This window comes from Zootoca vivipara, chromosome 2 (assembly GCF_963506605.1).
Source record: "Zootoca vivipara chromosome 2, rZooViv1.1, whole genome shotgun sequence".
Taxonomy (NCBI): Eukaryota; Metazoa; Chordata; class Lepidosauria; order Squamata; family Lacertidae; genus Zootoca; species Zootoca vivipara.
The window spans coordinates 4588550-4697952 of NC_083277.1; the positions used below are offsets into that span (position 1 = coordinate 4588550).

The 109403-nt window shown below is 46.6% G+C and overlaps 6 protein-coding genes across 12 annotated transcripts; 2 read left to right on the plus strand and 4 right to left on the minus strand.

The window, feature by feature from the left end:
- Nucleotides 1-4500: 4500 nt before the first annotated feature.
- Nucleotides 4501-10780, minus strand: LOC118081200 (gastrula zinc finger protein XlCGF57.1-like). Its single transcript, XM_035107508.2, has 4 exons — nucleotides 10726-10780; nucleotides 9014-9177; nucleotides 8126-8263; nucleotides 4501-7163 (listed from the first exon to the last, which is right to left on the minus strand). Exons 2-4 carry the CDS (start codon nucleotides 9111-9113, stop codon nucleotides 5512-5514), a joined length of 1890 nt encoding a protein of 629 aa, XP_034963399.2. The 5' UTR covers nucleotides 9114-9177; nucleotides 10726-10780; the 3' UTR covers nucleotides 4501-5511.
- A 1558-nt stretch (nucleotides 10781-12338) lies between these two features.
- On the minus strand, nucleotides 12339-18447 carry LOC118081270 (zinc finger protein 665-like). Its single transcript, XM_035107684.2, has 3 exons — nucleotides 18239-18447; nucleotides 16879-16999; nucleotides 12339-14394 (listed from the first exon to the last, which is right to left on the minus strand). Exons 2-3 carry the CDS (start codon nucleotides 16910-16912, stop codon nucleotides 12890-12892), a joined length of 1539 nt encoding a protein of 512 aa, XP_034963575.1. The 5' UTR covers nucleotides 16913-16999; nucleotides 18239-18447; the 3' UTR covers nucleotides 12339-12889.
- LOC118081389 (gastrula zinc finger protein XlCGF49.1-like) lies at nucleotides 18409-24069 on the plus strand. Its single transcript, XM_035107894.2, has 2 exons — nucleotides 18409-18542; nucleotides 22936-24069. Exon 2 carries the CDS (start codon nucleotides 23007-23009, stop codon nucleotides 23574-23576), a length of 570 nt encoding a protein of 189 aa, XP_034963785.1. The 5' UTR covers nucleotides 18409-18542; nucleotides 22936-23006; the 3' UTR covers nucleotides 23577-24069.
- Nucleotides 24047-37067, minus strand: LOC118081339 (gastrula zinc finger protein XlCGF26.1-like). The gene is made up of 4 exons (XM_035107822.2): nucleotides 36881-37067; nucleotides 34490-34600; nucleotides 28860-29082; nucleotides 24047-27461 (listed from the first exon to the last, which is right to left on the minus strand). The coding sequence occupies exons 1-4, from the start codon at nucleotides 37065-37067 to the stop codon at nucleotides 26330-26332; spliced, it is 1653 nt and encodes a 550-aa protein (XP_034963713.2). The 3' UTR covers nucleotides 24047-26329.
- Nucleotides 37068-44893: 7826 nt separating this feature from the next.
- On the plus strand, nucleotides 44894-56100 carry LOC118078157 (zinc finger protein OZF-like). Of its 4 annotated transcripts, none has more exons than XM_060269233.1 (5): nucleotides 44894-44996; nucleotides 46757-46995; nucleotides 48470-48603; nucleotides 50425-50558; nucleotides 51862-56100. In XM_060269233.1, the coding sequence occupies exons 4-5, from the start codon at nucleotides 50426-50428 to the stop codon at nucleotides 53016-53018; spliced, it is 1290 nt and encodes a 429-aa protein (XP_060125216.1). In that variant the 5' UTR covers nucleotides 44894-44996; nucleotides 46757-46995; nucleotides 48470-48603; nucleotide 50425; the 3' UTR covers nucleotides 53019-56100. The 4 variants fall into 4 exon arrangements, with proteins under 4 accessions (XP_060125216.1, XP_060125214.1, XP_060125201.1 ...); XM_060269231.1 differs by having other exon boundaries at nucleotides 50421-50558; nucleotides 51862-56099; XM_060269218.1 differs by having other exon boundaries at nucleotides 48466-48603; nucleotides 50421-50558; nucleotides 51862-56098.
- Nucleotides 56101-59611: 3511 nt separating this feature from the next.
- On the minus strand, nucleotides 59612-106950 carry LOC118080169 (RLA class I histocompatibility antigen, alpha chain 11/11-like). 4 transcript variants are annotated; one of them, XM_060269329.1, is made up of 7 exons: nucleotides 106663-106950; nucleotides 100666-100842; nucleotides 98856-99143; nucleotides 62695-62778; nucleotides 61996-62034; nucleotides 61197-61229; nucleotides 59612-60645 (listed from the first exon to the last, which is right to left on the minus strand). In XM_060269329.1, exons 1-7 carry the CDS (start codon nucleotides 106910-106912, stop codon nucleotides 60623-60625), a joined length of 894 nt encoding a protein of 297 aa, XP_060125312.1. In that variant the 5' UTR covers nucleotides 106913-106950; the 3' UTR covers nucleotides 59612-60622. The 4 variants fall into 4 exon arrangements, with proteins under 4 accessions (XP_060125312.1, XP_060125308.1, XP_034960988.1 ...); XM_060269325.1 differs by lacking the exons at nucleotides 61197-61229; nucleotides 61996-62034; nucleotides 62695-62778 and adding exons at nucleotides 96045-96077; nucleotides 96733-96771; nucleotides 97155-97238; XM_035105097.2 differs by lacking the exons at nucleotides 59612-60645; nucleotides 61197-61229; nucleotides 61996-62034; nucleotides 62695-62778 and adding exons at nucleotides 93639-95383; nucleotides 96045-96077; nucleotides 96733-96771; nucleotides 97155-97238.
- Nucleotides 106951-109403: the final 2453 nt, after the last annotated feature.

Genomic DNA, 109403 nt, shown 5'->3' on the forward strand with positions numbered 1-109403 from the left:
GCCTTGTTCAGAAAGTAAGGTTTTAAATAGGCACCAAAGTGATAGCAGATATGGTTGTATACATCAGCACCTCAATCTTTTCCTGTGTCAGAACATGGAGCCACCAAGACCAATATCTACAGAAGCTTCTAAAGCAGTGCAATTTGGACCCTTTGCATAAAAATGGGTGAAGGCATGCCAAATTGGTCCTCTTCAGATGGCGAACATTGCACAAAATGCCCAGAAGATCAGCATCTAAATAAGGACCAAGATCAATCTGTTCTCAAGATTATCACCTTCCTGGCTTATGAAGAACATAAGCGGAGAGGATCAAAAAATAGCACACACACACAAAAAATAGCACACACACACAAAAATAGTGCCTAACAAGCCCAGGCTTTGTCTGAACGGGCACAATCCGAGGCCTAGTGTGAGGGAAGCGGGAAAAAGCACAAATGTGAGCTCTCCCACCTCCTTCTCTCTCTCTCCCTTCCTTCCCTCCCTCTTCCAACTTGAATAAAATAATGGAGGGAGGGCCAGGTAAGCCCCTCCTCACATAACTGATCTCAAGACAAAGTGCATGCACACTATATGAATGACAATGCCCATCAACATGGGGGGGGGCGACTCCCTCAAATATTTAATGGGGGGGCAAAGGCACCTAGGTCTCTAGGAGGTGACTGCTATAGCTAGGACAATTCAGGAAAGCAACATGATGCATACATAAAACCATAGCAAACAGAGAAAAATGTACATTGAAAAAACCCTTTTTAATGACTGGGAGAATTCCATACAGTAATGTCTTTGCACCTTAGGCAGGTTGGTGTGCAAGCAGGTGCTCCTTCTGGTACTTTGGCCTAACCCAGGCATCCCCAAACTGTGGCCCTCCAGATGTTTTAGCCTACAACTCCCATGATTCCTAGCTAACAGGACCAGTGGTCGGGGAAGATGGGAATTGTAGTCCAAAACATCTGGAGGGCCGAAGTTTGGGGATGCCTGGCCTAACCCCTCCCTAGCCTTTATATTAATCATCTGTGTTAATACTTTAATATCAATAAACCTTTAGAGTGATACCGTAATTATTATTATGTTTTTACAGACTGTATGTCGGCTATGTGTACTATGATGCCATTAATTAAAGGTGTGGTCAGCGCAGTGTGGTAAACATTGGAGATACAGTACTGACAGTTCCTTCATCACTGTATGCTCTTGCAGAAAACCTCCCCCATCCTACATACAAGGATGATAAAGCAGAAAAGACTAGCATCTAAGCTTCCTTTTAAACTAGAGGTAGTAAAATATGCTAAGGAGCATGGAAACAGAGCAGCGGAGAGGATCAAAAAATAGCAATGTATTAGTTTGTATGTTTGTAAGCTTTATTTTCTGGTCTTTTAAGACTATTCTGCAGTAAAGCTTTGAAACACATCCTTTGTAGTGGAGACTAATTGTTTTCTACTCTACACACGGTCTGTATCAAAGATACCTCTCTTGGAGCAACTGTCACCATTTCTCAGCCCAACCCACCTCACAGGGTTGTTGCGGCGATAAAATGTAGAGGGGGGGAGAAGTGTGTCAATGTTTCACAAGAGCATTTGATGACAACCTGTCAACATACCCAGATCTGGTGCTTCTGTGAGGGATCGGGATCCTCTCCACACCTTATCTGGTTTTTTCTTGGCAGGAATTCCAATCAGGATTCAGGCCTCATCAGGGGACAGAAACTGACTTCGTTGCGCTGGTCAACCACATAACATCGGTCTCTAAAAAGACCTCCATTGGCTCCCAGTACATTTCCAAGCATAATTCAAAGTGTTGCTGCTGACCTTTCAAGCCCTAAACGTCCTCAGCACAGTATACCTGAAGGAGCGTCTCCACCCCCATCGTTCAACCCAGACACTGAAGTCCAGCACCAATGGCCTTCTGGCAGTTCCCTCCCTGCGTGATGTGAGGTTACAGGAAACCAGGCAGAGAGCCTTCTTGGTAGTGGCGCCCACCCTGTGGAACACCCTCCAATCAGATGTAAATGAAGTAAACAACTATCTGACTTTCAGCAGACATCTGAAAGCAGCCCTGTTCAGTAGTTTTGTGGAATTGGAATGTAACTGCTGAGTAACAAATGTAGCTTCTTGTATGGGAAAAAAAAGAATAGAATATTATTACCTTTTTTTAAAAAAAAGTTTCCCTCACAGGGGAGTTGCTTGGTCGTTTTGGTGGTCCTTCATTGAACTTTCGTTTTGGTGGTCCTTCATTGAACTTTCCCATCTCTACAATATCCTCATTCATCTACCTAAATGACAATTCAAGATAAATCACAATCATCATGCCCAGCGATGGGCATTTTCTTTTTTTAAAAAAAAATATTTATTGAAAGATTTTTTTCTTAAAAAATACAAAATACAAGAATTTGAACATTCACTATTAATATATAATTCACCAATAATTCCTGTAAAAGAAAAAGAAAAAAGAAACAAAGGAAAAAAGATTTTAAAAACCCAAAAAGGACAAAAAACACAAAACCAGAAAAAAAGCAAAAAAGCAAAAAATATTCATTCTACTTAATATCACTTAATTATAACCTTACCGACTTCCCCATCCCACCCTTCCCGAGGCTAATTTAATCCCCATCTAAACAGCTTCCATATTTCTATGAGTTACGACTTTTAACACAACAATATTTAACTCTATCACATAAATATTCCATCTCTTCTTAAATAATCATTTAAGGTTCCAATTAATTCAGCTTTCTTCCCTTAGTCCTGCCACTAAGGGAGGTTCAATATTCCTCTTTTTAAGGGTTAGAAAGTTCCATCCGTGATCATGGCTGCCGGCAAGCTAGCTGTGTCATGATTCACTCGGTGAGGAAGGGCTCAACCTCCGTTTTTAAATCCACTTCCTTTGCCTAATTATTTCCAACAACAAATCTTAAAAGTCTTAAAAGCAAATCTTGATGTTTTGGAGGTATCTGTTGCTCATAATCCGTCAGCTCAGAGCTTTGCAAATGCGGGGGGAGCAAATCAACCCAAGGCTCCGTCTCCACTCTGCCTGCTCTCGGCTGCTCTGGCGAGCTAACCGGGCAGCGAGGGAGACTTCACGGGGCACTGCTGGGTGACTACGTCCTCAGAAAGCCCAATCTGAGGTTTTTCCGGGTGGCCACATCACTCGTGTGGCTCACCCCCTCCTCCGCATTGCTAGGGGCCTCGGAGCCCGAGGCGACCCTCGCCGATTGGTGATGGCAGCAGATCGGAAGTCCAGCGATGGGCATTTTCAGGATGGTGACAGTGGGTTGCAACTACTCAGATTGCTGGAATCCTTTGTTGGTGAAATGAAATCACGAATGTAATCTAGAAGTGTATATTGAACTTTAGATGTGTTTCTTCACATCCTCCTCATTTTTGAGGCTGTCCCTTTGTGTGTAGTTCAATAAAGGCCTGTCTTTTCACTTGGAGCCTCCATTCTTTTCTTTTTGTTTTCTGGGTGGGAGACCTTCCTTCGAGAAACCCCTTTTAAATTTCTCCAGCACAGCAATCCAGAAATCTACGCTGCATCTAGATACATCAAAAAAATTCAGGGAAACGTGTTGTAAAACATTCCTAATGGGAAATCATGTTGGCAAAAGATGGAACTCCACAGCGCCATCTGGTGTCACAGTGTTATAATGCATTTAACACGCTTTAAAAAAACAACTATTATACCTGAGTCCCAGGTATAGTGCTTCCTTTGTCTAGTGGCAAGAGCAGCATTTGAAACACCCTAAGGACTAGGTGTATTTTGCAACTTGCCACGATCCTATTGCGACTGGTTTTAGATGCATGGGCGACTGAGCCCTGTCACTACTCATCATGTAAGCACTCTCTGCTGCTGGAGGAGGAGGGCAGGTGTAGGTATCCTTTAAGCCCCATCCCTGCCCATCCTGGCTTGGCAGGCGATACCAACACTGCTATTGCCATAGCAAATGGGGGGGCCTTATGCCAAACATTGGATGCCCCATTCTCTAGAGACAGTGTTACCAGTGTGAATTATCCGGTGCTTTCTATAACTCGCACTGTAAGTAAAACATTCCCCCCACACAGTGCATTTATATGGCTTCTCCCCCGTGTGGGCTCTCGGGTGGACGACCAAGGTAGACTTGTCAGCATGATATTTCCCACACTCAGGGCACTTAGGATTTCTCTCCCCTGTATGGATTTTCCGATGTTTCACGAGTTGTGAGTCGCTTTGAAAACATTTTCCACACTCGGTGCATTCATAGGGTTTCTCTCCAGTGTGGATTCTATTGTGTACCAAAGCGTATGAGCGGTAAGCAAAACTTTTCCCACACTCCATGCATTTGTATGGTTTCTCTCCAGTGTGGACTCTCTGGTGGACCATCAAATCAGAATTGTCAGCAAAGCCCTTCCCACAGTCCGTACACTTGTAAGGTTCCTCTCCCATATGGACTCTTCGGTGGTGACACAAGAGGTGACCTTTTTGAGAAAGACATTTGCCACACTCACTCTCCACATCCATAAGGTTTCTCCCCGGTGTGGGATCTCTGGTGGATCACAAGGTGATTTTGTTGATTTTTTTTGCCACATTCTATGCACTTGATTGGTTTCTCCCCAGTGTGGGATCTCTAGTGGGTCACAAGGGAAGCTTTTTGGGAAGCTTACAAAGATACAAATTAATACATTGCTCCACTGAGTTCTCAGGTTCCATTTTCTGCCAAAATAGACCACTCGGTTTTCTAGCAATGAGTCACCATTAAGCCCAGGGTTTTCCAAACTTGGTTCTCCAGCTGTTTATGGACTACAATTCCCATCATCCCTAGCTAGCAGGACCAGTAGTCAGGAATGATTGGAACTGTAGTCCAAAAACAGCTGGAGACCCAGGTCTCCAAACCTCCAAACACCCCACTATTTGTTACAGACAAACCTCTCCTGTCTAATGCAAACTTCTCTTTATATCGCTTCAAATACAATTCATTCATACGCCACATCTTATACATATTAAACACATATATTTAACACCGTACATCAGCCAGTATAATTGATCGTGAAACTTATTAAACTTCTAAATGCAAAACTACATGATCAGATTAGCTCTTATTTTAAGAAGATGGGAGTTAGCAAATTGATTGAAGTGCGGATTCTGACTAACATCAGGAAGAACTTTCTGACAATAAGAGCTTTTCAACAGGGGAACAAACTCCTTTGGTGGGTTGTGGACTCCCCTTCATTGCTTAAATCTTCCATTGAGATTTTAGCATTGCAGCACGTTGGACTAGATGTCCCTTGGGGCCCTTCCCATTATATGATTTTATGGCTCTATCTATGTGATAAGAGTGAAATGTGAGTGAAAATTGTTCCACATTCCATATATTTAAAATGTTTCTCCTATGTGAATTCGCTGATGTATATGAACATTCCACTTTCACTGAAGCTCTTTCCACACTCCATGCATTTAAATGGTTTCTTCCAGATGTAAATTTGTTGATGTGAAGGTGTGATTACTAGCTGAACCACTTTCCACACTGCACACATTTAAATGCTTTTTTTATCCTGTGTGAGTTTGTTGATGTTTTCTAAGTGTTCCTCTTTGACGGAAGCGCTTCCCACACTCCATACATTTAAATGGTTTCTCCCCTGTATGAATTTGTAGATGTTTTGCATGGCTTCCACTGTTAGCGGACATCTTCCCACACTCCATACATTTAAATGGTTTCTCCCCTGTGTGGGACCGTAGATGAATATTAAGACTTCCCCTCTCACTGAAGCACTTTCCACACTCTGTGCATTTAAAGGGTTTCTCCCCTGTGTGAATTCGTAGATGTTTTTTAAGGCTTCCACTTTGACTGAAGCGCTTTCCACACTCCATACATTTAAATGGTTTTTCTCCTGTGTGAATTTGTAGATGTTTTTTAAGGTTTTCACATCGATTGAAGCAGTTTCCGCACTCCATACATTTAAACGGTTTTTCTCCTGTGTGAATTCGTAAATGTTTTGCATGGCTTCCACTGTCAGCGGACATCTTCCCACACTCCATACATTCAAATGGTTTCTCCCCTGTGTGGGACCGTAGATGAATATTAAGACTTCCCCTCTCACTGAAGCACTTTCCACACTCCGTGCATTTAAAGGGTTTCTCCCCTGTGTGGATTCGTAGATGTTTTTTAAGGTTGCAACTTTGATTGAAGCAGTTTCCACACTCCATACATTTAAACGGTTTTTCTCCTGTGTGAATCCGCTGATGTGTTCTATGGTTTCGACTTTCTGTGAAAGTCTTCCCACACTCCATACATTTAAATGGTTTCTCCCCTGTGTGAATTCGTAAATGTTTTGCATGGCTTCCACTATCCGTGAAAGTCTTCCCACACTCCATACATTTAAATGGCTTCTCCCCTGTGTGAGTTCTCTGGTGTGTAGTAAGGTAATGCTTCCACCTGAAACACTTCCCACACTCCATACATTCATATGGTTTCTCCCCTGTGTGAGTTCGCTGGTGTAAAGTAAGGTATTGTTTCCACTTGAAACACTTTCCACACTCCATACATTCATATGGTTTCTCCCCTGTGTGAGTTTGCTGGTGTATTTTAAGGTAATGTTTCCACTTGAAACACTTTCTGCACTCCATACACTCAAATAGCTTCTTCCCTGTGTGAGTTCGCTGGTGTATAGCAAGGTTCTGATTCCATTTGAAAGACTTTCCGCACTCCATACATTTGAATGGCTTCTCCCCTGTGTGAATTCTTTGATGCGAACTAAGGGACGCATGATCAATGAAGCTCTTTCCGCACTCCAAACATTTAAAAGGTTTCTCCCCTGTGTGAATTTGTAGATGTTTCCTAAAGTTTCCACTTTGACTGAAGCTCTTTCCGCACTCCAAACATTTAAAAGGTTTCTCCCCTGTGTGAGTGAGTTGATGAACAATAAGACTTCCCCTCACACTGAAGCATTTTCCACACTCTATGCATTTAAATGGTTTTTCTCCTGTGTGAATCCGCTGATGTGTTCTATGGCTTCCAGAATCAGCAAATGTCTTTCCACACTCCATACACTGAAATGGTTTCTCCCCTGTGTGAGTTCGCCAATGTTTTGTAAGGTGTTCTTTCCGGCTGAACGACTTTCCACATTTTGTACATTTAAATGGTTTCTTCAATAAAATTCCAGGTGACTTCTTGGAACTCTGACTATTGTTTCCATCACATACTTGGGGAGGAAAGAAAATCCTGTTAGGCTTCCAAGGAAGAGGAAGAAGTAACAAAACACACATCTGGTGCAAATAACAACTCTTATTTCAATATCTCTTCTGTTCTCCCTTTTCATGTTCCAATTTTTTAGGAATACACCAAAAACAATGTAAATATATATAGTAATGCCAAGTGTTACAATCTGGGCAGCAAATGAAAACTTTCCTATTTTCCCTGTCCTTTGCCTAATTAAATCATCTCTGTCTTGTGTGTGTGGGTGTACTGTTTCGGTTGTTACAATGTTATGTATTTTTCTATTTTCTGTTATGCTTAGATGAAGGGTGGTATATGAACAATTCTATGTACACTTGGAAGAGACCCCAAGGGTCCTCTTGTCAAAACTTCTGCAATGCAGCAATCTCGAATCTGCATCTAACCTCTGCTTAAAAGCCCCCAAAGGAGGAGAGGCCACCACTTTCAGAGGGTGTCTGTTCTACTGTTTAGCTGGATTCACATTTCTTGTAATCTGAATCCATTGGATCAGCTCCTACCCTCCAGAGATGAAGATAACCAGCTTGCTCCATCTTCACGTGACAGCACTTTAGATAGATATATGAAGATGGCATATCTCTTCCCAATCTCCTTTTACCCAAGCTACACAAACCCAGCTTCCTCAGCTATTCCTCATAAGGCTTGGTTTCCAGTCCCTTGATCATGTTAAGCTTGTGGTCTACTAAGGTCTTGAGACATGAACTACTGGCAAGCCAGGTTTTCTGTTTTTTATATTGTAATCTGTGCAGCGATGCTTAGATGAAGGTTAGTATATGAGAAATTCTATGGAAACTTGGAAGAGACTCCACAGGCTCTCTTGTGCAATCCCCTGCAGTGGAAATAGCACCTAAAACTCAAAAGCCTTGGAAAAGGATTTCCTCTTCACCATCCATCTATCTGTGTCCCTGTCTCCACTCCCCTGGAACTCACCAGATATCTCTGAGGGCCCTGGGAAAAAATGCTCAGAGGTTTTGGGGAGGGATGCAGGAGGCAGTCTAATAAGGTCAACTGTCCATCTTCCTCCTTCCATCCTTGCTCGGTTTGCAGGTTCAGCCGCTTTCATCCTTCCTTTTTAAAAAGTTTTTATTAAACAAATTTAAAACAATGCATTGTCTATCACATTGTCAATTACATTTCCCCCCTTTTGTCCCCTCCCCTCCCTTCATCCCCCTTCCCTCAACTCCCCCCCCTCAACTCCCCCCCCCCCGTTTTATTCTCACAAGGTTTCCTCTGCATGTTATCAAATTGTACATATTTTCACCTTATCTAATTGTGGGTGTTAATTCAAAACCTCCTAAGGAGTCCAGTTCGTTTTGTTGTCTTTTTAAGTAATGGGTTAAAAAAAATCCCATTCTTCTTTAGAATCCCTAACAAAAATGCTTCTGGTTTTTTAACAAATGTTCTTTTAAACATTTTTTTCAGCTCATTGTATATCATCTCCCAATTTTTGTAAAACTTCTCTACATTCCCACCACATATGGTAAAAAGTTTCCTCCTTTTCCCCAGTTCTCAAATTGTATGTTGTGTCCTACAACTTGCGCCCATTTGATCATGTTAAGCTTGTGGTCTACTAAGGCCCTGAGTCATGTACTACGGGCAAGCCAGGTTTTCTGTTTTTATATTGTAATATGTGCAGTGATGCTTAGATGAAGAAATTATATGAGAAATTCTATGTAAACTTGGAAGAGACCCCGCGGGCTCTCTTGCGCAATCCCCTGCAGTAGAAATTGCACCTAAACCTCAAAAGGTTTTCCTCTTCACCATCCATCTATTGATCCATTTATGGTATGTCCCCATCTCCACTCCCCTGGAACTCACCAGATGTCTCTGAGGGCCCTGGCAGAAAATGCTCAGAGGTTTTGGGGAGGGATGCAGGAGGCAGTCTGATAAGGTCAACTGTCCATCTTCCTCCTGCCATCCTTGCTAGGTTTGTAGGTTCAGTCGCTTTGGTCCTTCCTGAGGAGCTCAGAAGCTGCAGGTTCCTGGGAAGGAAGAAGAAGCAAAGGGAGCCTCAGAGGCCCTGCAGGGATTCTCCTGCCCAAAACATTCTGGAGCCCCTAGAGAAGTTCAAATGGGGTAACCCTTCCAACAAGGCCAATTTTTAAAGGTTTTTTTGGTGATACCAATTCAATCTGTCCTCTCCCTGCCAGGGCTTACTTATGAGTAAATCTGCACAGGGCTGCTTTCTGATACCCAGAAACATGCACCAGGTGAGAAGACCGCTCCCCTCCCTCCCTCCAGCCAGGACTTTCTCTTTTTTCTTTTCTTTTTAAGGTTAAAGTTCTTTAATCTTTAAATGCGCATCAATTACACCTCTTTTATTTTGACTTCCAGTTTACCTCTCTGTAGTTTGTAGTCAAAATAAAAGAGGTGTAATTGATGCGCATTTAAAGATTTTTGTCCAATATTTCATGTGTGGTTTTTTTGTGTGTTCTTTGTTTTGTTTTGTTTTTCTGCATTTTTTTCTGTAAAAGAAATATGTGGGTGAAGAACGTTTGTGTTTGTAATTATGTTGTTTGTTAATGTTTTTTAACAAGAAAATTAATAAAAACCTATTATTATTTTTTAAAAAAGACTTTCTTGACATTTCTGCTAACTTTGGGGAGGAGGGTTCCCTTCCAGCCCCCACCCAACCATTTCTCCTTCTCTTCCCACAACCCCCTGGAACTCAGCACACCACTCCCTGCCTCAAGTAATGATGGTGATGATCCAGCCTCTTTTAAACTATTTTGTAGAGCTCAAAGTTTAAACAAGTTGTGGCGTCTTGGGAGGGAGGGAAGCCCCAGACCCCTACAGAGACTGACCCAGGTGGACCTTTGCTCTAATTCGGTGTCATGCAGCATCCTACCTTGGGAGCCCCCAGTTCCTGAGGGAGAAGCAGTTTCCAAGGAGGAGGGGGGAGAAAGCAATTCGGACCCCCCCCTTATGGATGTGACCTTAAGGAGACTCCTGGGCAGGAGGGAGAAACCAAGGCAGCCCCTATGGAGATTTCCTCGTCTAAGATAGAGCCCTTTCTCTCAAGCCCCGCCCCATATAACTGATCATATGACACAGTACATATATCTATATCTATCTATCCACACACCACACACACACACACACCAGCCGCCTCAAGTGTTTTATTGTGGTGGCCAAAGCCCTCACGGGCTCCATGGATCTGTCTTCTACGTTCCTCCCCCCCAGAACCAGAGAACTGGAGCTGGAAGGGAAACCGAAGGGTCAGATTCTAACCCCCCCCCCCCCCGCAATGCAGGGGTCGCAGGAACAGCATCTGCCAAAGATGGATGCCCACCCTCTTTCCCCCCTTGGAGTCCCCTATTCTCAAGGGGCATCCACTTCCGAGCCCCCCAAACAGCCCGCTCAACCCCGGGGGTCATGGGTGGGGGCTGCTGGGACCTCGGAGGTCTTGGGTCCCATGGCTTCCCTCCCCCCCCAACCCAGGGGATCCTCCCATTCATCTCTCAGCCCCCCAATCGCCTACTCTGCACCCCGCGTCGCCCCAGAGACTCCCCTTCGCCTAAAGGACTCACCGCCTCAGACAAGCTGAAAGAGACCACACGAGGTGGCGGGACCGGAAGAGGGGGCTTTCCCAGGCCGCTCTAGGCAACCGGACTCTCTCGCTCCCCTTAACCCTTACGTGTCCTTGCCGCTCGGGTATTCCTGCTCAGGCTGAACCTGCGCAAGACACCGGGAGGGATCCGGATCCCGCCAGATTCAGGACAGGACTGGGCAACGCTCGTCTAGGCTCCCTCGCTGGGAAAGGGGCATATACAGGGGCCAGCTCCTAGGGGCCCGGGGCCCTTGGGGGGCAATTGCATATTGGAGGGGCGATAGGTGGGATGGTTCAGTGGGTACAGCATGAGGCTCTTCATCTCAGGGTTGCCGGTTAGAGACCCATGTTGGGCAAAAGAGGGGGGTTGGACTAGATTTGGGGGGGGCGGACAGGGCCAGGCTACAAGACGAGTGGGCTTACAAGGACAGAACCGAGGAACGGTACAGTTGGAAGGTGATCTCCGAGGGTCATCCAGACCAACCCGCTGCGATGCTGGAATCGCCACGGAAGCATCCACGAGAGACGGCCTCCCGCTGCCAGTCTGCACCATCCTGGTCCACCGATGTTGCCATGCGTGGCCCCCTTTCAAAGCAAGAGGTTCTCTCTCTCTCCCTGGGGAGAGCGGGTGGGATGGAGGTAGTCTATGCAACTCTGTGGGACGAAAGGGAATATTCTCCCCTCCCCACCCCACAAACTCGCCTCCGCCAGCCTCCAAACATGGCTGTAGTCAGGGGGCATCTGCCAACCCTGCCCTGCAATCAAGTAAATAAATAAAAGGACTTCACTAACTGACAGATCATGTTGCAGATAGCTCGGTTCTTGCCCCCCCCCCAAATAAATCTCCAAAAAGGACCCAAGGAGGCGAGATGCAGAAGCCGGCTGCGTCCTCAAAAAGGGGCTGCATCCTCTACCCCGGGATCAAGAGAGGCAGTGGGGTGTAGTGGGTGGATACACCTGTTCTGCCCTCCTTCCTTTTGCGCAGATGCTCAGCCAAAGCATGCTCCTTTCTTTTTGAGGGGAATGTGCGCTTCCTTTATTCCTATATTGAGGGCAGAGGAAGACTGGGAAAAGTGTGGACAGGCGGCAGAGAGGAGAGGAAGGCATCCTCTCCCAGCAAAGACAAATGTATTTCTGACAACATCCACGTAAGCTTCTATGGGCCTTGGTAGGCATCACACATGCTGAGAGGTGACGGGGCTCAGTCGCAATACATGTGCCCATGCATCTAAAACCGGCCGCAATTGGATAATGCCAAGTTGCAAAATGCACCTAGTCCTTAAGGGCGTTTCAAATGCTGCTCTTGCCCCTAGATGAATGAAGCACTATACCTTGCACTCAGGTATAATAGTTTTGTTTTTTTTTAAGCGTGTGAAATGCGTTATAACACGGTGACACCAGATGGCGCTGTGGAGTTCCAGCTTTCGCCAATGTGATTTCCCACTATGAACGTTTTACAACACGTTTTCCTGAAACTTTTTTGATGTGTCTAGATGCAGCGTAGATTTCAGGATTGCTGTGCTGGAGAAAATTAAAAGGGGCTCCTCGAATGAACGTCTCCCACCCAGAAAACAAAAGAATGGAGGCTCCACGTGAAAGGACAGGCCTTTATTGAACTACACACAGAGAGACAGCCTCAAAAATGAGGAGGATGTGAAGAAACACATCTAAAGCTATGTTCAATATACACTTCTAGATTATATTCGTAATTTCATTTCACCAACAAAGGATTCCAGCAATCTGAGTAGTTGCGACCCACTGTCACCATCCTGAACCAATCAAATATGACATAGCTCTTCCGCTCAGCCCGCATCATCATATCATGTCTTTGTTTGTTGAGACACTAATTTTCCTTTTCATTAAATGTCTCCCAATATCCTCTTTTATCTACCTAAAAAAAAAAATTTCAAGATGAATCACAATCATCATGCCTAGCCATGTGGCTTGGCAATGACTCCAAAGAAAATGGAATCATTGAAAGTATAGTTTTATGAAATTATTATCATTTGTACAGCTCTCAAGGGGAAAGCTCCATGGGATCTACATCTGAGTAAGCATGTGGAAAGGTACTTTCTTTAAAATTTACTGTTATGGGGGGTGGGGGAGAGCACTAGACCTTATGCCAGATAGTGTATGCCCCATTCTCAATGGACAGTGTTACCAGTGTGAATTATCTGGTGCTTTCTATAACTAGCAATGTAAGTAAAACATTTCCCACACACGGTGCATTTATATGGCTTCTCCCCCGTGTGGGCTCTCTGGTGGACGACCAAGGTAGACTTGTCAGCATAACATTTCCCACACTCAGGGCACTTATGATTTCTCTGCCCTGTATGGATTTTCCGATGTTTCACGAGGTGTGAGTAGCATTGAAAACATTCTCCACACTCGGTGCATTTATAGGGTTTCTCTCCTTTGTGGACAATCTGGTGGATCACCAATGTAGAGTTGGCAACAAAACACTTCCCACAGTCCATACACTCGTAAGGTTTCTCTCCAGTATGGACTTGCTGGTGTTGCCTGAGGGAAGATCGGTTGGCAAACCATTTCCCACATGCTGTGCATTTATAGGGCTTCTCTCCAGTGTGGATTTTATTGTGTTCCACAGCGGCTGAGCGTTGAGCAAAACTTTTCCCACATTCCATGCATTTGTATGGTTTCTCTCCTGTGTGGACTCTCTGATGTTTCATCAACTCACCATTTTCAGTAAAGCCCTTCCCACAGTCTATACATTTGTGAGGTTTCTCTCCCATGTGGACCCTCCGGTGGTGAGACACGAGGTGAGTGTTTTGAGAAAAACATTTACCGCACTCTAGGCACTTGTAAGGTTTCTCCCCAGTGTGGACTTTCTGGTGGCGCAGGAGATGAAATTGGTCGGCAAACCGTTTCCCACACGAGGTGCACTCATAAGGTTTCTCTCCAGTGTGGGATCTCTGATGCCTCACAAGGTGAACTTTACGAGAAAAACATTTGCCACACTCCATGCACTTGTAAGGTTTCTCCCCAGTATGGTCTTTCTGGTGTAGCCTGAGGGAAGATTGGATGGCAAACCATTTCCCACATGCTGTGCATTCATAGGGCTTCTCTCCAGTGTGGGATCTCTGGTGGATCACAAGGTGAGCTTTTAGAGAAAAACATTTGCCACACTCCATGCATTTATAAGGTTTCTCCCCAGTGTGGAATCTCTGGTGCATCACAAGGTGAGCTTTTAGAGAAAAACATTTGCCACACTCCCCACATCCATAAGGTTTCTCCCCAGTGTGGGATCTCTGGTGGATCACAAAGTAAGATTTGTGAGAAAAACATTTGCCACACTCCCCACATGTATAAGGTTTCTCCCCAGTGTGAGATCTCTGATGACTCACAAGGTTACTTTTTTGGGAAAAATATTTGCCACACTCCCTGCATTCATAGGGTTTCTCCCCAGTGTGGAATCTCTGGTGGATCCTAAGGTTTTCTGAGCAGGTAAAAGTCTTCTCGCACTCGGGACATTTGTAGGCCTCTTCTCCCTTGTGGATCCTCTTTTGTCTCACTAGTTCACACTGTAGAGCAAACTGTTTCTCACATTGCAGCGGCTGATCAAGACCCGGTTTCCCAGTCAAACACTTCCCAGAAGAACTACAAATGGTCTTTCGCCCGAAGGCATTTCCTGGGACAAATGGGAAACAGGAAAATGAGACCGTGAACTTTGGAAACAATGAATATTTGTGTCGCTCATCTGTGGAACTCAATGCTGCACAAAGAGAAGAAAGGGTGTGTGTATGCAAGGGGCTGGAATCAGCTGACTTGCCCAACCCCTAGTTCTTTGAACCTTTAAGAGGGGAGCTTTAAGAGCTACAGCCAAAAGAAGTGAGAAGTATAAAACACTGTATTTTAAGGAGCTCCCATGTACTAATGTTATTGGCTTTTTTCCAGCCAGAATCCAGTTGCAGAACATTTAAGGTGGGCGCCATTGCCACTCTAATAATAATAAAAAACAATAATAATTTATTATTTATACCCAGCCACTCTGGGCGGCTTTCAACAGAAGAATAAAATAATTGATTAAAGATTAAAAAGCCTTTCTAAACAGGGCTGCCTTCAGATTTCTTCTAAAAATCTTTGACATCTGATTGGAGGGCGTTCCACAGGGTGGGTGCCACTACCAAGAAGGCCCTCTGCCTGGTTCCCTGTAGCTTTGCTTCTCGCAGTGAGGGAACCGCCAGAAGGCCCTCGGCACTGGACCTCAGTGTCCGGGCAGAACGATGGGGGTGGAGACGCTCCTTAAGGTATACTGGACTGAGGCCGTTAAGGCTTTAAAGGTCAGTACCAACACTTTGAATTGTGCTCGGAAGCCAATGTAGATCTTTCAAGACCGGTGTTATGTGGTCTTGGCGGCTGCTCCCAGTCACCAGTCTAGCTGCCGCATTCTGGATTAGTTGTAGTTTCTGGGTCACCTTCAAAGGTAGCCCCACATAGAGCGCATTGCAGTAGTCCAAGCGGGAGATAACTAGAGCATGCACCACTCTGGCGAGACAGTCTGCAGGCAGGTAGGGTCTCAGCCTGCGTACCAGATGGAGCTGATAGACAGCTGCCCTGGACACAGAATTGACTCTAAGACAACAAGGGAGGTGTTCATGGTGAGTTCTAGAAAAACTACACTTACCTGACATTTTGGTCAGTTTCTTGCTTACTTAAAATCTGATATATATGTTAAATGAACTGTTAATCATTAGATATTTAGCGTTTCACAGGGAGATGCCATATTTTTCCGTGTATAAGACGACCCCTATTTTTAGGGACCACAAATAAAGTAAGTTGGGGGGGATTGCCCAGAGTTGTTAAGCTATTGGGGGGGATTCCCCACAATCCCTCACCTGCCTGACCGCCCCTGCCAATTGCATGTCCCGCCGAAGCCACCAATAACAGGCATGCTCACAGCCAGCAGCCACTAATCGCCCACCAAATTGCCCCAGCACCAGCCAATCGCCATCAGGCCTTGCCACAGCCACCAATCACACGCCTAATCGCTGCTTGCGACTGCCACCAATCACGTGTCCCCCCCCTCTGCACTATCTGTGTACAGTGGTACCTCGGGTTGAGTACTCAATCCTACCCTTAAAAGTACTCAACCCGAGTGGCCATAGTGCACATGCACGAAGCGCCGACAGAGCACTTCTGCGCATGCAGAGAGCACGCAGACCGCTTCTGCGCATGAGCGTGCGGCGGAACCCGGAAGTAAACACTTCCGGGACCACGCGGTTCTTAACCTGAAAGTACGCAACCTGCAGCGTACTTAACCCGAGGTATGGCTGTATAAGACAACCCCCTAAAAGAAACATCGTCTTTTTCACAGTAAAATATGGTTTGCTGCCTTAAGGACAATAAAAGTTTGCTGCCTTAAGGACAAAATGAATTTGAGGAAAATACCATATATACATTTGACTAGATCCAGACGCTCTTGGACGAAACTGATTTTCCTAGATTCGGTTCAATAAGGGTTTAGGTCCAGTTTGGGCACAAAACTGCTGGAGTCCAGCCCCGAGGGCCTTCTGGCGGTTCCCTCACTGCGAGAAGCAAAGCTACAGGGAACCAGGCAGAGGGCCTTCTCGGTAGTGGCACCCGCTCTGTGGAATGCCCTCCCATCAGAGGTCAGAGAGATAAACAACTACCTGACATTTAGAAAACATCTGAAGGCAGCCCTGTTTAGGGAAGTTTTGAAATGTGTGACATTTTAATGTATTTTAATCTTGTTGGAAGCCACCCAGAGTGGCTGGGGAAACCCAACCAGATGGACGGGGCACAAATAATAAATTATCATTATTATTATTTCGTCACCCTGTAGGATGACCTCTGTCAGAGGAGAGTCAGGCACAATGTGTCCTTGTTAATTCACTCCATTCTTAGGGTCCTTATGGTTGCCTCCACGGTAGGTAGAGATGGGAAGCAACGAATCATTCCATCCACTACTGAAAGACCCAAAATGTGTTATTGCCGTGGGCTGTTTTTATACCAGCTTGTCATTGTTTAAAGACTGACTTTGCTTTTCCCTGTTGTGCCATTTTTAATTTTTGTATATATTAATTTTTGTATATATTAATTTTTTGTATATTTATATAAAATTATAAACTATAAAATATTATATATAAATTACCCAGGAAATTCACGTTCTCGTCGTTTTCCTCCATGCCGCTCCCATGCAAGGCTCAGCTTTGCAGCAACACTCCCTGCCTGTATCTGAAAAAGGCGGTCACGTCTTGCAAGGTCACTGGACGCTACGAAAGAAGGAAACAGAAAGAGAGAACTTGCTGAAGAATAAACAGCTCAAAGCCAGTAATCAGGAAGAAGGTGGAGTTTGGAGTACAAATCCTCAGATTTAAGGCAATTGCCTGGAAGGGGGGCGGGTGGATTACCAGTGTGGGGTAGAAAGGGGTCAGGGTAGTCGTAAGAGTGCTAGACCAAATCCACTCTCTCAGCCTATCACAGGAACATTGTGAGGAAGAAATGGGGAGAGGGAGAACAATGTACCACACCTTGAGGTCCTTGGAGGGGAAAATAGGGTCATAGATGTAATAAAGTACTGTACATAAATAATAATAATTTGTTGTTATTGTTATTATTATTACCCCATCCATCTGGCTGGGTTTCCCCATTAACTCTGTGTGGCCTATAGTATCTAAACAATGTAACAAAAACAGCAAACATTATAAAGCTCCCGATACTGGGCGGCCTTCAGATGTCTTCTAAAAGCTACGTACAGCCAATCAGAAGCCGCGCTTTGCTTTCCGAATGTTTTGGAAGTCAAATGGACTTCTGGAATGGATTCCGTTCGACTTCCAAGGTACAACTGTAGCTGTACTGAGTTATTTCAATTGCTTTTGTTGATTTGCTCATTGCAAACAGCTGGACGTCTGTAAACTTTGATAATAAACCTGATTTGCAATGGAGATTGAATAATTTCAATTGCAAGTGTATATAAAATTATTTGGAGAGGCCCAAGGGAGCTTTCTTAAAAATATGGGCAATGCACACTTCTGCAAAACCACACAATCAATAAAGAGAAAAGTGGGGCCCTTTGCACCCTGCAAAATATTTTTTTGTCTAGAATTATTACTGTAATTCATTTCATTTTCATACTGCTTTATATATTTTAAAGAGAAAAAATCTCAGAGCAGTTTTCAACACATTAAAATAATAAAGTTCAGAATAAAACATTACTGAGTAAAGTAATATATAAAGTACACGTTCAAAGCAACGTATATTATCTTAAACATTTCACCTCCCTACCCCCCCCCTTGCTCATTTGTAAAGACCCTATCCTTTCTCTCGATCGCCTTCCAGGAGGACAAAGCGGGGCTCCATGGGCTCTTCCCCTTCTTTGCAGCTGCAAAATCATGCAAGAGAAGCGAAAGCAAAAACTCAGATCGAGAAGGGCCTCCCCGTCTTCATGACCCGAAGTCAACGTGCCCCTTCCAGAAAAAGGGGGCCCCTTCTGCTTCTGATCCCACACTTACCAGCTTTTGCAAAATGGGCATCAGATGCTTTTGCGCGCCGACCACGCGGCAAACCTTGCAAATCCTTCCCGCCAGGCAGCCGACCTACCGCTTTGCAGCTGCAAGGGAGCCTGGGAGATAAAGGGCTGCTGGGAATTGTAGTCTCTTATTGCCAAAAAAAGGACAAAGAGGTTTCTGTAGCCTGTTCCGTTCTCCCCGCCCACAGGGGGCTGGTTGGTGGGCAGGAAGGGACTGGCGGAAACATTGCAAGGTCTGCTGCGTCGTCTGCGCGCAAAAGCCCCGGAAGCGCACTCTGCAAAAGCTAGTAAGTGGCCAGATCAGAAGCAGGATATCAGGTCCAAACGCCTCCTTCCTCCTCCTCCTCCTCTTATTCTTCTTCTTCTTCGCGGGGCTTGCCTTCCCGCCATATTTTATTCAAGTTCGCACCCCTGGGGTGGAGAGAGAGAGAGAGAGAGACACGTGGCCTTTGGGTGAAAGGGCTCCATCTTGGGCACTGGCGGGGAAATTTCTGGAGGGGCTGCCTTGGCTTCTCCCTCCTGCCCAACAGACTCCTTAGGGTCACATCCGTAAATGGGGGAAAGGGAGGGTACCAATTCCTTTCTCCCTACTTAGAAACTGCTTCTCCCTTGGGGACTGAGTGGGGGCTCCGGAGGTAGGATGCTGCATGACACCGAATTAGACCATTGGTTCACCTGGGTCACTATTGCTGGCTGGCTGGGCACCCTGAGGTCAGGAGGCTGGACTAAGTGCGCCATTTGGCCTGATCCAGCAGGACTCTGGTGATGTTCTTAAGAGGAAAGGAGTGTTTTTTTAATGGTGGAGTGGGGAAGATCCTCTTTCAGGCATGACTCTGCTGGGGTTCAGGAGGAAGTCACCCTTCTTTTCTTGTAGGAGGAGTTGCTAGGGTGCCACTTAGGGAGGGAAATATCTGTGGGGGTCTGGGGCTGCCTTTGCTTCTCCCCCCCCCCCCCAGGGCATGCTTGCATGCTTAGCTATATGCTTTTAGGACTGTTTAGGTAAACGTTCCCGCTGAAGAAGGTGCCAGGCCTCCTGCTGCACAAACCAAACCATATGAAAAATGAACATGAGATTTTAGCTAGGGTTTGTTCATTGTAGTTTTGGATTCAAACTTAGATTGCATTTCATGAAGAACCTGGGCCACACAGAGACTTTTCTTCCGCTTTCTTTGCACTACACACATTGCAGGATGTGGATACCTTGAAAGAAGTTCCTGTTCTTCCCACATTACATGCAGGAGTGAGGAGGGGGCAGATACAACCCTATAGCAATGCTCACATTGCAGATTGGAGCTGAGGCCGAGGGTGCAGTCCTTGCCTGTTTACTCAGATGCAGATCCCATGGAATTTAATGGAGCTTTCCCCTTGAGATGTGTACAGAACCGAGCTATCTGCAACATGATCTGTCAGTCAGTGAAGTCTTTGTACAGTATTTATTTACTTGATTGCGGGGCAGGGTTTGCAGATGCCCCCTGACTACGCCCATGTCTGGAGGCTGGCAGAGGCGATGTGGGGTGGGGAGTGCGAGGGATTCCCAGTTTCCCACCCCTCACTGTTTTAACAACAGAGGCTCTCCCTGTGCTTCTCTACAAACAGGAGAAAACCTCCAGTGTCCAAATTGGACTTGTCTCCAGGGTACCTCAGGCACTGCGTTCGAAACCTATTGCCACCAGTGGGGTCTCCCTCCCATGGATCCCTACTGCTACAATGTGCCTCTCCCTTAGGCAACTATGTGGCTCCTTTGGCTTCACTAACCAGTCCTTCATATGACAGGAGAAAAAGCAAACAGTTTCCTCTTCCCCAGGAAAGCTTTGTTCTCGCCTCTTTGTCACACCTCTGAAGGTACTGAGACACTGCCGAGTCAGGGAACGTTTAAGCACATTTAACTTTATTATTTAACTTGTAAACATGGATTTCTCTGGTTCTTAAAAGCACATATCTTCTTTTCATATAACACAGACTTGTCAATACAGCTCCTGCATCCCTCTCTAACACTCTACTCCCAAATGCCAACCCCCAACTGCCATTTAGAATGCCCTCCCGCTCCGCCTCCCAGGGAACACCTGCCTATAATGGGAGTGATAGGTTAACCCATGATGAACCGGAATCATCATCAGGCACTATTCCGCCACAGGGAGAATATTCCCTTTCCTCCCACGGAGTTGCATCGAGTTGCAGGGTGGGCCGTCTCTTGTGGATGCTTCCATGGCGATTCCAGCATTGCAGCGGGTTGGGCTGGATGACCCTCGCAAGTCCCCTTCCAAGTGTACCGTTCCCCGGTTCTGTCCTTGTAAGCCCACTCACCCCCGATAGGGCCGAAAGTCTTGTAGCCTGGCCCTGTCCCATACCCCCATCTAGTCCTACCTCTTTTGCCCAACATGGGTCTCGATCCTGCAACCCTGAGATGAAAAGCCTCATGCTGTACCCACTGAACCATCCCACCTATCGCCCCTCCAGTATGCCATCCCCCTCCAAGGGCCCGGGGCCCCTAGGAGTTGGCCACTGTATATGCCCCTTTCCCACCGTGGGAGCCAAGCCGAGCGTTGCCCAGTCCTGTTCTGAATCTGGCGGGATCCGGATCCCTCCCAGTGCCTCACGCAGTTTCAGCCTGGGCAGCAATCCCCGAGCGGCAAGGCCATGTAAGGGTTAAGGGGAGCAAGAGAGCCCGGGTGCCTAGAGCAGCCTGGGAAAGGCCCCGCTTCCGGTCCTGCCACCTCCTGTGGTCTCTTTCCACTTTTCTTGGGAGGCCTCTGGGGCGGTGAGTCCTATGAGTGAAGGGGAGGCTCTGGGGCGATGCGGGGTGCAGAGTAGGTGATTGGGGGGCTGAGAGTTGAATGGGAAGATCCCCTGGGTTGGGAAGCCATGGGACCCAAGGTCTCTCAGGTCCCAGCACCCCCACCCCACACCCATGACCCCTGGGGGGGGGAGCGGACTGTTTAAAACACTTGAGGAGGCGGGGCTGTGCGTGGGTGTGTATATACTTGGTGTGTGGGTGTGTATGTACTTGGTGTGTGGGTGTTCGTATGTGCGTTTGTGTGCGATGTGTCATATGATCAGTTATATGGGACGGGGCTTGAGAGAAAGGGCTCCATCTTGGACGAGGAAATCTCCGGAGGGGCTGCCTTGGTTTCTCCCTCCTGCCCAGGAGTCTCCTTAAAGTCACATCCATAACGGGGGTGGGTGGTGGTTGGTCCGAATTCCTTTCTCCCCCTTCCTCCTTGGAATCTGCTTCTCCCTCAGGGACTGGGGTCTCCCAAGGTAGGATGCTGCATGACACCGAATTAGACCAAAGATCCACCTGGGACAGTCTCTACAGGGGTCTGGGGCTTCCCTCCCTCCCAAGACGCCACAACTTGTTTAAACTTTGAGCTCTACAAAATAGTTTTAAAATGGCTGGATAATCATCATCACTACCTGAGGCTGGGAGTGGTGTGCTGAGTTCCAGGGGGTTGGGGGAAGAGAAGGAGAAATGACTGGGTGGGGGCTGGAGAGGACAGATTGAATTGGTATCACCAAAAAAAACTTTGAACATGGGGCTCCTGTTGGGAAGGTGGTACCCCATTTGGGCTTCTCTAGAGGCTCCTGAATGTTTTGGGCAGGAGAATCCCTGCAGGGCCTCTGAGGCTCCCTTTCCTTCTTCTTCCCTCCCAGGAACCCTTTGCTGTATAACATCTATATGATACCACTAAGTGGAGTTACCCAGAGGTTTGGAGTACGTTGTCAGCAATATGCTGATGACACTCAGCTCTATTTCTCATACAGGCAGCAGGTGTGCTAGACCATTGTCTTGCCTCGGTAATGGACTGGATGAGATCCAACAAACTGAAGCTGAATCCAGATAAGACAGAGGCCCAGTTAATAGGTGGTTCCCTAGACTGGATGGTGGGGAGGTTGCCTTCTCATGATGGGGTTACATTCCCTCCGAAAGAGGAGGCATGTTGCTTGGAGGGACTTCTGCATCCATTGCTGTCCTTTGAGGCTCAGGTGGCCATAGTGGCGTGGCTTCAGTTGGCCTGAGTCTGTTGTTGTTCAACGTCTTTATAAACAACTTAGATGAAGGAATTGAGGGGATGGATGCTCATCCAATGTGCAGATTATGCCAGAGCAGGAGATTCAATTTTACCATAACAGATTGGAGTCCTGGGCTTGTTATCTTTATCACTGGAGGGTAGGAGCTGATCCAATGGATTCAAATTACAAGAAATGTGAATCCAGCTAAACAGTAGAAGAGACACCCTCTGAAAGTGGTGGACTCTCCTTCCTTGGAGGCTTTTAAGCAGAGGTTGGATGCTTAAGTCAAGATTGCTGCATTGCAGAAGTTTGGACAAGAGGACCCTCGGGGTCTCTTCCAAGTGTACATAGAATTGTTCATATACCACCCTTCATCTAAGCATAACAGAAAATAGAAAAACACTCACCCACACAATTTAAAGAGACAGAGATGATTTAATTAGGCAAAGGCCAGGGAAAAGAGGAAAGTTTTCATTTGCTGCCCAGATTGTAACACTTGGCATTACTATATATATTGACATAATTTTTGGTGTATTCCTAAAAAATTAGAACATGAAAAGGGAGAACAGAAGAGATATTGAAATAAGAGTTGTTATTTGCCCCAGATATGTGTTTTGTTACTTCTTCCTCTTCCTTGGTAGCCTAACAGGATTTTCTTTCCTCCCCAAGCACGTGATGGAAACAATAGTCAGAATTCCAAGAAGTCACCTGGAATTTTATTGAAGAAACCATATGAATGTATGAAATGTGGAAAGTCGTTCAGCCGGAAAGAAAACCTTACTACACACCAGCGAACTCTCACAGGGGAGAAACCATTTCAGTGTATGGAGTGTGGAAAGACATTTGCTGATTCTGGAAGCCATAGAACACATCAGCGGATTCACACAGGAGAAAAACCATTTAAATGTGTGGAGTGCGGAAAGTGCTTCAGTCAAAGTGGAAACCTTAGTTCACATCAAATAATTCACACAGGGGAGAAGCCATTCAAATCTATGGAGTGCGGAAAGTCTTTCAGGTGGAAACATTACCTTACTACACACCAGCGAACTCACATACGGGAGAAGCCATTTAAATGTATGGAGTGTGGGAAGACTTTCACAGATAGTGGAAGCCATGCAAAACATTTACGAATTCATACAGGGGAGAAACCATTTAAATGTATGGAGTGTGGGAAGACTTTCACAGATAGTGGAAGCCATGTAAAACATTTACGAATTCACACAGGAGATAAACCATTTAAATGTATGGAGTGTGGAAGTTGCTTCAATCAAAGTTGCAACCTTAAGTCAGGTAGTTGTTTATCTCTCTGACCTCTAAATTAGTCATTTAAAACTCCACTATATATACCTGGGCTGGAGAGTTTGTGTGGGTGCATCTGTAAGCCATAAAATACATCTGTTTCTTCCATGACTTAAATTAAAATTTCAATATGTATTTTTCTTTTTTTAAAAAAATCCCACTTAGAAACCAAAAACCTTAAGAACTTCAGCAACCTTCATTCCACCCCTAAGAAGATTATGTTAGGACCCTCATGCCAATAATTTTATATAAAGAACTGTTGGGGGGGGATGCAGAAACTAATGAAGCCACAGCAAATAGGAGTTTAAAAATAGAAATTTGCTGCTGCCAACATTTGTACTGAAGTTGTAGCTATTTCCCTTCCCAGCACAAAGCAAAGTTTAGAGGGCAAGAAGCGCCTCCCCCCAAAATTAGGACCTTGAGCCCGTCGTGGCTTCTGCACTCACCAGAGGCACCGCGGCGCAAGGGAACAGTTGCTGGGGACTAGGAAGGAAATGCGCTTGGCGGGAGGACAAGTGAAAGAATCGCCACACGCTCCTGCAAAAGGAAACGCGGAGGCAGTGCCGCTCCCGGGAAGACCGAGCAAGCGTGTCCATAGAGATAGGAAAAGTAAAAGTAAAGAGTGATACTTGCACGCGCACTTCCTGGCTCTGTTTGCAACTTTGGGTGTCCATAGAGATAGGAAAAAGTAAAGAGTGATACTCGCACGCACACTTCCTGGCTCGGTTTGCAAAAAAAAAAAAAAATTACGGGATAATTACGGGATATTTCTCCATACGGGATGACAGCGGGAAATGGCTTTAAAAACGGGGGTTTCCCGGGGAAAACGGGAGACTTGGCAGCTATGGAGACCAGTGTTATGTGGTTGACCAGCACAACCAAGGCAGTTTCTGTCCCATGATGAGGTCTGAATCCCAATTGGAATTCCTGCCAATAAAAAACCAGATAAGGTGTGGGGAGGATCCCGATCCCCCACAGAAGCACCAGATCTGGTTATGTTGACAGATTGTCATCAAATGCTCTTGTGAAAGATTGACACTTCTCTCCCCCTCTACATTTTATAGCCGCAACAACCCCGTGAGGTGGGTTGGGCTGAGAAATGGTGACAGTTGCTCTAAGAGAGGTATCCCTGATACAGACCGTGTGTAGAGTAGAAAACAATTAGTCTGCACTACAAAGGATGTGTTTCAAAGCTTTACTGCAGAATAGTCTTAACAGACCTGAAAATAAAGCTTACAAACATACAAACTAATACATTGCTCCATTGAGTTCTCGGCTTCCATTTTCTGCCAAAAGAGACCACTCGGGTTTCAGGCAATGAGTCACCATTAAGCCCAGGGTTTTCCAAACTTGGTTCTCCAGCTGTTTATTGACTACAATTCCCATCATCCCTAGCTAGCAGGACCAGTGGTCAGGAATGATGGGAACTCTAGTCCAAAAACAGCTGGAGACCCAAGTCTGGGAAACCCTGATTTAGCCAAAACCCTCAAAACAGAAACATCCCACAATTTGTTGCAGACAAACCTCTCCTGTCTAATGCAAACTTCTCTTTATATCAAAATAAAAATAAAAAATCCTTCTAGTAGCACCTTAGAGCAGTGTTTCTCAACCTTTTTTGGGCCACGGCACACTTGTTCCGTGAAAAAAATCACGAGGCACACCACCATTTAAAAAGTTAAAAAATTTAATTCTGTGCCGCCCTATATTATAATTATGACTGTAAGAAACACTTGCCCAATATTGCTTTACGGCGGGTCATTGTTGTATATTGGCGGCCGCCAGGCTCGTTTGCACTGAGCTTTGGGAAAGAGGAGGAGAAATATTGCTTTCCGGTGGGTCAGTGTTGATTATTGGCGGCCGCCAAACACGTGACAATGCAAATCGCCCTTCTGTCGCGGCATGTCGTGGCACACCAGCCAGCGTCTCGCGGCACACTAGTGTGCCACGGAACAGTGGTTGAGAAACGCTGCCTTAGAGACCAACCAAGTTTGTCATAGGTATGAGCTTTCGTGTGCGTGCACACTTCTGTTTCAGTGTATCTGAAGAAGTCTGCATGCACACAAAAGCTCATACCTATGACAAACTTGGTTGGTCTCTAAGGTGCTACTGGAAGGATTTTTTATTTTTATTTTGACTGCGTCAGACCAACATGGTTACCTACCTGTAACTTCTCTTTATATCATTTCAAATACAATTCATTCAAACACCACATCCTATACATATTTAACACCGTACATCAGTCAGTATTATTGATCGTGAAGCTTATTAAACTTCAAAATGCAAAAACTACGCATGATCAGATTAGCTCTCATTTTAAGAGGATGGGGGTTAGCAAATTGATTGAAGTGTGGATTCTAACTAAACATCAGGAAGAACTTTCTGACAGTAAGAGCTTTTCAACAGGGGAACAAACTCCTTTGCTTAAAATTCTCCAAAGGCCATCTGTCATGGATTCTTCCATTGAGATTTTAGCATTGCAGGAGGTTGGACTAGTTGTCCCTTGGGTCCATTCCCATGCTACAATTTTATGGCTCTGTATTTTATGTAATAATTGTGAAATGTGAGTGAAAATTGTTCCACACTCCATATATTTAAAATGTTTCTCCTATATGAATCCTCTGATGAATATGAGCATTCCACTTTCACCGAAGCTCTATCCACACTCTATGCATTTAAATGGTTTCTTCCTGGTGTGAATTTGTTGATGTGAAGGTGTGATTACTAGCTGAACCACTTTTCGCACTGCACACATTTAAATGCTTTTTTATCCTGTGTGAGTTTGTTGATGTTTTCTAAGTGTTCCTCTTCGACTGAAGCTCTTCCCACACTCAATACATTCAAATGGTTTCTCCCCTGTGTGAGACCGTAAATGAATATTAAGACTTCCCCTCTGACTGAAGCACTTTCCACACACTGTGCATTTAAAGGGTTTCTCCCCTGTGTGAATTTGTAGATGTTTTGCATGGGTTCCACTGTCAGCGGACGTCTTCCCACACTCCATACATTTAAATGGTTTCTCCCCTGTGTGAGTCTGGTGATGTCTTGTAAGATTTCTACCTTCACTGAAACCTTTCCCACACTCCATACATCTATATGGTTTCTCCTCTGTGTGAATTCGGTGATGTCTTGTAAGTGACTGACTTTTAGTGTAGCTCTTTCCACACTCCATACATTTAAATGGTTTCTCCCCTGTGTGAGTTCTCTGATGGAAAGTAAGGCTTTTCTTCTCTGTGAAGCTCTTTCCACACTCCATACATTCATATGGTTTCTCCCCTGTGTGAATTCGCTGGTGTAAAGTAAGGCTTTTCTTCCCTGTGAAGCTCTTTCCACACTCCATACATTTAAATGGTTTCTCCCCTGTGTGAATTCGTAAATGTGTTGCATGGGTTCCACGGTCAGCGGAAGTCTTCCCACACACCATACATTTAAATGGCTTCTCCCCTGTGTGAGTTTGCTGGTGTCTAGTAAGGTGCTTATTCCTCCTGAAACACTTTCCGCACTCCATACATTTGAATGGCTTCTCTCCTGTATGAATTAGTAGATGTTTTTTAAGGTTTCCACTTTCACGGAAGCTCTTTCCGCACTCCATACATTTAAATGGTTTCTCCCCTGTGTGAATTCGTAAATGTTTTGCATGGCTTCCACTGTCAGCGGAAGTCTTCCCACACTCCATACACTGAAATGGTTTTTCCCCTGTGTGAGTTCGCTGGTGCCTAGTAAGGTAATGCTTCCACATGAAACACTTTCCACACTCCATACATTGAAATGGCTTCTCCCCTGTGTGAGTTTGCTTGTGAGAAGTAAACTTTGTTTTCCATCTTCCTCCTTCCATCCTTTCTGGGTTTGTAGGTTCAGCTTTTTTGGTCCTTCCTGAGGAGCTCAGAAGCTGCAGGTTCCTGGAAGGGAAGAAGCAGCAAAGGGAACTTCAGAGGCCATGCAGGGATTCTCCTGCCCAAAACATTCTGCTGTCCCTGGAGAAGCTCAAATGGGGTACCCCCTTCCCAACAGGAGGCCCATTTTTAAAGGTTTTTTTTGGTGGTACCAATTCAATCTATACTCTCCCCGCCAGGGCTTACTTATGAGTAAATCTGCACAGGGCTACTTTCTGACACCCAGAAATATGCACCAGGTGAGAAGACTGCTTCCCCCCTCCCTCCAGCCAGGGCTTTCTTGATGTTTCTGCTAACTTTGGGGAGGAGGGTTCCCCTCCAGCCCCCACCCAACCATTTCTCCTTCTCTTCCCACAACCCCCTGGAACTCAGCACACCACTCCCAACCTCAGGTAGTGATGATGATGATGATCCAGCCTCTTTTAAACTATTTTGCAGAGCTCAAAGTTTAAACAAGTTGTGGCTTCTTGGGAGGGAGGGAAGCCCCCAGAGACTGTCCCAGATGGAGCTTTGCTCTAATTTGGTGTCATGCAGCATTCTACCTTAGGAGCCCCCTGTCCCTGAGGGAGTAGCAGATTCCAAATGAGGGGGAGAAAGGAATTCGGATCCCCTCCCCCACCCCCGTTATGGATGTGACTTTAAGGAGACCCCTGGGTAGGAGGGAGAAACCAAGGCACCCCCTCCGGAGATTTCATCGTTTAAGATGGAGCCCTTTCTCTCAAGCCCCACCCCATATAACTCATCATATGACACATCATACACAAACGCGCGCACACGAGTTTAAAAGTTGTGGCACCTTGGGAGGGAGGGTAGCCCCAGACTCCTGCAGAGACTGTCCCAGGTGGACCTTTGCTCTAATTCGGTGCCATGCAGCATCCTACCTTGGGAGCCCCCAGTCTCTGAGGGAGAAGCAGATTCCAAGGAGGAAGGGGGAGAAAGGAATTTGGACCCTCCCTCCCCCCACCCCGTTATGGATGTGACTTTAAGGAGACTCCTGGGCAGGAGGGAGAAACCAAGGTACCCCCTCCGGAGATTTCCTCGTTTAAGATGGAGCCCTTTCTCGCAAGCCCCGCCCCATATAACTGATCATATGACACAGCACACAAACGCGCGCACACGAGTACAGAAACACACACACACATGACACTGACACACACACACACACAAACACAGAGAGAGAGTGCACACCCACCCACCTTCACCCCAGCCCCCTCCAGTGTTTTTAAACAGCCCGCTCACCCCCCAGGGGTCATGGCTGTGGGGTGGGGGTGCTGGGACCTCAGAGGTCTTGGGTCCCATGGCTTCCCCACCCAGGGGATCTTCCCATTCACCTCTCAGCCCCCCAATCGCCTACTCTGCACCCCGCGTCGCCACAGAGCCCCCTCCTTCGCCCAAAGGACTCACCGCCCCAGAGGCCTCCCAAGACGAGCTGAAAGAGACCACACGAGGTGGCGGGACCGGAAGAGGGGCCTTTCCCAGGCCGCTCTAGGCACGCGGGCTCTCTCGCTCCCCTTAACCCTTACGTGGCCTTGCCGCTCGGGGATTCCTGCCCAGGGGGAAACTGCGCGAGGCACCGGGAGGGATCGATTCAGGACAGGACTGGGCAACGCTCTGCTAGGCTCCCACGCTGGGAAAGGGGCATATACAGGGGCCAGCTCCTAGGGGCCCGGGGCCCTTGGGGGAGGGGATGGCATATTGGAGGGGCGATAGGTGGGATGGTTCAGTGGGTACAGCATGAGGCTCTTCATCTCAGGGTTGCGGGTTAGAGACCCATGTTGGGCAAAAGAGGGGGTTGGACAAGATGGGGGGGGCGGACAGGGCCAGGCTACAAGATTTTCGGCCCTGTCGGGGGCGAGTGGGCTTACATGGACAGAACCAGGGAATGGGAGAGTTGGAAGGGGACCTGCGAGGGTCATCCAGCCCAACCCGCTGCAATGCTGGAATCGCCACGGAAGCATCCACGAGAGACGGCCTCCCCCTGCCACTCGATGCAACTCTGTGGGAGGAAAGGGAATATTCTCCCCACTCCACCAAACCTCACCTCTGCCAGCCTCCAGACATGGGCGTAGTCAGGGGGCATCTGCAAACCTTGCCCCGCAATCAAGTAAATAAATACTGTACAAAGACTTCACTAACTGACAGATCATGTTGCAGATAGCTCGGTTCTGTAAACATCTCAAGGGGAAAGCTCCATTAAAACCCATGGGATCTGCATCTGAGTAAACAGCATGCAAGCTATGCCAACCTAGCAGTTCGAAAGTATGTCAGTGCAATTAGATAAAGAGGTACCGCTGTTTCTGTGCGCTCTAACACTCGTCACTCTCCTCCGTGCGCCAGAAGCGGCTTAGTCATGCTGGCCATATGCCCTCAGCCTGTAAAGCGAGATGAGCGCCACAACCCCACAGTCGTTCACAATTGGACTTAACTGTCGGGGTCCCTTTACCTTTACCCTTTAAGCATGCATAGAAAGTCTTTATTACTCTTACACACACACACACACACACACACACACACACACACACACACACACACACACACTTTTTCCTCTGAAAAGCTCTGCTTAGGGTGGGCAACACAATGTTAATTAAAACTGTGGCAACAAAACTGGGTAAGATGAATTGCGAGAAAGTAATTAGGCTTTTCCAGCATTTTTCTTCTTTTTTAAAATTAAAACCCTTTCCATAATATTTGTAGTATCGGGTTCCACTATGACTGCCACCCCAACAGTCTTTAAAACTAGGATGAAGGTAGAATTTTGCAGATGAACCGGTTAGAAGAGAAGGCTGATAGTGAGGATATGGTTGTGCTGTCTGACTGATGTTTGTGAAGCATTTGAGAAGGGGGAAAGTATGAAATACACCACTTCCCTGTTTGTTTGTTTGTTTGTTTGTGTGTGGGGGATGCTCACAGGGTTGTGTCAGAATAGTAGGAGTCGCACACTAGAAAGTTTCATCCACGTCAAATCAGCTAATCACTAGAGGTTTCTTGAGCTTCATAGATGCTTATAGTGATGGAGTCTTTCTTTGCTACGGCAATAGCACTGTTGGTATCGCCTGCCAAGCCAGGACGGGCAGGGATGGGGCTTAAAGGATACCTACCCCTGCCCTCCTCCTCCAGCAGCAGAGTGTGCTTACATGATGAGTGGTGACGGGGCTCAGTCGCAATACATGTGCCCATGCATCTAAAAGCGGTCACAATTGGACCGTGGCAAGTTGCAAGATGCACCTAGTCCTTAGGGTGTTTCAAATGCTGCTCTTGCCCCTAGACAAAGGAAGCACTATAGGTTTTTAAAAGTGTGTTAAGTGTGTTATAACACTGTGACACCAGATGGCTCTGTGGAGTTCCATCTTTTGCCAACATGATTTCCCATTAGGAACGTTTTACAACACGTTTTCCTGAAACTTTTTTGATGTGTCTAGATGCAGCGTAGATTTCAGGATTGCTGTGCTGGAGAAATTTAAAAGGGGTTCCTCGAATGAACATCTCCCACCCAGAAAACAAAAGAATGGAAGCTCCAAGTGAAAGGACAGGCCTTTATTGAACTACACACAGAGAGACAGCCTCAAAAATGAGGAGGATGTGAATAAACACATCTAAAGATATGTTCAATATACACTTCTAGAGTACATTTGTGATTTCATTTCACCATCGAAGGATTCCAGCAATCTGAGTAGTTGCAACCCACTGTCACCATCCTGAAAAGTCCCATGGCTGGGCATGATTGTGATTGATCTTGAATTGTTATTTAGGTAGATGAAAGAGGATATTGGGAGACATTTAATGTGTGTTTGTAATGCCTTAGGATTTCTCTCCCCTGTATGGATTTTCCGATGTTTCACGAGGTGTGAGTGGCATTGAAAACATTCTCCACACTCGGTGTATGGATTTTCCGATGTTTCACAAGGTGTGAGTGGCGTTGAAAACATTCTCCACACATGGTGCATTTATAGGGTTTCTCTCCTGGAAAGAGAAGTTGCTGAATTACAACTTATCACCAAGCTCAAAACCATGGAGGGACCTGGTTTGAACAGAGATATCGGATTCTTATCTCATTATACATGATAAGCGATCTTCAGCCATCTCCACCCTTGCTTTTTCATGCAAAACCATTTGCAGTCATTTTCGGTCATCAACAGCTATCAGTAAGTCAATCACCCATTTCCACCACCCTTCTGAGTGATCCCCCCTCCCCACCCCTTCTCTACATAAGTGCCTGGGGACTTCCATTTCACTGTATCTGAAGAAGTGTGCATGCACACGAAAGCTCATACCAAAATAAAAACTTAGTTGGTCTTTAAGGTGCTACTGAAGGAATTTTTTTATTTTACTTCGACCCAGACCAACACGGCTACCTACCTGTAACCTCACATCACGCAGGGAGGGAACTGCCAGAAGGCCATTGGTGCTGGACTTCAGTGTCTGGGTTGAACGATGGGGGTGGAGACGCTCCTTCAGGTATACTGGGCTGAGGACGTTTAGGGCTTGAAAGGTCAGCAGCAATACTTTGAATTATGCTTGGAAATGTACTGGGAGCCAATGGAGGTCTTTCTAGACCAGTGTTATGTGGTTGACCAACGCAACCAAGGCAGTTTCTGTCCCCTGATGAGGCCTGAATCCCGATTGGAATTCCTGCCAATAAAAAACCAGATAAGGTGTGGGGAGGATCCCGATCCCTCACAGAAGCACTAGATCTGGGTATGTTGACAGATTGTCATCAAATGCTCTTGTGAAAGACTGACACACTTCTCCCCCCCTCTACATTTTATCGCCGCAACAACCCCGTCAGGTGGGTTGGGCTGAGAAATTGTGACAGTTGCTCCAAGAGAGGTATCTCTGATACAGACCGCGTGTAGAGTAGAAAACAATTAGTCTCCAGTACAAAGGATGAGTTTCAAAGCTTTACTGCAGAACAGTCTTAAGAGAGTTGAAAATGAAGCTTACAAACATACAAATTAATACATTGCTCCGCTGAGGTCTCAGGTTCCATTTTCTGCCAAAAGAGACCACTTGGGTTTCAGGCAATGAGTCATCATTTAGCCCAGGGTTTTCCAAACTTGGTTCTCCAGCTGCTTATGGACTACAACTCCCATCATCCCTAGCTAGCAGGACCAGTGGTCAGGAATGATGAGAACTGTAGTCCAAAAACAGCTGGAGACCCAAGTCTGGGAAACCCTGATTTAGCCAAAACCCTCAAAACAGAAACATCCCACAATTTGTTGCAGACAAACCTCTCCTGTCTAATGCAAACTTCTCTTTATATCAAAATAAAAATAACCTTACCACCTTAGAGACCAACCAAGTTTGTCATAGGTATGAGCTTTCGTGTGCATGCACACTTCTTCAGATAAGTGAAGAAGTGTGCATGCACACGAAAGCTCATACCTATGACAAACTCGGTTGGTCTCCAAGGTGCTACTGGAAGGATTTATTTTTATTTTGACTGCGTCAGACCAACACGGCTACCTACCTGTAACTTCTCTTTATATCGTTTCAAATACAATTCATTCAAACACCACATCTTATACATATTAAACACCGTACATCAGTCAGTATTATTGATCGTGAAGCTTATTAAACTTCAAAATGCAAAAACTACGCATGATCAGATTAGCTCTTATTGTAAGAAGATGGGGGTTACCAAATTGATTGAAGTGTGGATTCTAACTAAACATCAGGAAGAACTTTCTGACAATAAGAGCTTTTCAACAGGGGAACAAACACCTTTGCTTAAAATTCTCCAAATGCCATCTGTCATGGATTCTTCCATTGAGATTTTAGCATTGCAAAAGGTTGGACTAGATGTCCCTTGGGGCCCTTCCCATTCTACTATTTTATGGCTCTGTATTTTATGTGATAAGAGTGAAATGTGAGTGGAAATTGTTCCACACTCCATATATTTAAAATGTTTCTCCTATGTGAATTCGCTGATGAATATGAACATTCCACTTTCACTGAAGCTCTTTCCACACTTCAGGCATTTAAATGGTTTCTTCCAGGTGTGAATTTGTTGATGTGAAGGAATGATTACAAGCTGAGCCACTTTCCGCACTGCACACATTTAAATGCTTTTTTTATCCTGTGTGAGTTTGTTGATGTTTTCTAAGTGTTCCTCTTTGATGGCAGCTCGTCCCACACTCCATACATTAAAATGGTTTCTCCCGTGTGAGACCATTGATGAATGGTGACCACTGAAATGGTTTCTCCCCTGTGTGAGTTCTCTGATGTAAAGTATGGCTTGTCTTCCATGTGAAGGTCTTCACACACTCCATACATTAAAATGGTTTCTCCCCTGTATGAATTCATAGAATCATAGAATCATAGAGTTGGAAGATACCACAAGGGCCATCCAGTCCAACCCCCTGCCAAGCAGGAAACACCATCAAAGCATTCTTGACATATGGCTGTCAAGCATCTGCTTAAAGACCTCCAAAGAAGGAGACTCCACCACACTCCTTGGTAGCAAATTCCACTGTCGAACAGCTCTTACTGTCAGGAAGTTCTTCCTAATGTTTAGGTGGAATCTTCTTTCTTGAAGTTTGAATCCATTGCTCCGTGTCCGCTTCTCTGGAGCAGCAGAAAACAATCTTTCTCCCTCCTCCATATGACATCCTTTTATATATTTGAACATGGCTATCATATCACCCCTTAACCTTCTCTTCTCCAGGCTAAACATACCCAGCTCCCTAAGCCGTTCCTCATAAGGCATCGTTTCCAGGCCTTTGACCATTTTGGTTGCCGTCTTCTGGACACGTTCCAGCTTGTCAGTATCCTTCTTGAACTGTGGTGCCCAGAACTGGACACAGTACTCCAGGTGAGGTCTGACCAGAGCAGAATACAGTGGTACTATTACTTCCCTAGATCTAGATGCTATACTCCTATTGATGCAGCCCAGAATTGCATTGGCTTTTTTAGCTGCTGCATCACACTGCTGACTCATGTCAAGTTTGTGGTCTACTAAGACTCCTAGATCTTTTTCACATGTACTGCTCTCAGATGTTTTGCATGAGTTCCACTGTTAGCGGACATCTTCCCACACTCCATACATTTAAATGGTTTCTCCCCTGTGTGGGACCGTAGATGAATATTAAGACTTCCCCTCTCACTGAAGAACTTTCCACACTCTGTGCATTTAAAGGGTTTCTCCCCTGTGTGAATTCATAGATGTTTTTTAAGGTTTTCACTTTAATTGAAGCCGTTTCCACACTCCATACATTCATATGGTTTCTCCCGTGTGTGAATTTGCTGGTGTGTTGTAAGCTGTTCTTTCCGGCTGAACGACATTCAGTTTGTTTGTTTATGTCTAGTAAGGTTTGCACTGTGCCGAAAACGAAAACCATCCCAAGGAAAAGGAAATGCAAGAAAGCAAAATGGCTGTCCAACGAGGCCTTACAAATAGCAGAGGAGAGGAGGCAAGCAAAATGCAAGGGAGATAGGGAAAGATACAGGAAACTGAATGCAGATTTCCAAAAAACAGCAAGGAGAGACAAGAGGGTCTTCTTAAACGAGCAATGCAAAGAAATAGAGGAAAACAATAGAATGGGGAAAACCAGAGATCTGTTCAAGAACATTGGAGATATGAAAGGAACATTTCGTACAAAGATTACCATAATAAAGGACAAAAGTGGTAAGGACCTAACAGAAGCAGAAGACATCAAGAAGAGGTGGCAAGAATACACAGAGGAATTATACCAGAAACATATGGAGGTCTCGTACACCCCAGGTAGTGTGGTTGCTGACCTTGAGCCAGACATCTTGGAAAGTGAAGTCAAACGGCCTTAGAAATCACTGCTAATAACAAGGCCAGTGGAAGTGATGATATTCCAGCTGAACTATTTAAAAATTTAAAAGATGATGCTGTTAAGGTGCTACACCCAATATGCCAGCAAGTTTGGAAAACTCAGCAGTGGCCAGAGGATTGGAGAAGATCAGTCTACACCCCAATCTCAAAGAAGGGCAGTGCCAAAGAATGCTCCAACTACCACACAATTGCGCTCATTTCACCCGCTAGCAAGGTTATGCTTAAAATTCTACAAGGCAGGCTTAGGCAGTATGTGGACCAAGAACTCCCAGAAGTGCAAGCTGGATTTCAAAGGGGCAGAGGAACCAGAGACCAAATAGCAAACATGCGCTGGATTATGGAGAAAGCTAGAGTTCCAGAAAAACGTCTACTTCTGCTTCATTGACTATGCAAAAGCCTTTGACTGTGTCGACCACAGCAAACTATGGCAAGTTCTTAAAGTAATGGGAGTGCCTGATCACCTCATCTGTCTCCTGAGAAATCTCTATGTGGGACAAAAAGCTACAGTTAGAACTGGATATGGAACAACTGACTGGTTCAAAATTGGGAAAGGAGTACGACAAGGTTGTATATTGTCTCCCTGCTTATTTAACTTATATGCAGAATTCATCATGCGAAAGGCTGGACTAGATGAATCCCAAGCTGAAATTAAGATTGCCGGAAGAAATATCAACAACCTCAGGTATGCAGATGACACAACCTTGATGGCAGAAAGTGAGGAGGAATTAAAGAACCTTTTAATGAGGGTGAAAGAGGAGAGCGCAAAATATGGTCTGAAGCTCAACATCAAAAAACCAAGATCATGGCCACTGGTCCCATCACCTCCTGGCAAATAAAAGGGGAAGAAATGGAGGAAGTGAGAGATTTTACTTTCTTGGGCTCTTTGATCACTGCAGATGGTGACAGCAGTTACGAAATTAAAAGACGCCTGCTTCTTGGGAGAAAAGCAATGACAAACCTAGACAGCATCTTAAAAAGCAGAGACATCACCTTGCCTACAAAGGTCCATATAGTTAAAGCTATGGTTTTCCCAGTAGTGATGTATGGAAGTGAGAGCTGGACCATAAAGAAGGCTGACCGCCAAAGAATTGATGCTTTTGAATTATGGTGCCGGAGGAGACTCTTGAGAGTCCCATGGATTGCAAGAAGATCAAACTTATCCATTCTGAAGGAAATCAGCCCTGAGTGCTCACTGGAAGGACAGATCGTGAAGCTGAGGCTCCAATACTTTGGCCACCTCATGAGAAGAAAAGACTCCCTGGAAAAGACCCTGATGTTGGGAAAGATTGAGGGCACTAGGAGAAGGGGACGACAGAGGACGAGATGGTTGGACAGTGTTCTTGAAGCTACGAACATGAGTTTGACCAAACTGCAGGAGGCAGTGGAAGACAGGAGTGCCTGGCGTGCTATGGTCCATGGGGTCACGAAGAGTCGGACACGACTAAACGACTAAACAACAACAATGCCTGAAGCTCTTTCCACACTCTGTACATCTAAAGGGTTTCTCCCGTGTGAATTCGTAGATGTACAGTAAGTTCTCCATTTTCTCTGAAGCCCTTTCCACACACAATACATTTAAATGGTTTCTCCCCTGTGTGACTTTGGTGATGTCTTGTAAGTTTTCCACCTTCACTGAAACCTTTCCCACACTCCATACATCTACATGGTTTCTCCTCTGTGTGAGTTCGGTGGTGTCTTGTAAGTGACTGACTTTTAGTGTAGCTCATTCCACATTTAAAAGGTTTCTCCCCTGTGTGAGTTCTCTGATGTAAAGTAAGGGTTGTCTTCCGTGTGAAGCTCTTTCCACACTCCATACATTTAAATGGTTTCTCCCCTGTGTGAATTTGTAGATGTTTTTTAAGGGAGCAACTTCGATTGAAGCAACTTCCACACTCCATACATTTAAACGGTTTTTCTCCTGTGTGAATTCGTAGATGTGTTGAATAGTGTCCACTTTCTGTAAAATTCTTCCCACACTCCATACATTTAAATGGTTTCTCCCCAGTATGAATTCGTATGTTTTTTAAGGTTTCCACTTCCACAGAAGCTCTTTCCGCACTCCAAACATGTAAATGGTTTCTCCCCTGTGTGAGTTCTCTGATGTAAATAAGGTTTTTCTTCCCTATGAAGCTCTTTCCACACTCCATACATTCATATGGTTTCTCCCGTGTGAATTCGTAAATGTGTTGCATGGGTTCCACGGTCAGCGGATGTCTTCCCACACACCATACATTTAAATGGCTTCTCCCCAGTGTGAATTCGTAGGTGTTTTTTAAGGTTTCCACTTTCACGGAAACATTTAAATGGTTTTCCTCCTGTGTGAATCCGTTGATGTTTTCTATGGGTTCCAGAATCAGCAAATGTCTTTCCACACTCCATACACTGAAATGGCTTCTCCCCTGTGTGAGTTTGCTTCTGAGAAGTAAACTTTGTTTTCTGGATGAAGCACTTTCCGAACACCATGCATTTAAATGGTTTCTTCAATGAAATTCCAGGTGACTTCTTGGAATTCTGACTATTTTTTCCATCATCTGCTTGGGGAGGAAAGAAAATCCTGTTAGGCTTCCAAGGAAGAGGAAGAAGTAACAAAACACACATCTGGTGCAAATAGCACCTCTTATTTCAATATCTCTTACGTTCTCCCTTTTCATGTTCCAATTTTTTAGGAATACACCGAAAATAATGTCAAAATATAGTAATGCCAAGTGTTACAATCTCGGCAGCAAATTAAAACTTTCCTCTTTTCCCTGGCCTTTGCCTAATTATATCATCTCTGTCTCTTTAAATTGTGTGTGTACTGTTTTGGTTGTTACGATGTTATGTATTTTTCTTTTTTAATATTGTAAACCAGGCAGTGATGCTTATATGAAGGGTGGCATATGAACAATTCTATGTAGACTTGGAAAAGACCCCAAGGTTCCTCTTCTCCAAACTTCTGCAATGCAGCAATCTCAACTCTGCATCCAACCTCTGTTTAAAAGCCCCCAAAGGAGAAGAGTCTACCACTATTAGAGGATGTCTGTTCTACTGTCTAGCTGGATTCACATTTTTTATCATTTGAATCCATTGGATCAGTTCCTACCCTCCAGTGATAAAGATAACAAGCTTGCTCTCTTCCCAGTCTCCTTTTATCCAGGCTAATCAAACCCAGCTTCCTCAACTATTCCTCATAAGGCTTGGTTTCCAGTCCCTTGATTATGTTAAGCCAGGCATCCCCCAACTTCGGCCCTCCAGATGTTTTGGACTACAATTCCCATCTTCCCTGACCACTGGTCCTGTTAGCTAGGGATCATGGGAGTTGTAAGCCAAAAACATCTGGAGGGCCGCAGTTTGGGGATGCCTGTGTTAAGCTATGATATTCAGTCCCCACTGAAATTCAGTCCCCACTGAAATTCATTTTTGCCCAGTACTCCAATCTGTTATGGTGATATTGAATCTCCTGCTCTGGCATAATCTGCACATTGGATGAGCAGCCATCCCCTCAATTCCTTAATCTATGTTGTTTATAAAGACGTTGCACAACAGACTCAGGCCAACTGAAGCCACGCCACTATGGCCACCTGAGCCTCAAAGGACAGCAAAGGATGCAGAAGTCCCTCCATCATGAGAAGGCAACCTCCCCGCCATCCAGTCTAGGGAACCACCCATTAACTGGGCCTCTGTCTTATCTGGATTCAGCTTCAGTTTGTTGGATCTCATCCAGTCCATTACCGAGGCAAGACAATGGTCTAGCACACCTGCTGCCTGTATGAGATATAGAGCTGAGTGTCATCAGCATATTGCTGACAAGGTACTCCAAACCTCTGGGTAACTCCACTTAGTGGTATCATATAGACGTTATACAGCAAAGGGGATAAAATTGAACCCTGAGGAATCCCACATTGAAGGTTCCACAGGGCTGAAGAATACTCTCCAAGCAAGTGGTCAAGAATCTTGCCTGAAAAGGGGAGATCAGCAACTACCCAGGAGTCCTGCAGAGGAAATAGCACCTAAAATTCAAATGCCAGGGAAAAGGTTTTTCTCTTCACCATCCATCTATTGATCCATCTATGTCCCCATCTCCACTCCCCTGGAACTCACCAGTTGTCTCTGAGGGCCCTGGGAGAAAATGTCCAGAGGTTGTGGGGAGGGATGCAGGAGGCAGTCTGACAAGGTCAACTCTCCATCCTCCTCCTTCCGTCCTTGCTAGGTTTGCAGGTTCAGCCTCTTTGGTCTTTCCTGAGGAGCTGAGGATCTCTCCCTCATCACAGTTGATGAGGAATATGAAGACGAGCAACCAAGTCAGTCCTCTGGAAATATGCAGGTAACCTTGGAAGGGACAGCACATAGAAGAATCCCAACCAAGCCTATGAAGAGGCGTGTAGTGGTGATTGGGGATTCCCTACTGAGGGGTACAGAAGCAGTGATCTGTGGGCCTGACAAGATGTCTCGAGAGGTGTGCTGTCTACCTGGGGCCAAGATCAAAGATGTAACAGAACGGCTGCAAGGAATCATAAAACCCACCGACAAATACCCCTTCCTTTTGGTGCATGTGGGAACCAATGACACTGCAAGCCATAGCTTACAGAAGATCAAAAATGATTATGAGGCTCTGGGCAGGAAGTTGAAGCAATTAGATGCACAAATTGTCATCTCTTCTGTCCTCCCAGTTGAACGACATGGCCCAGCGAGAGAGGGAAAAATAGGGGAAGTGAACAACTGGCTTCGCAAATGGTGCAAACAGGAACGGTTTGGATTCCTAGATCACGGTCTGCAGTTTCTTGAAGATGGACTTCTGGCAAGTGATGGACTGCACCTCACAAAAGTTGGGAGGAATGTTTTTGCCACAAAACTCAAAAACCTCATCAGGAGGGCTTTAAACTGACTTATGTGGGGGAGGGAGACAGTGGTCCTGAAGGTAGGAGTCTATCAAATGCTGAAGATGATCATCCAAATGTCAAGGACCAAATGGAGCAAGCAGCATGCAGACCTAGTGGTGGGACGAAAATATCCTTAAATAAGAGACATGGGGGAATGATCAACGGTCTTCAATGTCTGTATACTAATGCACAGAGCATGGGAAATAAACAAGATGAACTTGAGCTCTTGGTACAGCAAACTAAATATGACATAATAGGCATCACTGAAACCTGGTGGGATGAGTCTCATGACTGGAATGTAGTAATAGAGGGATACAATCTATTTAAGAGAAATAGACCAAACAGGAAAGGAGGAGGAGTAGCTTTATATGTTAGGGATATGTATACCTGTGAAGAGATCCAGGATTTAAAACTTCAAAGCCAAATTGAGAGTATCTGGGTCAAAATTAAGGGAGAGAAAAACAACAGTGATCTCATTGTGGGAGTTTACTATAGATCCCCAAGCCAAACTGAGGACACAGATGATGCCTTCCTGGAACAGATGGCCAAGCATTCCAAAGGAAGTGAGATAGTAGTAATGGGGGATTTCAACTATCCTGATATTTGTTGGATGTCAAACTCAGCCAAGAGCATAAGGTCGAACAGATTCCTCACTGGCCTTGCAGACAACTTCATTGTCCAGAAAGTGGGAGAAGCAACAAGAGGATCAGCCATTTTAGATCTGGTCCTAACCAATAGTGATGACTTGGTTAGTGGGGTAGAAGTGGCAGGATCATTAGGTGGGAGTGACCATGCTCTTCTGGAGTTTATAATCCAGCGGAAAGGAGCAACCAAGCATACTAAGGTCCAAATTCTAGACTTTAAGAAAGCCGACTTCAGAAAACTTAGGGAAACGCTGGGTGAAATCCCATGGACAGTAATACTAAAAGGGAAGGGAGTTCATGATGGTTGGGAGTTTGTTAAAAGGGAGATATTAAAAGCACAACTTCAGGCAATACCAATGAGACGGAAACATGGAAGGTGCCTAAAGAAGCCAGGCTGGCTATCTAAAGAACTTTTGACTGAGTTAAGATTTAAAAGGGATATGTACAAAAAATGGAAAAGGGGGGAAATCTCCAGAGAGGAATTCAAACATATAGCCAGCACGTGTAGAGACAAAGTCAGAAAAGCTAAAGCACAGAATGAACTCAGGCTCGCCAGAGAGGTTAAAAGCAACAAAAAGGGCTTTTATGGGTATGTCCGTAGCAAAAGGAAAAACAAGGAAACAGTGGGGTCACTCAGAGGAGAAGATGGTGAAATGCAAACAGGGGACAGAGAAAGGGCAGAACTCCTCAATGCCTTCTTTGCCTCAGTCTTCTCCAAGAAAGAAAACAACGCCCGACCTGAAGAATATGGAGCAGATGATTCAGCAGGGGAAACACAGCCCAGAATAAGTAAGGAGGTAGTACAAGAATACTTGGCTAGTTTAGATGTATTCAAGTCTCCAGGGCCAGATGAACTACATCCAAGAGTATTAAAAGAACTGGCAGAGGTGATTTCAGAACCACTGGCAATAATCTTTGAAAATTCCTGGAGAACAGGCAAAGTTCCAGCAGACTGGAGGAGGGCAAATGTTGTCCCTATTTTCAAAAAGGGGAAAAGAGAGGACCCAAACAATTACCGCCCAGTCAGCCTGACATCAATACCAGGAAAGATTCTAGAGCAGATCATTAAGCAAACAGTCTGTGAGCACCTAGAAAGAAACTCTGTGATCACTAAAAGTCAGCATGGGTTCCTGAAAAATAAGTCATGTCAGACTAATCTGATCTCATTTTTTGACAGAATTACAAGCCTGGTAGATGAAGGGAACGCTGTGGATGTAGCCTATCTTGATTTCAGCAAGGCCTTTGACAAGGTGCCCCATGATATTCTTGTAAAGAAGCTGGTAAAATGTGGGCTAGACAATGCTACCATTCAGTGGATTTGTAGCTGGATTACTGACCGAACCCAAAGGGTGCTCATCAATGGCTCCTCCTCATCCTGGAGAGTAGTGACTAGTGGGGTGCCACAGGGTTCTGTCTTGGGCCCAGTCTTGTTCAACATCTTTATCAATGACTTGGATGATGGGCTTGAGGGAATCCTGAGCAAGTTTGCAGATGACACCAAGTTGGGAGGGGTGGCTAACACCCCAGAGGACAGGATCACACTTCAGAATGACCTTAACAGATTAGACAACTGGGCCAAAGCAAACAAGATGAATTTTAACAAGGAGAAATGTAAAGTACTACACTTGGGCAAAAAAAATGAAAGGCACAAATACAGGATGGGAGACACCTGGCTTGAGAGCAGTACATGTGAAAAGGATCTAGGAGTTTTGGTTGACCACAAACTTGACATGAGTCAGCAGTGTGATGCAGCAGCTAAAAAAGCCAATGCAATTCTGGGCTGCATCAATAGGAGTATAGCATCTAGATCAAGGGAAGTAATAGTACCACTGTATTCTGCTCTGGTCAGACCTCACCTGGAGTATTGTGTCCAGTTCTGGGCACCACAGTTCAAGAAGGATACTGATAAGCTGGAACGTGTCCAGAAGAGGGCAACCAAAATGGTCAAAGGCCTGGAAACGATGCCTTATGAGGAACGGCTTAGGGAGCTGGGTATGTTTAGCCTGGAGAAGAGAAGGTTAAGGGGTGATATGATAACCATGTTCAAATATATAAAAGGATGTCATATAAAGGAGGGAGAAAGGTTGTTTTCTGCTGCTCCAGAGAAGCGGACACGGAGCAACGGATTCAAACTACAAGAAAGAAAATTCCACCTAAACATTAGGAAGAACTTCCTGACAGTAAGAGCTGTTCGGCAGTGGAATTTGCTGCCAAGGAGTGTGGTGGAGTCTCCTTCTTTGGAGGTCTTTAAGCAGAGGCTTGACAGCCATCTGTCAGGAATGCTTTGATGGTGTTTCCTGCTTGGCAGGGGGTTGGACTGGATGGCCCTTGTGGTCTCTTCCAACTCTATGATTCTATGATTCTATGAAGCTGTAGGTTCCTGGGAGGGAGGAAGAAGGAAAGGGAGCCTCAGAGGCCATGCAGGGATTCTCCTGCCCAAAACATTCTGTAGCCTCTAGAGAAGGGGAAGGGGAAGGAGAAGCAGGAGAAGGAGAAAGATGAATAAAATATGGTGGGGACAGGCAAGCCCCGCACTGAAGATATCTCGCCTTGCACTAGGTAAAGGGACCCCTGACCATTAGGTCCAGTCGTGACTGACTCTGGGGTTGCAGCACTCATCTCGCTTTACTAGCCGAGGGAGCTGGCATTCAGCTTCCAGATCATGTGGCCAGCATGACAAAGCCACTTCTGGCGAACCAGAGCAGTGCACAGAAACGCCATTTACCTTCCCGATGTAGCGGTTCCTATTTATCTACTTGCATTTTGACGTGCTTTCGAACTGCTAGGTTGGCAGGAGCTACTTAACCTGAAGCAAACTTTCCCATTGAAAGTAATGGAAAGTGGATTAATCCGTTCCAGACGGGTCCATGGATTACTTAAACTGAAAGTACTCAAACCGAAGTGTACTTAAACCGAGGCATGACTGTATTGTTATTATTATTATTATTACCCCAGCCTCTGGTTGGGTTTCCCTAGTCACTCTGGGTAGCTTATAGTATCTAAACAATATAAAAATAAAAACATTATAAAGCTCCCGATACAGGGCGGCCTTCAGATGTCTTCTAAAAGCTACATACAGCCAATCAGAAGCCGCGCTTTGCTTTCCGAATGTTTTGGAAGTCAAATGGACTTCCGGAATGGATTCCGTTCGACTTCCAAGGTACAACTTTAGTTGTATTATTTCAATTGATTTTGTTTGATTTGCTTACTGCAAACAGCTGGAAGTCTGTAAACTTTGATAATAAACCTGATTTGCAATGGGGATTGAATAATTTGATTGCAAGGTGTATATAAATTTATTTGGAGAGGCCCAAGGGAGCTTTCTTAAAAATATGGGCAACACACACTTCTGCAAAATCACACATTCAATAAAGAGAAAAGTGGGGCCCTTTGCACCCTGCAAAATATTTTTCTGTCTAGAATTATTACTGTCATTCATTTCATTTTCATACTGCTTTATATGAATGGCTTTATACACTGAAATGGTTTTATATTATATAAAAAAATCTCAGAGCGGTTTGCAACACATTAAAATAATAAAGTTCAGAATAAAACATTACTGAGGAAAGTGATATATAAAGTACACATTCAAAGCAACGTAGATTATCTTAAAAAATTTCAAAAGAAAACATTAAAGGAGGAGGGCAACTCCACCTCCCTACCCCACCCCTTGCTCATTTGTAAAGACCCTATCCTTTCTCTCGATCGCCTTCCAGGAGGACAAAGCGGGGCTCCAGGGCCTCTTCCCCTTCTTTGCAGCTGAAAAATCATGCAAGAGAAGCGAAAGCAAAAACTCAGATCGAGAAGGGCCTCCCCGTCTTCATGACCCAAAGTCAACGCGCCCCCTCCAGAAATAAAGGGGAGGGGGGTCCCTTCTGCTTCTGATCCCACACTTACCAGCTTTTGCAAAGTGCGCTTCAGAGGCTTTTGCGCGCCGACCACGCTGCAAATCTTGCAAATCTTTCCCGCCTATCAACAGAGGCAGCCGGCCTCCCGCTTTGCAGCAGCTGCAAGGGAGCCTGGGAGATAAAGTGCTGCTGGGAATTGTAGTCTCTTATTGCCAAAAAAACCCCACAAAGACAAAGAGGTTTCTGGGAAGTGTAGCCTGTTCCGTTCTTCAAGCATTTCTCCCCGCCCACAGGGGGCTGGTTGGTGGGCAGGAAGGGACCGGCGGAAACATCGCAAGATCTGCTGCGTCGTCTGCGCGCAAAAGCCCCCGAAGCACACTCTGCAAAAGCTAGTAAGTGGCCAGATCAGAAGCAGAAGGGGCTTCCTTTATTTCTGGAGGGGGGGGGGGGCGCGCTCAGCTTGGAGACGGGGAGGGAAGGAAGAAGTGTCCGATCCCCACTTTCTCCTTCTGGGTGTGACTGATAGGGTCCTATCAGGTGGCGCTGTGGGTTAAACCACAGAGCCTAGGGCTTGCCGATCAGAAGGTCAGCGGTTCGAATCCTCACAACCGGGGTGAGCTCCCGTTGCTCGGTCCCAGCTCTTGCCAACCTAGCAGTTCGAAAGCACATCAAAGTGCAAGTAGATAAATAGGAACCGCTCCAAGCCGGAAGGTAAATGGCGTTTCCGTGTGTTGCTCTGGTTCGCCAGAAGCGGCTTTGTCATGCTGGCCACATGACCTGGAAGCTGTACGCTGGCTCCCTCGGCCAGTAAAGCGAGATGAGCGCCGCAACCCCAGAGTCAGTCACGACTGGACCTAATGGTCAGGGGTCCCTTTACCTAGTGCAAGGCGAGATATCTTCAGTGCGGGGCTTGCCTGTCCCCACCATATTTTATTCAAGTTTGCACCCCTGGGGAGCAGAGAGAGAGACGTGTCATTTGGTAGAAAAGGCTCCATCTTGGGCACTGGCGGGGAAATCTCTGGAGGGGCCGCCTTGGCTTCTCCCTCCTGCCCAGGAATCTCCTTAAAGTCACTTCTATAAATGGGGGAAGGGGTCCCAATTCCTTTCTCCCTCTTCCTACTTAGAAACTGCTCCTCCCTTGGGGACTGGGGGCTCCCAAGGTAGGATGCTGCATGACCCCGAATTAGACCATTGGTTCACCTGGGTCACTATTGCTGGCTGGCTGGCCACCCTGAGGCCAGGAGGCTGGACTAGGTGCTCCATTTGGCCTGATCCAGCAGGACTCTGGTGATGTTCTTAAGAGGAAAGGAGTGTTTTTTAATGGTGGCGTGGGGAAGATCCTCTTTCGGGCATGACTCTGCAGGGGTTCAGGTGGAAGTCACCCTTCTTTTCCTGTAGGAGGAGTTGCTAGGGTGCCACTTAGGGAGGGAAATCTCTGGGGGGGGTCTGGGGCTGCCTCCCCCCCCCCAGGACATCACAACTTGTTTAGACTTTGGGCTCTGCATAATAGTTTAAAAGAGGCTGGATCTGCAATCATCATCACTATCCGAGGCTGGGAGAGGTGCTGATTTCCAAGGGACTGTGGGTGGAGAAGGAGAAATGGATGGATGGGGGCTGGAGGGGAACCCTCCCCCCAAGCAGAAAAGTCAAGAAAGCCCTGGATGGAGGAAGGGAGGGGAACAGTCATCTCCAAAGTCTCTCACCTGGTGCATGTTTTGGGTGTCCAAAGAGGAGGAATATGCAGAGCAAACACTGTGCAGATTTACTCACAAGTAAACCCTGGCGGGGAGGGCACAGATTGAATTGGTATCACACAAAAAGACTTTAAAAATGGGGCTCCTTTTTGGAAGGGGGTACCCCATTTGGAGAGTCTGTGTGGTGTAGTGGTTAAGTGCGGTAGACTCGTAATCTGGGGAACCGGGTTCGCGTCTCCGCTCCTCCACAGGCAGCTGCTGGGTGACCTTGGGCTAGTCCCACTTCTCTGAAGTCTCTCAGCCTCACTCACCTCACAGAGTGTCTGTTGTGGGGGAGGAAGGGAAAGGAGAATGTTAGCCACTTTGAGACTCCTTAGGGTAGTGATAAAGCGGGATATCAAATCCAAATTCTTCTCTTTCTCCTTCTCTTGCTTCTCCTTCCCCTTCCCCTTCTCTAGAGGCTGCAGAATGTTTTGGGCAGGAGAATCCCTGAATGGCCTCTGAGGCTCCCTTTCCTTCTTCTTCCCTCCCAGGAACCTGCAGCTTCTGAGCTCCACAGGAAGGACCAAAGAGGCTGAACCTGAAAACCTAGCAAGGATGGAAGGAGGAAGATGGACAGTTGACCTTATCAGACTGCCTCCTGCATCCTCCCCAAGAACCTCTGGGCATTTTCTCCCAGGGCCCTCAGAGACATCTGGTGAGTTCCAGGGGAATGGAGATAGGGACATAAATGGATCAATAGATGGATGGCGAAGAAGAAAACCTTTTCCCAGGCTTTTGAGTTTTAGGTGCTATTTCCACTGCAGGGGATTGCACAAGAGAGCCTGTGGGGTCTCTTCCAAGTTTGCATAGAATTTCTCATATACGACCCTTCATCTAAGCATCACTGCACAGATTACAATATAAAAAACAGAAAACCTGGCTTGCCAGTAGTTCATGTCTCAAGACCTTAGTAGACCACAAGCTTAACATGATCAAGGGACTGGAAACCAAGCCTTATGAGGAATAGCTGAGGAAGCTGGGTTTGCTTAGCCTGGATAAAAGGAGACTGGGAAGAGATATGCCATCTTCAGATATCTATCTAAAGTGCTGTCACGTGAAGATGGAGCAAGCTGGTTATCTTCATCTCTGGAGGGTAGGAGCTGATCCAATGGATTCAAATTACAAGAAATGTGAATCCAGCTAAACAGTAGAACAGGCACCCTCTGAAAGTGGTGGACTCTCCTCCTTTGGGGGCTTTTAAGCAGAGGTTAGATGCTTAAGTCGAGATTGCTGCATTGCAGAAATTTTGACAAGAGGACCCTCGGGGTCTCTTCCAAGTGTACATAGAATTGTTCATATACCACCCTTCATCTAAGCATCACAGAAAATAGAAAAATACATAACATTCTAACAACCGAAACAGTACACCCACCCACACAATTTAAAGAGACAGAGATGAGCCCACAGGAAAGTTTACATAGAATTTCTCATAGAATTTCTTCATCTAAACATCGCTGCACAGATTACAATATAAAAACAGAAAACAGGGCCTTAGTAGACCACAAGCTTAACATGATGAAATGAGCGCAAGTTGTAGGACACAACATACAATTTGAGAACTGGGGAAAATTGTGGAAAATAAATTTAAAATGTACTGATTGTTCTTTGCTGAAGGAAAATTATATGAAAATGATGTATAGATGGTATATTACACCTGCTAAAGTGGGAATCGTGTATAAAACTGGATCAAATAAATCAAACATGTGGTGGGAATGTAGAGAAGTTTAAAAAAATTGGGAGATGATATATAATGAACTGAAAAAAAATGTTTAAAAGAACATTTGTTAAAAAACCAGAAGCATTTTGTTAGGGATTCTAAAGAAGAATGGGATTTGTTTATTTTTACCAATTACTTAAAAAGACAACAAAATGAACTGGACTCCTTAGGAGGTTTTGAATAAACACCCACAATTTATTAGTAGAATATAGGGTAGATAAGGTGAAAATATGTACAATTTGATAATATGCAGAGAAAACCGTGTGAGAATAAAAGGGGGGGAGTTGAGGGAAGTCTTGGGAAGGGGGGAGGAAGGGAGGGGAGGGGATAAAAGGGGGGGAAATGTAATTGACAATGTGATAGATAATGTATTCTTTTAAATTTGTTTAATAAAAACTTTTAAAAAAGGAAGGTTGAAAGCGGCTGAACCTGCAAACCGAGCAAGGATGGAAGGAGGAAGATGGACAGTTGACCTTATTAGACTGCCTCCTGCATCCCTCCCCAAAACCTCTGAGCATTTTTTCCCAGGGCCCTCAGAGACATCTGGTGAGTTCCAGGGGAGTGGAGACAGGGACACAGATAGATGGATGGTGAAGAGGAAATCCTTTTCCAAGGCTTTTGAGTTTTAGGTGCTCTTTCCACTGCAGGGTATTGCACAAGAGAGCCTGTGGGGTCTCTTCCAAGTTTCCATAGAATTTATCATATACTACCTTTCATCTAAGCATCGCTGCACAGCTCACAATATTAAAACAGAAAACCTGGCTTGCTAGTAGTACATGACTCAGGGCCTTAGTAGACCACAAGCTTAACACGATCAAATGGGCACAAGATGTAGGACACAACATACAATTTGAGGACTGGGGATAATTGTGGAAAGTAAATTTGATTGTTCTCTCCTGAAGGAAAATTATATGAAAATGATGTAGAGATAGTATATTACACCTGCTAAAGTGGCAAACATGTATAAAACTGGATCAAATAAATGTTGGAAATGTAAGGAAAAGGAGGGAACTTTTTACCATATGTGGTGGGAATGTAGAGAAGTTTAAAAAATTGGGAGATGATATATAACTAGTGTCGTTCAGCCCGTTTAGAAAACAGGCGCTAGGGGATATGTGAGAGGAGCAGCGGGGCCGCGGCCTTCTCTCTCTCTCTCTCTCTCTCTCTCTCTCTCTCTCTGTGCGCTCGGCTGCGGGGCGCGCCAGGAACGCAAGTAAACAAACTCGCTATCCCGTCGTGCCCCGCAGCTGAGTGCAGAGAGGGAGGGAAGGCTGCGGCCTCGTCGCTCGTCTCATGGGCTCCTCCGTCGAGCGCGCGAGGGGAAGGCACGAGGGGAGGCGGAGTCCGGCGCCTGGGCCTAGCCGCCTCCCTCAGCCATGGTGCGCTTCGTCGCAGGCTTCGCCTACGATGACGACGGGGAAAGCCTGGCCGCCGGAGCCGCAGCAGCAGGAGCCGGAGCCCGGGGACTGGGAGGCTTCGGCGGGGGTGACCGGCTGGCCCGTCAGCAGGAGCACCACTACCAGCTCAAACGGGAAGCGACAGGAAGGAGACATCCCGGGGTTTGGAGAAGCGCTTGCTGGACGCACACACGTGCGCGCTCCCCCCCCCCCCGCCAACGCTCAGTCCAGCCAGGAGCGGCGGTTGGCAGCCGCAGGGAAACGGTAGGTGGGGGGGAGAGTGCACGTGTGTGTGCGTCCAGTCTCTGCTGTCCAATCCCTGTGTCCCTGGGGCCCATGTGCAGTAACCCAGGGACACACGGGAAAACTGGACGCAGAGACACTTGGACTTTATTATATAGGATGAGCTGAAAAAAATGTTTAAAAGAACATTGTTAAAAAACCAGAAGCATTTTTGTTAGGGATTCTAGGGCAAGACCTGTGAAGGAAATCAAGGAACCTATTTATGTAGTATGCTAGAACAGTGCCGAGAGTTTTGTTCGCAAAGGTATGGAAGACTGAGGAAATCCCTATGAAAGAGCAATGGCAAGAAAAATTGATGAGTTATGAGGAACTGGCAAAGCTGAGATACAAACTGTGAGAGAAGGACAACCATGAGTTTAAAGAAAAATGGGATTTTTAAAAGAAATTACTTAACGACATCAAAACAAATAGGACTCCTTAGCAGGTTTTGAATAAACACCCATAATTTATTAGTAGAATATAGGGTAGATAAGGTGAAGATATGTACAATTTGATAACATGCAGAGTAAACCGTGTGAGAGAAAAAAGGGGGGGAGTTGAGGGAAGTATTGGGAAGGAGGGACGGAGAGGAGGGGAGGGGATAAAAAGGGGAGGAAATGTAATTGACAATGTGATAGATAATGTATTATTTTAAAAATTGTTCAATAAAAACTTTTTAAAAAGGAAGGATGAAAGTGGCTGAACCTGCAAACCTAGCAAGGATGGAAGGAGGGCGATGGACAGTTGACCTTATCAGACTGCCTCCTGCATCCCTCCCCACAACCTCTGAGCATTTTCTCCCAGGGCCCTCAGAGACATCTGGTGAGTTCCAGGGGAGTGGCGATGGGGACATAAATGGATCAATAGATGGTGAAGAGGAAAACCTTTTCCCAGGCATTTGAATTGTAGGTGCTATTTCCTCTGCAGGACTCCTGGATAGTTGCTGGTCTCCCCTTCTTAGGCAAGGTTCTTGACCAGCCATCCCCAAACTTCGGACCTCCAGATGTTTTGGACCACAATTCCTCTCACCCCTGACCACTGGTCCTGCTAGGTATCATGGGAGTTGTAGGGCAAAACATCTGGAGGGCCGCAGTTTGGGGATGCCTGTTCTTGACCGTATGGTTGCAGACAAGATCCAGGTGGCCTTTTAGGAAGCTGATTTTCTAGGTCCATTTTAATTGGATTTTGGACCAGTTTTGTCCCAGAAACTGCTTTGGTTGCCCTGTATGATGACCTCTGTTGGGAAAGAGGCAGCAGAACCGTGACCCTACTAATTCTCCTTGTCCTCTCAGCAACTTTCGATTCCCTCTACCATGGTATCCTTCTAGAGCAGCTAGAATAACCAGCTGCACATATATAAGATGGAGGACACCTGGGTTGCCAGTAGTCCAAGTCTCAGGGCCTTAGTAGACCACAAGCTTAACATGATCAAGGGATTGGAAACCAAGCCTTATGAGGAATAGCTGAGGAAGCTTGGTTTGCGTAAAAGGAGACTGGGAAAAAGGAGACTGGGAAGAGATATGCCATCTTCAGATATCTATCTTCACGTGAAGATGGAGCAAGCTGGTTATCTTCATCTCTGGAGGGTAGGAGCTGATCCAATGGATTCAGATTACAAGAAATGTGAATCCAGCTAAACAGCAGAACAGACACCCTCTGAAAGTGGTGGACTCTCCTCCTTTGGGGGCTTTTAAGCAGAGGTTAGATGCAGATTCGAGATTGCTGCATTGCAGAAGTTTGGACAAGAGGACCCTCGGGGTCTCTTCCAAGTGTACATAGAATTGTTCATATACCACCCTTCATCTAAGCATCACAGAAAATAGAAAAATACATAACATTGTAAAAACCGAAACAGAACCCCCTCCCCTGCAAATTTAAAGAGATGATTTAATTAGGCAGAAGCCTGGGAAAAGAGGAAAGTTTTAATTTGCTGCCTTAATTGTAACACTTGGCATTATTATAATTTGACATTATTTTCGCTGCATTCCTTAAAAAATGGAATATAAAAAGGAAAAGGGAGAACGTAAGAGATATTGAAATAAGAGGTGCTATTTGCACCAGATGTGTGTTGTGTTACTTCTTCCTCTTCCTTGGAAGCCTAACAGCATTTTCTTTCCTCCCCAAGCACGTGATGGAAACAATAGTCAGAATTCCGAGAAGTCACCTGGAATTTTATTGAAGAAACCATTTAAATGTGTGGTGTGCGGAAAGTGCTTCATGCAGAAGACAAAGTTTACTTCTCACAAGCAAACTCACACAGAGGACAAACCATTCAAATGTATGGAATGTGGAAAGTCGTTCAGGCAGAAGACATACCTTACAGCACACCAGCGAATTCACACAGGGGAGAAACCGTTTCAATGTATGGAGTGTGGAAAGACATTTGCTGATTCTGGAACCCATAGAAAACATCAACGGATTCACACAGGAGAAAAACCATTTAAATGTGTGGAGTGTGGAAGGAGCTTCAGTCAAAGTGGAAACCTTAAAAAACATCTACAAAATCACACAGGGGAGAAAACTTTTAAATGTTTGGAGTGCGGAAAGAGCTTCATTGATCATGCGTCCCTTAGTTCACATCAAATAATTCACACAGGGGAGAAGCCATTCAAATGTATGGAGTGCGGAAAGTGTTTCAGACGGAACCAGCACCTTACTGTACACCAGCGAATTCACACAGGGGAGAAACCCTTTAAATGTATGGAGTGTGGGAAGACTTCCACGGATAGTGGAAGCCATGCAAAACATCTACGAATTCACGCAGCGGAGAAGCTATTTGAATGTAAGGAGTGTGGAAAGTGCTTTAGCCTGAAGTCAACCCTCACTTTACATGAGAGAACTCACACAGGGGAGAAACCATATGAATGTATGGAGTGTGGAAAGTGGTTTAGCGTGAAGTCAACCCTCACTTCACACCAGCGAACTCACACAGGGGAGAAGCCATTTAAATGTATGGAGTGTGGGCAGACTTTCACGGATAGTGGAAGCCATAGAAAACATCAACGGATTCACACAGGGGATAAACCATTTAAATGTATGGAGTGTGGGAAGACTTTCACAGAAAGTGGAAACTATACAACACATCTACGAATTCACACAGGAGAAAAACCATTTAAATGTATGGAGTGTGGAAGTTGCTTCAATCAAAGTTGCAACCTTAAAAAACATTTACGAATTCACACAGGGGAGAAACCCTTTAAATGTACGGAGTGTGGAAGGACCTTCAGTCGTATTGATGCACTTAGACAACATCGATGGACTCACACAGTGAAGAAACCATGATAGCTTTATCATGTATAATGAGATCCATGGTTTTAAGTTTGGTAACTGCTTTCCAGACTCTTAAACTTCTGTACTCCATAAAAGGTAAAGGGACCCCTGACCATTAGGTCCAGTCGTGACCGACTCTGGGGTTGCGCGCTCATCTCGCATTATTGGCCGAGGGAGCCGGCGTATAGCTTCCAGGTCATGTGGCCAGCATGACAAAGCTGCTTCTGGAGAACCAGAGCAGCACATGGAAACGCCGTTTACCTTCCCGCTGTAGCGGTTCCTATTTATCTACTTGCACTTTGATGTGCTTTCGAACTGCTAGGTTGGCAGGAGCTGGGACCGAGCAACAGGAGCTCACCCCGTTACAGGGATTCGAACCGCCGACCTTCTGATCAGCAAGCCCTAGGCTCAGTGGTTTAACCACAGCGCCACCTGGGTCCCATAGGCACACACAAATGTGAGCTCTCCCTCCTCCCTCTGTCTCCCTGTGGGGGGGGGGCAGGTAAGCCCCACCTCACATAATTGATCTCAAGACAAAGTGCATGCACACTATATGAATGACAATGCCCATCAACAGGAAAGCAAAATGATGCATACATAAAACTATAGCAAACAAGAGAAAATGTACATAAAAAAACCCCATTTAATTCAATACAGTAATGTATTTGCCAATACAGTAATGTCTTTGCACCTTAGGCAGGTTGGTGTGCAAGCAGGTGTTCATTTGCACACCAGACCTAAACCACAGAGCCTAAGGCTTGCCGATCCGAAGGTCGGCGGTTCGAATCCCCGCGACAGGGTGAGCTCCCGTTGCTCGGTCCCAGCTCTTGCAACAATCCCTCATGTGATGGGACTTCCCCACCTCCTCATTTAATGTGCCCCCTAAATATGTGAGAACTCACTGTCAAAAGGGTCACGATAACCAGGATGTACTTCAATTACACACTCAGCATGGTGTGGTCATTTTTGAGCAGTATGCACACATGAAACTTCCTCCTATTTGTTCATTTCACTTATGAATTTCTTCCTACGAAACAACAATAAGAAATAAATAGAAGCCTTTCATATCTGAAAACAATTAAAAACAATCCTAAACAGTATATAAAAACAATTTCAAATCCAATACAGATACAGACTGTGAGAAAGTTCTCTGCTTAAGTGGCTGGTTCAGGAAGAAAGGTATTCAAAAGCACCAAAATGTCTGATATACCGTGTTTCCCCTTTTTTAAAGCGTAGTCATAAAGTAAGCCATGGCAGCATTTTTAAGCAGTTGCGAAAGATAAGACATACCCCGAAAATAAGACATACCTCCATGCCGTGTATGAAAACTAACACCCTCCTTATGGCCACTACTGGCAGTAAGATGTTGCTGAATTAGACTGAGATCCTATTTAAGTGACTGGATTTTTAAAGTGCGACCGCCGAGCGCACCAGCCGGGTTCCCCCAGCCACTCTGGGCGGCTTCCAACAAAACATTAAAATACAGAAATCCATCACACATTAAAAGCTTCCCTAAACAGGGCTGCCTTAAGATGCCTTCTAAAGGTCTGGTAATTGTTGTTCTCTTTGACCTCTGGTGGGAGGGCATTCCACAGGGTGGGTGCCACTATCGAGAAGGCCCTCTGCCTGGTTCCCTGTAACTTGGCTTCTCGTAGTGAGGGAACCGCCAGAAGGCCCTCGGCGCTGGACCTCAGTGTCCGTGCAGAACGATGGGGGAGGAGACGCTCCTTCAGGTATACTGGACCAAGGCCGTTTAGGGCTTTAAAGGTCAGCACCAACACTTTGAATTGTGCTCAGAAACGTACTGGGAGCCAATGTAGGTCTTTCAGGACCGGTGTTATGTGGTCTCGACGGCTGCTCCCAGTCACCAGTCTAGCTGCCGCATTCTGGGTTAGTTCTAGTTTCCGGGTCACCTTCAAAGGTAGCCCCATGTAGAGTGCGTTGCAGTAGTCCAAGCGAGAGATAACTAGAGCATGGACCACTCTGGTGAGACAGTCTGCAGGCAGGTAGGGTCTCAGCCTGCGTACCAGATGGAGCTGATAAACAGCTGCCCTGGACACAGAATTGACCTGTAATGCATCACAACTTTGGCAGTGTCAAGCCTTGGGCGGAATTCTTTGGTAATTTTCATAGAGGGAGGGGCGTGAGGTGGAGACCTTACCCCCCTTGCGGCAACAAGATCGGGGTATTGGGGGAAGCCTTGACCATGCCAATAGGCGTCATCACTTCCCCCTTCCAGCGGCGGTGAACAGTGGGCGGGCTCTCTCTGCTTGAACATATGTTCTCCGGAGCCAGCCCCAACCTCCATACATGTGGATGACCCCAAAGCCTCCCAGAACCCTGGCTGGGGGCTGGGAAGGATAACGCCCAATGCCTGAACCAAGGTCTCCCTACATCTGAATCTTTAAAAAGTTGTGGCCAATTTGAATCCCATAGCACGTTGTTATGCGTCTTTATTCCGCTCAGCGGGTTGCCTGGGGGTTTGGGGGACTCCGCCTGTCCACGCAAAAGCTGTGTGACACCCATCTTCTCATCTACCCTGCCTGCCTGTTTTCCCATGTTGTGGTTCTAGACATTATTTATTTGTAGTAGTAGTAGTAGTAGTAGTAGTAGTATATTTCTCTCCTGTTCGTCCTCCCAAAGGAGCCCAGGACAGCAAACAACAAAGCAGCAATGCCAGATGGGCGGGGTACAAATAATAAATTAATAAATACAAATAAATAATAGTCTCCTTCTCTGGAGGTCTTTAAGCGGAGGCTTGACAGCCATCTGTCAGGAATGCTTTGATGGTGTTTCCTGCTTGGCAGGGGGTTGGACTGGATGGCCCTTGTGGTCTCAAATATATAAATAAAAGGATGTCATATAGAAGAGGATGAAAGGTTGTTTTCTGCTGCTCCAGAGAAGCGGACACGGAGCAATGGATTCAAGCTACAAGAAAGAAGATCCCACCTAAACATTAGGAAGAACTTCCTGACAGTAAGAGCTGTTTGGCAGTGGAATTTGCTACCAAGGAGTGTGGTGGAGTCTCCTCCTTTGGAGGTCTTTAAGCAGAGGCTTGACAGGCATATGTCAAGAATGCTTTGATGGTGTTTCCTGCTTGGCAGGGGGTTGGACTGGATGGCCCTTGTGGTCTCTTCCAACTCTAGGATTCTATGATTCTATGAAATAATAATAATAATAATAATAATAATAATAATAACAGTATTTAAATAATAACTAAATAAAAAATAAAATAAAAAATAAAATAAAAAACTAAATAAGTAAATAAATAATAACAATATTTAAGTAATAGTATTTAAAAACTTTCAGAACATCTACAGGTAAAGGTAAAAGACCCCTGGATGGTTAAGTCCAGTCGAATTCGACTATGGGGTGTAGCGCTCATCTCATCTTTCAGGCCGAGGGAGCCGGTGTTTGTCTGCAGACAGCTTTCTGGGTCATGTGGCCAGCATGACTCGTGATGAGTTCCAGAGTGCACCGAAATGCCATTTGTCTTCCTTCCGCAGCAGTACCTATTTATCTACTCACTCTAGAATGCTTTTGAACTCCTACCTGTAGGTTAGCCGGGGCTGGGACAGAGCAACCCCACCATGTGGATTTGAAATGTTGATATTGCGATGATCGGCAAGCCCGAGAGGCTTGGTACTTTAGACCAGAGCTCTACCTTGTGCCTAATGCTTGGGAAAGTGTGATCAGCCCCATAGGAGCCCTGCTTTTGCTTTTGTGAGATGCAGGATGCTGGAATAGATGAGCCTTCCATCTGATCCAGCTGCCGGGCTCTTCTTAGTTTCTTGTGAGCAAACTTCAGCCCAAGCTCCCCCCATCCCCCACCCTCCTGAGCTGAGCCCTGCCAGAAATGGGGAAGTGACTGCAGCTTTGGTACTGCAATAATCCATGAATGATTCTGGCTAGCAAGCTTTGGAGGTGAGAGGAACCACAGACAAGAGACGTTTAGGAGGCAGAGCCAGAATGAGACCCCTGGTACTATTACTGCTGCTGCTGCTTAAGCCCCATGGAGTCTGTGGGAAACTGAAGGCAAAATGCCCCTTGAATCTGATCAGGGAACAAAGTGAAGCATTCAATTACTACCAGATTAGTGGGATCGTGTATTTCCTCCAGTTTAAGAAACCACAGCCATATGTCTTTTCCAAGACCCCCTTTGTCGGGATTGAAGGGTAAGTAAGAGCTGTTCGGCAGTGGAATTTGCTACCAAGGAGTGTGGTGGAGTCTCCTTTGGAGGTCTTTAAGTGGAGGCTTGACAGGCATCTGTCAATAATGCTTTGATGGTGTTTCCTGCTTGGCAAGGGGTTGGACTGGATGGCCCCTGTGGTCTCTTCCAACGCTATGATTCTATGATTCTACATGCAGGTGGTGGCCATGCTCAGGGCCGTCTTAAGCATATTGGGTGCCCTGGCGCCGTGGTGCGACGATCCCTCCGGCGCCCCGCCCCATTTCTCCACGCGACTGGCAGGAATATTGTTGTTGTTATTTAGTCATGTCCGACTCTTCGTCGGACATGTTTAGTCGTTTAGTGATGTCAGACTTCGTGACCCCACTCCTGTCTTCCACTGCCTCCCGCAGTTTGGTCAAACTCATGTTCGTAGCTTTGAGAACACTGTCCAACCATCTCGCCCTCTGTCGTCCCCTTCTCCTAGTGCCCTCCATCTGTCCCAGCATCAGGGTCTTTTCCAGGGAGTCTTCTCTTCTCATGAGGTGGCCAAAGTATTGGGTGTCTGCCCACAAGTGATACATGCAATTTTCCTTTGTTTCAGAGTTCAGTTTTGGTTTTGAGTCTGAGAGTCCGAGTATGAGTTTCTGCCAGAGAGGAGTGTCACGGCTAAAAAAAATGGCCGGTGTTTCTTTAATGCTGGGGGAGCTGAGTCAGCATGAGTCAGCGGCCTGCGGTGACTCATGCAACCTCTCACCTAATTTTATTGTACCTGTTGGTTGGTTAGAGAAAGCTGGTGGTGTTGATGTCTGTACAGTTAGTCATTTTGCAGCTAAAGACTTTTAAGAATAAAAGCAGAATATACTCTGCAAAGACACTCTTTTCGTGGAGTCTTTTGTGCCAGGCAAAGCAGGTCAGAAGCTTTGCCATATTTTTTCAAAACACTGACAAGGAGTGTGTAGGAGAGAGTGCTAGAGATAAGAGCTGCAAACATGCAGCTAGCTTCTGTTGGTTTTGCTGTTTCTTTTATGCTTCTGTAATAAAGTTGAGTTAGATTAGAAGCAAAATAAAAAAATTCCTTCAGTAGCACCTTAAAGACCAACTAAGTTTTTATTTTGGTATGAGCTTTCGTGTGCATGCACACTTCTTCAGATACAGTGAAATGGAAGTTTCCAGGCACTTATGTAGAGAAGGGATGGGGAGGGGGGATCACTCAGAAGGGTGGTGGAAATGGGTGATTGACTGACTGATAGCTGTTGATGACCAGAAACGACTGCAAATGGTTTTGCATGAAAAAGCAAGGGTGGAGATGGCTGAAGATCGCTTATCATGTATAATGAGATAAGAACCCGATATCTCTGTTCAAACCAGGTCCCTCCATGGTTTTGAGCTTGGTGATAAGTTGCAATTCAGCAACTTCTCTTTCCAGTCTATTTCTGAAATTCTTTTGTAGTAAGACAGCTACTTTGAGATCTTGTATAGAATGTCCTGGGAGATTGAAGTGTTCTCCTACTGGTTTTTCTGTCTTCTGGTTCCTGATGTCAGATTTATGTCCATTTATCCTTTGGCGTAGGGTTTGGCCTGTTTGTCCAATATAGAGAGCTGAAGGGTAGATTAGAAGATTAGAATCTATCCAATATAGATTAGAAGCAACGGAGTTGAGTCTGTTTTATTGAAGTCACAGACTGCCATCGTTCCAGCTGCGCTGTAACTCTGCTGGGTCCGAACAAGAAGCAGCTTTGCAGAGCGAGCTGGGCAGCCATTGAAGGTTGCTTACCTTCCAAGACTGCAGAATCCGGGACCGGCAGCCATTTGACACCGGAAGTTGCGTCGATGTAACTTCCGGTGTCGCTTTGCCCTTCTATGGGCACCCAAAATGGCCGCCGCCAGCTTCAAAAATCGCTTGTGCGCATGGCAGGAAGTGCTCTGACGCAACTTCCGGTGTCGCACCGCCCATCTATGGGCACCAAAATGGCTGCCACCAACACCAGAAGTGACGTCTATGCACTTCCGGACATGCGTAGATGCGGCTTTTGAAGCTGGCGGCGGCCATTTTGGGTGCCCATAGAAGGGCAAATCGGAAAAAAAATGGCCACCGGCAGGAGAAAATAACGGAGAAAAACGGGAGACGAAGTGATACGGGGGACCACCGGGGAAAGGTAAGTAAAAAAGGGGTTTTCCCGGGGAAAACGGGAGACTTGGCAGCTATGGAAGCTTGGCTGTGTGGGTCTAAGTATTTACAACCCATAATGAACTTTACAACACTACAATTTACCACAACAAGAGGGATAAAAATTTGAAATAAAATAAATATTTTAGGCATCTACTTTTCATCTCAGTGGAAGAACTTCCTCCTCGGATTGCGGACTTTCGGGGCAACCCTACCTTGGTCACCTCCCCCCCCCACCCTCCCCCAGATCAGATATCTACCTATTTCTTTTATTATATTCCCAACCCTCCTTTCTTTCGTCCTCGAACCAAAGACAGCATCCAGGTGGTCCCCCATCCAGGCACTGACCAGACTTCAGACCCTCTTGGCCTCATGTAACTTAATCCCACCCCTGCAAAACCACAGATTCTGTCTCCCTCTCGCTTTGGACCCTAGATCTTCAGTCACTTTGCACCGGGAGACCAATTATTGGCACCTCCCTGCCAGAGCCTGTGAATATTCTCAAAAACGTCAAAATCTCAGGAACTCCTGTGATAAGAAGGAAAGAACCACTAAAGAGGAAGGGGGTGCACCCTTATTCATTTCAGTCGAACAGATATTACAAAATTATTATAATTTGATCATTTATACCCTGCCCACCTAAACAGGGCTGCCTTCAGGAAAAATAAATAATAATAATAATTACATCCAGGGTCTTCAAAGCAAGGTGCAGCAAATTCGTTGGGTTAGGCAAGAAGAGTCCTGGGGCCCCCGGAGGTTTAAGAGAGTTATTGCATTCTTATTTCTAGGAAAGAGTCTCCTTAAGTGATGCCAGCCTATGAGAAGGGAAGGAAGATGGTGGGAATCATATGGTGGGAACCGCAGAGAGGCGAAGGATGTTCCTGAAGGGCCACAGGTGAAAAAGGAAGAACGTGTGAGATAAAAATTAGGCAAATTGAAGGCAACAAAACTAGTTCATTTGGAAGAGTTCATGTGGTCCAACTCTCAGTGGGTCACCCCTCCTGGAAGGCTGTGGGGAACAGGTAACAAGCCTCATGAACTGAAGGAGGGCCTGCAGCCAAAAAGAAGGGGCTGCTTATTTCAGATCAAATTGTGGCCATGAAGCTCCTGACCTGCCTCTTCTCCTTGCAACTTCTTTTCCTTCAAGTTACAGCTGGAGTCAGAATGGATGAGTGAGAACCAGGATTAAAGAACATCAGAAACATCTTTAAAGGACAGCAGGAGCTCTGAGCCTCTGCAATTCACAGCAAAACTTGACAGGCTCCTTCTGGTCTCATCTCACACACTGGGCTGGTCTGAAGCTGCAGAAATAAAGAACAGGAGTGTTTCAAAGTTAAGCAAACATCATGGTGTGGGGGCATCACCATTACAGAGCTAGAGGGAACCCAAAGGCCGTCTAGTCCAGCCTCACAAGGAAAGCCACCATCCCTCAACATGTCAAATAAGACCTAAGATATACTCGGATCAAAACCAAAATGGGCCTGCAGAGCAAATGCCTGCAGAGGGCAGCTCAAGCAAGTGAGCCAAGCTGCACAATTTGGGGAAATACCAGAAGGACACAAAGTGGTCATACCGGAAGGAGAAATCCTTTTCCAGAACCCAAAATGTGACTCTCTGTCATTCAGATTGTGGGTAGAAACTGTTTCTCAGATGGAGGGGATCCTCTGTGGAGCTCAGATGGACAGACAGAATGTGTCACAAGAGCTTTTTTCACCTCAATGGACACTCCAGATTATGTCACTTTTGGAAGCCCCAAAGTGGGTAACAGGAGAAGCTTTTCCCCATTTGGGGATGTCCCCCACGGAGTTGTATGCAATAGCCCCCCTTTGCTCCCACCTGCACCCCCACTTACCCCTGGTGGAGCTGGCGGACCCCTGGTCACTTGCTGCAAAAGGGAGGAAACATAGGAGTCAGGATCCCGGGGAGGGACATCCCACCCACCCCCACCCCTTCTCCTCCCTCCTTCCAACCCCATCCCAAATTAGTCTCAATCTGGGGATGTTGAGGGACAGGCAGCCCAGAGGCAAGGGGGCTCAAGGACAGCATTGGAACGAGAAGCAGATGCTGGAGGGCAAAGAGAGATGGGCACATCCTGGCATGGATGCAGCGGGGGACTAGAGCTGGGGTGGGTGTGATCTGGGCAGGAAGAGGGCAAAAAGGCAGAAGGCATAGGGGGGAGCAGTGGTGCCAAATTCGGAGGGGAGCGTTCCTAATATCTACAGACTTGAGCCAGCCAAACAAATATTTAGCTTCAGGATCTAGTAAATTAAACAACCAGAGATCCCCCACTCCCCGCACACTCGGCTCTTCCTCCTGTTGCTTTTTGGAGCCCATCCCTCAGCCAACAGTCTCTCTGCAGCCTTTTCCTGGCCCTGATGGACCCCTTGTTGCCCACAGACAGGCTGAGCAAAAAGGCTTAAGCTTTCCATCAGGGTCTTGTGCTTAAGGACTAGGCCACCACCAGGTTTATTTTTGTCTGTTTGTAACCTGTTACTGCTCCATATTGGGCGGGAGGCAGTGGAAGACAGGAGTGCCTGGTGTGCTCTGGTCAATGGGGTCACGAAGGGTCGGACATGACTAAATGACTAAACAACTACAACCTGTTACTGCTCCATATTCAGGAAAATATGTCAGACAGAGGAGTCACTCACTTGAGGCTTCTTTGTAGGCTAATTTCTCGCTCCGTTTCCCTGTGAAGACAAAAGCAGAAGGTCAGAGCTGGAAGGGACCTCCAGAGGCCACACAATCTCATTTCAACAATTTGGCTCTCAGATGCTGAAACCTTCCCTGCAGATGCTCCTCTTGTCTCTTCCAAACACCTCCAAGGAAGGTGAGCCCAGAAGGGGAGCCTTTCAAGGAACTCATGTTACACAGAAGTAGAAAAAATGAGAAAATTAAATTAGAATATCAACACGGAGAAATGAGGCAGTGGATAAATTCCAAGAGGCTGGAAGGAAACATTATCCAGTCCCTTCAATCATTCCTTTTCAGATTATTATTTCAGTGATTCCCCAAATAAAAATACAAAATGAGAGCACAAAATATATAATAAAAACAAACCAGTTAACTCGCATTTAAAAGGCCCAAGGCCTGGTCAGAGAGAAAAAATTTTGCCTGGCGCCTAAAGATATGTAAGGAAGGCTCCCTGGTGAATTTCCTGAGCACACAGTGAGTGCAAAGCAATGACCACCATGACTTTTGGCCCATGCTCAAAAGGTGCTTTTATGGAGAAGGGTCTCTGTAGGGATACAAGGGGCAGTTGCCAGGAATGCTCCACCAGCACATTCCCAGTTGGAGGCTAAAACAGAAGGACACATGAGAGGCAGCAAACACATCCAGGGTTTACTTACTGCGGATGAAGAAGATGATCACAGAGACCAGCAGGATGGCAGCCACGATACCCAAAATGGCTCTCACAATGAGCCCCAGGTTGACTAAAAGGAGATAAGAGACGTTTTATTCAGACTGGTGGCAGCAGCTCCCCAAGGCCTCAAGCAGACCCTCTTTCTCTCTCCTAACAGGCCAAGGTCCTCTCTGTAGTGGCCCTGATACAAGGGAGTTTTTTTCCCACCAGAGTCCAGCATTAGAGGTCTTCAAAACAACCAATTTATTTAAGGAAGACAGGTGACAGGCACATCTGTTTTATCACAGACTCAAGACTTAAAAGCAGGTCTCCTCCTGCTCATGCACTTCAGCCTTCTCTGTCATGACCCTGATAGGAAGGGATTCCCTCCCCTCTGAGACCCCCCCCCAAGAGCCCAGCATTACAGGCCTTAGGAAGGCACAGACCCTTAGAAAAAAGCATATTGTACAGTATAGTATAGGGTTGCCATACGTCCGGTCAGGGGCGGAGGAAGCCACTCCAGCACCCAGAACGGCACCCAGGGGCATGCTCCCGGGGGGCGTGGTGTCACCATGCTGCATGCATGACGCATGCGTGCTACACACATGCATGCTGCACAGCCAGCAAACCACTCCAGCACTGCGTGGGAACAGCGGCGGAACCCTCCAGCCACAGCGGAAGCCGTGAGCACAGGACCTCGGAACCATCCCCGCATGGCACTGGAGCGGCGCTGCTCGGCTTGGGAGCCACAGGGGGGAGTGTCACCCCCCTCCAGGGTGGCACCCGGGACGTCCCACCCCCATCGCCCCCCCTTGTCACGCCACTGCGTCCCGTTTTTCCTGGAAACACCTTCTTTTTTCAGACTTAAAATGTCTGTCCAGAATTTTTTTAAAAAATGAGGCAAAATGTCCAGGTATTTTTCTTTGGTGGAATCTCTGGAGTTGAAGTCCGTAGTGCTGGTGAGTGAGCACGAGACAAGAGCCCTGGCCCCCTCTCGCCTTCCTGTGTGTGGCTCAGGGGCCACTTCCATAATCCTCACTTGCCTGCTTGTGAGAAGGAGTCTCTGAGGTCTTGGTGGGGATGTGTGTCCATGCATGGGCTCCTGGCTGGGGAAGAGCGAGTTTTGCTGCTAGATATTCTGCTTCGCTTCCTGCAGAAGTAGCTTTCCCGGTGGTTTGTGTGAGAGACAAGCATTATTAAATAAACCCTCCTTGCTCTTCCCAGCGGTGTGCCTTTGTTTGGACTGAGTGGGGATGAATATAAGTTTTTGTAGCTGGGCGTGATTGTGAGGAAGAGTGAGTGAGAATCTTTTTCACTGTAAAGTACAGTCAGTCTGGGGCTCCCTCTTTTAAGTTCATTGCCCCTTTTTCAGTCGCAGTGACTGTAAGTTTGATTCTGAAGAAGTAAAATATCTGCCCACATTATGTGACATCACTTGGGCTTAAAGTCAAAAGGTGACGGCCAGTTTTTACCTACGACATCCAATTTGAGGCCTAGGAGACACTTGTCAGAAAAGGCTGCATGTATGTTGAAATCTACAGATTCCGATTCAGCTGCTTGCCTTAAGAGACATAGACAGGATCCAACTGGGGGTTCCCCATCTGAGCTGTGCTGCTGCTGAAGGGAGGAGTTGGAGGAGAATCCCCCTCCCAGAGTCCACCCCTTCCCCTCCTGTCTGTCTGTCTGTCTGTCTCTCACCAGGCTTTTCCCAGGCCACGTCCAGAGGCTTCTCCAGGCTGTCATGCTCCACGCGGCACCGGAAGCGGTCCCTCTCCTTGGGGTCAGTCTTGACACTGAGCAAGACATAGTAGGTCCCGTCCGAGTTGGGGGCAACCAATCCTCGGGAGGTGCCCTCCTGCCACACCTCCCCGTCCTTCACCCAGTTGGCATCAATCTCCTTGGGGTAGAAGCCGTGGACTTGGCAAACAAGGGGGGGTTTCCCTTCGGAAGCGCTCCGGTCTTACCTCACGGGTAGAAAAGGTCTCCCAGCAGCAGCAGCAACAGCGGCTGCGGAGGAGGAGGCAGGTGGAGACTCCCGAGCCGCTTCATGGTGGAGACCCCTGCTGCAGCTCCCGCAGCCCCTGCATGACACAGCCTCTCCCCTGCTTGGCAAGTGGTGAGAGGCTTGTTGAGTTGTTCCATTGCGCCACGGCGGCGGCCGCGGCTCTCCATCCCTCTCGCTCCGCTTTGCCGGCGGGCGACCATCCTCCTTCTCAGAGCAGCCGCCGCCACTACCAGGTGCCAGGAGTGGCCGGGGTGGCTCGCGGTGGCTTGCGGGGTGGCTTGTCGTCGGCTGCTTCTCTTGGCCCTGTGCCGACGTCTCTCTCCACCCCGCAGGGGCGCAACGGTGAAGGTCCAGCTTCACTTCTCTCGACTCCTCCGCGAGGCCGGGACTTCGCCGTCGCGCTCCTGCGACGTCTCTCCACCTTCTCCGTCGCGTTCCTGGACGGCGCGACCTCCAGGAGCGCAACGGCGAAGGTGGAGAGACGTCGCAGGAGCGCGACTGCGAAGGCCCGGCTTCGCTTCTCTCAACCCCTCCGCGATGCCGGGACTTCGCCGTCGCGCTCCTGCGACGTCTCTCCACCTTCTCCGTCGCGTTCCTGGACGGCACGACCTCCAGGAGCGCGACGGCGAAGGTGGAGAGACGTCGCAGGAGCGCGACTGCAAAGGCCCGGCTTCGCTTCTCTCAACCCCTCTGCGAGGCCGGGACTTCGCAGTCGCGCTCCTGCGACGTCTCTCCACCTTCGCGCCGTCCAGGAGTCGAGAGAAGCCGGACCTTCACCGTTGCGCCCCTGCGGGGTGGAGAGAGACGTCGGCACAGGGTCAAGAGAAGCAGCCGACGACGAGCCACCCCGCGAGCCACCGCGAGCCACCCCGGCCACTCCTGGCACATGGTGGTGGCGGCGGCTGCTCTGAGAAGGAGGATGGTCGCCCGCCGGCACCGCGGAGCGAGAGGGACGGAGAGCCGCGGCCGCCGCCGTGGCGCAATGGAACAACTCAACAAGCCTCTCACCACTTGCCAAGCAGGGGAGAGGCTGTGTCATGCAGGGGCTGCGGGAGCTGCAGCAGGGGTCTCCACCATGAAGCGGCTCGGGAGTCTCCACCTGCCTCCTCCTCCGCAGCCGCTGTTGCTGCTGCTGCTGGGAGACCTTTTCTACCCGTGAGGTAAGACCGGAGCGCTTCCGAAGGGAAACCCCCCCCCTCCGGTTTTCAGCCTCCTTAAATGAGCACAGCGCAGCGTTTCCCATTGTCAGGAACGGATTAATCCACTTTCCATGACTTTCAATGGGAAAGTTTGCTTCGGTTTATGAACACTTCGGTTTATGAACAGACTTCCGGAACCAATTGTGTTCGTAAACCGAGGTTCCACTGTACAGCTTGACACACTTGGCAAAAAAGATTGTAAAAACCAAAAACAGGGTGGGAAGCGGGCGGCGTCCAGGGAAGAAGGACTTTGGCAAACCCAATCGCCTTAGAAATTGAATCCAATGTGTTTTGACTATACACAATTTTGGCTTTAGGCATGATCCTCAGAATGTAACCCTTGTTTAAAAACCCTAGATGCATTTGCTGAAATCTCTCTTAGCACGGCTAATACGTATGTGTCATTCCTCAAAATGGAAGCCGCCCAGAGTGGCTGATTATTATTTCATTTTTTATTAATTTTCATTTTAGCAAAGCTAATAAAGAGACAGGAAGAAGGTTTTGGACTTCCGGTTCATCGCGCTGGTGAGAAGACGCAGAGACCACGAGCTCCGAGGTCTCTGGCATCGCGGAGGGGGGGAAGTCCGCAGGGCGCGCGGACTCCCCATAAAAACACAGGGAAGAGCGTCCCGGTGGCTTAGTAGCCCAGCAGAGCTCCGGACGCGATTCCTCCGCTGCCCGGGAGCTCAGTAGAGCGACCGAGAGCCAGAGGAGTGGAGTCGCGGGAGCCATTTTGGGCACCATCGTCACCTCCTAGACTAGAAGCGAAGCTCCGAGTCTTCAGCCTGCTAGCGGCGGATTCTTCCAAAGAAAAACAAAGATTTTGACAAAGTAAGTCAAATCTCTAGTTGGAATTTTGAAAGAACAATTGGAAAATAGGAAGAGATTCTAAAAAACGGAAGTCGATCTCTTCCTAATGGCAAATCAAGAGGCGCATTAAATATCCCAAAGCCGAAAGAGAAATTGATTGCTTTTGTAACCCGAAATAAAGAAAGACTTTTTTTTACCCTTCTCAACCCCTGGAGCTGGCACCCTACGAAGCCCAGCAAGATTATTAAGGGGGAAAGTGCTGTGACAGCTGTAAAAAAGGATTTTTTTAAAAAAAAAATTGGTGAATGGCTTAATTTGTTTTATGAAGAAGTTAATGACAATGAAAATGGTTAGCCAAGATGGATGCTACCATTTCGGAGGAAGGAAATTTCCAGTGCTCTTTGTCTTCTAATCTCCTGTCTGCTTGCGGTTAAGAGAAAAATGTCAACACCCTATTCAGCAGCCTTCCAGAAAGCTGTGTTGAACTCTTTGCAAACACTGATAGATCTCTATAAGGGACTGCAACAATCCAGCTCACCATGCACTGATATTGTGGCTCAGGATCAAGATTCAGAGGACACTTTTGAATGTGAAAGGGACCCTGAAAAATATGTACTGGATGATGCACAACAGAAAGTTGAAAAGGAAGAAGATGAGGTTAATTATGAAGAGAAGAGTTCTAGTCCTATTGAGGAAGCAATTGCTGTGGAGAAATATTACCAACAATGGGAAATGAACATTGAAGAAAAGGGGGAGGCTGGAGAAAACATACTTGGGAGAAGTCAGATGGAGGTGGGGGGGAAATGCAGAAGGAGGGGAGGGCAGAGGCTTGGATTCTGAAATGGGGTAGATTTGGTGTGGGATGAGAAGATTAGTAAAATGATATTTAGGCTGGTTGAAAAACGGTTTTTGAAATCTTGGCTTGTTAAAGGAGATGCTGGACTAACTAGGGGAAAGACTCGGGGGGGGGAGGAGAGTGTGTTTAAAAGTTAAGAGTTTGGTTAGAGAAATGATTCTATGTAATAATTGATTTTTCTTGAGGGAGGGGAGGAATGGCTGGGGAAAGAAATTTTAGATTTGTATACTAGTATTGTTATGTCTAGTTAGGTGGTTGGGCAGATAGCTGCCTACCTCCCTCCCTATTGCCCTGAAGCCCCTGGTGGCAGGGGGGGCTCTGGGGGGGGAAGGAAGGGGTGGAAGGAAACCCAATCATAAAAATGGATCTTCTTTAGAAGGTAGCACCCCATGGGTTCCTCTTGTGGCAGGAGAGGACCTGTGGGGAGACGGCACGAAGAAGGAGGGAGACAAGGTTGACATTTAATGAAAAGATTCGGAATAAAGAATAAGAAATCCGCTATAATTATATTAAGAAACCATGGAAACCAGGAAGAGGAGATCTGAGGAAGTCACAATTACAATGTTAAGCAATTTAGAAATGGATATTTTTTATTGTTTTTTGTTTGTTTGTTTATGTTGGAGGAACAGCTGGGGGGAACCCAAACCTCAACACTCCTTCTATCTCTCGGCCTCTTGGTGGCAGGGGGGGCGGGGGATAGAGGGGGGGAGGACAAACTCAGCCTTAAAATGGACTACCTTCGGTCTCAACACCCGCAGGATCTACTGGTGGCAGAAGTGGACTTGTGGGGGGAGGGAGGGAAGGTGGAAGGATATGTCTTTTATGTTTTGTTTTGTTTATATAAAACTAATAAAAATTATTATTTAAAAAAAAGACACAGGAAGAAAGCTAGTAAGAACACTTGATCATGTGATTGGCCCCTGTGCCAGATTCCTGAAGGCAGAAGAGTGGACTGTACCATTTCAAGGCATGGGGTTGGGGGAGGTGAATGTTCCCCATGGAAAAAAGTAATATTCCTCACAAATAAAAAATATAAAAGGGTAGAAGAGGGAATTCCCATATTCTATCACTAGGTGCAGGTTTTCTGCTTCTAGGCCGTGAGTGGCTAAACTACAGTCTTAGTTTGGGGGCTGCATCCTGCCCTCTAAGACATATTTTATGGGCTCCCCACACATTTTCTATTTTTTTTTAAGGATTAATTTCTGTAGTTTTAAAGACATTCCCCATACGTATGTATCAAAGTCAAGAGGTTTTTTTGTACCCACCCCTTCAAATCTGTCCTCTTCATTTTTTCTTTATTTACTTCCATTTAAAACTAATTTTGCTTTACTGGCTTCTTCCCTGCTGTTTCTTTGTGCCCCCCCCTGTCTTTTGCCATCCCTTATTCTCCTCCCAGGGCCCCAAACTTCTTTCTTCCGCCACCACAAGGAAAAGTGTTTGCTGTTTGGTCCAGAAAGGAAGACTGTTAAAGGGGGGAGGGGAGCTGGTAGGGAAACTGCCCCACTGAGCCCCCCGCCCCGCCCCGCCCCACCCCACTGCCCCCACCCCTCACGTGTCCTCAGCAGAGTCTCCTTCCCATAGTCCAGGTATCTCTGCAGCCACTCAATGCAAGTCTCCTCCAGGTAGGCTTTCATGTATTGGTTCCAGGCCGAGTGAGCATCCCACTTCCTCTTGGTCACTTGGGCCCCCATATCGGCTGCCGTCCAGGTGAGGGTCTCCTTGTCGAAGGCGAGGAAGTCCCTCCCATCATAGCTGTACTGTTCATGCCCTCCTTTTCGCCCGTCTGAACTCAGCTCACAGCCATACATCCGCTGATAGCTGTGGATCCCTGGAAGTATCAAAAGAGGCCCAGGAGGTCAAGCGGGGTCAGAGCAGCCCCTCCCCCTCAGCAAAAGAGCCCAGGAAAAAGGATTTATTGGCCTGAGACTCAGGAAAGAGGCAGCAGTCAGTTGAGAAAAATCAACCAGCATTTTATATTTTGAAGGCTCATCCACATAACACCTTCACTGAGACTTTTTAAAATCCTACTAGTGTTGTTAATTGATTGCAATAATCCTTTAAATCTATATATATAAAAATGTAAAAATCGTGAAATCTGGGGTTCCACTTTTCTCCGTAACCGCTTGACCGATCGTCCTGAAATTTGGACACAGCGATCCAGGCCACTCCTAGAGCGTTGTTGGGGCCAAAAATCCCTCAAATCACACACCTGCGCAGGTACAGAAATGCTTTCCCACCAACTCAAACAGCGCCCTCAAGTGGCGTAGTACCCTCCACCCCCTCCCTTCCTGAGAAATCTAAGCCACACCCACAAACCGAATGACATCATCATCAACCAAGCAACTGAAACACACCAAGCCAGCCATTTTATCTAGGCCTTTGTTTTAGCCCCCTGACAGGCTGCTAGGCCTCCACTAGGCCCGGGGAGGGGGATAACCCACAGCAACACACTTGGGGTTTTACTTTACCATTTAGCACCACTACCCCCCCAAAAAAAACCCCCCACCAAAGAACCAACATTGCCAAGTGGAGGTCGGGGCCTGCCTGCGGGGGGGGGGGGGGTTGCCACAGACCGCAGCACGACCTTTGATTTATGTAGGCCCCTACACTGCAAGGGGTTTTTACTTTACAATTTAGCACCACTACCCCCCAAAAATCCACAAGACAAAAATAAATATGACTTATTTTATGGGTATGTCTTATTTTAGGAGAAACAACTGATTGTAAACCTCTGTGTCTTTTTTTAAAAAACAACAACAACCATTCACTTTCTCTCCCCAGTTTAAGTCCTCAGATATTTGCAGTGCACACCCCCCACCCCATTTACAATTCCCTACCTTCCCCTTGCCACTTCCTGGGTGAACGCGCCTTCTGTTGCCAGGCCCTTGCAGGGCCAGACAGAGGCCCGGGCCAGGTAGATAAGATAATGTGTCCCTGTTTTAAACCCCTTAGTTACTTTTTCCATTTTACTGATTGAGAATATGCTGACTGAGGCCCCCTTTAGATTTGGAGGCCCACACCAAGTGCCCCATATGACCCTCTTCCTTCTGTCTGGGCCTGTCTGTTGCTACAGGGCTGTGGGGCTTCGCTATTTGACCCCCCCTCCCCGGGTTGGGATTCTTTAAGTAGTTCTCTGGGTCCCAGGGCACATCATCACCCCCGATCCTTAATCTAAACATATAGAAATGTTCACAATGCGTGTGCAGGGGCCAATGTATGGAGATACAGGGGGGTGGGGACAACAGAGGGCTCAGACAAAAGTAAATACTGGGAAATGGAACCCAGAAACTGAAAACTCCTTCTCCAATGATGGGGGTCAATGTAGGAAGATAGATACCGGGGGTAGGGGCCAACACTCCCCAGGAACAACAGAGGGTTCAGACAAAAGTGCATGCTGGGAAATAGAACCCAGAACCTAACAGTTCCTTTTCGAGGGTGGGGGCCAAGGTATGGAGATACAGGGGGGAGGGGCCAACACTCCCCAGGGACAACAGAGGGAAGGGTATCCTACCGAAACACAGGGATGAGCCGGGGTGGAGGGAGGAGGGGCAGGATACGTCATGGATCGGGACAGGGTGGGTGGGGATCACAGGAAAGAACCACAGCAACGCGTGGCCGGGTCAGCTAGTATTGCATAAATTTACTCCACCCTTCAATTTTCATAATTTTAAATACCCCAAAACTAAAAACAAGTCTGAACTCTCGGGGGGGAACAAACCTATAATAACCAATATGAACAAGTTTTTTTCATTAATTTTTTCTATCACAGCTATGGATTCTAGGAAAGTTGTACTCAGTAGCCATTTCCCCCCTACGATGTTCAAAAAACGTTAATTTTTCTTACAAGACATAAAAAGCCCATTGTGGCGAATTTGAAACTGTTATGTCATGTTTTTGTTTCACAACCAACCTATCGAAGGGTTACCCCAGACTCCTGGTTAACTGGCAGCAACATTCCATGGGAGGCGTGGCCTGCATGGGGTTTAAATGAAAAGGGGAACAGTTATGTCAGTTGGCGGTTGAGGGTTTTTCTGTGTGGGAGCTTGGGTGGTTGTGGAGAAGGTAGAATTTAGAGTAGATGAAGTAGTGGATAGGTATTCTGTTATTTGATTACCAAGAATGTTATCTGTGAAATTAAGTTTGTACCGATGTTACCAGAAAGCAACCATTAAGATTCAAGCCAATAAATATCCATCTTTAAAGTGTCACATTAGTAATCGTCTATTTTATTTTCCAGCTAAGGTACCCAGGAACCCAGGTGGTGGGGAACTCTTTTAAACTGTCAAAACTGCCTTTTAGAGGAGAAAGGTTAGTTTGTGGCTGAGAGTGCGCCAAGAAAGGGGGGGGCTAAAGGAGGAGACAAGTTCTGAGTGATAATAAAGTTACCTCAGGAAGGAGGCTAGCTTTACAGTAAGGGAGGTTCTAGTGAAGGGAAACCCTTATCTGAGCGCACATAGGAACAGTCTTATTTATAGCCCCAAGTCTATATAGGTACCTGGTCACGTTTAGGCTGGAAGATGACTCTCTTTTATTTTTGAAAACCCACAAGTGCTAGAGGGTTTAAAGAAAGGCTAGAGGGATAAGGGGGAGGTTTTATTTACCTCAGAAATCCCTGCTAGTGCTTTTAATAATTGAGAGGTCAGAGTTATAAGACGGAAGGTGAGAGGGACTTTCGTCGCATTTTGGTGGCAGCGCCGGGATCCGAGTTCAATACCCACACGCCTATTTATTTGTGAAACAGATGATTTAAAGTTTTTTTTTGACAGAAAGATGGCACATTTGAGGAAGGCTAGGGAAGCTAAAGGGGATGAGAGAACTGAGGAGAGTGAGCCAAGAGAGGACCCTAATGCAGAACTAGAGTTATGGAAAATTAAATTACAACTGGCCCAAGTAGAGAAAGAGAAAGAGAAAGAGAAAGAGAGAATAGCTTCTGAGGAGAGAGTGCTATTAGCCAAAGTGGAAGCTGAGAGAGAAAGGGCTGCTGCTGAAGAGAGAATGCAGTCTGAAAAATTAAAAGTACAATTAGAGCAGGAGAGAATGGCTATGGAGAAGGAAGTGCAGGCGGCAAGATTAAGGCTGGAGGAACTACGGCTAAGGGCAGGATTACCTCGGAACCCCGTTACTAATGATAGTACCTCCATTAGTTGGAAGGGATTCCCAGAATTTGTAAAAGGGAATGACTTAGCCAAGCCACAACAAGAGGTTAGTGTCATTACCCGAGCGCAAGCTCAGGCAATAGAGAGTCACCCACCAGCCACTATTGAGAGGCCTGAAGTTGCTGAGGAAAGCACCTCACAGGACAACATGCCTATAGCTCAAGAACACAGTAATCAGTTCTTGGAGGAGCATAAAGGGGATATAACATCAGCAGAACGTGGGGGGAAAGCCCAATTGCCTGACACACAGAGGAATATAGAGGATCCCTGTGTATTCAAGATTATTGAGGAGGGTTGTTCCCAAAGTGGAATGGGTTTTTCTAAGAAGATTAAAACAAACTTAGTGAATGCTTTAATGCAAACAGCTATGGAGAAGGTGTTGTCAATAAGTGGATGTAGTTATTCAGAGACTACAGAGAACTTGTCGCAAGCTGAAAAGCTTATTAAAAAGACAAAGGAAGCACCTAGCTCATTTGGGATAACTTATCCTTCCCACCAACATTACAGCTTGGATGAGTATCGGCAACCATTTGGGTTGAGATGTGACATAATTCTTCAAGAAGGCGAGGTTGGCAGTACTTCTGAACTGTTGGTTGGACAGCAACCTTTTGCTCTTTTAAGCTCCTGGGTTCCTGAAAGTAAGGAAGAAGGACATATAGACCGTCCTGTGGTTGGGACACTTCTGAAAGAGCTACAGAGCACTTTACAGGAGCTTGAAAAGCAAGCTGCTTACAATGTACAAAGTACACAGCAATGCTTGAAATGGTGTAAAGAATTCCAAGACAGCTATGGGAAGTTCCTGTATTACAGAAGAGCAGTTCGAAGCTACACCTGTGCTCTGCATTCGTTGTCTCGTTGCACTGCTGAGGCTGAGTATGTTCCAGCTAGGGGTCGGAAACAACGAGAGGCCCACAGGAAGATGATTGCCCGAAAGCGAAAGCGGCTTGAGATTTACTTGCGCTGGACTGTTGCACATAGAGGCATGTTCCAGTACCAGAGTACAAACTGCAACAGTTAAGTGAACATGGCAGTGCAAGCGGATGTTTTTCGAGGGGAACAGGATTGTCCCACAAGCATCCAAAGACTGTGTCCAGTGTAAATACAAAAAATGGAGAAGGAGAGGAACTTTTTGTAAAATCTCCTATGAAGGAATCAGTACCATCTGAAACTGTCTGCAGAGTCGTCAGTGCGAGGCAGGAGAACTACTCATCGCATGGCCAGTGCAGCGCAATGAAGGAAAAGCGACGCGGCAGGAGGAGGAAAAAGGAGCGTAGTGAAGTACAGCAAGGTATTTCCAATGCAGAGTCAGCAAAAGTAAAACAACAAAGTTCAACTCGAGACTTTTCTCTACTTCACTGGATGGAACTTATTCATTCAATTGTTACTGACATTTGGGAAAAGGATTTCTTTTTCTTAGACGTCATAGGAAGAAATGTTGATAACCGATTCCTCCTTTGTTGGATGAGCCGAGTGATAATAAGATCGCACCACATTATTTGGGGACATCGACGAGAGGGTGAATTTGGACAGTTGAAAAAGTACCCCCAGTCCAATTAATAAAATGGAAAAAAAAATGTGTGATTTTGATAATGGTGGCAAACATGATCCTTTTACTGCAGCTAACTTAACGGTATGTTCTGATCTTATTTATCTCATTGATTTTTGCTGTGGCTGTAGGCAGCAGGTTAGTATAAAGGTAGAATGGGAGGAGGAGTACATAAATGTCAAAGGTGTGAAATAGTGTGATAGGATATGGGGTCACCTGACTGGTTTTACTTATATAAATATGGGAAATGTCTTTAAAAGCAAGGTATTCAAGTTCTGTTAGAATATTGAAAGTGATTTAAGAAGTGTATTTTTAATGCTGTTTTATTTGAGGCTCAGAAAAGTTTAGCATAAAATTTTGGGAAATACCTAATTTATCTGTAAGGAGGAGTTTAATCTCACATTATACTAAATATATATATAAGTGGATATCAATATGGTAGTGTGTTTGTGCCTTGTGCATAATTAAAGGGTATAGGGAACATGGTAATGTTCATAGCAGTTGTTGGTATTGACTATTTATTGACAATATGTATTGTCCTATGGATTATTGACAATATGTGTATGTTTATTTATTGACAATATGTATATGTCCTATGTATTATTGACAATATGTATTGTTGTAATTTTTCAGTGTTATGTAAAACATATTAGAGGGGTGTGTATAAGAAGGAACCCTGATACATTGTACCGGCACTACTGAACAGGAGTAAGTAAGTGCCTATGCAATTTCTCGGAGGTAGGGAGATATGTGGCGAATTTGAAACTGTTATGTCATGTTTTTGTTTCACAACCAACCTATCGAAGGGTTAACCCAGACTCCTGGTTAACTGGCAGCAACATTCCATGGGAGGCGTGGCCTGCATGGGGTTTAAATGAAAAGGGGAACAGTTATGTCAGTTGGCGGTTGAGGGTTTTTCTGTGTGGGAGCTTGGGTGGTTGTGGAGAAGGTAGAATTTAGAGTAGATGAAGTAGTGGATAGGTATTCTGTTATTTGATTACCAAGAACGTTATCTGTGAAATTAAGTTTGTACCGATGTTACCAGAAAGCAACCATTAAGATTCAAGCCAATAAATATCCATCTTTAAAGTGTCACATTAGTAATCGTCTATTTTATTTTCCAGCTAAGGTACCCAGGAACCCAGGTGGTGGGGAACTCTTTTAAACTGTCAAAACTGCCTTTTAGAGGAGAAAGGTTAGTTTGTGGCTGAGAGTGCACCAAGAAAGGGGGGGGCTAAAGGAGGAGACAAGTTCTGAGTGATAATAAAGTTACCTCAGGAAGGAGGCTAGCTTTACAGTAAGGGAGGTTCTAGTGAAGGGAAACCCTTATCTGAGCGCACATAGGAACAGTCTTATTTATAGCCCCAAGTCTATATAGGTACCTGGTCACGTTTAGGCTGGAAGATGACTCTCTTTTATTTTTGAAAACCCACAAGTGCTAGAGGGTTTAAAGAAAGGCTAGAGGGATAAGGGGGAGGTTTTATTTACCTCAGAAATCCCTGCTAGTGCTTTTAATAATTGAGAGGTCAGAGTTATAAGACGGAAGGTGAGAGGGACTTTCGTCGCACCCATAAATTTCATTTTTTGTTGAGAAAGAACATGTCTTTGCAATAATTTTCACCATCAAAAACTTTTGATTCCATCCTGCCCACACGCTGAAAATTTAGGTTTTCTAAACCTAGTTTTTCCACCAAAATAACTACATTTATAATTTTTTATGCATTCGTAAAATCTTTTGAGTGCGGGTGTTTTTTTTTCCTGAAACCCTCATCACGTTATTGAGCTCTGTAGAACATTTCAAGGAGATATGATTATTGGTTATCAGGGGCGTACCCAGGATCAAAACTAGGGGGGGGGGAAGCCATGGTCATTCAGGGGCGGGGCCAAGGCATGGGAGGGGAGGGGCCACAAGTGGGAATGTGGGCGGGGCTACAGGGCCAGCGGGCCCGATGACTCTGCGGCGGCAGCTGCAGCCTCTAAATGAACCCCCTAAACTCTCTCACACGAAATCCCCCTGCTCTGAAGCAGGCCCGTCTCTAGGCCCGGGTCCGGTGGCACGGAGCGCCAGGGCGCCAGGCCACCAGGGGTGCCACTGTGCCCGCTGAGAGGCACGGCGGAGGCCGCCCCAGGCACGCCTCGCAGCTGTTCAGCGGCTTCAGGCTGCTTTCCAGAGAGGCGCGGGACTGGGGCCGTCTCCGCCGCGTGCAGGGGCGTCACAACAGGGGGCGGGCAGCACCCCCTGGCCCAGGGCCGGCCCTACGCCCAGGCTGGATTGCGCAGGGCTTCGGCCCTCCAGGCGGCAGCCGCGCAGTGAGCTGCGCCCGCCGCGCCGGGAAACGGGGCGCGTGGAGGCACCAGAGGGATCCGTCACACCACGGCGCCAGGTATGCTTAAGACGGCCCTGCTCTGAAAACACCGCTGCCATCCATTTACGGCTAGCCACCCCCCTGAAAAAACCCTTTGGGCCCCGCTTTCCCTCCTCCAGGTCCCCCCGAAGCCTTGCCAGTTCCCACCCTATATATCTGGGATGGGGAAGGAGCTCAGAGGTCTGCTAGTCCTGGGGGGCCACCCCCTGTGGCCTGGGAGGATACTGGGGACCCCCCCCGCCAAGCTGAGACCCTCAAAGAAGAAGCTGCCACCGCCGCCTCCCCATCGCAAGGGGGCAAAAGATGGGAAAGGTGGGGTGGCGCGGCGCAGGCGAGCCCCCCCCAGCTGCGATCCTACGGCGGCGGCAGCGGCTCGCCCGCCCTCAACGCCCCTCTCTCGGCAGGGGTGCCACGGGAGAGCGGCGGGGGGGGGCGCATTGCAAAGAAGGAAACAGCAGCCAATGCCCGGAGAGGGCAATGCACGCAGGGGGAGCGGAGAGCTGTGCCGCCCCCCCAAGGCAGCTCCTTTCCTATTGCCGGCAGTGGGGGGCAGCGAGGAAGGGTCACTGCCGCTGGGCTACTCCTGCCACCGGCAATCCGGTGCAAATGCCCCCATGCAGCTTCCTTGCAGCAGCCACGACCACCGCCTTCGGGCACTGCCCCCCAAGGCTGAACTGGCTCCTGTCGGTGCACTTCCTCTCCCAGCCCAGGAGGAGTCTCAGTAGCAACTCCTAACTCAGGGGGGGTAGGGGGTGCGGAGGGGGGAAGGGGGCGATTCCCAGCCCGCGGCGCCGACGATCGCAGTGCAGCCTACTGGGAGGCAGAGCGCAGCAGCAGCTGCAACCAATGCAGGGAGCTGCGTCTCCTTCGCTTGCCAGCCCAGCAGAACTCTTAGGTAGGAGAGGTTGCCACCCGGCAGGGCTTTCCATTGGGAGGCGCGAAGGCTTTAGTGGGCGGGGATTGGTGCAAATGTAGGCAGGGCGGGCTGAGAGGAGGAGCCGCGGCCGAGGAGCCGCGGCACCAGCAGCGTTTCCTCCCCCCCTCCCCTCCCGTGTCAACAAGCGGCGCGCCTGCGCAGGGTATTTGCTTCCCAAGTCGGGCCCACGGTTTGGCCTTCTGGGGGGGGCAGCTGCACCCCCCTGCCCCATGCTGGGTACACCCATGTTGGTTATGAAGAAAAAAATAAAATGTACACAAGGCCGAGGATCTCAAGAGGGACAGAAACGCAGATTTCACAAAACTTTGAAGTGATATAAAATGAAAACTGTTTGAGATGGAGGAAAAAATTTAAGGGGGTTTCTTTCAACCATAAGGGAAGGGTATACACCAAGTTTCATCAAAATCCGAGACAGTGGGTGACATGACCGCGGCTTCCGGTTGACCACGCCATCTTGCTCAGACGGGGGTCCGCACAGCGGAGCGGACCTCGGCGCTTCAGAGGTGGAGGGAATCGTTCCAGCGAAACGAAACCTCCTTAAAAGCCCCAAATCGAGCTTTTTGGGGACAGATTTTGCCTGGCGGCGCCAAAAGCAGGCTCTCTCCTCCCCGGATCGGCTTTGTTTAAGCCCCCGAGAGCGAGGAGGTGAACCGCGGCGGACAGGCTGACATTGCTGCTCTGAGAGTGCGAAGCTGCGAGTCTGGGAAGTGGAGGTGGCCAATTCTTCAAAGAACACTCAGCAAATGAATAGACTGTGAGTAATTTGGATTCTTTGGAATGTAAATTAAGGCAACAATTTGGACCTGGGAGAGAGGGGAAAAGAGGAAGCCACCCCCCCCCCACGGTAACATAAGAGACAGTAAACAGAAACCCGAAGCCGTAAACAGAAGATTTTAACTTAAAAGGATTCCTCAAAGGCATCAAAGAGAATCTCCCCTAAATGCAGGGTAAAAGGGGAGAGAGACTGTTGTGATTGCCCTGCAGAATGAAGTTAAGACTAAGAAAGACCTTTCTTTTTCTCGGGAGCCGGCAGCCCAGAAAACCCAGTGAGCTGACCAGGATTTATAGTTAAATTTTATTTCTATCTTTATCTCTGGACTTTTTGGAAATTCTTTTTTGGTTTATATGCTTTTGAAATGTGAGTTCGAACTTTATTTTTAAGAATGCAGCCAGCTTGTTAAAATGGAGTCGAGAAAATAGACTGCGATCATATTCCACCCCATGTGACAAGTTTTGACCTTGACAGGACTGAACTATGTCAACAAAAAGGTACCCGCCTGAGTTTCAGCGGACTGTTTTGACCTTAATGTGGGAAGCAAGAATAGAACTATGTCAAGAGGAGACACAACGGCTAGTGTTACAGCAACAATTCCAGATTGTGATGACAGAATATGATTTCCTAGAAGATGAAGCTTTTGAAACTGAGGAGGATGAATGTGGGAATGACAATGATGAGGACTGTGATGATTTAACACAGGATGAAGCCCATCACGAAACCTGGTGGGATGAGTCTCATGACTGGAATGTAGTAATAGAGGGATACAATCTATTTAAGAGAAATAGACCAAACAGGAAAGGAGGAGGAGTAGCTTTATATGTTAGGGATATGTATACCTGTGAAGAGATCCAGGATTTAAAACTTCAAAGCCAAATTGAGAGTATCTGGGTCAAAATTAAGGGAGAGAAAAACAACAGTGATCTCATTGTGGGAGTTTACTATAGATCCCCAAGCCAAACTGAGGACACAGATGATGCCTTCCTGGAACAGATGGCCAAGCATTCCAAAGGAAGTGAGATAGTAGTAATGGGGGATTTCAACTATCCTGATATTTGTTGGATGTCAAACTCAGCCAAGAGCATAAGGTCGAACAGATTCCTCACTGGCCTTGCAGACAACTTCATTGTCCAGAAAGTGGGAGAAGCAACAAGAGGATCAGCCATTTTAGATCTGGTCCTAACCAATAGTGATGACTTGGTTAGTGGGGTAGAAGTGGCAGGATCATTAGGTGGGAGTGACCATGCTCTTCTGGAGTTTATTATCCAGCGGAAAGGAGCAACCAAGCATACTAAGGTCCAAATTCTAGACTTTAAGAAAGCCGACTTCAGAAAACTTAGGGAAACGCTGGGTGAAATCCCATGGACAGTAATACTAAAAGGGAAGGGAGTTCATGATGGTTGGGAGTTTGTTAAAAGGGAGATATTAAAAGCACAACTTCAGGCAATACCAATGAGACGGAAACATGGAAGGTGCCTAAAGAAGCCAGGCTGGCTATCTAAAGAACTTTTGACTGAGTTAAGATTTAAAAGGGATATGTACAAAAAATGGAAAAGGGGGGAAATCTCCAGAGAGGAATTCAAACATATAGCCAGCACGTGTAGAGACAAAGTCAGAAAAGCTAAAGCACAGAATGAACTCAGGCTCGCCAGAGAGGTTAAAAGCAACAAAAAGGGCTTTTATGGGTATGTCCGTAGCAAAAGGAAAAACAAGGAAACAGTGGGGTCACTCAGAGGAGAAGATGGTGAAATGCAAACAGGGGACAGAGAAAGGGCAGAACTCCTCAATGCCTTCTTTGCCTCTGTCTTCTCCAAGAAAGAAAACAACGCCCGACCTGAAGAATATGGAGCAGATGATTCAGCAGGGGAAACACAGCCCAGAATAAGTAAGGAGGTAGTACAAGAATACTTGGCTAGTTTAGATGTATTCAAGTCTCCAGGGCCAGATGAACTACATCCAAGAGTATTAAAAGAACTGGCAGAGGTGATTTCAGAACCACTGGCAATAATCTTTGAAAATTCCTGGAGAACAGGCGAAGTTCCAGCAGACTGGAGGAGGGCAAATGTTGTCCCTATTTTCAAAAAGGGGAAAAGAGAGGACCCAAACAATTACCGCCCAGTCAGCCTGACATCAATACCAGGAAAGATTCTAGAGCAGATCATTAAGCAAACAGTCTGTGAGCACCTAGAAAGAAACTCTGTGATCACTAAAAGTCAGCATGGGTTCCTGAAAAATAAGTCATGTCAGACTAATCTGATCTCATTTTTTGACAGAATTACAAGCCTGGTAGATGAAGGGAACGCTGTGGATGTAGCCTATCTTGATTTCAGCAAGGCCTTTGACAAGGTGCCCCATGATATTCTTGTAAAGAAGCTGGTAAAATGTGGGCTAGACAATGCTACCATTCAGTGGATTTGTAGCTGGATTACTGACCGAACCCAAAGGGTGCTCATCAATGGCTCCTCCTCATCCTGGAGAGTAGTGACTAGTGGGGTGCCACAGGGTTCTGTCTTGGGCCCAGTCTTGTTCAACATCTTTATCAATGACTTGGATGATGGGCTTGAGGGAATCCTGAGCAAGTTTGCAGATGACACCAAGTTGGGAGGGGTGGCTAACACCCCAGAGGACAGGATCACACTTCAGAATGACCTTAACAGATTAGACAACTGGGCCAAAGCAAACAAGATGAATTTTAACAAGGAGAAATGTAAAGTACTACATTTGGGCAAAAAAAATGAAAGGCACAAATACAGGATGGGAGACACCTGGCTTGAGAGCAGTACATGTGAAAAGGATCTAGGAGTTTTGGTTGACCACAAACTTGACATGAGTCAGCAGTGTGATGCAGCAGCTAAAAAAGCCAATGCAATTCTGGGCTGCATCAATAGGAGTATAGCATCTAGATCAAGGGAAGTAATAGTACCACTGTATTCTGCTCTGGTCAGACCTCACCTGGAGTATTGTGTCCAGTTCTGGGCACCACAGTTCAAGAAGGATACTGATAAGCTGGAACGTGTCCAGAAGAGGGCAACCAAAATGGTCAAAGGCCTGGAAACGATGCCTTATGAGGAACGGCTTAGGGAGCTGGGTATGTTTAGCCTGGAGAAGAGAAGGTTAAGGGGTGATATGATAACCATGTTCAAATATATAAAAGGATGTCATATAAAGGAGGGAGAAAGGTTGTTTTCTGCTGCTCCAGAGAAGCGGACACGGAGCAACGGATTCAAACTACAAGAAAGAAGATTCCACCTAAACATTAGGAAGAACTTCCTGACAGTAAGAGCTGTTCGGCAGTGGAATTTGCTGCCAAGGAGTGTGGTGGAGTCTCCTTCTTTGGAGGTCTTTAAGCAGAAGCTTGACAGCCATCTGTCAGGAATGCTTTGATGGTGTTTCCTGCTTGGCAGGGGGTTGGACTGGATGGCCCTTGTGGTCTCTTCCAACTCTATGATTCTATGATTCTATGATTCTATGATTCTACGAAAAAAATGATGATTTTACTCTACAAAAAGTTGGATGGAGTGCCTCCCCTTCGAGGGGGGCACGACTGGACTTACTGGAACTCCAGAATGACCACAGGGAAGAAGGAAAAATTAAGCAGAGAAGAGAAGAAGCTCAGGGGTCTGATATGGAGGCCTGGATGGCAAAAGACTGCAAACAGGGGGTGGGGTGAAGGGAAAGTGAAGTGGTGATTGTAAGGATGGGTTAATAGGACTATAACTGGACTGCTGACTATGGAACTTGCTGGATTGGTGGGGTGGAGCCGGTACTCGGGGGGTGTAAGGTTAGTTTGGGAATAGTTATAGGTTTAAAAAGTGAATTGATTCTGGAAAAAGGTGAAAATATGGAGGCCTATAGAGGGGTAAAAATTAGGCACGGGAAGAAAAAATGGGAGTTTGATTTCTCAGTGATTGGACAATAGGCGAAAATGATAATAGTTTAAAAGTGGTACAAGATATAAAGGTGTATGTTATAAAATATGAACTATGAAACTGTTGAAGATGATAAATAAGGGAGGAAAACCGGGGAAGGGTGGGAGGGTGGGGAAGCCCACAAAATATGGTTTAACAATTATGAATTTAACAATTATGATGAATTTTTATTTTTATTTTGTCTTTTTTCCTTTTTGTCTTTTTTTTTTCTTCTTCTCTTTTTTCTCTTTTTCTCTTTTTGTATTTTCTTTTTTTTTTGGTATGACAATAGATGGTTGGATGGATGAACTCCTGCGTACTGCCCTGGTTCACTGGAGCTCCCTGGTGGCAGGGGGGGGCTTGGGGGGCAGGGGAGGGGGAGGAGGACAGAAACCCAATCATAAAATGGACCACTTCTGACTGATCACCTGCGTGGGATACTTCTGTGGCAGGGGAGGACCCATGGAGGGGGGTGGGAAGAAGGTGGAAAAGGTGTTTATGTATGTACCATCTTTTGTAATTTGTAAAAATCAATAAAAATTATGTTTAAAAAAAAAAAAAAGTGGGTGACATGACCGCATTGAACTGATGTGCAATGACCCTAACATCTTTTGACTCATTTCAGAAAGAAGTTTAAAAAACAAAAATGTGTGCCAAGAGGCTTTGGCCAGAGGTCTCCCAGCTTCTCCTGAGTTTAAGTGATTCCAAGGCTGGATGGGGCAGGGGGTGGGCGAGGAGTGTGGCAGAAATCGCCATAACTGGACCAAGGGGGTGAAAGACCTTTCTAAAGGGTCCTGTTACACATCCCTAAGACTGCGAGACAATAAAGTAAGTACAGATGGATAATAAATGCTGGAGATGTGGGATCTTATGCAGGTTTACTCAGAAGCAAGTCCCATGGAGTTCAGTGGGGCTCCTTCCCTCCCAGGCCATAAGTTTTCCAACTAAAATCTGAGAGAGTGAAACTCTCAAAATAACACAACCCAAAGTTTATCAGATTATTTCTGATATTAATGGGCTCTGATCCAGTTCTGGCCTAATGCTCCTTTTGGACACAGGACAGTCAAACATGGCAGCACCAGGCTAATAATTGCCAGTGTAGATCTTCTGGGGATTCCCTGTCTCAGGCTGCAGGAAGACCTTGGGGGCTCTTGTCTCCCCCTCCACTTCAGATGCCCACCATGCCTCTGCTTTTAACCATGTATTTGCCACTCTGATCCCCAAAACCCAGTTCATTTGTATTCCTTAAAAAGGCTTCTCTTTCAACACTGTGCAAGGCAGTGGGAGGGCCTTGGGGATGGTCAGAAGGGTCAGCCAATCAGAACCCCTCTCTGAGCAACTGGCTTCTCCTTAAGCAGGACCAGGACTCAAGGCTTGCTTGTCTCAGCCTCAGGATTCCCACCCTTCTCTTTCCCTCCCAGAGGAAAATGAACTGGACAGATTTCCACCTCAGAAGGCCTAAGCTGAGCCTAGCATAGAAGGAAGGGCAGGCAATGGAGACATTTCCTTGATAGGATGTGCAGGTCCAGAGAGTGTCATTCTGGAGGGACTCCCCCCCCCCCAAAGTCTCATTCTCTGTCCCCTCCACCCCACACCATCCCAGCCCCCATTGAGACCTTGAATGGGATCTTCCCTCTGCCCTCCTCCATTCCTGCAGTTATGAACTGATCAGAAGGGAAGGGGAAGAAGCTTCTGCCCTGGGTGGAGACCCCCACCCTCCATTTCCTTGTCTCCCTGAAGCCCCCTCCCTGCAATTCTGGCCCCTGGAGGGAATGATATTTGGGGGGGGGAGCATGACTCTGTGCCTCTCCTGCCTTCCACTTGCCTCCACTCTGGTTGTAGCGATTCCACAGAGTCTGCAGATTCCTCCTGAACACCAGCTCATTGCCCTGAGATCTCTGAGTGTTCCTGTGCCAGTACTGAGGATCCTCCTTTTCCACCTTCCTTATCCAGGGAACGCGAGGCAGCATCTTCTTGGTGTCACTGTCGTACTGAACGAATTGTTGGCCATCCACGTACCCCACAGCAATGAACTGGGGCAGCCCCTGGCCAGGCTCAGATACGGCAGTGAAGAAGTAGCGCAGGGAGTGAGAAGTGGAGCCTGAAAAGAAGAGAGAAGGGGAAGAGAGTTAGGGGTGCTGCAGAAGAAGGAAGCACCCTAATCCTGCTGTATTACAGACAGCATCCCTAACTTAGGAGATACAAAGTTCAGCAGGGATTGGGGGAGTTTGTAGACCTGCCCTTAAACACAGAGGAGGCAGAGCAGAGGGAGCCCAAGAACCATAGAGTCGGAAGGGGGAAAGATAGAATATACAGTGAATACAAGTAACAACAACAGCATAGGGCAGTGGCCAAGAAAAAGCTCTGCCAGGCAGCACTAAATCTCTGCATGTCTCTGCTGAGGCTCCATGTGAGGGAGAGAGAGGCAAGCCCCTCCCCTTTTGCCAAGGGGGCAGGAATTGCCCTTCACTTGCAAGCGCTAAGATGATGGGAGCTCCCACAACATGGTCTGAAGGGTCAGGATGCAGACACCAAACTGAAGCTAAGCAGGCTCTCAGGCCTGGTAAGGGGATGGAGGGGAGACCAGGCAAATCAACATCCATAGATGGGAGAACAGGAAGCTGCCTCTCTGACTGGCAGTGGCTCCCCAGGGACTCAGGATGGGGCCTCTTTCTCAGGGATTGAAACAGGGGCCTTTTGTGGGTAAGGCAAGTGCATAATATGAAATATTATTTCACAGACTTAATGTAACACCCCAAAGAAGAGCTTTTGGGATCAGACCATTCATCTGGGGGGCCTGGACTAGGCTGGCCCCTGGCCTAAAGCAGGCTCTCCTTCTCTTCTGGGGATGGCTCATATATGCAGAAACGGGCCCAGTTATGCCACTCCCTTGGAGCCACCCCACAATCTGACCTTCTGGAGCCATGCACTGAACAGGTCTGACCTGGGTCTTGCTTCCTGGGCTCTGGGAGGCTTTGGCAAGACCTCATGGGAACTCAGGACAGCCCCACAAGATCTCATGAGAACCTACCAGAGTCCCTTTCGGTGCTGGGAAAACCTTGCACAAAAGGAGCAAGGTTCCCAGGGACAGGTATAAAGTTAATTGGCCTATAATTTCCAGGGTCCTGCCTGCATCCCATTTTGATAATCAGTGCTTAAATGGTTCAATGTTACAATGTTTGCAATCTTCCAATGTTGTGGTATGAGCTACCACCCACAGAGTGGGTTCCCCACTTGAGAAAGAAGCCCCCACAGTGATAGCAGGGGCAGGAGGACAAATGAAACTTTGGGGTCAGGTCTCAACAGGTGGCCCCACATCCCCTTTCTCACACTTACCCCCTTCATGAGATCGAACACAGGAAGGGGGACAGAGCGTGGCAAACGAAGAACTTATCCCCAAAACGGCTCACTTTCCCACAGGCTGTACCAGCTGGGTTGCACGCTCATCTCGCATAGCTTCAAGGTCATGTGGCCAGCATGACAAAGCCTCTTCTGGCAAAAAAGAGCAAAACACGGGAACACCGTTTACCTTCCCGCTGTAGCGGTTCCTATTTATCTACTTGCATTTTGACATGCTTTCGAACTGCTAGGAACTGGCAGGAGCAGGGACCGAGCAACGGGAGCTCACCCCGTCGCAGGGATTCGAACCGCCGACCTTCTGATCGGCAAGCCCTAGGCTCAGTGGTTTAACCCACAGCACCACCCGCGTCATCAGCTCTGTATCAGCTCTGGCCACCAGGTGGCCTAATGAGTCCCACAGTAACAGCCAACAAAGATTTGGGGAGAGATTGGAGGGGAGGGAGCTGAGCTTAGACTTTCAGCATCATACCCAGAGCTGGCCCGCCCAGGAGGCAACCCCTCTGCTTCTGCTGCCACCAGAACACACCCCCTTTGTGGCGTCTGGTGTTGCCCCAGGTGGCAAAATGGGACATATTATTATTATTTATTGAATTTATCTAGCGCTCTATACCCGGAGGTCTCAGGGCAGTTCACAGAACAAAATCAAAATATATAATCAAAATAAAAACAACAACCCAATAACACCCCCCAAACAACATTATAAAAGGGCACAAGGTGTCAATCAAATCAACCAAAGGCCTTGTTAAAAAGGAACGTTTTTGCCTGGTGCCTTAAGGTGTATAATGAAGGTGACAGGCAAACTTTCCTTAGGAGGGCATTCCACAGATGGGGAGCCACTGCAGATAAGGCCCTGTTCTCACGTTGTCACTCTCTGAACCTCTCAAGGTGGAGGCACGTGAAGAAGGGCCTCAGAAGATGATCTCAGGGTCCGGGTAGGTTCATATGGAAAGAGGCGGTCCATGAGGACCCATCATACCCCTGTGAAAATGGTGTTGAATGCATTTGCACAACTTCACCCTCAAAGAGGAAGAAGCCCGCTTGAGTTCGGCCAGTGATTCATCTCAAAACAATTGGAAACTAAAATAAAAATCATAGACGGGACTCTGAGGGTCCAGCTGCCTGCAATGTTGGCATCTCATACAACCTCTGCTAAAATACCTGGTTGTGGTATCTGGCTAAACAACACAGGCGGTTCTTCTCAGTGGTCGGGAGACAAAAAGCCACAAAATGAAAAAAGCCACAAAATTATATATATATATATATATATATATATATATATATATATATATATATATGGAGCTATCCCCTATATATATACAAAAAGCCTCTGTATATATATAGGGTTGTCTTTGTCCATAGAGTTTTCTTGGCAGGGATACTGGAGTGGCTTGCCAATTCCTTCTCCAGGTTAAACTGAAGAAAGTAGGAAAAACCACTGGGCCAGTAAGATACAATCTAAATCAAATCCCTTATGAATACACAGTGGAAGTTAGGAACAGGTTTAAGGATTTAGATTTGGTGGACAGAATGCCTGAAGAACTATGGATGGAGGCTCGTAACATTATACAGGAGGCAGCAACGAAAACCATCCCAAGGAAAAGGAAATGCAAGAAAGCAAAATGGCTGTCCAACGAGGCCTTACAAATAGCGGAGGAGAGGAGGCAAGCAAAATGCAAGGGAAATAGGGAAAGATACAGGAAACTGAATGCAGATTTCCAAAAAACAGCAAGGAGAGACAAGAGGGTCTTCTTAAATGAGCAATGCAAAGAAATAGAGGAAAACAATAGAATGGGGAAAACCAGAGATCTGTTCAAGAAAATTGGAGATATGAAAGGAACATTTCGTACAAAGATTACCATAATCAAGGACAAAAGTGGTAAGGACTTAACAGAAGCAGAAGACATCAATAAGAGGTGGCAAGAATACACAGAGGAATTATACCAGAAAGATATGGAGGTCTCGTACACCTCAGGTAGTGTGGTTGCTGACCTTGAGCCAGACATCTTGGAGAGTGAAGTCAAATGGGCCTTAGAAAGCATTGCTGATAACAAGGCCAGTGGAAGTGATGATATTCCAGCTGAACTATTTAAAATTTTAAAAGATGATGCTGTTAAGGTGCTACACCCAATATGCCAGCAAGTTTGGAAAACTCAGCAATGGCCAGAGGTTTGGAGAAGATCAGTCTACATCCCAATTCCAAAGAAGGGCAGTGCCAAAGAATGCTCCAACTACCGCACAATTGCGCTCATTTCACACGCTAGCAAGGTTATGCTTAAAATTCTACAAGGCAGGCTTAGGCAGTATGTGGACCGAGAACTCCCAGAAGTGCAAGCTGGATTTCGAAGGGGCAGAGGAACCAGAGACCAAATAGCAAACATGCGCTGGATTATGGAGAAAGCTAGAGAGTTCCAGAAAAACGTCTACTTCTGCTTCATTGACTATGCAAAAGCCTTTGACTGTGTCGACCACAGCAAACTATGGCAAGTTCTTAAAGAAATGGGAGTGCCTGATCACCTCACCTGTCTCCTGAGAAATCTCTATGTGGGACAAGAAGCTACAGTTAGAACTGGATATGGAACAACTGATTGGTTCAAAATTGGGAAAGGAGTACGACAAGGTTGTATGTTGTCTCCCTGCTTATTTAACTTATATGCAGAATTCATCATGCAAAAGGCTGGACTAGATGAATCCCAAGCCGCAATTAAGATTGCCGGAAGAAATATCAACAACCTCAGATATGCAGATGACACAACCTTGATGGCAGAAAGTGAGGAGGAATTAAAGAACCTTTTAATGAGGGTGAAAGAGGAGAGCGCAAAATATGGTCTGAAGCTCAACATCAAAAAAACCAAGATCATGGCCACTGGTCCCATCACCTCCTGGCAAATAGAAGGGGAAGAAATGGAGGCAGTGAGAGATTTTACTTTCTTGGGCTCCTTGATCACTGCAGATGGTGACAGCAGTCACGAAATTAAAAGACGCCTGCTTCTTGGGAGAAAAGCAATGACAAACCAAGACAGCATCTTAAAAAGCAGAGACATCACCTTGCCAACAAAGGTCCGTATAGTTAAAGCTATGGTTTTCCCGGTAGTGATGTATGGAAGTGAGAGCTGGACCATAAAGAAGGCTGATCGCCGAAGAATTGATGCTTTTGAATTATGGTGCTGGAGGAGACTCTTGAGAGTCCCATGGAGTGCAAGAAGATCAAACCTATCCATTCTTAAGGAAATCAGCCCTGAGTGCTCACTGGAAGGACAGATCGTGAAGCTGAGGCTCCAATACTTTGGCCACCTCATGAGAAGAGAAAAATCTTTGGAAAAGACCTTGATGTTGGGAAAGATGGAGGGCACTAGGAGAAGGGGACGACAGAGGACGAGATGGTTGGACAGTGTTCTCGAAGCTACGAACATGAGTTTGACCAAACTGCGGGAGGCAGTGGAAGACAGGAGTGCCTGGCGTGCTATGGTCCATGGGGTCACGAAGAGTCGGACACGACTAAACGACTAAACAACAACAACATATATAGGGTCTGACACTTCTGTTTCTAGTGTATCTGAAGAAGTGTGCATGCACAGGAAAGCTCATACCAAAATATAAACTTAGTTGTTCTTTAAGGTGCTACTGAAGGAATTTTTTTGTTTAGCCACAAAATGAGTCATACCTGAGTCCCCAAAGTGAGGAGGAACTTGAAGGAACCAGTGGTCTCCACCACCCTTTGCCCTCCCAAAGCCCCCCTGCCCAGGTAAAAGATAGAGTGCTAATGATGCATGCGAAGGCAGAATGCTCATTGCAAGAAATTGGAAGAGTGAAACGGTACCGGGGGGGGGGGGTCAAGAAGATAAACGTAGAAATGTTAAATCTTTTTTTAAAATTTCTTTTTCTGTCTTTTTATATATATTTCTTCTTTGAATGAGAAATTTATATGTGTCTTATGTCAGTCTATAGTTTATATATGATTTCTATATTTCATTATGATTTTGTTTATTTTGTGTGCTTTAAGGATTGAGGGTTTTTATGTATGTTTATGATTTTAGTACACATATGATTTAAACGAATTCAAGAGTATTTATTGTCTTTTTGGTTCAGTTATACTTTGAAATTATTATTTTGTTATATATCTGATTATTATTATTATTATTTGTTAGTGGTTTTCTTTAATATTTTTGTACATGTTTATGTATGTTTATGTGGGTGTTAATTTTTTATGTGTATTTTATGTATATTATGTATATTATTAATAAAATAAAGTTTATTTAAAATAAAAAACACCTTCAAGTTTTGTTTGTGTTCTTTGCTTGAGCTACGAGCCAAGCAGTGAAGCGGCCCCTGCCCCGGACAGCATACAAAACAAGCCACAAGTCTGGGAAACAGATGTTTGGAATGGGATCAGGCTCCAATTCCTAAAGAGGGCTGAGTGCCAATTCCCAGAGCACAGTCCTTACCTGCGCAGTCCTGGAGCAGCAGGTGGGCAGCCGCCCACAGGATCAGGGGGGGCCAGCGGAGGAGGACCCCCATGATCTTCCCCCAAACGAAGCTCCTTTTTCCTTCTCTTACTCGAGCGGCGTCCTTCTCCCTCCTTTGCTCTGAGACCCGCTCTCTGCCCCGCCTGCGGAACCATCAGCAGCGGGAGCCGGGATTGGGCGAGGGGCTAATATTCCGCCAATCGGAAATCTGCGCGTAGATGGCGGCATCGGTCGCCGGGCAGACTTCGAGGCGCAAATTTGGGAGCGAGGCTGGCGGGGAGGAAAAGAGAAAGTGATTGAAGCTCCTCGCTGGGAGTGGGAATAATAATAATAATAATAATAATAATAATAATATTTATGCCCATTTATGCCCTTTTATGCCCCATCCCTCTGGCAGGGTTTCCCCAGCCACTCTGGGCAGGTTTCGATATATCTAAATATATATCTAAATACATAATTAAAACATCAAAAACTCCATATATATTTCCTCCAGATTTATATACTGTACAAGTTTATTCGCCTCTCTCGAGTTGCTTCTCCTCCTTCTCTACTAAATATGAACTACGTCTACAGTACTTCTATTTTTTTTGCGGGTTTTTCTGGCGTTTTTTGTCTCGCAGCGCCCTCTAGCGCCCAAGCCCTGAAGTCGAAACTCTCCTTTCTTTATACTCAGCTGATTTCCCAGAAATGGTACTTTCATAACTGAGTCATAGGCTTTTTAAAAAACAACAACGAAAGAGAGGTACATCTCTTGCCCGGAGAAACCACTTCCAGGCTGCTTCTAGACTGCTTCTCTCCTCGCCCTTTTTTGACAGCTGCTCATCGGACACCTTTTTAGGAATCGATGAGTTTTTAGAAACCTCCGACCCAAGAAATAAATTTCGTGTCCTTTCAATTCAAGTCTTACTTTGTGTGGGAAGTATGTGGGTTTTTTTTTTAATGTTTTAAGTTCGGCTGTTAATAAAATCTCCTTTTATTATTCCCTAATTATCACGGGTTATTATTATTATTGTTGGTTTTCATTACTTTTGAAGGTTTTAAATTCTTGTTTTCAACAGCCTTCCCCCCTGATAATTTCTTTGTTTAATCCTTTTTGCAAACTGCTACGAGGTTTGCTTGTCGGCTTGTCTTTATGATCAAGTGGAATACTCTCCCTCGGGAGGTGGTAAACTCTCCTTGGAGGTTTTTAAACTGAGCTTAGAGGGCCATCTGTCACGGATGCTTTATTTGAAATTCCTGTATTGCAGGAAGTGGGACTAAATGACCCTTTTATGGTTAGGATAGTCCTGTAAATCAACCCTGAACTTGCTGGCAGAATCTAGATGATTAAGTCTATGAGTGCAGGCTTAGAAAACAAAGTGACAATTGGGGTGGGGTGGGGTGGGGTGGAATACAGGCAGATTCTGATGTTTTTCACTTATGTGGGGGGGGGGAGATACCTTTGCAGGTGCTTTATTTTTTTTAAATAATATTTTATTAATTTTTTGCATAATAAAAAGAACATACATAAGCAAACATAACATATTTTCCACCTACTTCTGTCCACCCTCCAAGAGCCCTCTCCTCCCACAAGAGGATCCCCCGAAAGACGGGCAGTCGACAGTGGTTCATTTTATGATTGAATTTCTCCCCACTCCTCCCTCCCACCCCCAGAGCCCCCCCTGCCACCAAGAGGCTCCAGGTTTGCAGGAGAGACGCAAGTGGGTATCCATCCAACCATCTATCCAATCTTAGTACGCACTCAAAAAAGAGGAGCCAAAAAAGAAAAAAGAAAAAAGAAAAAAAATAGGAAGAAAAAAGAAAAAGATTATTATTAGCTAATCATTTTTCATAAACATTGTTTTTATGTGGGCTTCCCCGATCCCCCCTCTATCTGATTTTCATTTTTGAATCATATTTAACAGTTTTCTTATCATATTCCTCATTCTATTTTTAATCTTTCCAATCTTATATTAATCTGCTATCCATATTCTTTAATAATTCTCTTTTATTCCCATTTCTCACCCCCCCTCCTCCCCCGTCCGCCAGAACCCCTCCTGCCACGAGGAATCCCAGAGGACGGAAAGAGGAAGGGAAGTGGATCTTTTTCCAGTTGGATCCCTCCCCCCTCCCCGTCCCCCCCCACCCCAGAGGCCCCCCCCCTGCCACCAGGGGCCCCCAGCCTGGGGACGACCGACAAGAGAGGGAAAGCACCCAACCATCCCAAATCGTCTTGCCAAAACCATTTTTCTAATACTCCCAATTACTATTACATCCTAATTCTACCAAACATACAATCTTGTTCCCTCCCTTACCATAATTTTCTTCCAAGGACCTCCTTATATTTTGAATCTCTTTTTTCTTTTACCTTCCCAATCTTTAATTTATCAATTATTCTCAATTTTCCCTCCCCCTCCCCTGATCACGGCTATTCCCTTCCATTCCAACAAGTTCCAAAATCAGCAATCCAGTTTTCAATCCCTTTTTATGCATCCTAATAAACAGTATATATTCCATCCTCCTTCAACCCTCCCCTTTCTTGACATGTTTTACAACCCAAATGTCTCTGTCCTCCCCCCAGTATTCCCATCTTGAATATTTCAAGAACCAGTATATTGAATATTTCATTATTGAATATTCCATTATTGAATATTTCAAGAACCAGTATAGAGAAAGACATAGCTTAGGCCTCGTATAAATCCAGCAGTTGAAATAGATAAGAGTATTTAATACATAACAAATTGGAAGATTAAAAAGATGCGGATTACGCAATTAGTAGAAAAGCAAAGGAACCAGGAAAAGTGTGGAAGGAAAGTCATATGGTATGTGTATACATGCTGTATTTGGTATGAAGTTGTAAATGGGGCAGGGGAAGAGGAGGGAAGGAGGGGGGAGTTAAATACTCTCTCTGTTCCTGTTTTTTAAATAAAATAAATAAATTTGATCCCCTCCCCATGGAGGCCTGTTTTCAGGGTGGGCACCCACTCCGCCACATACCGATGGAGGAGCTGGTGGAGCTGCTCAAATGTTAACATAGGTCCCAGTCTACCACCTTCTAAGATTATACAATAAAATAATACTGATACAGAAATAATAATTCGGGATGCTTTGTAACCCTCAGTGCAGTTCTCCATGTGTTGCCTGGACGTACTATAATCTGCACGTGTACATGTAGAAATGATTTTGCAATGCTCCAAAATCACCTTGTTGTGTTTTCTGTGAAGTCCCATTGTACATAGCATAACTCACACACTAAGGCCAGCTCAATACATTTTGACACCTGAGGAGGCCCCCAAAATGGCATCCCTCTCCCCACCAGGGAAGAAGGTGTAAGGGAAGATTTATATCAAGGGTGGAGGGAGAAAGAGTAGCTCATTTTAAATGGTATGGTTTTAACATTTTGATGTTTGCTGCCCTTAACTCCTTTGGAAGAGTGGGATAAAAATTTAAAATAAATATTTTGGGGGGTCTACTTTTCATCTCAGTGGAAGAACTTCGTCCTCGGATTGCGGACTTTCGGGGCAACCCTACCTTGGTCACCTCCCACCACACCCTGCCCCAGATCAGATATCTACCTATTTCTTTTATTATAATCCCAACCCTCCTTTCTTTCGTCCTGGAACCAAAGACAACATCCAGGTGGTCCCCCATCCAGGCACTGACCAGACTTCAGACCCTCTTGGCCTCATGTAACTTAATCCCACCCCTGCAAAACCACAGATTCTGTCTCCCTCTCGCTTTGGACTCTAGTTGTTCAGTCACTTTGCACCGGGAGACCAATTATTGGCACTTCCCTGCCAGAGTCTGTGAATATTCTCAGGAGATGTTGATCTCTGGAACTCCTGTGGTAAGAAGGAAAGAACCACTAAAGAGGAAGGTGGTGCACCCTTATTTATTTCAGTCAAACTGACATTACAAAATAATAATAATAATAATAATAATAATAATAATAATAATAATAATAATAATACCCTGCCCATCTGGCTGGGTTTGCATTGATAACAGAGTAAAACTTGAAACATTAAAACCGTCTCTAAACAGGCCTTCAGGAAAAATAATAATAATTACATCCAGGGTCTTCAAAGCAAGGTGCAGCAAATCCGTTGGGTTAGGCAAGGAGAGTCCTGCGGCCCCTGGAGGTTTAAGAGAGTTACTGCATTCTTATTTCTAGGAAAGAGTCTCCTTAAGTGATGCCAGCCTATGAGAAGGGAAGGAAGATTGCAGAAATCATATGGTGGGAACTGCAGAGAGGCGAAGGATGTTCCTCAAGGGCCACAGGTGAAAAAGGCAGAACGTGTGAGATAAAAATTAGGCAAATTGAAGGCAAGAAAACTAGTTCATTCGGAAGAGTTCATGTGGCCTGACTCTCAGTGGGTCCCCCCTCCTAGAAGGCTGTGGGGACCAGGTAACAAGTCTCATGAACTGAAGGCCTGCAGCCAAAAAGAAGGGGCTGCTTATTTCAGATCAAATTGTGGCCATGAAGCTCCTGACTTGCCTCTTCTACTTGCTGGCTTCCTCCTAGGCTGTCAGCAGGATCAGTCCCTCTCATCTCTTGTAGGAAAGTTGCCTCTCTTCAGCTACTCTGTTCCTTCTCTCTTTCAGCTTCAACTCCTGAGCATCCAAGTATCCCTCCTCCCTTCCAACCATCCCTCCCTGCCAGTTTCTTCACTTCCTCACACAGAAGGTGGGTGGAAAACACTCAACCAGAGCAGTTAGGCTGCTTTTATACATTCCATGACATTACATCCGTTTAGCCAAAGGCTGGGCGACCCAAGAAGGAGGTAGGCAGTAAGAACTTAGCCTATTTCATGCATAATACACCTAAAGCAGTTCTCAAATGTTGCCTTTCCTTCAATTTGGATGGAAAGTGAGTGATACAAGATTGGGGAAAGGCTTGTGGTGGGATCCACAGCAACAAGGAACCAAGAGAAGCCATCAATATCGCTGCTCAATCTCCCCATCCCTTTTTAAAGCTTTTAGTTGTGTATATCCGGCACATTTCTGACTAATACAAACACATTTTGGAAAATCAGCTGCAAAGGAAAATTGGCCAAAATCCATCTGAAAAATATGATTATCCTCAAATTCAAGTTACAGCTGGAGTCAGAATGGATGGGTGAGAGCCAGGATTAAGGCACATCATAAACAACATTGAAGGACAGCAGGAGCTCTGAACCTCTGCAATTCACAGCAAAACTTGAGCAGGCTCCTTCTGGTCTCATCTCACACACTGGGTGTGGGAATAATGCAGCCACATCTCAAAGCCATGGAATGGTGCGTCCACACTCCTCTCTCAAGAGGTATGTGGGCACCATGGCAACTGGTCTGGTCTGAACCTGCAGAAATAAAGAACAGGAGTGTTTCAAAATTAAGCCAACATCATTGTGTGGGGGCATCATCATTACAGAGCTAGTGGGAACCCAAAGGCCGTTTAGTCCAGCCCCAACTCAGACCTAAGATATGCTAGGAACACCACCAAAATGGGATTGCAGAGCAAATGCCTGCAGAGGGCAGCTCAAGCAAGCGAGCCAAGCTGCACACTTTGGGGAAATACCGGAAGGAAACAAATCAAACCTACTGGAAGGAAAAATCTCTTCCAGAACCCAAAATGTGACTCTTTCTCATTCAGTTCCTGGGTAGAACCCATTTGTCAGATGGAGGGAATCCTCCGTGGAGCTCAGATGGACAGACACAATGAGTCACAAGAGCTATTTTCAGCTCAATGGACACTCCAGATCAGGAATCCCCAACCTTCGGCCCTCCAGATGTTTTGGACTACAATTCCCATCATCCCAGACCCCTGGCCATTAGCTAGGGATTATGGGAGTTGTAGGCCAAAACATCTGGAGGGCCGCAGGTTGGGGATGCCTGCTTCAGATTATGTCACTCTTGGAAACTCCAAAGTGTGTAACAGGAGAAGCTTTTCCCCTTTCGAGGATGTCACCCACGGAGTCTTCTGCAAGAGCCCCACTTTGCCCCCCCTGCACCCCCACTTACCCCTGGCGGAGCTGGCGGACCCCTGGTCGCTTGCTGCAAAAGGGAGGAAACACAGGAGTCAGGATTCCAAGTAGGGAGATCCCATCTCCCCAGCCCTTCTCCTTCCTCCTTCCAACCCCATCCCAAATAAGTCTCAATCTGGGGGTGTTCAGGGACAGGCAGCCCAGAGGCAAGGGGACTCAAGGACAGCATTGGAGGGAGAAGCAGATGCTGGAGGGCAAAGAGAGATGGGCACAGCCTGGCATGGAGGCAGCGGGGGACTAGAGCTGGGGTGGGTGTGATCTGGGCAGGAAGGGGGCAGAAAGGCAGAAGGCGGAGGGGGGAGCAGTGGTGCCAATTCAGGGGGGCGGGTTCCTGACATCCACAGACTTCAGCTAACCAACCAAATCTTTAGCTTCAGGTTCTAGTAAACAACCAGAGATCCCCCTCTCCCTGCACCCTCGGCTCTTCCTCCTGCTGCTGGTTGAAGCCCATCCCTCAGCCCAACAGTCTCTCTGCAGCCTTTTCCTGGCCCTGAGGGACCCCTTGCTGTTCACAGACAGGCTGAGCAGACAGGCTTAAGCTATCCATCAGGGTCTTGTAATTAAGGACTAGGCCACCACCATGTTTATTTTTGTCTGTTTGGAACCTGTTACTGCTCCATATTGGGGGAAATATGTCAGACAGAGAGAGGGAAGGAGTCACTCACTTGAGGCGGCTTTGTAGGCTAATTTCTCGCTCTGTTTCCCTGTAGAGACAAAAGCAGAAGGTCAGAGTTGGAAGGGACCTCCATAGGCCACACAATCCCATTTCGACAATCTGGCTCTCAGATGCTGAAACCTTCCCTGCAGATGCTCCTCTTGTCTCTTCCAAACACCTCCAAGGAAGGTGAGCCCAGAAGGGGAGCTTTTCAAGGAACTCAAGTTACAAAGAAGTAGGGAAAAAAATGAGAAAATTAAATTAGAATATGAACATGGGCAAACGAGGCAGTGGATAAATTCCAAGAGGCTGGAAGGAAACATTATCCAGTCCCTTCACTCATTCCTTTTCAGATTATTATTTCACTCCCAGCAGACCCCTAATCCTCAAACATGCCGGGGGGGGCGGGGGGGGGGCGGAGAGTTTACTTACTGCGGATGAAGAAGATTATCACAGAGACCAGCAAGATGACAGCCACAACACCCAAAATGGCTCCCACAATGAGCCCAAGGTTGACTAAAAGGGGACAGGAGACATTTTTATTCAGACTGGCGGCAGCAACACTCCAAGGCCTCAAGCAGGAGATTTGAGTGGAGGTGCTGGGCTATGAGCCCGGGAGGATTTTTCGTGTGCAAAGCAGGCTCTCTTTCTCCCTCCTAACAGTCCAAGGTCCTCTCTGTAGTGGCCCCGATACAAGGGAGTTTTTTCCACCAGAGTCCAGCATTAGAGGTCTTCAAAATAACCAGTTTGTTTAAGTTACAGGTACCCTGTTTCTCTGAAAATAAGACATAGCCATAAAATAAGCCATGTCAGGATTTTTAAGCATTCAAGGAATATAAGACACCCCCTGAAAATAAGCCATAGTGCGTTTTTTTGAGGAAAAATAAATATAAGACGATGTCTTATTTTTTGGAGAAACACGGTATGTCTATGCAGACAGATTCTTAAAATGAGGCAAAATCTCCAGGTTTTTTTGTTTGGGTGGAATCTCTGAGGTCCGTAGTGCCGGCTGGTGTGTGAGCACGAGAGAAGAGCCCTGGTCCCCCCTACCCTGTCTGTGTCAGGGTTTGGCTCAAGGGCTGCTTCCATAATCCTTGCCACAGCCACGTCCTTGATTCCCCTCAGGTTGTTTGTTATCGCACCACAAATAACAGGAAGTGAGCATGGTGACCATTTTCTAAACCTCGTTGGCGCCAGTAAATAGTAAATGAAGCCTTGGGTCATTGTCGTTGCATTGAAGACAACTGGAAGTGTGGGTGGCAGCCATCTTAACACCCCTTCCGTGTCTGTAAAGATACTTGAAGTGCCCCAGTTGTAGTGCTGCAAATAACCAGAGGTGTGGCAAGCAGCCCCTTTCTTTAACCCTCTCTGGCACCTGTAGCAATTTTAACTGAAGTGTTAGGGAGAATTGTTTTTCCCTTTTCTCTTTAGCCAAACCATTGAAGATCATAGTTACAATAAATGAAGGTTAAGAATGTTGCTAACTAGCAATGTATCACAGCTTCTTTAGCCTACATATAGTATTTGAAATGAGTCATCATAGCAATCAGTAGTTAAAAGGAGAAGTCGGCAAATGTGTCCTCTTTTTTGCAATTCAAAATATGGCAACACTAACACCAGAGCTACACTAACACACCCAGGGAGGGCGGATAACCCAAAATGCCCCCCAAACAACCCTCACCTCCTCCCAAGGTGCCCACGAGTACATACAGAGCTGAAATTAGAAAGGGGGAGGGGGGGTCTCTTTCCACAGATGGATGCCAGAATAAAGTTTTATTGCACACACTGTGCTGACACATTTGATTTTGAAGAAGTATAATATCTGCCCACATTATGTGACATCACAACTACTTGGGCTTAAAGGCAAAAAGGTGACGGCCAATTTTTACCTACGACATCCAATTTGAGTTCAAGGCCTCAGAGACACTTCCCAGAAAAGGCAGCATCTCTGTCGAAATCTACAGATTCTTATTCAGCTGCTTGCCTTAAGAGACATAGACAGGATCCAACTGGGGGTTCCCCATCTGAGCTGTGCTGCTGCTGAAGGGAGGAGTTGGGTGAGAATCCCCCTCCCAAAACCCACCCCTTCCCCTCCTGTCTGTCTGTCTGTCTGTCTGTCTGTCTGTCTCTCACCTGGCTCCTTCTCCCAGGCCACGTCCAGAGGCTTCTCCAGGCTGTCATGCTCCACGCGGCACCGGAAGCGGTCCCTCTCCTCGGGGTCGATCTTGACACTGAGCAAGACATAGTAGGTCCCGTCCGAGTTGGGGGCGACCAATCCTCGGGAGGTGCCCTCCTGCCAGACCTCCCCGTCCTTCACCCAGTTGGCATCAATCTCCTTGGGGTAGAAGCCGTGGACTTGGCAAACAAGGGTCTCCTGGCTGTCATAGTCTGCCTTCCTGGTCACCTTCACCACCGGAGCCTCTGCAAAAATTGAAGCACTGCAGTTAAAAAATAGACATCCACAATGGATGTCGGAATGAATCCTGTATTTTTAAAGAGCAGAAATCCAGGAGGCCAGCTAGTCCTGCCTCCCAGAGAGTCAGAATGTCACACCTGCAGAAATTGAAAAGAACTGCGAATAAATGGGATTCCTCAACCTCCCTTGGCATCTTCCCCTGTCAGTGTCTATGGGGGAACTATTTTCAGATGTTTTATCCTTTGTTTGCCAAAGCAGACTCCTTTGGGAGGGAGGACTGGGTACAAATTAAATTCATTTATCATATTGCAAAGCTCTAACACTATTCAAATATGACAACCTATGGTTCCTAGATTGTCCCAGGGAGCTGCCACTAGGGCTGAGGGGCAAATTTCACCAGGTCCCCAATGGCGGGACTTGAAAGGGCCCACTTGCCTTCTCCATGGCAGCCTCCCCTGGAGTGGAAATAGCAGACCACGAGGCCCAGTAAGCTAGCAACGTAGGCACATTTAACTTGTGCAAATACAGCTTGACACACTTGGCAAAAAAGATTGTAAAAACAAAAAACAGGGTGGGAAGGGGGCAGGCGTCCAGGGAAGAAGGACTTTTGCAAACCCAATCGCCTTAGAAATTGAATCCAATGTGTTTTGACTATACACAATTTTGGCTTTAGGAACGATCCTCAGAATGTAACCCTTGTTTAAAAACCCCATAGATGCATTTGCTCAGATCTCTCTAAGCACGGCTAACACGTATGTGTCATTCCTCAAAATGGAAGCCACCCAGAGTGGCTGATTATTATTATTTCATTTTTTATTAATTTTCATTTTAGCAAAGCTAATAAAGAGACAGGAAAAAAGCTAGTAAAAACACTTGATCATGTGATTGGCCCCTGTGCCAGATTCCTGAAGGCGGAAGAGTGGACTGTACCATTTCAAGGCATGGGGTTGAGGAAGGTGAATGTTCCCCATGGAAAAAAGTAATATTCCTCACAAATAAAAAAATATAAAAAGGTAGAAGAGGGAATTCCCATATTCTATCACTATGTGCAGGTTTTCTGCTTCTAGGCCATGAGTGTCTAAACTACAGTCTTAGTTTGGGGGCTGCTTCCTGCCCTCCAAGACATTATATGGGCTTCCCACACATTTTCTATTTTTTTTTTTTTGAAAAAAGGTTTAATTTCTGTAGTTTTAAAGACTTTCCCCATACGTATGTAGCAAATTCAAGAGGTTTTTTGTATCCCCCCCTCAAATCTGTCCTCTTCATTTTTTCTTTATTTACTTCCATTTAAAACTATTTTTTACTGGCCTCATCCCTGCAGTTTCTTTGTGCCCCTCCCCCCCTTTGTCTTTTGCCATCTCTTATTCTCCTCCCAGAGCCCCAAACTTCTTTCTGCCGCCACCACAAGGAAAAGTGTTTGCTGTTTAGTCTAGAAAGGAAGACTGTTAAGGGGGGGGAGGGGAGCTGGTAGGGAAACTGCCCCACTGAGCCCCCCTCCCCACCCCACCCACTGCCCCAACCCCTCACCTGTCCTCAGCAGAGTCTCCTTCCCATAGTCCAGGAATCTCTGCAGCCACTCAATGTAAATCTCCTCCAGGTAGGCTTTATTGCGCTGGTTCCAGGCCAAGTCAGCATCCCACTTCCTCTTGGTCGCTTGGGCCTCTGTATCAGCTGCTGTCCAGGTGAGGGAATGAGAAGTGGAGCCTGAAAAGCAAGAGAGAAGGGGAAGAGTTAGGGGTCCTGCAGATGAAGGAAGCAGCCTAATCCTGCTGTATTACAGGCAGCAGCCCTAAATTAGGAGAGCCGAAGTTCAACAGGGGTTGGAGGAGTTTGTAGACCTGCCCTTAAACACAGAGGAGGCAGAGCAGAGGGAGCCTAAGAATCATAGAGTTGGAAGGGGGAAAGATAGGATATAAATACAAGTAACAACAATAGCCCATGGAGCTGTGGGTGAAAAAATGCTCTGCCAGGGAGCACTAAATCTCTGCATGTCTCTGCTGAGGCTCCATGTGAGGGAGAGAGAGGCCAGCCCCTCTCCTTTAGCCAAGGGGGCAGGAATTACCCCCCACTTGCAAGCACCAAGCTGATGAGGGCTCCCACAACATGGTTTGAAGGCTCAGGATGCAGGCACCAAACTGAAGCTAAGCAGGCTCAGGCCTGGTAAGTGGATGGAGGGGTGACCAGACAAAGCAACATCCATAGACGGGAGAACAGGAAGCTGCCTCATACTGTTCACTCTGACTGGCAGTGGCTCCCCAGGGACTCAGCATGGGGCCTCTTTCTCAGGGATTGAACCAGGGACCTTGTGTGGGCAAGGCAAGTGCATAATATAAAATATGATTTCACAGACTTAATGTAAGAACCCAAAGAAGAGCTTTCATCTGGGGGGGGGGGTCACTGTGAGAACGGGATGTTGGACTAGGCTGGCCACTGGCCTGAAGCAGGCTCTCCTTCTCTTCTGGGGATGGTTCATATATGCAGAAACGGGCCTAGTTAAGCCACTCCCTTGGAGCCTCCCCACAATCTGACCTTCTGGAGCCATGCACTGAACAGGTCTGACCTGGGTCTTGCTTCCTGGGCTCTGGGAGGCTTTGGCAAGACCTCATGGGAACTCAGGACAGCCCCACAAGATCTCATGAGAACCTACCAGAGTCTATGATGCAAGGCAGAGAGCTTCAAAGCTCTTTTGGTGCTGGGAAAACCTTGCACAAAAAGAGCTCTCTGCCTCCTGCATATATAATCTGTGTGATTCCAGCAGGCCAGCTGTCAACAGCCTGAAGTTGAAATCGGTCCAAGTTAAAGGCTTTCCTAACAGTTGCGAGTTTCCTGCACTTTCCATCAGTTTCCCAGGGACAGGTGTAAAGTTAATTGGACTGTAATTTCCAGGATCCTCCCTGGATCCCCTTTGGATAATCAGTGCTTAAATGGTTCAATGTTACAATGTTTGCAATCTTTCCACGTTGTGGTCTGAGCTACCACCCACAGAGCGGGTTCCCCACTTGAGAAAGGAGACCCCACAGTGATAGCAGGGGCAGGAGGACAAATGCAAGTTTGGGGTCAGGTCTCAACATGTGGCCCCACATCCCCTTTCTCACACTTGTCCCTTTATGAGATCGAACACAGGAAGGGGGACAGAGCGTGGCAAAGGAAGACCCTATCCCCAAAACGGCTCACTTTCCCAAAGGCTGTACCAGCTCTGGCCACCAGGTGGCCTAATGAGTCCCACAGTAAAAAGGTAAGGTAAAGGGACCCCTGACCATTAGGTCTAGTCGTGACCAACTCTGGGGTTGCGCGCTCATCTCGCATTATTGGCCGAGGGAGCCGGCGTATAGCTTCCAGGTCATATGGCCAGCATGACAAAGCCGCTTCTGGTAACCAGAGCAGCACATGGAAACGCCGTTTACCTTCCCGCTGTAGCGGTTCCTATTTATCTACTTGCATTTTGACGTGCTTTCGAACTGCTAGGTTGGCAGGAGCTGGGACCAAGCAACGGGAGCTCACCCCGTCATAGGGATTCGAACCACCGACCTTCTGATCAGCAAGCCCTAGGCTCAGTGGTTTAACCACAGCGCCACATGGGTCCCACAGTAACACCCAACAAAGATTTGGGGAGAGATTGGACGGGAGGGAGCTGAGCATAGAACAGGCACCCCCAAACTGCGGTCCTCCAGATGTTTTGGCCTACAACTCCCATGATCCCTAGCTAACAGGACCAGTGGTCAGGGATGATGGGAATTGTAGACAAAAACATCTGGAGGGCCGAAATTTGGGGATGCCTGGCTTAGACTTTCAGCATCATACCCAGAGCTGGCCGGCCCAGGAGGCAGCCCTACCGCTTCTGCTGCCACCAGAGCACCCCCCCATTGGCAAGAGGGAGGCGTTCTGGCGCCTGGTGTTGCCCCATATCTTTTCTTCCCCTGGACGGAGAAGTCGAGTTGAGTTCAGTGAGAAAAGGGGCATTTCCGTGGCAGAAAGTAGGGGGGCACAGTGCTAAGGGGGGAAGAGGAAGCAATTCCTGTTTTGCCTCAGGTAGCAAAATGGGACATATTATTATTCTTTATTGAATTTATATACCGCTCTATACCTGGATGTCTCAGGGCAGTTCACAGAACAAAATCAAAATATATACTCAAAATAAAAACAACAACCCAATAACACACACACAAACAAAAAAACATTTTAAAAGGGCATAGGATGTCAATCAAATGAACCAAAAGCCTTGTTAAAAAGGAACGTTTTTGCCTGGTGCATTAAGGTGTAGAATGAAGGTGACAGGCAAACTTTCCTTGGGAGAGCATTCCACAGACGGGGAGCCACTGCAGAGAAGGCCTTGTTCTCATGTGGTTAACCTCCGAACCTCTCAAGGTGGAGGCACGTGAAGAAGGGCCTCAGAAGATGATCTCAGGGTCCAGGTAGGTTCATATGGAAAGAGGCAGTCCTTGAGGACCCATCATACCCCTGTGAAAATGTTGTTGAGTGCATTTGGACAACTTCACCCTTAAAGAGGAAGAAGCCCACTTGAGTTCGGCCAGTGACTCATCTCAAAAGAAGTGTTGTTGTTGTTGTTTAGTCGTTTAGTCGTGTCCGACTCTTCGTGACCCCATGGACCATAGCACGCCAGGCACTCCTGTCTTGCACTGCCTCCCGCAGTTTGGTCAAACTCATGTTCGTAGCTTCGAGAACACTGTCCAACCATCTTGTCCTCTGTCGTCCCCTTCTCCTAGTGCCCTCAATCTTTCCCAACATCAGGGTCTTTTCCAAGGATTCTTCTCTTCTCATGAGGTGGCCAAAGTATTGGAGCCTCAGCTTCACAATCTGTCCTTCCAGGGAGCACTCAGGGCTGATTTCCTTAAGAATGGGTAGGTTTGATCTTCTTGCAGTCCATGGGACTCTCAAGAGTCTCCTCCAGCACCATAATTCAAAAGCATCAATTCTTCGGCGATCAGCCTTCTTTATGGTCCAACTCTCACTTCCATACATCACTACTGGGAAAACCATAGCTTTAACTATACGGACCTTTGTCGGCAAGGTGATGTCTCTGCTTTTTAAGATGCTGTCTAGGTTTGTCATTGCTTTTCTCCCAAGAAGCAGGCGTCTTTTAATTTCGTGACTGCTATCACCATCTGCAGTGATCAAGGAGCCCAAGAAAGTAAAATCTCTCACTGCCTCCATTTCTTCCCCTTCTATTTGCCAGGAGGTGATGGGACCAGTGGCCATGATCTTGGTTTTTTTGATGTTGAGCTTCAGACCATATTTTGCGCTCTCCTCTTTCACCCTCATTAAAAGGTTCTTTAATTCCTCCTCGCTTTCTGCCATCAAGGTTGTGCCATCAAGGTTGTGTCAAAAGAAGTAGGAAACTAAAATAAAAATCAAAGACAAGACCCTGAGGGTCCAGACCCCTGCAATGTTGGCATCTCAACAGCAGCATCCATGGCAGATGGCCATACATCCTCCGCTAAAATACCTCCAAGGAAGGAGAATCTACCATCTTCTGAGGGAGTTCCACAGTGGAAAACAGAGTGCAAGGAATGGTAAACCTGCAAGATGAGTTTGCTTGAATTACGTACACCTTGATGGTGTGTTGACTCTGCTGCCTCCCTCCAGCTCAGTTTCCTTTCAGGCAAGATCAAATGGGACCCACTTCCCAGCCCCTCCCCCTCCTAGGACGAGGGCTTCCCCCAGTTCAAACCACAAGAGCTGCCTCTGGTTGTGGCATCTGGCTAAACAACACAGGCAGTTCTTCTCAGTGGTCGGGAGATAAAGAGCCACAAAATGAGTCACACGTGAGCCCCCAAAGTGAGGAGGAACTTGAAGGAACCAGTGGTCTCCACCACCCTTTGCCCTCCCAAAGCCCCCCTGCCCAGGCCTGTAGCAGACACAGTGAGGGGGCAGCCCCCATGTAGAGAGGGTTTAACAGAGAAATAACAGGCCTTACTCTTTAGTTCTTAAAGCTTTGTAAGTTACTGTGAGAATTCTTATGCAACAAAGAACTATTAAACTAATGATAGTATTATATTCATACCATTTTCCATTAGAGAACCCCAAAAACTATTTACAAATAAAAACAAACAATATTTTTGGGGGGGAATAAATGTAAGAAAATAACCAACCCAAACTAGATAATCATATTCTTCAATAAAGAGGATTACAGTACAAAATAAATATTATTTCCCTCATCTCAGAAACAGCAGGGGTCAAGGAGAAATCCCACATAATCTCAACATCACATTCCTCCTTCCCACTCCCCAAAATGCCCTGCTGGTATCTCCAGATCTTTCTCCCTCCCCATGAAGAATAAGGTGGTCTCACAAGAGTGTCTCTTTAAAACATTTTTCTTTGGGCAAACCTATCCAGATACGTAAATGTTGACGTGTTTTGGCTTCTCATTGCTAATTTTAATTATTTTGTAATGCTTTCAACTGTTTTTATTATTTTACTATTTCCTGTATATCAATAAGTTTTTACCACAATCGAGCAGGATATACCTGTACATTTTTTTAGTTAAACAAAACATGAGTGGCAATCCCAAAAGGAGAAAAACACCAAAGGCAGCAATAAGGAATGTGGAATTAAGAATTTAATAGTGTCAAACACTTGAGTAGGATGCAGAGCCAGTCGATTGGTGGAGCAGGAATATTCTGAGCCAGGGCAATTCATTTCTAGGAGCTCCAGAAGCAAGGCAGACACTCCAACTTTATTTAATTATTTTTTTGGGGGGGAGGGAGAATATAAAAGGAGGGGGTATTCAAGGGGAACTGGGCTGTAGGGTGGGGACCCCCCTTGTTTCTCAGGAGTTGTTTGTGCCCTTCGTCCACAAGGGGCCGTACAAAAAACGGCACAGAAAAGCTCCCTGCATAATTTATAAAACTACATGTTTGGCAGGCAACTAGAAGGGGGGTTATTTGAGGGGGGGAGGGGGGGAGTTACAATTGAAAAGCAGAAGAACCTGATGATGAATATGCCTGTGAAAGGGAATTCCTGAACAAAACAACATTGGGAATTGCGGGTGGGGACCCCTTATTCAGACGTTACTCCCCGCAATGAAGTCAGCTCTACACCCGTCTAGCTCCCACCCCCAGGCTGGTCGTCTGAGTTTTTAAGAGCGGCTGAGGGTTAGATTAGAAGAGAGAAGGAAAAATAGAAGAGGAAAGACACACACTCTCTCTCTCTCTCTCTCTCTCACACACACACACACACAAACACAAAAACCAGTGAACACGAAGCTGCGGGGGCGGGGCGGGACATGCTACCGGTAGTCACTTTCCTCACCATTAATCCTGCCAACACCTTCAAGTTTTGTTTTGTTCTTTGCTTGAGCTACGAGCCAAGCAGTGAAGCGGCCCCTGCCCCGGACAGCATACAAAACAAGCCACAAGTCTAAGAAACAGATGTTTGGAAAGGGATCCGGCTCCAATTCGGACAATAAACTCCCCGACCGCCCCTTTCAGCGCCCACGAAATGCAATTCATAAAGAGGGCTGAGTGCCAATTCCCCCCCCCCCCCGTCCCACAGCACAGTCCTCACCTGCGCAGTCCAGGAGCAGCAGGTGGGCAGCCGCCCACAGGATCAGGGGGGGGGCAGCGGAGGAGGACCCCCATGATCTCCCCCCAAACGAAGCTCCTTTTTCCTCCTCTTCCTCTAGCGGCGTCCTTCTCCCTCCGGCGCTCTGAGACCCGCTCTCTGCCCAGCCTGCGGAACCATCAGCAGCGGGAACCGGGATTGGGCGAGGGGATAATATTCCGCCAATCGGAAATCTCCGCGCAGATGGCGACATCGGTCGCCGGGCAGAATTCGAGGCGCAAGTTTGGGAGCGAGGCTGGCGAGGGAAAGAGAAAGTGATTGAAGCTCCTCGCTGGGAATCTCCGCCCCCCTCCCCTCCCTCCCCCTGACAGGTCTTCCTGTCCTACCCATAGCTGTCAAGTTTTCCCTTTTCTCGCGAGGAAGCCTATTCAGCATAATGGAAAATCCCTTAAAAAAAGGGATAACTTGGCAGCTATGGTCCTACCCTGCAGGGAGGGCGGAGGGGGGTTGCCAGGGGAGGACCCCAGGTTCAACCCCCGCATCTCCAGGGGGGTCTGAATGCCCCCCTCTCTGAAACTGGGGAGAGGGGCTGTGAGATCCTGCTCCAGATGGACTCGTGGGCTGAGTCAGTGCAAGGCCGCCTTCTGAGTCCTATTTCTAAAAAGCCCTCGCATGTCTTCCTCCACTGCCAGAGGCAGGAAATGCATTAGAATAGCACTCGCTGGGTGTCCCTCTTCCGTGCTCCTTTAAGGCTTCTTACTGGGGGTGCAACTGGTTGGCCACTGGGAGACCACCATGCTGGACTCGATGAGCCCCCTTGGGTGTGATCCAGAAGCCTGGCTCTTCTCCTGCGTCACTCTATCTGGTGGCAGGGGGTTCCAGCGTTTAACTGTCTGCCTTGTAAAGAAAGGCTCAGTGTTACAACCAGGGCTGAACGTCAGGGTTGAGGTCAAAACACACACACAGAGAGAGAGAGAGAGGGAGAGAGAGAGAGTATTGCCACACAGGGAGGTGCAGCAAGTGTTGGGAGACTGACAAACAGGTTGCTATCAGCACATGGACAGGCCAGAGCCCACCACCTTGCCACAATTTCCTTTCCCAAATGCTTTTTAAAAAGGTATTTTATATCTCCACATATCTCTACTTCCTTCTGTCGTCATATTGGCCCCAACATGAGCTGCTCTCCCCCTGCCTGAGACCCTCTAAGCCTGCAGCCCCCCTTTGCACAGTCAGCAATACTCAGCGGCTCCCAAACCTCTCCTGGAAGACACTGAGCAAAGGCTAGATGCTTGGCCCAGAGAATGCTTGGCCCACATCCCACTTCTAGAAACCTGAATGTTTGAAACCTGAGCTAAGCATGTGACACACACAGAAGCTGATGCCTTTTCCAAGAAATCAGGAAATAGACAAGTAGTGGCCGCTCCTTGCCCAGGTACAAGGAAGCTTTAGATTTAACTGATTGGTGGGGGGCTGTGAAGACAGAAGCTAAATAATTATTTGGGAGTTCTCTTTTTTCCAAGCTGCATCAAAAGGGCAAGCTGCATGTAACTCTGGGGTGCATGATCTTGATCACTCATATTTCCCTTGTCTGATGCCAAAGTATTCTTGTGAGTTTGGGGGGTGGGGTTAGTCTCCAGGATGCCTGAGTCCCTTCTAATTCCTGGGGTCCTGGATCCAGCAAAGGTTGAAATTTAATGGAGGGATCCATTGTTGAACTATTTTTGTGAGATGGTGGCCGTAGATGTCACCTAAGTACCCTCACTAGTATAACCAAAGAGGTTGCTCTCACCCCCCCAAAAAAAACTGACTGATAGTTAGAAAGTCAGAAAGTAGGGCCATTGTTTGTGAGCTGGGCTGAGAGCAGGCTGCAGGTGGAGAAGCTGTTTCAGCACCAGGCTTGATTTCTGTTGGATGCCAAGGCTGTGACTCTGCAAGAAGCAAGATCTCCTGGGGTGGGAATACTGTGAGCCCCTCCTTTGAAGGCTCAGGTGGTCTATAGGTGCGAATAAACCCCACACCCTAACGACACCGCCGTCTCTTCCGTCCCTCCTTCTAAGGAAACCAAACTCTCTGTGTAAATGCCTGGATCGCCTGGAATCTTGCCCCTCTCAGAGACTGGGGTGCTTGTGTGACGGTGTATTCGAAGCATATATGAAGAAGAAAACAGCCCCCATGATCATTTGCAGAAAGGGAGAGACTGGGGGGCAGATGGACCAGCATCTAGAGTCAGTGATGGTCTGGATGAGTCAACACACGGAATCTCCTTCCCCAAACAAGGCACAAATGCTGTTCAGGGAGATGCCATTCGCCCCGTCCTAAACATCGAAAAATGTGTCAAATAGTTCACATTTTGTTCTGTTGCTGCGGGATATCCCTTCAATGGCTTTAAAAGAGGTTGAGACTAATTCATGGAGGAGGAGGAGGAGGAGGAGGAGGAGGAGGAGGAGGAGGAGGAGGATTAGGAGGAGAGGGCTATGGATGGCCCCAGCCACAATGGCTTCACTCTTGCTCCCCATTTGGAGGCAGCCATGCTTCCGGATCCCTGTTTCTAGAAGCCCCAGGAGGAGGGAAGAGTGTGTCTCTGGTGCTCAGGGCCCGTTTTGGGACTTTCCAGAAGAGGAGGACTCATCCAGTCAGCCATTGTGAGGACGGGATGCTGCACTCGAGGTGCTTTTGGCCTGATCCAGCCAGACTATTCTTATTATTTCCCCAGTTAAAGTGACTCTCTCAGAGCCCATCTCTTC

Excerpts from the sequence above, each read along its gene's own strand:
- LOC118081200 (XM_035107508.2), bottom strand. The coding sequence starts at position 9,113 with ATGGCAGGAGGAAGATGGACAGTTGACCTTATCAGACTGCCTCCTGCA. Across the intron at positions 8,264-9,013 it reads AGGGCCCTCAGAGACATCTG|GAAGGATGAAAGCGGCTGAA; the intron begins GTGAGTTCCAGG and ends CTTTTTAAAAAG. Across the intron at positions 7,164-8,125 it reads AGGGCCCTCAGAGATATCTG|TATGTGATGGAAACAATAGT; the intron begins GTGAGTTCCAGG and ends TTCCTCCCCAAG.
- LOC118081270 (XM_035107684.2), bottom strand. The coding sequence starts at position 16,912 with ATGGAGGAAAACGACGAGAACGTGAATTTCCTGG. Across the intron at positions 14,395-16,878 it reads CGAGAACGTGAATTTCCTGG|GAAATGCCTTCGGGCGAAAG; the intron begins GTAATTTATATA and ends CATTTGTCCCAG.
- LOC118081389 (XM_035107894.2), top strand. The coding sequence starts at position 23,007 with ATGAAATGTGGAAAGTCGTTCAGCCGGAAAGAAAACCTTACTACACAC.
- LOC118081339 (XM_035107822.2), bottom strand. The coding sequence starts at position 37,067 with ATGGAGTGTGGAAAGAGCTTCACACGGAAGACAACCCTTACTTTACAT. Across the intron at positions 34,601-36,880 it reads TGGGAAAGGTTTCAGTGAAG|GGGAGAAACCCTTTAAATGC; the intron begins GTGGAAAACTTA and ends GAATTCACACAG. Across the intron at positions 27,462-28,859 it reads CTTGGGAGGCCTCTGGGGCG|GAACCTGCAGCTTCTGAGCT; the intron begins GTGAGTCCTTTG and ends CTTCCCTTCCAG.
- LOC118078157 (XM_060269218.1), top strand. The coding sequence starts at position 46,896 with ATGGAAGGAGGAAGATGGACAGTTGACCTTATCAGACTGCCTCCTGCA. Across the intron at positions 48,604-50,420 it reads AGGGCCCTCAGAGACATCTG|GAAGGATGAAAGTGGCTGAA; the intron begins GTGAGTTCCAGG and ends CTTTTTAAAAAG. Across the intron at positions 50,559-51,861 it reads AGGGCCCTCAGAGACATCTG|CACGTGATGGAAACAATAGT; the intron begins GTGAGTTCCAGG and ends TTCCTCCCCAAG.
- LOC118080169 (XM_035105097.2), bottom strand. The coding sequence starts at position 106,912 with ATGTCGCCATCTGCGCGGAGATTTCCGATTGGCGGAATATTATCCCCT. Across the intron at positions 99,144-100,665 it reads GGAGACTCTGCTGAGGACAG|AGGCTCCGGTGGTGAAGGTG; the intron begins GTGAGGGGTTGG and ends CAATTTTTGCAG. Across the intron at positions 96,772-97,154 it reads GATAATCTTCTTCATCCGCA|GGAAACAGAGCGAGAAATTA; the intron begins GTAAGTAAACTC and ends TTGTCTCTACAG.